Below are 144,179 nucleotides of genomic sequence, written 5' to 3'. Positions count from 1 at the left end.
TGTATAGCCGCCATCTTGCGTCCGCCATCTTGCGCAAGCATCCTTAGGGAATCTCTAGCCATCTTGTGCAAGGACCCTTAAGCCGCCTCGTGAGAGCAACCGCCATCTTGCGCAAGCATCTCTAGGGCGTCTCATAAGGAGCCTTGTATAACCGCCATCTTGCGCAAGCATCCCAAGGGCATCTCATAAGAACCTATGTATAGCGGCCATCGTGCATAAGCACCTTTAAGGAGTCATGTATAGCCACCATCTTGTGCAATTAGCGTCGAGAGATGGCTGATGTAGAATTTTTCTTTATAAATTATCCGCCACCATATTTCAAAGGTATGTACCTAAAGAGTGTAGCACTGAGCTCTATAGATTAAAGATGGCGGATGACAGCTGACAAAAAGCGCGTGAGTTTGTTTACTAAACAAGAGCACGTGGAATTTTTCAATTTGCCGCCACCACATTTCAAAGGTATCTAGCTAAATATGACAGCACGGTGCTCTCTTGATTAAAGATGGCGGATGACAGCTAACAGAACTTTTCAAATTGCCCGCTACTACAGAGAGCAGCACGGCGCTCTGTGGATTAAAGATGGCGGATGACAGCTGACGAAATTACCCGCATGATAGCAGCACAGTGCTTTATTGATTAGAGATGGATGACAGCTGTCAAAAAAGCACGTGGCTTTGTTTACTAAACAAGAGCACATAGAATTTTTCAAATTGCCGCCACCACATTTCAAAGGTAACTAGCTAAAGAGCGCAGCACTGAGGTTTGTGATGCAAGATGGCGGATGACAGCTGTCAGAAAAAAGCACGTGAGTTTGTAAAGCACGTGGAATTTGCCACCGCCACAAAGAGGGCAGCACGGTGCCCTCTTGATTAAAGATGGCTGTTGTCACGTGGAATTGCCTGCCACCACAGGTATCTAGCTAAAGAGGGCGGCACGGTGCTCTCTGGATTAAAGATGGCTGCTATCAAAAAGCATTTTTCAAATTATCCGCCACCACATTTCAAAGGTAAGTAGCTAAAGAGGGCACCACTGTTCTCTATGGATTTAAGATGGTGGATGACAGCTGCGAAAAAAGCACGTGGAATTGTTTACCGATTCAAATCTCGCGCTAGTAAGGTTAAGTTGGTAGCACTAAGGTTTAGGCCCGTTAAGATGGCAGCACTGCGGATGACAGGTGACGAATTTACAGCTACTGCGATAAAGAGGGCAGCACAGTGCTCTGTGGTTTAAAGATGGCGGATGACAGCTGTCAAAAAAGCACGTGGATTTGTTTATCTCACGCTAGTGAGGTTAAGATGGTAGCACTAAGGTTTAGGCCCGCCAAGATGGCAGCACTGCCGATGACAGGTGACGAATTTTATATCTACTACGATAAAGAGGGCAGCACAGTGCTCTGTGGTTTAAAGATGGCGGATGACAGCTGTCAAAAAACACGTGGATTTGTTTATCTCCCGCTAGTGAGGTTAAGTTGGTAGCACTAAGGTTTAGGCCCGCCAAGATGGCATCACTGCCGATGACAGGTGATGAATTTTACATCTACTACGATAAAGAGGGCAGCACAGTGCTCTGTGGTTTAAAGATTGCGGATGACAGCTGTCAAAAAGCACGTGGCTTTGTTTACCACACGCTAGTTAGGTAAAGTTGGTACCACTAAGGTTTAGACCCGTCAAGATGGCAGTACTGAGGTTAGCGATGCGTTGTTGTCTGTCAAAAAGCACGTGGCTGTCAAAAAACTCGTGGCTTTGTTTACCTCGCGCTAGTTAGGTTAAGTTGTCACTACTGAGGTTTAGGCCCGTCAAGATGGCAGCAGTGAGGTTAGCGATGCGTTGTTGTCTGTCAAAAAGCACGTGGCTGTCAAAAAACACGTGGCTTTGTTTACCTCACGCTAGTTAGGTTAAGTTGGCACTACTGAGGTTTAGGTCCGTCAAGATGGCAGCAGTGAGGTTAGCGATGCGTTGTTGTCGATGACAGCTGTCAAAAAGCACGTGGCTTTGTTTACAAATTCAAATCTCCCGCCAAAATTCCAATTTCCCGCCAAAAATTCAAATTTTCCGCCAGAATTCAAATTTCCCGCGGGAGGAGGCGCCAGAACCATCCAATTATACTACTCAAATGCTAAAGGTAAACATTCTAAAACTACACCTAGCAAACTAATAAAATGGCAGCTACAAGAGAGGTTTTAAATGTGTGTAGGTTGCCTAAAATATTTCCAAAATTCTTCAAGTAAGTGAATTTATTATCTCATAGGAATATGTATATAATGATGTAATGATAAAATATTATTTGAAAATTGTTATTTTTATCAGTGACATAACAGAGCAACGCGAGTGTGTATCCTGTTTTCAAACTTTTAATGCAGTAGAGTTTTTGGACTGTAGGTGTGCCATTGGACTATTTGCTAATTAAATTTCCTGTCACACCTTCGTTGGTTACAGTGTTGAACGATCTTTGATAATCCCTGGGAAATGATTGTATAAGCTCGGCTTTGTGCTCTTAGCCGCTTCCTTCCACTTCCTAGGCCTTTCCTCTCCCATCGTCGCCATAAGACATATCTGTGTTGGTGCGACGTAAAACAAAATAGAAAAAACAATTTTCACACACAAGATGAATATTACTATTTTTGGATGGAGTTATTTTAGCTCTGTTCTCCCTAAACGTATCTTGTGCAGAGACACTCTCGAACCAGCAATGTGACAAGCCTTTTGTCTATTATATTATATCTCACCTTTGACGCGGTGTTATCCTGACTCATTTCAGCAGTTTACAAATATCATGCAGCACTTAAATGACTTCTTTCCATATGTGTAAGAGATTTGCTGTGTCAGTTTGGTACTGAATTACATAAGAACAGGTCTTGGGATTCATAAATTTTCCTAATTGCTGACTTGTGCAAAGACACATATTCCTGAGCTTACCAATTTGCGATGAGGTTACCTTCCATTTGTTGAGAGACACGTCAGCACGGGGTATATAATTAGTAATGAGGTTAACTTCCATTTGTGTAGGGACACATTGTCCTGAACTAACCACATCCTGCTACGGTTCCCCTTCACTTGTAGAGTGTCGAGTGTCACATGGCCCTGAGCTGACCACTTTATGCCACTCCCCCATGTTCTTCCTATCTATAAACTTGATCAGGGTGAAAATATATTGATTGATCTGATCATCTGCTATCCATGACGGATGTAAGCAGAAATATGAATTGTGAAATTCTATTCAGCTTAGAATACACCGGTCCATAAAATTTCACTGGATTTACAAAGTGTCACTCCCGAATTCTGAAAGTTTTCTTTTGTTGAGTTATATATTTTTATTTAAAATACATGTAATGTAGGTATTAAACACGAAATCCAGAAGTGTTCTGTCATGCAAACGCTATTTTGTGAAAATAAGTCCCATATAGATGTTGGACATAGGCTTTATCAGTGAGATTTTGAACGTATTACGTTGAATGCTAGGATGTGTAAAATGTACATTGTATCCCATTTTTTACAGCAGAATATTCATCAATCTGCTTCTTGTTATTCTGCTTCTTTAGTGTTAGTCCTGCTTGGTGGCGGGGTTCGGTTTTTGTGAGACGTTGTATCCAGTTAGATCAGGCTCCCAGCTTTCGAGTTGCAGTGCCCTGTATCTGTCCTTCGCTGTCTTGTTTGTCCCTTGCGCCTCTTTCCGCTGGCTTCCTGTGTATATGCTGACTTTCACAATATATCACCCTCTGCATGCAACAATTGCCCAAACCAGTGCGCGTGACTTTCCTCAGTTTTCCTCTGTATCGGTGCAAAGCCAAGACATTTCCTAATAACATAATTAGAAAAGTGATCCATTCTAGTTATGCCAGCCTTCCTTCTAAGCATCTTCGTATCCATGACGCTTAGTTGGCGCTCTATCTCTATTCTAGCTGGCCAGCATTAGTTGCTCTGAAAAAAAAAAAACAGGACACATAACAGTTCAGTAGATAGTAGATTTCCTCCTTCATCCGACGGTCGCAGGGGCGCCCGTTATCATTCTCCACATCAGCGAGGCTTTGTATATCCTTAAGTTGTCTTCACCAGTAAGTTGACCATCATCAGAGATTGTGGAGACAAGGTACTTAAATTTCACCACTCGTGCTATATCTTCACCGTCAACATGCATGGTTCCAACTTCTTGACGATGTAATGTCATGTATTCTGTCTCCGTTTTGTTGAGGCGTGGGACATATTGCGCTAGTTGATTGTTCCAATCGTCTGTTTGTCGCTGCAGATCAAGCTCATTCTCTGCAGCCAAAATGACACATTTGCATAGAGACGTCTCCATGGTATTGGCTTGTGCAGGACTGATCTAATGGTGTCCATCACAAGAATAAACAGCAGTGGAAATACGGCAGTGCCTTTATGGACTCCTACAGTTATACGGAAGTCATCGGATGCTCCTGCGGCAGCTTGAACATAACTCGTTTCTACGTGGAGGAAGTTTAATCTCCCAACAAGGTGCCCTGGAATGCCACGTTCTCGTAGCGCTGACCAGATAATGTAACGAGGTACCCGATGGAAAGCTATCTCAACATCCAGAAAGTTGAGATGAAGCCTCTTACTCTATTCACAGTGTCTATCAAATAACAGCCTTGAGTAGAGGAGCTGTGAGAGTTCAAAACCACCGGGTGTTCCTCAAGTAGGTGTACTATTTTTCTGCAGCGTCAGCACCCGAGGTCATTGACCCCTAGTACTGTACCTAGACCGGTTCCGAAGCCATTGACACGAGGTCATTGACCCCTTGTATAGTAGTATGGCTAAGCCGATTTGCGAATTTTGCATACGAGAGAGAGCCTAACTTCACAGTCTCTCTCTTGAGCAGCTAACTACACTTTAATGGCTAGTTGCCCTTCCTGACGCCTAAGAGAGCTAGCTTAACTTCATCGAGGGGCCTTACCTTAGCTTTACGGCTAGATGCCCTTCTCGTCGTGGGCAGTCGTTATCTTGGAGGGGCTTAACTTTACAGGACGTAGTTTTCTGACGAGATGCCCTCCCGACGCTATCTTGAGTGGTAGGACAATGATGATTCTCCCGACGTTGTTTTAAGTAGTATGGTATGGGGATTGACATAAGTAAGCACATGAAGGAGTCTAACTACACATGGCCGTAGTTTTACGGCAAGTTGCCCTTCCTGGCGCCAATTGCATAAGATAACGGGTATACACAGCTCCTTATGAGACGGCTTAATAAGTAAGCACATGGAGGAGTCTAACTGCACAGGGCCGCAGTTTTACTGCAAGATGCACTTCCCGACGCTAATTGCACTAGGTGGCTGCTATACACAACTCTTAATGAGACGGCTTAATAAGTAAGCACATGGAGGAGTCTAACTACACAGGGCTGTATTTTTTCGGCAGGATGCCTTTCCCGACGCTAATTGCACAAGATGGTGGCTATACACAGCTCCTTATGAGACGGCCTAGGGGCGCTTGCGCAAGATGGCGGCTGTATACGTCTCATATAGAAAGATGACAGCTATGGGCGGTTGCGCAAGATGGCGGCTATACATAGTCTCTTATGGAAAAAGATGCCGGCTATGGACGCTTGCGCAAGATGGTGGCTATATATGGGCTCATAGTAAGATGGCGGCTATACATGTGCCCTAATGAGAACGCCTAGTGCTGTAAGAAATACATTGGTTACATTTAAGCCCCTAGCAGTTGAACAAATTTTCGGATAAACATATAACTTGAAATTCGGTTCGGAAATATACTATTTGAAACTGTAGGCATCGGTTATAAGCATGTGGCTCATGCGAAAGAGAAATTAAACAGAACGCCTAGTGCTGCATGAAATACATTGGCTACATATAAGCCACTATCAGTCGAAGGAATTATCGGATAAACATGTAACTTAAATTTCGTTTCGGAAATATACTATTTGAATCTGTTGGCATGGGTTATAAGCATGTAGCTCATGCGGAAAGTGAAATTAAACAGAATGCCTAGTGCTAAAAGAAAACATTGCTTACATTTAAGACCCTAGCAGTCGAACAAATTATCGCATATACATATAACATGAAATATCGGTTCGGAAACATATTATTTCAGTCTGTTGCCATAGGTTATAAGCTCGTAGCTTATGCAGGAGCGAAATTAAACAGAACGTCTAATGCCATAAAAAATACATTGGTTACATTTAAGCGCTTATCAGTCAGACAAATTATCGAACAAACATGTAACTTCAAATTTCAGTTCGGAAGTGTGCTATTTTAACCTGTTGGCATAGGTTATAAGGATGTAGCTCATGCGGAAAGTAAAATTAAAGAGAATGCCTAGTGCTATAAGAAATACATTGGTTACATTTAAGCCCCTAGCAGTCGAATAAATCATCGGATAAACATGTAACTTGAAATTTCGGTTCGGATATATACTATTTGAATCTGTTGGCTGGGTTATAAGAAGTAGCTCATGCAGGTGAAATAAGCAGTTCGCGTAGCACTATAAAAATACATTGCTTTCATTTAAGCCACAGCCGCCTTCCCCCTCCTCCTTTTTATTCGTATAGCAAAAGAGCCAAAGGGCACTGGACACAAACGCCCTCCTCCTCATCCGTATAGCAAAAGGCAAGAAGGCAAAAGGGCTCCTCCTCTTGGCTATACATAGGCTCTTATAGCCTCCTCCTCCTCCGCATCAGTATAACAGGAGTGCAAAAGGGCTCTTCCTCTTGGCTATACGTAGGCTCTGATGGCCTCCTCCTCCTCCTCCTCCGACAGGACGTAAGAGGGCAAGAGGTAAAATGTTGACTATTGAACAGAACACCATCGTTACCGTGCTCTATGTTTTTATTCGACCAAGACATCATGAATCCTTTTACAATTAGCACATACTAGAATTAATTGTAGAACAAGAAGAACATGTTGACTATTAGTGTTGAGACCATAAAATAACTTATAACGCAAACGATATAGTTACTGTGCTGTATGTTTGTATTCGACAATGCAAGTTCAATCCTGTTACAATTAGCGCACACTAGAATATATTGTAGAACAAGCTAATGTTCTATGTCTTTATCCGGTATAACGAAACATGCTGACAATTAGTGTTGAGAACGGGAAAAAACTTTTAACGCTACAGTGCTGTATGTTTCTATTCGACCAGTTACAATTAGCACACATTACAGTTGGTTGTAGAACAAGACGAAACATGTTTACAATTAGCGCCTGGAATATAAAAACTTATAAAGCAAAACATTATGAGATTTGAAATCTGCATTATAAGATTAATCTCTCTGTTGATACAAAGGCACTTCTATGCAATCAGCACGCACACGTAGAATTGCAAATGGTGTATATCTGCATCCGATGTACTTCTTCTTCTTCATCACTGCAAATAAAATTATTTTACTACTTAGCAGGGGATACTATGAAAAATCTTCGGCGTAAGGAGATGGATTTTTGCGAGATTCAGACACATGCAACAGAAAAAATTAAGTATAGATTTCGAACTCTGATTTTGTTACAAGAGAAAAACATGAATTCAAACCCTGTTCTCTTACCGCAAATAACATAGGGAAAGAAAAATTATAGGATTCGAACTTAGGTCCCATGTGGAAGAGGAATTGATGTACTTCCTCTTAAATCAATAATCACTACTACTATACAGATAAAATAACGCAAGACAATACGATTTTCTGCAACTATATCTTCTGTCGATATTCATATTAGAATTTTAAAACATCACAACAGCATATACTTACTATCTTCTTGTAATCCCGGGAATCGAACACGTGATTACTTAATTGTGCAACGATCATGCTGTAATCATTGACAGAAGGGCAACTCCAAGTCAGCGGAACGATAGAAATATAAGATAGATGTACTTCCTTATAAAACAATAATTACTACTACTATTGATGTGATTAGCGCGCAGAATCTCTATGCTACTAGGAATCGAACCCTCAGCCACATGGTAGGACGGTATCGATACTTACAGCAGATGTTTAGAACACACGATGTTTAAAATTGATCAACGAAATACAGAATTAAACGTTACATTTCTCGTAAATCAATAATCACCACAACCACGATTAACATTACAGTCTGAACCGACTATCTTTCGATCCGAAGGCTAACACGTCGCCAACATTACAGTCTAAAGTTGATTACAGCTAAGATACAACTTCTATTATTTGCCTGGTGCAAAAGTGAGAAAGTACGGAAACGCATCTTCAGAGTGCAGTTCGAACCGGCCTGCTCCAGGCTGATAGCTGCATGCAGTAGCATGTGAGTAAACGGTAAAATCACTGCCATCTATTACTCTGCATCGTAAAAGCTACATACGCATACACAAGATGAATCCTGTTTTCGAAGGCGTTGATGTGTAAATTGTTAACACTTCACAGTAGAAACGCACACACTTACCTGAGATTAAAATACTTACATATTGAAAGGAAAAATAACAGATCTGCTTTTAACACACAGTACATGCAAAGTAAATATTTGCATGCAGCGAGCTGGCTGGCTTACGACCGGAAATAAGCGTTGAATTACTAATGACACAGCAGTGTGCATCGACTGCATGTCGTGGCTTACAGAAGAATATTGTACCGAGTTAAGATTATGTGGATTTTAAATTGCCCGCCACCACATGCATACGGTGGCAGCAGTGAGGTTAGCGATGTTCTGTTGTTTAAAATTCCACGTCCACGTGGTAAAAGATGACTGCTGTCATTATGACAGCTGTCAAGAAAGTACATGGAATTCAAATTTCGTGCGCCCACGTGCGTAAGGTGGCAGCCATGAGGTTTAGCTCAGTAAAGATTGAAGCATTGAGGTTCACGATGCTCTCTTGTTTAAAGATGACAGCTGTCACTATGACAGCTGTCACTATGACAGCTGTCACTATGACAGCTGTCAAAAAAGCAAGGGCCAAGCACGTGGCTTTGTTTACAAACAAGACCACGTGGTCGTGTCCTATCTATGTGTACTAACTTCTAACTTAACGACGTAGAGCGCGGAATTTAAAATCTACCTGCTGTTTGACAAGTTCTAACCACATAGGCGTGGATTTTGAACTTCGCGTGCTGACGCAGCATACTACGTGATTGTGTCATCACGACCACGTGTTCGGATGGGGAGGAGGAGGAGGAGGAGGCCATAAGCGTGTATGTACAGCCAAGTTGAAGAGCCCTCTTGCCGTTTTGTTGTGCTGATGCGGAGAAGGAGGAGGCGGCTATAAGAGCCTATGTATAGCCAACAGGAGGAGCCCTTTTGCCTTTTGCTCTACGGATGAGGAGGAGGAGAAGGAGGACGGCTGCGGCTTAAATGAAAGTAATGTATTTTTATAGTGCTATGCGAACTATTTATTCCACCTCGTGCATGAGCTACTTCTTATAACCCATGCCAGCAGATTCAAATGGTATATTTTCGAACCGCAATTTCAAGTTACATGTTTATCCGATAATCTGTTCGACTGCTAGGGGCTTAAATGTAACCAATGTATTTCTTATAGCACTAGGCGTTTTGTTTAATTTTACTTTCCGCATGAGCTACATGCTTGTAACCCATGCCAACAGATTCAAATAGTATATTTACGAACTGAAATTTGAAGTTACATGTTGATTCGGTAATTTGTTCGACTGATAAGCGCTTAAATGTAACCAATGTATTTCTTATAGCACTAGGCGTTCTATTTAATTTCGCTCCTGCATAAGCTACAAGCTTATGACCCATGGCAATAGAATGAAATAATATTTCCGAACCAATATTTGATGGTACATGTTTATGCGATAATTTGTTCGACTGCTGGGGGCTTAAATATAAGCATTGTATTTCATATATCACTAGGCATTCTGTTTAATTTCAGTTTCCGCATGAGCTACATCCTTATAATCCATGACAACAGATTCAGATAGTATATTTCCGAACTGAAATTTCAAGTTACATGTTTATCCGTTAATTTGTTCGACTGCTAGGGGGATTTAATGTAAACAATGTATTTCTTATCGCACTAGGCGTTCTGTTTCATTTCGCTCCTGCATGAGCTACAAACTTATGACCTATGGCAACAGATTTAAATAATATGTTTTCGGATCCGGTATTTCATGTTACATATTTATGCGATAATTTGTTCGACTGCTGGGTGCTTAAATATAAGCAATATATTTCTTATATAGCGCTACGCGAACTGTTTATTTCACTTTCCACATGAGCTACATGCTTATAACCCATCAGTCAAATAGTATATTTCCGAACCGAAATTTCAAGTTACATGTTTATCCGATAGTTCATTCGACTCCTATGGGCTTAAATGTAACCAATGTATTGTTATACCACTAGACGTTCTCATAAGTGCATATGTATAGCCACCATCTTGCGCAAGCACCCATATCCGGCATCTTTCTCCATAAAACCTAAGTATAGCCGTCATCTTGTGCATTCGCCCATAGCCGTCATCTTTCTATATAAGAAGTCGTATATAGCCTCCAACTTGCGCAAGCGCCCCTACGCCCTCTCAAAAGGAGCTGTGTATAGCCGCCATATTATGCAATTAGCGTCGAGATGGGCAAATTGCCGTAAAACTACAGCCCTGTTTAGTTAGACTCCTCCATGTGCTTACTTATTAAGCAGTCTCATAAAGAGCTGCGTATAGCCGCCTTCTTTTGCAATTAACGTGGGAAGGGCCTCTTGCCGTAAAAATACGCCCCTATGTAGTTAGACTCCTTCATGTGCTTCCTTATTAAGCCTTTGCATAAGTAGTTGTATATAGCCGTCATCTTATGCAATTGGCGTCGGGAAGGGCATCTTGCCTTACAACTACGGCCATGTGTAGGTAGACTCCACCATGCGCTTACTTATGTGAATTCCCATTGCCCTAGAACTTGAAACAACGTCGGGAAGGGCATCTCGCCGTAAAATACTTCCTGTAAAGTTAAGCCACTTCAAGATAACGACTGTCCACGATGAGAAGGGCATCTAGCCTAAAACTATGGTTAGGCCCTTCAATGAGGTTAAGCTTGCTCTCTTAGGCGTCAGGAAGGGCAGCTTGCCGTTAACGTGTAGTTAGGCCCCACAAGATAGTGGCTGTGAGGTTAGACTCGCTCTCTTATGCAAAATTCGAAAATCGGCTTAGCCATACTACTACACTAGGTCAAGGACCTCGGATTCGGAACCCGTCTAAGTACAGTACTAGGGGTCAATGACATCGGATGCTGACGCTGCAGAAAATAGTATACCTAATTGAGGAACACCCTGTGGGTTTGAACTTTCTCAGCTTCTCTACTGCCATGCAGTGTGAATTGCTCCTGTAGTTCCACAATTTTACACAAATCCAGCTTGGCTCGTAATCTTTGCTAAATCGCTAATCCCATTATCGAGGATTGGTTGGAGAACTGTCATTGCGTGGCTCAGAAGTCTGATCGGGCGCTAATTATAAAATTCGGCAGGGATTCCCTTATTTTTGAGCGGAGGTGATTGGATTGATCGAAACGGAAATTCCAATATTGAAGTTTTGTCAAAGTAGTTCGGCCAGCGTTCTCGCGCTTTCCGGCAATAGAGTAGCAAATTGTCTGATCTCTTATTGATGTCATAAGAGAGTTGGATTTGTTCCGTTTCATGATGCCCCGATTTGACTAGCTGTTAAATATCCCGCTCGTATTCGCGCATGTCTAGTTTCACATATAGACCTGCATAGCTGTTTGGTGTTTTTAATGGCAATGACCTCCTTCTCTTTACTACTGGCTGCTTTGTATGCATTCCAACGAGCTAGAAACTTGTGGAACAACTGTTCCTTCAACGTTACTGGATCCGTAACATTGCCATTCCGAAGCCACGTGTCATTGCTAATCCTTCGTCGTCGTCGCCCTCATTTAGTTGTTCGAAGAATTGGGCATGTGGCGTCTAAGAGTTTAGTCCGGCTCACTTCAACTGTGGTGATTGGTGGCACTATAATTTTCGCTAAAACGTCGGCCTCCTTCAGATGAAACCATTTGATCAATTTTGGTCCATTTCCTGTGAAGTTGTCAACAACATCTTTGAGATTCTGTCTTCTCACAAGAATACAGTCATTGTGATTCGGATGGGAGCTACTGTGGTACCTGACTGGATGAGTATCACGATTTTTGAATTGTATGTTGGCGGTGGTAACTTTGTGCATAATCGGGAATTTGTTGTCCGACGTCATCGTTCTTCTGTCCATATCCATGACCGCTGTGGGCCGTGTGGTCTTCTTTCCTCCTTCTGACGTCCATTCAGATCATCGGCAACAATAAGATAGTAAACGGTCTTCTTGTCTAGCACTTCCCCGAAGGCATCTTTGGTTTCCTTGCCCAGGCCAGTTTGTGGAGCGTTGCACTGAAACCGTGGATTTTCCTTCTATCCCCAATATAGACATGTTACATCAAGGGATTGTCATACATTTGCCCCTCGGAGACTAAGGAATCAAAATTTTGCTGACGTTACTATGCCAACACAATTAGTTGTTCTTCAGTTTCCGTTGTGCATCATTTAGTAACTGCACCCCATTTCACATGACTTTTCTCCACTCTATCTTTTCTCCTGCACCTTACAGATGCCTATGTGCCTACTCTCAAGTGCTATGGCTAATTCGCTACTTCGTCCAGACATAGTTCAGTGACGCCGTACAGGATGGGTGTTCTCGCTTGTTAAGTCCTCACAGCCCATGCGACAGCAACCCTTGCGTAATTTTCAGGCTGATTGGGACCTATCAATGTGCGTCCCTTCTATGGTACACGCCCGAGGCTTTCTTCCGATTCCACGAGACATATTCCATAAGGATGTAACTGTTATTTAACGGCCGGCTTGTGAAGAGTTTTAGAATTCGTGACAGCATGTAGTTACATCGCTCTGGACATGGAAACAGACGCCTTTTCGGATCCCCTCTGGAGAAGGAACACTACGCTCCTTTCTGCTTTAACTTTGAGAAAGGTAGAGTACTTCGTCTGCGAACTACTCTGCACCGAACGTCTCCATCTCCTCTAATTTGCCATTAAGGACCTTGTGTGTATTTGGTCTATGAGAGCAATTGTATTTCGCTCAAAACTGCCGGCAGCCCAGTGGGGAACCCTTATCCGTCACCTGCGACGAACCACTTGTTATGGCAGTGTAAATTGGTCGTGAAGAATATTCATCAATACAAAATTATATAACATTTTCCTGAAGAAAATAATTGAGAATCAGATTAATTACTTGTCACAAAAATAACTTAACCACGTGAAGAAGAATTGCTCCAGAGTATTGCACCTTTTGCTTGGCTTGATATGCCACAAAACATATGACATACAAACCAGTGGCGTATTTTCTGATCCGTGTTGTCAGTGGTGACAATATCAATATCTAGTGTGATTATCAAGTGGTCTAGCCTGTCTCATCTGGAACCATTGTCCCCCTTTTATTTGTCCACCTATTTTCTCCTAAGAGTGCAGTAAGAACTCATGGTCGAGCCTCCCAGTACTTTGCTTGTGAGGAAGTCGTGCATTCCACCGGTACATGTGAATTCAGTGCATACAGCATGAATTGGGAAGTACCGCTTCATGTTACGATGTGTTTTCTCCTGCGTGATCGACTTATTGCAGGCGAATCTCACATTTCACCAAGAAATTTGTATTCCTCGCTCTTCTTTCCTAGAATATCTAGAACCACACTGCGGTGGGGACACTGGCATAGACTTGGATGCTATTCAACAATGTTACCATTCTACTCAAAATGATCACTTGTTCCATGAAGTTTTCGAAATAAAGGGAATTTCATTTTTTCTTTTGCATAGCAGAAGTATGCACTACGGTTCACTTCAATGTCCTCTCATCTGGAATTCTGGCTCAAGCCTTGATTTCCATGTTCCTTTTAGCTGTAGTGTTAAAGGATTACCCGTAAGAATGTTTAAGTTCGTGATAGGTTTGCATTTGGGTTCAGATATTTCAGGACATCGGAACATTGTAATTAGACGCTACAACCAAAACCATATTCTTTGCCGCCATCATAATGTCTACAACAGCAGTATCTGTAGGTGAAATGAAAGCATCATGGTTAGAGAAAGAACCGTCATCTGCATGTTAACTTTCAGCTTTTCGAGGATTTTATAAGGATTAATTTCTATATTGCATACGGCCTCTGTTAAAGGCAGCAATTAAGACGTAGACTGATGTAATTCATGGTAGTTGTACGAAATTCCTTACATGAACCTACTGTCCTATACTTATGTCGGCTCTGTTTGATTGCACATCAAATCTACGTAATTAGAAATAACCACAGTGTGATGTAATATAATGTTGCACTGGTATGATAACAATGTACAAATACAATAGTATTGTTTGCGTGACATTAAATAATATTTATGCAGTAAATGATTTGCCATGGTTCAGCAGATCTTGCTGACTTTCCTCAAACAACGTCCTCAACTTTATTAATGTCTACAGGACTGAGATTCTCTCAAACAACCTCAGTAACAAGGTTTTTTACAAAAATTATGACTCGCCTGCCACAAACGACAGAGTGGTTGAACAAGATGAAATCTCCAAAGCTTGTGCCTTCCTTTATCTAGGAGAACTTCTCGTGCATTCTTTAAATGATGCCTATAAGCTCGTACATTTCTAAATCGTCAGAATTTTCTTGCATGTGATGACGTGATTCAAGAGAAAAGACGCAAAATATCCTCGTATCAAACGAGATCTTTTCAAATTTACGACTACACTGTGAATATGACCCCAGATGATGTTTACCCTCAGGAATATCTTGTTCATGAGTAATGAGCTCTCTGCATGTGATATCAGAGAGTGGATTGTTCAGTAGCATTTCCTTTCTGTGACATTTTTAGCGGAGATGGTCAAACATTTGGTAACATCATTGTTTTAATTTTTCCACTGTAGATCGAGACCCGAGGGGATCTACGCAGACCATCAACCTCAGTATTGCGGAGGAGCTTGTTTCAGATGTAATGTCTGTGGTAAAACCTCCAGCCGAAAAGACACTTTAACAGTTCTCATTGGGACTCACACGGGGTTTAAGCCACACTCGTGCCATATGTGGGGCACGTGCTACAGCCGGAAGGACAGCTTAAAAGTCCATCTTCTGGCACACACGGGTGAGAAGAAAATCTCTTGCGATGTATGTGGTAAATCTTTCAGGCAGAAGAAATTCCTATCATCACATATACGGGTTCACACAGGCTACAAGCCGCACTACTGCACTGTGTGTTATAAATCTTTTAGTCAAAGAAATACTTTAACTGCCCACATGCGAACTCACACGGGCGAGAAGCAACTTTGTTATAATTTCTGTGGTAAATCATTCAGCCACAAAATCACACTAACAGGGCACTTGCGAACACACACGGGCGAGAAGCCTTATTCCTGCATTGTCGTGGTAAATCCTACAGCCGTAAAGACAGTCTAGCAGAACACATGCGGTCTCACACCGGCGAGAAGTCAAACTGGTGCGAAGTCTGTGGCATATCCCTCAGCCGGAAATTCGATCTAAAAGTTCATACCCTTACTCATACCGGGCAGAAGCCACACTCGTGCATTGTCTGTGGCAAATTCTTCAGTCGAAAAGGGTATCTAAACGTTCATATGCGAACGCACACAAGCTAGCCATTCTTTTGCAATGTCTGTGGTTATTCATTAAGCCACAAAGACAATCTAGCGGTTCACATGCCGTCTCACACAGCAAAAGGCTACAACGCTGCAAAGTCTGTGTTAAATCCTTCAGCCTCAAAAGTCGGTCTAAAAGATCACTAGCGTACTCACACGTACGAGAAGCCAGAATGTTCCAATATATGTGGCAAATCTTTCAACCTCATAGTTTGACACATCACATGAGGGCTCACATGGGCGATAAGCCAAACTGCTTCAATGTCTGTGCTAAATCCTTCAGCAACAATGTCTGTGTAACAGTTCAAATGCGGACTAACACGGGTGAGAAGCCGACTGCTGCGATACCTGTGGTAAATCCTACAGCTATAATGTCAGCTTAAAAGTTCACACACGGAATTTCACGAGAGAGAACTCGCACTGTTGTAATGTCAGTGGTAAATCCTTCAGCTGAAAAAGACAGTCTCACAGAACTCATGCGGGAGAGAAGCCACACCCCGGCAATGTCTGTGGCAAATCCTTCAGACAGGCAGTCCATCTAGCACGCCATATGCGGACTCTCACGGGCTAGAGGCCACACCGCTGCTGGATCTGTAGTAATCTCTAACCGATAGAAGTGCACTCTCGAAACACATGCATACGCAGTCAGACGACAATCCAAACCGTTTCAATATCTCTGGCAAGTCCCTCAGCAAGATAATCCACCTAGCAGCTCACATGCGGATTCATACCGGCGTGACGCCACGCAGCACCATCTGTAGCAAGCTCTTCACTGGGGGAAGTGTTGCCTTGAAATATTTGCGGACGAGAAGCCGCACTGCTGAAATGTCTGTGGCAAATCCTTCCGTCAGTCTAGTAGTTCACATGCGAACGAACACGGGTGTGGACGCAAACGCCTGCTCAGTAATGCTCTAAAATGTTCAGAGAATCGTGTAATTAAACTTCTGAAGCGGGAAGCTCGGTAGTCACTGGCTTACTCCCAGGTGGGGAATGATGTCCCTGATTGAGGGAAATATTTAACTTCTTGCTAAAAAGCAATCTTTGACTAAAATGATCAATTGAAGGGCCACTAATGGAATATTTACTTGAATATATTGTGTAATTGTTGAAAAATCGTATTGTTTAATTTTTGAATTACCAAGCTCGATAGCTACAGTCGCTTAAGTGCGGCCAGTATCCAGTATTCGGGAGATAGTAGGTTCGAACCCCACTGTCGGCAGCCCTGAAGATGGTTTTCCGTGGTTTCCCATTTTCACACCAGGCTGTACCTTAATTAAGGCCACGGCCGTTTCCTTCCCACTCCCAGCCCTTCCTTGTCTCATTGTCGCCATAAGACCTATCTGTGTCGGTGCGACGTAAAGCAACTAGCAAAAAAATAATTTTTGAATTCTGTGTGGTAGAACGGAATACGTGCTTTCTGACTGTGATACCGAGTTTTGTTTCTTCCCAGAAACAAGGTTTTGCTTTTCGTTTATACAGTAACGTATATCTAAATACTGCAGGCGGTTATCTAAAAAATTTTGCTGGAAGTAAATTTTTCTCTGCATGTAAATAATAGATTTAGAAGTTTTCCGTAATTAAAAGGTGCTTTTCCTTTACAGCTGTTCATTGCGATACTCACAGAAGCAGATCATGTTACATACGCTCTCTCGTCTTTACGTAATGTGTATGATTCCATTCCGAAACGCGATCATTTTATTGGTGTGTTAATTTTCATTCCTTCCCACCCTTTCCATAACAAGGGGTTCTCGTCAATTGACACGTTGCCACCAGTGGTATAAGCTTCCAAAAATTTTGCTACCAGGTGGTCATATACTGACTATCATTTTTATTTTGATAGGAATTTGTTCATTATTCACCTCATTGTCAGATAATTGTGAAAGGATCTGTTGGAATATTTAATAATATTGGCTTTACGTTCCACTAACTAATTTCACGGTTTTCGGAGACGCCGATTTGCTGGAATTTAGTCGCGCAGGATTTCTTTTTCATGCCAGTAAATCTACCAACACGAGGCTGATGTATTCGAGCATTCAAATCAGGTTTGAACTTGCTAAGTTGGGGTCTGAAGGCCGGCCAGTGCCTCAACCGTCTGAGCCACTCAGCCTGGCAAGAAGTTGTGTCTTCCGTATCATCAGCTAATAGGAAATAGGAGTAGTCAACAACCTATTGCGAGAAATATAATGACTTTATATAGTTTTCTGTACAATCCCCTGTCGCAACATTGTGCCCCTAAAAATCTCTAGTTCGTTCTTATTTGTACGGACCCATCTTGATTACTACCCCTTCGTTTTTTTTCTAAACTGATTTTATAAGCGATTTTCTGTTGGTCATATTTTGCCTGTTCAGCTATGTTATGGCATATCTCGTCATCGAGGAAACCCAATATTTCGCTTGGTTTTCCTTTCCCTAAAGACTTGCCCTTTACATCATGATGGAATTTTTGGTCAGTGCGGGGCCTTTGTCTACTTTCGGTCCATATTGACGAAGAAGTTACACTGTTTGGAGTGTTATCAGTATTATCGTCACCGCTGTCACTGTCATGATCGCTACTTGAACAGGAATCGATCACGTGGTGTCTCTTTCGCGACTGTTGAATTTTCGCATCATCTGGGCCCGAACTCTACTCATTTCAGCCTCCAGTACATGTTCCATGTGAATTCCTGTCACGAATTCCCCTGCGGCAGAACTTACTTCACTAAAATCATTACACTCTCCTCTAAATATCAACATGTAGTTTATCGTGAACCATAAATCATCTTCCTCTAACGATGGGAACCGGTGATTCCTTTCAGTTATTTTAGCGGAAAACATCTAACAAAAAGCAGTGAATAGAAATCTGGTCTCTGCAGTTTGGAGGAAAGTCATGTATTGTGCCTGTATTACGGAGAATATGCGTGCGATAATAAATGTTGTGTAACTCGCGGTAAACACCCACTCCAGTCGTGAAGAAAAAACCCAAGAACCTTGTCACAGTTCTAAAGTGTCACCAAAGAGGTCTGTTGGGTATCATAATCCCCAGAAATACTTTCTTTTGCAATGTTATTTCATCCAAGGGACGATTAGGCGATGAGCTAAAGCTTCGGCGCGAGGCTATTGGGCTTCAGGTCATTTTTGTCCAGACGTAAGTTGCGTTCTGTATGATCCAACTCTTGGGTGAAACATAGGAATTGAGAGAACATGGTTGAAAAAATTCACACCAGAGGGTACACTCGCCCTGAATACGGTACTGAAAAAGAAATAAACCTCTGCATGCAGGTAACTGAGAAAAATGTATTTATAATCGGCGGATATTTCAGCGTTACCCGCCGATCAAGCGACTTGTAGCTGTGGATCTCCACGCAAAGCCCACCGAACAGGTTAATGCACAAGGACCGAATTTCACTAAGCAAATATACAGTGTACCTAAACCTTAATGTTCTCCTTCTAAAAACTCATATCAGTGGCATCTTGCTGTCAAAATCTACCGTTAAAGGTAGGTAAGTCCGTAAAGAAGACAGCACAGATCATCCAAATTAAATAAGAGAATTTGAATCTGACCGTAGCGGATGCAATGCGAACTTTTATCTAGGGTCAGGCCCGAGAAATTTTAAGAGAGAGACTGAAGCATTTATACCATACGAACTGAGTAGATTAATCCTACTTTTTATTTAAGAGTAACTTATATAGAATCGTGCTCGTATACACTGACGAATAAATATTTAAGTAACTAACTCCTCGAATACGACAATAGTAATACAGATCTCATGATGTAGAGATTTAAATTACTGCGCAATGAGTAACACCAAGTCCAAGTATACAGAAGTGCGCATGCGTGAGCATGTAATCGTTAAGTTAGGTACCATCCCGGCATTTGCCTGGACGGGAAGGGGGAAGCAACTTCGCGGATGGCTTAGTAAATGGTATAACGGAAAATTACGTATGTATGCTCATTAACAACCCATGCAGCCGCCTCTATGATGTGGTGGTTAGTGTGATTAGCTGCCAGCGTCGTAGGGTCGGGTTCGATTCGCCGCTCACACACGTAATTTCAAAAGTTGTACGAGGGCTATAACTTGGTCCACTCAGATTCGGGTGCTCAACTGAATTGATGGGGGTTTGATTCCCACCTCAGCCATCCTAGAAGTGGTTTTCTGTGGTTTCCCGCTTCACATCCAGGCAAATGCCCGGATGGAATGTAACATAAGGCCACGGCCACTTCTTTCCTTTCTTCCTCCTTGTCAATCCCTTCCGATCTTCCTCTCCACCAGAAGACTCCTCTTCAGCATAGCAGGTGAGGCTGCGTGGGATTGGTAGTGGTCCCCCTCCCCACTTGTATCCTCAACCAAATATGTCGCACTCCAGGGCATTGACCTTGAGGCGGTAGAGGTGGTATCCCTCACAGAGTCCGAGGTAAAAACCAACCCTAGAGGGCAAACACATTGAGAAAGAATAATAATAATGATTGTGGGAGTGCTAAAATAGGGCAACTAAAATAACACACAGCATGTCATTCACCTAGGCACGCTAGGTCAATGGACTGGCAAGGCAGCTGGACTCGTGCCAGGACCCCGAATTCTATGTTAGAGTGGAGGACTTCATTAAGATAAGTTCCAGAATTCAAGTTCCTAAGTATTTAAACAGAAATAATAATAAATGTTCATACATTTCTGAATATTTGAGTGTGATTTGATAGAATCGGATTACGTTCTTTCTAGAATGAAGTGTCATTCTAGTACTGTAAATTGCATGCTGGACAAGTTCCTGTAGTGACTTTGTGTGATGAACGATATTGGTACCTCCCTATATACTAAGACCTCATGTGTCACACGGACAGGATTTCGTGTATACGTGTTCCTAGTCTGAAGAAATGGTCGCTAATATATTTTTCAGTACGAGTGAACAGTGTGTGCCCATCTGTTCCTTATGGACCTAAAATAAAAACTGTGTAATTTACTTTGTTCTCAGTTCTTCATCCTGTTCATTTCCCATTAAAGTTATGTGTCGTGGTTGATAGAATTGCTTATGCAAGTTAAGTGTGTCACTATTGGTAAATATAGGTAATTTATTCATTATGTAATACTACCAGTCGCAGTTTAATCTGTATTCCACGACGTGTTTCACAGCTTATAGTTTATTGCCAAGTAGTGAAATGTTAACTTTTTATTGTTCCTCTATTTCATACACAGTTGTTTTCAAAGAATATTATACTATTTTATGGAAGATGTGATATATCCTACGATAAACAGTTAACAGATATCCCCTTTATCCTTTATTTAATCTATATTTTATTATTCCGTCCCACACTATATGAACATAACTTCTAAAATACAGGTTTGATTCAAAGAAGATTACACACAGAAACAAAAAACACTCGCTTCTACCAAGAAATCCAAGGAATACAATTAATATTCTGTGATACACGCTGGTGCTGCCACATCCTCCCACCTAATTTTCTGAAATGAAAATTACTAAATATAGTGACAAGGTATCTTCCTTCTCTTTCACTAGTCTTCCAGATCGAGTAACTTGAGGGTCAATGCTAATAACTGGCGGTATCTGAACGACATTGGATCACAAGAATCCGAAATGGAAGCCGCAACAGGGTCCAACACCTCTTCACTCTCCATATTAGACTGGCCTTCGATCTCCAGAGGAAACACACGTTGTAGCGGGCGAGTCACTGTTCCCTTTTTAGACCTCGACCGAATAACTCGTATATTACCATCACGACCCTGAATTATACTTTCTACTCGAGCAAGTGGCCAGTAGATTATTTTGGTATGATCTGAACCAATTAACACGAGTTCTCCCACTGAGGGCAGACGAGTCTTCTTTCGATGAATCCACTTAAGTGAGCCTAAGTATTCTGAACGGAACCGAGCCCTCAACTGCTCCCTGAGTTTGTGTCGATAACGTAAACGACATTCCAAATTGTTCTCTTCAATTTCGTCGATATCTCCGGTTCTACTATTGCGAATATTTTTGAGGAACAACTCCGGTGTCAAGGCAACATGATCTTGATTGTTTTCCGGTGAAACAGTGATTGGTCTGGAATTGACAATGCTTTCACATTCACAGAGAACGGTATACTGAACCCATAATTCTACGATGAGAAAAATATTTTTTTTATTTTTCTCAATATTTATTTCAAATCAGCAAGCTACTTTTATTTTTGAGAGCAGCCACGTTGCGCTCCCAGAGCCTCGCTGTCACGTGGGAAAGATCTCACCCGCGGTAAGCTCGTGAAATACCGTGACATCTCGGCGGACTTCGAGTGCCCGATAATTCTTCAAATTCACGGAATTCTGCGTAACAAGAGATTTTGGCAACACAGTAAATACAGAAATAAATAATTTAAATTATTCTTAAACCCTACGTGAAGACAGAGCCCCCAGGGTAAAATATAAATGCAGTTAAGCCTAAGTACAAATCAGCGTCTGATCAGTGGACTAGCTCCACGTGCCAAGGTCAATGGATGAAGAAAACCCGTGAAACGCCCGGGCAGAAATAATTTATTTCACCTGTTGCGAGTGTGGTAAAATTATAAGATTAACATCTAAAATAACCACAAGTCTGTCCGGAATTCTGGAACAAGTCTCATAAAAATCGGTCTATTGGACGCGAAATCAGCAGATTACGCAATCAAGCTTAGTAGTGTGTGTAGCGTCCCTCATAAGACTATAAAAGGAACACCACACTGCATATTTTTCAGTGTCGATCTGGTTTTTGAGGCTGCGGTAGCTTACGCCCGTCGTCAGCAGAAAATTGTACGAGATTGATCTATGAATAACTTAGTACATGTTCGTGGCTGAGGTCCACATATTCGGTTAGAAAGGGAAGGTGACAGAAAAATTTCTGAACTTTTGCCGACAAACTGTGAAAGCATAGGCGTCTGTTAAAGTACATAGCAGATATTATTGTATCACCTCATGTGTGTTTGAAAATGTTAAGGGAGTTGTGAAGCTAGTCAGAGCAGTTCTGATTTCGTTATCTGTTGAACACCTGTTGGGTTAGGGTGACAGAGAGACGACTCTGGGCGAAGGTAGACAGTCGCAGTTGACTGCAGAACGAAGGAGGTTTGTTGTACAAATTATAACGAGGAAAGTGCGTGATTTATGTTGTAAATTAATAACGTGTGAAAAGGCAGTGTTTGTAAGATTGATATGTTTGAGAAGATGATGTTATTTGTACCAATGTGCGGCTAAAGGCACGAGGTCAGCTGGCGAAAATGTAGCCAGAATACTGGAGATGACGCCACTTGCAGGTCTGTCTATATTTTTATTATGTTGTAGTTAGATTTTATTGTTTTTTCCAACCAAATTTTTCAAGATGATTGTTGGGTTGATTTTTTTAATTATCAGGCGAAAAGTGTTATAATTTTGGTCAGCGTGTGAAAAATTTTAGTTTGTAAATTTCACGACAAGAAACTGTAAAATGCGACGTTTAAATCTGGCGTTAATATTCTATGAGATATTGTCCAAAGTGAGGAAAATGAGGACAGCTTTAATGGTAAAATAGTAGTGGCGAATGTCTTAATTTCAAATATCAGTTGAATTCAGAAAGGTTTGTCAATAATAATAATAATAATAATAATAATAATAATAATAATAATAATAATAATAATAATAATAATAATAATAATAATATTGTCTACCGCGGGATAAAATTTTCCTATGTTAAAAGTGCATTTAAGCAGTATGTTTTCCAAGGATCGCAGGTATTCAGAAAATTCCAGTGAAATTCGATAGAGTTATATTTATTCGTGGGAAGTAAAATTTTGGGACATCGTGTATGTCGATGATACGGAAAATCGCGGTGTGTTCATGTATTCTCGAGGTCCGAAAGTCGTATTAACAGTAAAATAAAGAGGTGTATTTTATAATGGTTGTTGTTTTCACAAGAGGATTGAAATATGAACAGGGTCTTGGAAATATAAGAAAAATGAATTGAGAGCGAAGAATTTATCTATGTGGAGATGAGAAGGATAGGAATACTGAAGGTGAAAGGGAGCCTGGATTTTAAGTGATACCGCTGGGATAAGGCGAGGAGAATGAGTTTGAGACAGGCTATGTTCGCCGAGGAAGTATTTGGGGAGACAGGCTGTATTGTGGCAGGCTGTAGTGTTTTCCGCTAACAATCCGGAAATTGAGACGACTACTGTGTGAGGCACTGTAGATTTCTAGTAAAATCCCCAGTGTAAACGACTCAAGTAAAGGTTAAAAATCTTGGTAGTAAAAGTCAATTGACTAGTTACGTAAAGTCCGTATGAATATTAAGATAATGTGCCTCAAGGATAAAAGAGCATTTAGAATACACGGTCGGTGTTGTTTGACCGTGTAAATTTATCGGATTTCGTTTCACTGGATAGTCATTGATATAAATATTTGGAATTGTTGGTAGGCGATTTGAGAGTTTCCAATGCGGTAGTGATGATTATTATTTTGGGCAACATCCACTAAATGGTAGACGTGCGTTGGGAATTATTATTTTCTTCCCTAAAACTTCATTGCAGATGCTAAGATTGTGTTTGAGTTGGAGAATTGTTCGTCACGTATACTTATTTTTCGAGCTCACGTTCTGTAACGAGATAGAGACTTACTGCATTTTTCGACTTGCATTCGTTTAATAGTAAGAGACGTGGTTCCGTGTGTGTTATTAGTCTGACCAGGTTTGCAATTGAAATGTCAGAGTTGGTTTGAAATAGCTAGTTCACCTGATATGCCAGGGGATGCGTAGCACGACCCATTTTTACGCCCGACCATAGATTTAGGACGTCACATGTTATCCTTGGAGTTACTGATGGTGAGACGTCCTAGTTCACGCGCGACGATAGAATTTGGAAGGTATCGTGTACATAGAGTGAGCCCGACGATAGGTCTGGGATGTCAGCTGTACATACTCAAATCTCAGATTAGATGTTTTTTTGGTTTTGCGAAGTGACTTGGACGAAGGTAGCATCTACAGTAAACTATGAAATATGAAGAGGGCTAGATCGGTAATAATGAGACCAACTTGTGCGCAGCTCCAAACAGCTGGAAGGTACTCCTTAAGATAACGGGACCGTGATCGGCGAATGACGGTTGCCCAAACCTTGGATATCGACCTGATGGAGATTAAATATTTTACTGTAATTCTCCATGCGTGTTGAGTTTTAAATGACTTCGATATGTTATTTTATTTTACGGACTTAATTGTTTTGTCGTTCTGACGTCCGTTTCGTTTTGATAATGTGCATATTGACACTCAATGTATTAGTGTGAGACTTGAGCTGCGAATGCGGTTTCGATTCGTCAGCCAGTAGTATTATTTTATTTTCAATCTTTGTCGTTCTTTCACTTTTATACGGAGTTGAATTCGATTAAGTGATCACTTTATAGGTAGTGTGTTGGGACAAACAATAAGTAGATGGATCTGTAATGGTAGTCATTGTTTGAGAAAGGAAAGAATTCCTTTTGTTGTATTTTTCAATGTGGACTGGTAATTTTATTAAGCGTAACATAACCATTTCTAACCTGAAAATCGGTTTGATAATAATATATTTCAAGTGATTAACCACTTTTTAATTAACTTCAGTGTTTGGCATTTCTTCTAAACGCGTGATGAATAAGTGTTTCCTGCATTTCGTAGTTTTGTTCCTTCAGAACGACGTAACGTAATATCCTCGCGGATCATGTTGTTGTTGGTTCCTTCCGAACAGCTGTTTGGGTGATGCACATTTAGCATCGGGATTACCTTATCACTTAAGGGTGTCATGAATGACAAATACATGGTGGAATTTACTTCGATTATGAATGATGCTGTTAACTTGTAGTGAACACCATGCTTTCCCATAATATTTCGCAACCTATCCAAAGCAACTGATAGTCAATTTGGTTCGATTAAGGGTCCATTCGGTGGGTGTTCCGTATCCGTAAAGGGTATTCGACTGGTGGATAACCTTAACCTTAATTGTTGAAAGTCAGATTTTCCACGGATCGTGTGGATTAATTCTCAGTTCTCGTTTGGAGTAACAATTGCCTGGTTTTCAGGTCTTTCCTTTTCCAGTTTTTCAGTTTCGCTGTCCACTAATGTATTAATTTCTCCGAAGCAACTCTTCGATATTGTGAGAAATAAATCAACGCTATGCAATGTGACTGCGTTTGAAACATTCAAAAATAAATGACTTATACGTTTTTTATTTCAAGGATTTATATTAAAATAATAATGTCGTGCCATTTCGAATTTAATAAAAGTTAGTAAGCACATATTTGCTCCTCATTTCAAGTAGTTAGGCTCTTTTCTGAACCCCATCGTTTGGTTAAGGTCGTGACGGATTTATTCGCGCAACGACCCATGATTTAAGAGTTCTATATTGTTCTACTGTAGCAGCCGTGGCCGACCAACGATGGAATGGTAAGTTCAAGGGTACAATGCAGCTCATCCAGGTTCAATGATGCTCTCCCAAAGATTCGTCGAAGAACCCGCTTACTATTTTGAACCATCCTCTGATAGAATTCTCCCCACCATGAGGCAGTCGGTGGGTTGAATTTCCATTGAATCCTTTCATCTGAACAGTACAACTTTATTCTATCCCAATCATGAGCTGCAAAAGTATTCTCAGCACCTCGAAAACAAGTTGCATTGTCAGAGTAAAACTCACTCGGTCTTCCTCTACGTGCAACAAATCGCCGCAGAGCTAACAAAAAAGAATTGGTACTGTCAGACGTGACAATCTCTAGATGTATCGCCCTGTAGACTCAACACGTGAACAGGGCTACCCATGCTTTCTGGCCGCCTTTCAGAATGAGGGGACCGGCGTAATCTATCCCACACACCTCAACCAATGTGGCGTCATTTACTCTGGATGCAGAGAGCGGCGGAGAATCAGCATAGAAATTCTTACAAGCATGGCGACGACAGACAACGCACTATCTCACTACTTGACGTGTTGCCTGACGTCCTTTCAGTATCTACACATTTTATATTAAAATTGACCACAGCGTAAGAGCACCAACATGATTTTCCTTTATGTGGTGATGGAGAATGAAACCCTTCAAAATCGGGTAGTCATGAGGAATTACGACAGGAGTGGCAAATGAGAAGGCATCATCCCGTTACGTCAACCACGTCTTTACACCTATCAGATCTACTTCATCTTTGAAGGGTGAAAGGTTGCAGATCCTGTGGTCAACTATTGAATGAAAAATTTCTTCTTGTACAAGTCTCCAAACAGTACTCTCAGCGAATAGAATTTCTTCTGCTGACAACGGTTCATGCCTTTTATCATTCTGACAAACGGCATTATGGTTGAAGCGAAAAATCCAGGTCACCATGCGAACAATTTGTTCATATTTGCTGAATTAGCGATACAACCAGCCGTGGTCCTTGTGCGCAACGAGGAATACAGTAATTTTCTTAAGCCTTTCACTGATCACTTCTTCCTCAACGTATGTAAAAGAAGACAGAGGCCAAGAATCGTGATTTTGTCTCAACCATGGGGGCCCATCCCACCAATGTGAAGCGACAAGATGCTCAATTGTACATCTTCTAGAAGGAAGGTCAGCGGGATTCAAAGGTCCAGGAATGTGCATCCACTCAACACCCTGACTTAATTTCCTTACCTCCTTGACACGATTCCTGACAGACTGACCACTCTTCTCTTCGTATCCATGCAAGCACCGTGCTCGAACCACTCCATGCATGAATGGGATTGGTGGTCCAACCAATGGCATCTCGAACAGAAGTCAGCAATTTAGCCCCGATGGTAGCTGCCATCAACCCTAATCGTGGCCTCGTAACTTTCAAGGATGGTGCAACCCTCGACTTAGACAGCACCAAGTTGACCTTAATATCTCCTTCAGTTTCACTGCGCAAAAATACGCACGCAGCATACGCCTTGTAACTTGCGTCAACGAAAAGGTGCAGTGAACGATTACGAGACGTCCCAATATTTCGAGGGATGGTAATTTCTTTGAGCAGAGGAACTTGTTGAAACCAAGCTTTAAAAATATTTTCGTTTTCATCATCTATAGGGTCGTCCCAGTCCAATTTATTCTCCCATAGGTTCTGTAACATCAGCTTCAAACTCTAGATTGCAGGTTCACTAAAGCCAATTGGGTCGAATATTCTCTGTGTCGTGGAGATAACGTTCCTCTTCGTAAGACAGCCCATCTGAGTAGCTTTCTACTACCAACTGATGTTTAGACAGAGCTTGTCACTCTTACGATCCCATTTCAGTCCTAGCATAGGAGCCAACACTTCAGAACAGTCACCTGAGAACTCCCACCTTCTGAGATTAAATCCTGCTTTAGCCATAACACATGTAGCAAGAGTCCGCAGATACTCAGCTTCTGAAGGACTGTCTACACTCATAGCTAAATTATCGACATAGAATCCGGTCTTCAACTTGTTCAACATTGCACTATCTTCTACGGATAACTTTCAACACATTTACTGAGATGGTGATCGAGGAGTGCGGCTAAGAGAAAAGGGCTACAGGTCACACAAGAAACAACGCGGGAGTGTCTCAATGTCATTAAACTGCCGTCACGGTCCCACCACAGGAACTTGAGATAGTCTCTATCATCAGGATGAATCGCAAACTGTAGAAAGGTTTTCTCCATGTCCGCTGAGACATCCACGGTTTTCTCTCGAAATCGTATCAAAATGTTGGGTAACAGTTCAATGAGATTCGGTCCTTGCTCCAAGCATTCATGAAGAGAAGGAAAACCAGCAATTTTTGCAGAGGCGTCAAAGAATAGCAACACCACCTTTGTGTTATTGCTAGTCTCTTTTACCACTGGACGACGGGGCAAGTAGTATTCCCAACCATTCTCCTTCACCTTTTCAATAATGTTAAGCTTCAACCATTCACGAAATATTGAATCGTAATCTTCAAATAAATTGTTGGAACGGCGCATCTTTCTTGTTTTTCTCACCAGCCGACCCTCTGCCACTTCCTGGTATCGACCGTCCACATATTCAACACTACTCTTAAAATGTTCCAATTCAGCTAATCACTTAGCTTTTCTATCCTGCTTCTCAGCTGGGTCGCAGGTACCAATGGCCTCAAGTTTCCACAGATCAGCAATGTCCCCGTCAATTATAGTTGTCATAGTGTAGGTTGTGGCAAGATTGGTACAGCAGCTGGCAATGGGTGTCTTCTTCTCACTGCCCATTAGAGTCCAGCCAGATAAAGTTTCAACAGCCACAACACCAGAAGAAAGAATTACTCTATTGCCTGACCAGATCTTGCCCGCTATATCAGCTCCTAGCAGTATATCTATGGGCCCAGGCATGTCTTCAGTGAGCTTGAAACCTAATTGTTGAAGCTCTTCCTCCATTTCCGTGCTGGGTCTGGTCAACGGGATTAACGAAGCGATGTTGGCTTGGTCCAGTACTGAAAATATACCCTCGTAGATGAGCGTTATAATATCGGTGCCTCACCAATCCAAGGTTACAGCCTCCAAACAGAGAATGAATCAGACTTTCTTCACCAATGACATTATACTTCATTTCATTTGTGATCCATTGTCTATTAAAACACGAACCATTCGCTGCAAATAACCATTGTGCAGAATAGCAGCGAAGGACTGCAAGAACACTTCATTTGAGTCATCACACACTCAAGTTATAATTAACAGCAAGGAGATCTAATTCCGGAAAAGAACGTGCCACAACGTTTCTCTTTTCTACCTCTGAACTGGCCGTGACTTTGCTACACATCACCAGAATGTGTCGCCCTCTACAAGAACTACATCTCGCCCGACATCGATTTGCAAGATGGCCTTCTTGGTGTAGGCGAAACAACAACCAGCCTGAGCCGGAAGCTTCCATTTCTCATCAATAGACATGGTTACGGCCCTCTGGCAGTCAGTGGTACTATGTTCGCCTTCACAAAATAGGCACTGATTCGTAAGACTGAGATTGGCTAAGTCAGCTGCGGTAGCACATAGCTGAGTCTCACAAGGAGAATAATTTCCTCTATCCATCGGTTGCGAGTTAGAAGTACCGAAACGAGTACTAGCAAGGGCCACGCGCTCTTCCGTCTGTACTTCTCTCTTGACAAAAGTAATTAACTCTCTTGGTGCCAGGCGGTAGTGTGAGCTCCGCCCTTTAAATTGCCAGAGCCGATCTGGTCGGCCGTTAACAATCCAGTCGGAAGTTGCCAGAGCCGATTACATCGGCCGGCTTAAAATTCTGTGATATACGTAATTTTGAGGCAACCTATAGTGGAGTGGATACTTTTGTTACAACCTGTAGTAAAGGGGCTACACGTTATTGTGTGCCTGGCCTTGCTTTGGTAGTTCTAAGAGGGTGTTATACCTTTCACAAGAGTCGTTTCCTGTGTTTACAAATACCGCTAACCGGTCAGTAAGAGATTGCTCCTTGCAGTGAGTGGATGTGTGACAGGAAAATGGCATGTTATTCACGTGATAATTTTTCAGCAGCTATTGGTGACAATAGATTAATGCAGTATTTAGAACAGTGCGAAGTTAACGCTGATGATTTATCGGATAGCGATAGGGAATTTAGTTCAGAGAGTAGCGATGAAATTATACCAGACACGTCCGCGGGATCACCGCAGCTAAAGAAGAGACGTTTAATTGTGTCTAACAGCACTAAAGCTACTCTGAATATGGTGGTAGATGATACTAGTGATAACGAATATGATGATGATGATGATGATGATGATGTCTCTGGAGAACATTTTGTGGAAATTTGTCCCAATGAACCCGACAACATTCCTCAACCTCATGTCTCCTTCAAGGAAGTTCTTGGACCTAAACATGCCCTACCGTCTGATTTTCCGCCCATATCACACTTCAATTTACTTTTCACTTACTCTCTGCTAAACCTTATAGCCACATTTAGCCCTCTATCATTACCTAAATGCAGGTCTCCGCGGGCTAAGTGTAGCGTGCCTGCCTTTCACCCGGAGGTCATGGGTTTGATTCCCGCCCAGGTCAAGAATTTTCGCCTGGTCCTGAAGGTTGGTTCGAGGTTCACTCAATCTAAATGACCCTAAGTCATTGCAATTGAGGAGGTATCTGAGGGTGAGAGGACCCCGGTCTGGAAAACCAAGAATAATTACTGAGAGGATCTGTCTCACTGACCATGATTCACCTCGTAAAGTGCAGGTACCGAACTGAGCAGCGGTCACTTAGTAGGTTAAAGCAAATCAGGGATTTAGTGCCATATATTTCTTCATTTCGTAAATTCTGTTGTAATGTAAAATTATTTTTCTAATATATACTACAACCGAAAACGAGAAACTATTTTTCTGAAAACAAAAACTATAATATCAACTATTATTTTTTACTTACTTAATAATTCAGAATTATTTTAATACTGTCTTGTCCGCACATAGAAAATTTGTTGTCAGTATTTGCCAAAGATCGATACACTCACGCGAATTTTATCGCTGAGTAAAATTGCCTTGTTTTTACTAGTGACATATGTTTGAATTTTTATTTTTTATGTTTTTATTTTTCTCGTTCAAATTAGTTATTCTATAGAATTGTATTTAGAAATACATTATACATAATTACGTATATTCTTTTGTATCGTAAATTATTTTTTCAAAGTAGATATTGAGAGAGAAAGTGCGAAAATATTTCTCTCTTCCTAAAAATAAACGTTATCGACAACTATAAATCAACAATAAAAGGTCTTTGACCCTTTATATCTCTCCAAACCAGTTTCTTATTCTACGTAGTCGATATGTAGAAAATTTCATGCCGGTATTTGCTATACACCGGTAGATATACGCGAATTTTAAAATACATGTATTTCCTCTGAAAACGGCCTGGCACTTTACAGTAGTAGAGTGGAGGCGGAGCTCTGGCCTCTTCCAGCTGATGGGGAGCGGCCGACTAGATCGGCTCTTGGCTCCATGACGGTTAAATTATCCATCTGCTCCTCTAAGGTCCTATCACAATCTCCATTGGTACGCTCCCACTGCTTCAACGTTTCTAGTGGCAAACATGACTCCACTAACGGGAAAAGAATGGCAGCGTAATTATCGGATTTTTTCTGCAACGATTCTAATGCACGTAGCTGTGTTTCCAATCTGTCATAAAGTACTGGCAGTTAAGCTAGTTTTAACAATTCCCTAATGTAACGTTGAACCAAGATATCCTTACGACCAAACCTCTCCTTCAGTGATTGAATCGCTTGGTCATAATTCTCGCCTGAAGGCGGAAAACTTTCTACAATGGATCTGGTCCTCGATTTAGGTACTGTAGCCTGCAAAAGGTATTGGAAATTTTGCTCGTAACAAAGTTCCGGGTCGCTACCAATATGGGAAAACTGTGCCCAGAATCCAATCCACAGAGAGATCTCGCCACAGTATCTAGTCAGTTCCAACTTCGATAACCTAAGCGGATGTCTTCCCGAATCGAATGACTCGGAAACAGGTCGTGCCACATTTACTTGGGACTTCTTCAATTCACCAACCTTGCCTTTCAGTGTACAATAGTTTTCTTTATACTCATCAACTGTCTCCAACTCTTGTAAGATTTCCTCGTCGGCACACTCGCTTAAATAAAGGAAATCCTGTATATCATTATCGAGAGCCACAATATCGTCATACCTGACGTCAAGTACGGAAATCTTAGATACAACTTCGTCTACAGCGACTTTCTTACTAATGATTTCTATGACGGCGTCAGAGTGCTTCGTGAATACTGACCTTAAAATTCCACGCTTCTTCACGGCTGATTTCCAAATGTCTTCCTCTTTTACAGTCGTCATCACGATGGCCGGAAAAAGAAAACTACTCCGAAAGAATAGACGATAGTCAATAACAACCAAACCCGATAGCACAAACAAGGTTCAGTGAAATAGCAACTCGAATACAACAGACGTGTCCTGTCGCCGTCGCCAAATGTGATATATCCTACTTAATCTAAATGTTATTATTCCGCCCCATGCTATATGAACAGATCTTCTAAAATACAAGTTTGATACAACGAAGATTACACACTGAAACAAAAAATACTCGCTCCTACCAAAGAGATCCAAGGAGTACAATTAAAGTTCTGTGATACACGCTGGTGCTGCCACAGAAGATAAGCGGCTATGTACATTGAGAGTTAGTTGAGTCAACTACAGGTGTGTGTCATCTCAGAAATATAAAGTTATTGCTAAAGCTTAGTTTCATATACGCATTTTCATTATTATCTGATTATGTGTTAAGGATCTGTTAATTGATGTCTATAAATGTCTAAAGCTCTGAAAGTGTTCAGTTTCATCCCTTTTGGTTGTGTCTGCAAAACAGTGAGAGAATTTTGTATATTTTGTATATTTGATGCTGTGACATGCAGATATGCAACAACTGCTGATGTTTCATGCTTCTGTGAATAAAACTAAGTGATATTATTATTATTATTACTATTATTATTATTATTATTATTATTATTATTATTATTATTATTATTATTATTATTATAAAGGAACTTTCAACATTCGGAACATTGGACGATCCCGTACCTTTCGAGCGCTTGTTCGGAAATATAAAGGGCGAATACCAGTAAATGAGGCTAAAATAGAAGACCTCAAAACGAAATGGAATTTGTACCAGAGAACAAGAAACTGGAATGATTCCCTTCCGGAATAGCAGAACACGAAAAATGGAGACCAAACGACGAATTGGGAACTTGGAATATTTAAGTACTAGAAACCTACAATACCGGGCGAGTTGGACGTGCGATTTGGGGCGCGCAGCTGTGAGCCAGCATCCGGGAGATAGTGGGTTCGAACCCCACTGTCGGCAGCCCTAAAGATGTTTTTCCGTTATTTCCAATTTTCGCACCAGGCAAATGCTGGCGCTGAACTTTAATTAACGGCCGCTTCATTCCCTCTCCTTGGCCTTTCCTATCCCTTCATCGCCTTATCTGTGTCGGTGCGACCTAAAACAAATTCAAAGAAATATAGCGGTTTGTGTTATCAGTAACGTGTGCCACAAATAGAACTATAAATAAATTATGAAAAGAGAAAATGTCCAAACTTTGAAAAACTGTAATATTTTTTCTCTATGATACAGTTTTATGTCTGTATATATTCCAATATTTGCAGGTTATTGTTAATTTATTCACAATAATGCATTGTTTTAGAAGAACACCAGTAGAGTAGTTCAATAGAATGTAGACATGCCTTTCTAAAGTACAACTTCCGTATAAAAGATGCCATGAAACACAGATTTTACAAGCTTTCTTTTTGTTCCCTTTAAATGTTACGAAATTACAGTCAGTGCCCTTCTAATGCTCAACCCTCTGATTGTGTATCATATGGAGCAACAGTTTCAGCATCTGACGATAGGATGTAAGCTCTGAAACGCGTTCTGGAAAACACATTGTGACTGATAACTGCATTAATTATTTTATAACGAATGAATTCACAGTCAAAGTAGGTTTAGGATCGACGATGGTCTATGGCCAAATGGGAACATTGTGGTGCTTCTACTGCTGTCGACATGTTGGCCACATTGTGGTCACCTTCATCGTGCTCGTGCTGGAGCTACGTCGTGCTACTAGTGTGGTCATCGTCCTCGTGCTGGAGTGACGTTGTGTTACTAGTTTGGTCACCATCATCGTGCTCGTGCTGGAGCTACGTCGTGCTACTAGTGTGGTCATCATCGTGCACGTGCTGGAGCTACGTCGTGCTACTAGTGTGGTCTTCACCGTGCTCGTGCTGGAGCTACGTCAGTGGGGGAGTAGTGAGAGTTCTGGATACAGCGTCAGCATTTCTAGTAGTGTAGCTATGCGGGCTCTGACCCGAGGTCATTGCCCCCTAGTATAGTAGTTGTATAATGCTGATTTTTTGGATTTGTATAAGAGAGCAAGCCTAACCTCACAGACACCATCTTGCAGGGGCCTAAACTCAGTATTACGGCTTGATGCCCTACCCGACGTCAATTGCATAAGATGGCGGCTATACATAGGCTCTTACGGGGCGGCCTAAGGGCGCTTGCGCAAGATGGGGCTGTTCAGAGACCCTTATGAGACGGATTAAGGTAAGACCGAATGCCAAAATTTGAAAAAATGACTATTTTCGTTTATTGACTTATGTTACAATTTGGAATTTAACGAACATTTTGGTGTATCATTTATATGCAAATTCGTCCTAGAAGTAGTTTTAATTATTTTTTCAATTTTCATCTACACTGCATGGATTTTCGTTTCATCTTGCACCAATTGGTATAGTCATTGATATATCAAGAACTTCTTGACCTAGAAGGCTGTGGTTTGGCTCATTTTAAAGCTCCAGAAGTTTGCTATACTGTTGCGCTCTAAGATGTCTGCCTACTGTTGTTTACAAACAAATAATTGGCGATAAATTTATATGTGTATTGAATCCTTGTTGTGGATTCACATTTCTTTCAGTTTTTTAGTAATATCATCTGAATTAGGATTTGTGGGATATAATAAATTAAAGTTAGGGCTCACATGTGCTGTAATAACCTTAAATCCTGGGAATTCAGGCAGACTTATGGTTCTTGAAGAACTGGGAGTAGGAAAGCATACAGCATCTGGATTGAAAGTGCTTGAATGGTTAAGGGTGCAAAAATCAGAATTTGCGGCAAATATGGCAACAAAAGAAGCAAGAAAGTAGGAAAAAGGAGCAGGTTAGCCAGTGACTAGTCAGATTATGGTGCTGAATGTTTCTAATTTGTCTAGGAAAATGTATGGAGTAAGTTTTAAGATACTTTTTTCACTCTTCAACTTGGAGTTGATTTTCTTGAAACTAAAAAAATCTCAACAAATGTTCCTTTTTCTTCAAAACTATACAATGTATAACCATGAAATTTTGACAGGTACTTAATGTGTATACAATACAGCAGGGGATCTACAATCAGGACATTGCGACTAACAACTTAAGAGTTATGCCTCATTGTTCATGATATTTGTTATTAGAATATATCATTTCAAACAAAAAATCATTACTGCCACATTTATTGAACCACAATTCCGATTGTAGATCCCAGCACCTAGTAAGAGTTGAGGAATATACTGTAAAAATTTCATGCATTTATCTTTACCAGTTTCTGAGAAAAAGGAACATAAAGTATACAAAATTAATATTGGCGAGGTAGGGCATTCGGTCTTACATTAAGGACGCTTGCGCAGATGGCGGCTATACACAGGCTCTTATGAGACGGCCCAGGAGCGCTTGATCAAGATGGCGGCTGTACACAGGCTATTATGAGGGCACCTAGGGGCGCTTGCGCAAGGTGGCGGCTATACATAGGCACTTATGAGACGGCCAAGGGGCGCCCGTTTAAGATGGCGACTATACATAGGCTCTTACGAGATGCCCTATGGGCGCTTGGGCAAGATGACGGCTATACATAGGCTCTTACGAGGCCGCCTAAGTGCACTTGTGCAAGATAGTGGCTATACACAGGCTCTTATGTGGCGGCCCAGGGGCGCTTGATTAAGATGGCGGCTATACACAGGCTCTTATGAAACGGCCTAATGGTGCTCGTGCAAGATGGCAGCTATACATAGACTCATATGAGACGACCCAGGGGCGCTTGCTACAGATGGCGGCTATACACAGACTCTTATGAGAAGGCCCAGGGTGCTTGCGTATCATGGCGGCTATACATGCGCGCTTATGGGATGACCCGGGGGCACTTGCGCAAGAAGGCGGCTATGCATATGCTCTTTTGAGACGACCTAGGGACGCTTGCGCAAGATGGCGGCTATACAGGGGCTCTTATGGAGAAAGCTGGCCCAGGGCCTACTGTGAGAGATGGTGGCTATACACAGGCACTTATGAGACGGCCTAATTGCACTTTCGCAAGATGGCGGCTATACATAAGCACTTATGTGACGGACTAAGGGCGCTTACGCAAGATGGCGGCTATACACAGACTCTTATGGCCTCCTCCTCATCCTCCGCCTGGCCACAGACGCGTCTCTCCTCCTCCTCCTCCGACGGGGCATAAGAGATCGGCTCATGGTTTTATGTATATCTGACAAGTCTAATCCTGCATTACCTTGACAACGCGATCTTTTTCTTAAGGCTTATCGCATTACGGGAGTGAGCACGTGCTGCTCTGTTTACACCTGCAGCGATGATGTCATCACGGTTATGCATGTTTAGACTTGTTCGAACTGTATTCTCATGGAGTGAACTGTAGAGAGCTGCCACAGGGGCTCACAACTTGTAACTTACGACCTATTAATTTTACCAGCCTAACTTTCGGGAACTGAAGCGGGTGCTACTATGCACGATGGCTGCTATACTGTAATCTCATGGGCTGAACACCAGGGAGCTACCTCAGGGTTTTAAAACATGTAACTTATAGCGCATTAGTTTTATCGCCTAACTTTTGTGAACTGAGGCAGTGGCTACTAGGTAAAATTGCTGCTCTACATTGGATATATTAGACTGACTTTAAGGAGCTGGGCTATCGCTCATCATAGTAACCAGCTACCGTTCATAACTTTAGTCTAGCACAGGAGCTAGTAGCGATACATGAACTTTAAGGCGCTAACTTGGGGAGAGTTGTGCTATGGCTTTTCACATATTAGGCTAGTGCGGGGATTTCATTCTCCAAACCGAACTCCCTTCCTAACATCAGTCTAGAGCAGGAGCCCTTGCGTATACATAGACTCTAATGGGACTAATCTTGCGGGGAGACCTGCACATGGGCTCTCGAGGAAGGATAGTCGCTGAAAGCTAAAAGCATAATCAGAATGATGAGATGTAGATAAACATAGAATGTTGCTATGACCTAACTTTACAATCTTGTTAGAACTGATAAAGTTCATTCAGTGTAGGATTGCAAAATGCTGAACCGAAAAAATCGTGCTGTCTATAATAGGGAATGGAACGCAGGGGTCACGTCTTATCGGAAGGGAAAAAGGGCAAAAGTGCAAAATGACTCTTCCCCTCCTTACAGTGCCCTCCTCCTCCTAGGGCTAAAGGGCTAAAGGGCTAATGAGCTAAAGGGCTAGGGGGCTAAAAGGATGATATACAAAAGGGCTACAGCACAAAAGGGCAAAAGGGCAAGGAGGTTTAAAATTCGTAGTATTTAGATTGCCTCTCCTCTTTCTATCCGTGCTTGAGAACGGCTCTACAGCTAGAAGCGGAGTTAGCACCCTAAGAATGGAGAATGTTGGATAGGTCTCTACCAATATAGCTGCACAATCTACTATATGCTACAGAAGGATTACTTAGTTGAGGGTTGGGAATGTAGGAAGTTGTTTAGGCTGTTGTACTAAAAGGATGAGAGAGAGGGAGAGAGGGAGAGAGAAAGAGAAAGCTTACAGATAAGGTGATTGTTTTGAAGAGCTATTACTCAATAATAGCTGCACGACGTAATTCTGGTTCTATTTCGAAGATATCTGCTTTATACGCAGTGTAACCAGCATTTTGAAAGGCGCTTAGCAGCTGCAAACGTTTTACAAGTAGATTAGGGTCCTTACAGTGTCTTACGTCAATATGAGGTAACAGAGGCTTGTTGTGAACTGTGAGCCTGCATGCAGACAGTTGATGTGTAGGGACTTGTTTTGATGTAATACGTGCTTCTGCAGTAGCGTTTCTAGGTACAAACTTAACTTGTTTTGATAGCAAAGAAGCGTTGAAATCTTCTTCTACTTCATCTTGTACCTCATCTTGAGATCTTCGCACAGCGACAGAAAGGGTTAGAAAATGAAGTAAAATCATAAAGCTCAAATGGCAAGAAACATTGAGATCTCCTTTTTCTTCTTCTCCTTTTTCTTTATTATCACTGTTATCATCAGCATCCTCCTCATCATCATCTTGGTTCTCTTTATCTCGAAATGTGTGCTTAGTAACAGAACTTGTAGCAGGTCGAGACAAGGGAGAATTAAAAATCTCTCGCGGAAGTGTACTTCTCAAAAATAAATTAGTATTTGCTGGGATACGGTTGATCGCTTTATATTTTCTTGTCGATGAGGCTACATTACATGCGGTCTCGTGACGTTGAGCGTTGCATGCTTTCTTGAAATCTCTTCTACAACATTAGAATTGAAAATCTGTCCTACAAGATATCTCATGACGTCTCTTGTGATAGCCTCGGGTAAATATTTTTCCACTCTCTTTGCAAATATAGCTAGAAATGGGTTGACCCATGACGGGCTTTACCTTTTGCTAATTGATTCTTCTTTAAAAGAAACAAGTTAAATCTTCTAGACACTTGATGCTCTCTACTTCCACGATGTGAACATCTTAACGATTAACAGTAAACTAACACAAAAGCGTAAAACCTATCTCATACACCTCACACAGGGTAGGTGTGGACAATAGATGAGATAGTCAAGGAAGAGGGAAGCAGTGAGGTTAGACCCTGTCAAGATGCCAGCATTGAGGTTAGCGACGTTTTCTTGTCCAAATAATTGAGGTTAGGACCCGACAAGTTAACCGCTTCAATCTTGACATGTCCTAACTACGTGCATTACTTCTGCGCGGATTTTAAAGATGGCCATACTCACTGTTGGCTAGCTTGACAGACCCTAACCACAATTTTGCCTTCATAATGACGTAGGCGCGGAATTTAAACAGCTGTCAAGATGCAAGCGGGTAACTTGTCGGACACTAACCTCACGTTTTTGGACAAGAGAACGTCGCTAACCTCACTGCTAGCATCTTGACAGGGTCTAAACTCACTGCTTTCCTCTTAACCGGTTAACTTGTCGGACCCTAACCTCACTTTTTGGACAAGAAAACGTCGCTAACCTCACTGCTGGCATCTTGACATGGCCTAACCTCACTGCTTCCCTCTTCCTTGACGATCTCATCTTATCTCCACACCTAACCTGTATCAGGTGTATGAGATAGGTTTTACGCTTTTGTGTTATTTTACTGTTATTCGTTGTGCTGTTCACATCGTGGAAGTAGAGAGTAGTAAGTGTCTTGTAGATCTAACTTGTTTTTTTAAGGGAGAATCAGTTAGCAGAAGATAAATCCCGTCATGGTCAACCCATTTCTAGCTATATTTGCAAAGAGTGTGGAAGAACATTTACCCGAGGCTATCGCAAGAGACGTCATGAGATAACTTGTAGGACAATCTTTCAATGCAAACATTGTGGAAGAGAGTTCAAGATACAACGCTGAACATCACGAAGCCGCATGTAATGTAGCTACATCGAGAAGGAAATATAAAGCGCTCAACCGTATTCAAGCAAATACTGATTTTAAGAATATTGAACTTTCACAACCGAATTGTAATCGAAACCGACATTCAACCTATTAGGTCGTGTTACGTACATTCAGTACGTGTTGAAGAGATGTTAAGTACAGAACAAAAATGGTGAACCGGACACAAGTGGGATCCGAACGAACAACCTCCCGATTTCGCGTCGGTTGCTCTACCAATTGAGCTATGGTGGCCCTCAACGGGCGACTTAAACGAACTGTACAGTGTGATGGCAGTAGTGCCAGACCTGTAGCTTAGATCGTTTCTAACAGAACAAAAACGGCTTAGCCCACCATAGCTCAATTGATAGAGCAATCGACGCGAAATCGGGAGGTTTTGTGTTCGGATTCCACTGGTGTCAGAATGGCCATTTTTGTTCTGTTCTTAACATCTCTTCAAAACCTACTGAATGCACGTAACACGACCTAATAGGTTGAAAGTCGGTTTCGATTCAAATATTGATATACTTTAAAAAGTACACCTCCGCGAGTGATTTCTAATTCTCCCTTGTAGCCTCGACCTGCCACAAGTTCTGTTACACATTTCGAGATAAAGAGAACTAAGATGATTATGGTGATGATGAGGACGAGGATGTTGACGATAATAGTGATAATAAAGAAAAGGAGAAGAAGAAAAAGGAGATCTCAATGTTTCTTTGCCATTAGAGCTTTATGATTTTACTTCATTTTATAACCCTTTCTGTCGCTGTGCAAACATCTCAAGAAGAGGTACAAGATGAAGTAGAAGAAGATTTCAACGCTTCTTTGATATCAAAACAAGTTAAGTTTGTACCTGGAAACGCTACTGCAGAAGCACGTATTACATGAAAACAAGTCCCTACAGATCAAGTGTCTGTATGCAGGTTCAAAGTTCACAACAAGCTCCCTTACCCCATGTAGACGTAAGATACATAAGGACGTTAATCTACTCGTAAAAAGTTTGCAGCTGCTAAGAGCCTATCAAGATGCTGGTTACACAGCGTATAAAGCAGATATCGTTGAAATAGAACAAGAATAACGTCGTGCAGCTATTATTGAGTAATAGCTCTTCAAAGTAAACAACCTTATCTGTAACCTCTCTCTCTCTCTCTCGACAGTACAACACCCTAACCACCTTCCTACTTTACCAGAACTCACCTAAGTCATCCTGTAGCATATAGCAGATTGAGTAGCTATATTGGTACAGAATCTTTTCCAACATTCTCCCTTCCTTAGGATGTTAACTCCACCTCTAGATGTAGAGCCGCTCTCAAGCCCGGGTAAAGAGAAAAGAGGTACTCTAAATACTACGAATTTGTAAGCCTCTTTGCCCTTTTGCTCTTTTGTCCTTCAAACTTTTAGCCTTTTTGTCTATTAGCCTTATGCCTATTAGCCCTATAGCCCTATAGCCCATTAGCCCTTTAGCGCATTAGCCTGTAGCCCTTTATTCCGTTAGCCCTTTAGCCCATTACGTGTGTGCTATTTGCTTTACGTCGCACCGACACAGATAGGTCTTATGGCGACGATGGGACAGGAAGTGGCTTGGAGTGGGAAGGAAGCGGCCGTGGCCTTAATTAAGGTACAGCCCCAGCATTTGCCTGGTGTGAAAATGGGAAACCACGGAAAACCATCTTCAGGGCTGCCGACAGTGGGGTTCGAACCCACTATCTCCCGAATACTGGATACTGGCCGCACATAAGCGTCTGCAGCTATCGAGCTCGGTTTAGCCCATTACACCTTTAGCACTAGGTGGAGGTGGAGGGCACTGTAAGGAGAAGAAAGAAGAAGAATCCTTTTGCCCTTCTGATAAAACGTGACCACCGGGTTCCATTCCCTATTATGTGTAGCACAATTTTTTTTCAGTTTAGCATTTTGCAATCGTACACTGAATGAACTTTAGCAATTCTAACAAGGTAACAAAGTTAGCAACATTCTATGTTTATCTACATCTCATTGTTCTGATTATGCTTTTAGCTTTCAGCGACTATCCTTCCTCGAGAGCCCTTGTGCAGTTCTCCCCGCAGGGTTAGTCCAATAAGAGTCTATGTATACGCAAGGGCCCCTGCTCTAGACTGATGTTAGGAAGGGCATTCGGTTAGGAGGATGATATCCCCGCACTAGCCTAATACGTGAAAAGCCATAGCACAATTCTCCCCAAGTTAGCGCCTTAAAGTTCATGTATCGCTACTAGCTCCTGTGCTAGACTAAAGTTATGAACGGTAGCTGGTTACTATGATGAGCGATAGCCCAGCTCCTTAAAGTTAGTCTAATATATCCAATGTAGAGCAGCTATTTTACCTTCTAGCCACTGCCTCAGTTCACAAAAGTTAGGCGATAAAACTAATGGGCTATAAGTTACATGTTGTAGCTCTCTAGTGTTCAGCCCATGAGATTACAGTATAGCAGCCGTCATGCATACTAGCTCCCGCTTCAGTTCCCGAAAGTTAGGCTGGTAAAATTAATAGGTCTTAAGTTACAAGTTGTGAGCCCCTGAGGCAGCTCTCTTGTTATGTCTGTACGAATAGAGTATATCAGCTATCTTATATCTCAGCACTTGCCTCAGTTATGGAATGTCGGGCTGATCAAACTAATAAGTCATAAGTTATAAGTTATAAGTTGTGAGCCCCTGAGGCAGCTCTCCAGTTATGTCTGTACGAATAGAGTATATCAGCTATCTTATATCTCAGCACTTGCCTCAGTTATGGAATGTCAGGCTGATCAAACTAATAAGTCATAAGTTATAAGTTGTGAGCCCCTGAGGCAGCTCTCTTGAGTTGACTCCAAGAGAATACAGTTCGAACAAGTCTAAACATGTATAAGCATGATGACGTCATCGCTGCAGGTTAAAAACAGAATAGCACGTGCTCACTCCCGTAATGCGAAAATCCTTAAGCATAAGACCGCGTTGTCGTAGTTATGCATGTGTAGACTTGTCGGACAGAGACATAAAACCATGAGCTGACCTCTTGTGCACCGTCGGAGGAGGAGGAGGAGGAGGAGGAGGAGGAGGAAGAAGAACGCGGCTATTCCCCATCGGAGGATGAGGAGGAGGCTATAAGCGTCTATGTATACACGCCGTCTTGCGTAGAAGTCTCCTGTGCTAACTTTCTCCATTAGAGCCTGTGTATAGCCGCCATCTTGCACAGTAGGCCGCTGGGCCAGCTTTCTTCATAAGGGCGTGTGTACAGCCGCCATCATGCGCAAGCGCCCATAGGCCGTGTCATAAGAGCCTGTTTATAGCCGCCATCCTGCGCAGTATGCCGCCGGGCCAGCTTTCTCCATAAGAGCCTGTGTATAGCCGCCATCTTGAGCAAGCGTCCCCGGGCGGTCTCATATGAGCATGTGTGTAACCGCCATCTTGCGCAAGTGCCCTTAGTCCGTCTCATAAGAGCCTATGTATAGCCGCCATCCTGCGCAGTATGCCGCCGCGCCAGCTTTCTCCATAAGAGCCTGTGTATAGCCGCCATCTTGAACAAGCGTCCCCGGGCGGTCTCATATGAGCATGTGTGTAACCGCCATCTTGCGCAAGTGCCCTTAGTCCGTCTCATAAGAGCCTATGTATAGCCGCCATCCTGCGCAGTATGCCGCCGGGCCAGCTTTCTCCATAAGAGCCTGTGTATAGCCGCCATCTTGAACAAGCGTCCCCGGGCCGTCTCATATGAGCAAGTGTGTAACCGCCATCTTGCGCAAGCGCCCATAGGCCATCTCATAAGCGCGTATGTATAGCCGCCATCTTACACAAGCGCCCGTAGGCCGTTTCATAAGAGCATGTGTATAGCCGCCATCTTGTGCAAGCGCCTCTAGGCATCTCATAAGCGCGTATGTATAGCCGCCATCTTACACAAGTGCCCGTAGGCCGTTTCATAAGAGCATGTGTATAGCCGCCATCTTACACAACCGCCCGTAGGCCGTTTCATAAGAGCATGTGTATAGCCGCCATCTTGTGCAAGCGCCACTAGGCATCTCATAAGCGCGTATGTATAGCCGCCATCTTACACAAGTGCCCGTAGGCCGTTTCATAAGAGCATGTGTATAGCCGCCATCTTGTGCAAGCGCCTCTAGGCATCTCATAAGCGCGTGAGTATAGCCGCCATCTTACGAAAGCGCCCCTGGGCCGTCTCGTAAGAGCCCCGGTCTATAAAGCCAAGAAGAACGGCGGAGTGGATTCGTCGTGCTGACCACACGACACATCGTAATCTGCAGGTCTTTGGGCTGAACAGCCGTCGCTTCGTATGTGATGGCTCTTCTGGTATGTTACGTCATGGAGTTTGGTTTGGAAAAATGAACAGAGAAGGACGCGACACCCCTGCAAGTCTCTTTAGCTTCCAGCTAGTTTTTCCGTCCGGTTTCATGCATTTAGGACAGTTGGAAAACTTACGCCTTAATAAATACCCCCCCCCCTAAAGCCTTTGTAAAAATACTTATATCAATAAACACAAACGCCTCCTTTTCGTGTGGCTCAGTTGGTTGAGTCGCTGTCTTTAGTCGGAGTTCGCAAGTTCAAATCCCGGCTTGGGTCAGTGGCCCTTAAAACGGTGCTGAAATGGCAACAGCTCCGTGTTGTTGATTTCTGGCACGTTAATAAAAATTATACATTCGAATATCAGCGCCACAAAATTGTAACCTTATACTACTATCATGACGAATGTAAGATCAAGTGTGAGGACTCGGCCATTACAGCGTGGTAGTTTGTGGTCCCGCCAGTGCAAGCACTGCAAGCGATTATATCCAACACATGCTCCAGTAGTTCCGTAGAGATAATTTCAGAGAATTAGTTGAATTTTCTTTGCTTTCGGTTCCTAAACTCAGTTCATTGAGTGTTGTGAACTTCAATCATATATCTTATGTGGCTTGCTTAGTTTAATAGTTCAGTATGCCGTACTGTTTTGTGTCTGGCTGTAAGTCATGCTATGGTATATTAGTTGATTACATGCGTCTTTTTCACCACCGAAGGATAGAAATCGATTTGAAAATAGGCCAGAGCTATTCCCCGGAAGCATACTGAGTTAACGCGTAATAACAGAATGTTTCATGTTCATTTCAGTGATGATTTGATAGTAAAATAAGATAATTTTTTACTGAATGGTCTAGAAGTGCAAAGTTCCATTAAGCAAAAATTGTGGTTCAAGATGCAGTAAATATCGAAGACTGTGGAAACTCTCTACCTGAATTTGATAGCGTAGTTCGAAACTCTTCGATTGAGAAGTGTTTAGTGTGCCATTTGCCTGGGTATGTGGTTAAACACTTTTCTAAACTTATGCCCGAGTGCACCATTACTATCGCCCGGTTTCGTTACCGCGGTTTCTAGACGCTTGATTTTCTCGCTATTATTCCCCTCGGAAGAAATTCGATGTGGTATTCAGGAAGCAGTGATCATTTCGATAATCACTTGTCTTTAGTTTATCCAGCCGGCAGTGATCGTTTTGACAGTCACTTGTCCCTCGTGTTTACATTTTGTGACAGCGCAAGCAAGTTATCGACTCCTTAAAATGGAAAGTAATGTTCGACATGTTTTGAATGTTACATCGAAGTCCTAAAGACATGGAAGGGGACCTCCTTTTCCACACACAATATTGTCTCTCGACAACATTCCTTGTGGCAATATGGGCTCTGTTATATCGTTGTTCTGCTGGGGAGGTGGGGTTCTGAACAGGTGTAAGGAGGAAGGATTTACATGGGTAACCTCCATCACCCAAAATATAGCCATTAGCTATTTCTCTCGTCTCGAGACGCGCTCTCAGCCCAGAATTGTGAAATATTGTGCTAACATGAGTTGACCCTGGCCATCTTGCTACAATATCTCGTATCGTGAGGTTCGAATCGCTCACAGTTTGCATGTTTAGCGAGAAATAACCTTTCCTATTTCTAAACACCTCCCCATTTTCACCTCCGGGAGACTGTATTCGCACATGAGTGCAGTCCAGCGCACGCAATACACCAAGGAACCCAGCTATTGTATGAAACCCTTCCATAACCTCTCTTTGTTCTCGCTGCGTAAGTGAAAGTTGAATGAACTGTGGCGATAACGACGCAAGTAGATCAGAAACCTTGTGTATTATGCGGCATACAGTTGTTCTGTCAACATCACAGACGTCACCGATCACTCCTTGAAATGTTCCAGTTGCATAGAACCGCAGCGCTATTAAAAGACGATTTCTAGGCGACATAGGACAGTTTCTCCGAGTCGGGCATTCCAATTGTTCACCATTTAAATCTTCTCTGGAACGAAACATCGCTTAATTCTTCAAATAAATCGCGTCTCTCTTCTATAATTCTCCCTTCATTTCTTTCAAACTGATTAAGATATTGGAGATATAACCTATAGGCCTAGTTGTTAAGCTCCATCTTGGAATCTTTAACCACAGAGCACAAATAAACTTTACCGCGGTTTTCTTAGTTAACCGCTCGCTCACGCGCGGTAAACATTATACCGCGGTAAAATGTCGGTAAACTCGAAACCGAGCTTGGTGCAACAGAAATACGACTTTACCCTGGTAAAATTGTGAGGTTTACCGCGGTATTCTCTTTACCGAGGTTGGTGCACTCGGGCATTATCAAGTGTTCACTCTGTGCCAGTTCTCTATGAGTAGTATAATTGGACAGTTCTGGCGCCTCCTCACGCGGGAAATTTGAATTTTGTCGGAAAATTTAAATTTTGGCGGGAAATTTGAATTCCGGCGGGAAATTTGAATTCAGGCGGGAAATTTGAATTTTGGCGGGAGATTTGAATTTGTAAACAAAGCCACGTGCTTTTTGACAGCCACGTGCTTTTTGACAGACAACAACGCATCGCTAACATCAGTACTGCCATCTTGACGGGCCTAAACCTCAGTAGTGCCAACTTAACCTAACTAGCGCGAGGTAAACAAAGCCACGTGTTTTTTGACAGCCACGTGCTTTTTGACAGACAACAACGCATCGCTAACATCAGTACTGCCATCTTGACGGGCCTAAACCTCAGTAGTGCCAACTTAACCTAACTAGCGCGAGGTAAACAAAGCCACGTGTTTTTTGACAGCCACGTGCTTTTTGACAGACAACAACGCATCGCTAACATCAGTACTGCCATCTTGACGGGCCTAAACCTTAGTGGTACCAACTTAACCTAACTAGCGTGTGGTAAACAAAGCCACGTGCTTTTTGACAGCCACGTGCTTTTTTGACAGCTGTCATCCGCCATCTTTAAACCACAGAACACTGTGCTGCCCTCTTTATCGTAGTAGATGTAAAATTCGTCACCTGTAATCAGCAGTGCTGCCATCTTGGCGGGCCTAAACCTTAGTGCTACCAACTTAACCTCACTAGCGTGAGATAAACAAATCTACGTGCAGCTGTCATCCGCCATCTTTAATCCTCAGAGCACAGTGCTGCCCTCTTTGTGGTAGCGGATAATTTGAAAAATGCTTTTTGACAGCAACCATCTTTGAGCACCGTGCTGCCCTCTTTAGCTACTTACCTTTGAAATGTGGTGGCGGTAAATTCCACGTGCTTTACAAACCTATATCCTTTTCTGACAGCTGTCATCCGCCATCTTTAATCCAGAGAGAACAGTGCTGCAATCTTTAGTTTGAAATGTGGTGGCGGCAAATTCCACGTGCTCTTGTTTGGAAACAAATCAACATGCATTGTTGACAGCTGTCATCCGCCATCTTTAATCACCGTGCTGCCCTCTTTAGCTACTTACCTTTGAAATGTGGTGGCGGTAAATTCCACGTCCTTTACAAACCTATATGCTTTTCTGACAGCTGTCATCCGCCATCTTTAAACCAGAGAGAACAGTGCTGCAATCTTTAGTTGAAATGTGGTGGCGGCAAATTCCACGTGCTCTTGTTTGGAAACAAAGCCATGTGCTTTTTTGACAGCTGTCATCCGCCATCTTGAATCAACAGAGCACCATTCTGCTATCATGCGGGCAATTTCGTCAGCTGTCATCCGCCATCTTTAATCCACAGAACACCGTGCTGCCCTCTTTATGGCTACTACCTTAAGCACGTAGTAGCGGGCAATTTGAAAAGTTCTGTTAGCTATCATCCGCCATCATTAATCAAGAGAGCACCGTGCTGCCCTCTTTAGCTAGATACCTTTGAAATGTGGTGGTGGCAAATTGAAAAATTTCACGCGCTCTTGTTTGGAAACAAACTCACGTGATTTTTTGACAGCCATCATCCGCCATCTTTAACCAACAGAGTACAGTGCTGCCCTCTTTGTTGTGGCGGTAAATTCCACGTGCTCTTGTTTGGAAACAAAGCCATGTGCTTTTTTTGACAGGTGTCATCTGCCATCTTTAACCAACAGAGCACTATGCTGTTATCATGCGGGCAATTTCGTTAGCTGTCATCCGCCATCTTTTAATGAACAGAGCATCGTGCTGCCCTATGCGGGGCAATTTCGTCACCTGTCATCCGCTCGCATACCCGCAGTGACGCATGTTTAGAATTGAACACACACATACTACTGTTCAAAACTTATTACAACTTGAACTGCATACTAGTGTTCGATGTTGCAGAACACAGCATTGCGAGACTAGAATCAAGCACTGTTTAGAAAAACAAAAAATTCTCTCCTCAACATACTTACTGAGCTGCTCTTCCTGCTCAGTGAAGGTACATCTCTATCGAACGTGCATTGCAAAAGCAAGATTGTAAAACATAACAAGACTAGAATCGAACACTGCACTTGATGTTAACTTCAACATGTGATTAGAACATTAAATCAGGTTCAAACATAGCAAGACTAGAATCGAACTCTTCCTACTCTTTCAAGGTACACCTCTATCGAACATGCATTGCAAAACAACAAGATTGTAAAACATAACAAGACTAAAATCAAACACTGCATTCGATGTTGTTAACTTCAACATGTGATTAGAACATGAAATGAGATTAAAACATAGCAAGACTAGAATCGAACACTGCACTCGATGTTGTTAACCTTAACATGTAATCAGAACATTAATTGATGTGCTCAAAACACTAGATTAGTGATCAAGACTAGAATAGAACACTGCACTCGATGTCGTTAACCTTAACATGTGATCAGAACATTAATTGATGTGTATAACTTCCTTTACCTTTACTTACTCTGCCAAGGTACATCTTTATCGAACATGCATCGCAAAGCAAGAGTGTGCAAGTTTGGACTTGAATACATACTACCGTTCAAAAAACATATATAGTTATTTTCTCTAATCTGCATGTCATAGAAGAGGATAATTTTATAATTTCAAACTTACAGCAATGATTAACCTCTATAGGCTGAAACTTGGTTTCTTCCGAACGTCGTAACATTAGTCTAATGATAAATAGTTGTTCTCATCAATCCTCATGCTATAGAAGAAGTTAATCTTATAATTTCAAACTCACAGCCATGTCTAACCTCTATAGGTTGAAACATGGTTTCTTCCGAACATCGTAACTTTAAGTCTATTAGTAAATAGTTTCCCTCTTCTATCCGCATGTTACAGAAGATGTTAATCTTATAATTTCAAACTCACAGCAATGTCTGACCTGTACAGGTCCAAACTTGGTTTCTTCCGAACATCATAACTTTAGTCTAATGATAAATAGTTTTCGCTTTAATCCACATACTATAGAAGATGTTAATCTTATAATTTCAAACTCACAGCAATGTCTGACCTGTACAGGGTCAAACTTGGTTTCTTCTGAACGTCGTAACTTTAGTCTATTGATAAATAGTTATTTTCTTTAATCTGCATGCCATAGAAGAGGTTAATCTTATAATTTCAAACTTACAGCATTGTCTAACCTCTATAGGTTGAAACTTGGTACCTTCCGAACGTCGTAACATTAGTCTAATGATAAATAGTTGTTCTCTTCAATCCTTATGCTATAGAAGAGGTTAATCTTATAATTTCAAACTCACAGCTATGTCTGACCTCTATAGGTTGAAACTTGGTTTCTTCCGAACATCGTAACATTAGTCTATTAGTAAATAGTTTCCCTCTTCTATCCGCATGCTATAGAAGAAGTTAATTTTATAATTTCAAACTTACAGCAATGTCTGACCTGTACAGGTTCAAACTTGGTTTCTTCCGAACATCGTAACTTTAGTCTATTGATAAATAGTTATTTTCTTTAATCTGCATGTCATAGAAGAGGATAATCTTATAATTTCAAACTTAGAGCCAGGTCTGATCTCTATAGGTTGAAACTTGGTTTCTTCCGAACATCGTAACTTTAGTCTATTGGTAAATAGTTATTCTCTTCAATCCTCATGCTATAGAAGAGGTTAATCTTATAATTTCAAACTTACAACCATGTCCGATTTCTATCGGTTGAAACTGGGCTTCTTCTGAACATCGTAACTTTAGTCTATTGATAAATACTTATTCTCTTCAATCCACATGCCATAGAAGAGGTGAATCTTATAATTTCAAACTTACAGCAATGTCTAACCTCTATAGGTTGAAACTTGGTTTCTCCCGAACGTCGTAACATTAAGTTAATGATAAATAGTTGTTCTCTTCAATCCTCATGCTGGTTAATCTTATAATTTCGAACTTACAGCAATGTCTGACCTCTATAGGTTGAAACTTGGTTTCTTCCGAACATCGTTAACTCTAGGCTAGCACACTTACCCTTTAATATCCTATTGTTACTATATGTGATGCAAGTGCTAACGCTACATTTATATATTTGTTCTTTTTAGAAAAACTATGGAGAAGATTATCCAGCTAGGTCATATTTCAACACCAACTACCAAGCCGCTAACAAGTCTACCGCTAAATGAGCAATTTAAAGTAATTTCACTACGAAGATTAAAAACGAAATTTGGAGAAGGGATTTTATGCGTCTGCAAAGACTTTCAAGTTTTTTTACCTAACTGATTTAGAAATAGAAGAACAAAATCAACGTTTTATTTTCATTATATATCGCGGGATAGAGAACAAATCTTGTGTTATTAGTTTTATTGACGCGTAAAAGCATGTACATACAAGAATTACATCGAGAAGTCAAAAGTGCGTAAACATCAATACAAGTAAAATCATTCATGAAAAAACTAGTACATACAAGATGCAAATAAATACTGTAGAATTGGCATATTCTTTTATTTTAGATTAGGTATTACCTTCTCCTCCTACTCCTTCCCCTCTCGAAGAAGAATAAGGGCAAGAAGGAAGGTGTTGATTAAATTCGTAAGTATGTTATCGTCTAGCACAGTAAGTATGTTGAGAAGATATTTTTTTTCTAAACAGTGCTTGATTCCAGTCTTTCAATGCAGTGTACTACAACATCGCACTATAGTATGTATATATATGCTTTTCGAACGGTAGTATGTGTTCAAGTCTAAACTTGCACACTCTCGCTTTTGCAATGCGTGTTCGATAAAGATGTACCTTGGCAGAGTAAGTAAAGGTAAAGGGAGTTATGCACATCAATTAATGTTCTGATCACATGTTAAAGTGAACAACATCGAGTGCAGTGTTCGATTCTAGTCTTGTTATGTTTCAATCTGATTTTCTTAGAACAAAGGTATCCCCTAACATGTTCTAAATACATGTTGTATCGAGTACAGTGTTCGAATCTAGTCTTGATCAGTTATCTAGTGTTTTGAACACATCAATTAATGTTCTGATCACATCTTAAGGTTAACAATATCGAGCGCAGTGTTCGATTCTAGTATTGCTATGTTTTAATGTCCTAATCACATGTTGAAGCTAAGCAAACAATCACTATCTTACGCAAGCTATTCAAAACTGTAGTCCTGTTTTCTCTTAGAACAAATCGATGTTCTGATCATATGTTGTATCGAGTACAGTGTTCGATTATTTTCTTAATCGCTTCTTTTTAAATTGTCCGCTACTACGATCAAGAGCGCAGCACGGTGCTCTCAGATGTCGGATGTGGAATTTGCCGCCACCACATGACGAAGAATAAAGATGACAACACGATGCTCTCTTGGCAGCTTTTCAAATTGCCCGCATGATAGCAGCACGATGCTCTTTTGATTAAAGGTGGTGGATGACAGCTGTCGAAAAAGCACGTAGGCTTGTTAAGCACGTGGAATTCGCCACCACTACAAAGAGGGCAGCACGGTGCTCTCTAGATTAAAGATGGCGGATGATAGCTGAGAGAACTTTTCAAATTACCCGCTACTACAGAGAGCAGCATAGTGCTCTATAGTTTAAAGATGGCAGATGTCAGCTGAAGCAAGAGGGCAGCACGGTGCTCTCTAGATTAAAGATGGCGGATGACAAAAAGCACGTAGCCGCCACCACATGTCAAAGAATTAAGATGCCAACAAGATGCTCTCTTGGCAGCTTTTCAAATTGTCCGCCACCACAGAATGCAGCGCAGTGCTCTGTAGATTAAAGATGGCGGATGACAGCTGTCAAGAAAGCACGTAGGTTTGTAAAGCACGTGAAATTTACCACCACCACAAAGAGGGCAGCACGGTGCTCTCTAGATTAAAGATGGCGGATGATAGCTGACAGACCTTTTCAAATTACCCGCTACTACAGAGAGCAGCATAGTGCTCTGTTGTTTAAAGATGGCGGATGTCAGCTGACGCAAGAGGGCAGCACGGTGCTCTCTAGATTAAAGATAGCGGATGACAAAAAGCACGTGGCTTTGTTTCCAAACAAGAGCACGTGGAATTTGCCGCCACCACATAGAGTGCGGCACGGTGCTCTGTTGATTAAAGATGGTGGATGGTAGCTGTCAGAAAAGCACATAGGTTTGTTTCCAAACAAGAGCACGCGGAATTTGCCGCCACCACAAAGAGGGCAGCACTGTGCTCAAAGATGGCTGCTGTCACGTAGAATTGTCTGCCACCACATTTCAAAGGTATCTAGCTAAAGAGGGCAGCACGGTGCTCAAAGATGGCTGCTGTCAAAAAGCATTTTTTCAAGTTATCCGCCACCATATTTCAAAGGTAAGTAGCTAAAGAGGGCAGCAATGTGCTCTATAGATTGAAGATGGCGGATGATAGCTGTCAAGAAAGCACGTGGATTTGTTTCCAAACAAGAGAACGTGGAATTTGCCACCGCCACAAGGAGGGCAGCACGGTCCCCTCTGGATTAAAGATGCCGGATGACAAAAGCACGTGAGTTTGTAAAGCACTTCGAATTTGCCGCCACCACATAGAGTGCAGCACGGCGCTCTCTTGATTAAAGACGGCGGATGACAGCTGTCAAAAATTCACGTGGCTTTGTTTACAAATTCAAATCTCGCGCTAGTGAGGTTAAGTTGGTAGCACTAAGGTTTAGGCCCGCCAAGATGGCTGCACTGCGGATGACAGGTGACGAATTTGCAGCTACTGCGATAAAGAGGGCAGTACGCTGCTCTGTAGTTTAAAGATGGCGGATGACAGCTGTCAAAAAAGCACGTAGATTTGTTTACCGATTCAAATCTCGCGTTAGTGAGGTTAAGTTGGTACCACTAAGGTTTAGGTCCGTCAAGATGGCTGCACTGAGGTTTGCGATACGTTGTTGTCTGTCAAAAAACACGTGGATTTGTTTACCTATTCAAATCTCGCGCTAGTTAGGTTAAGGTCGTACTACTGAGGTTCAGACCCGTCACGATGGCAGCAGTGAGGTTAGCGATGCGTTGTTGTCTGTCAAAAAGCACGTGGCTGTCAAGTTCTGATCATATGTTGTATCGAGTACAGTGTTCGATTATACTCTTAATCACTTATTTTGTAATATAATCTTCAAGTATTCGATAAAGCTATACCTTAACAGAGCAGGGAAAAGGAGGTTATAACAATCGCTATCTTACGCAAGCCGTTCAGAACTGTAGTCTTTTCTTCTCCTAGAACAAAGGTATTCCTTGACATGTTCTTTTAAATTGTCCGCTACTACGATCAAGAGCGCAGCACGGTGCTCTCAGATGGCGGATGTGGAATTTGCCGCCACAACATGTCGAAGAATAAAGATGACAACACTATGCTCTCTTGGCAGCTTTTCAAATTGCCCGCATGATAGCAGCACGATGCTCTTTTTATTAAAGATGGTGGATGACAGCTGTCAAAAAAGCACGTAGGCTTGTAAAGCACGTGGAATTCGCCACCACCACAAAGAGGGCAGCACGGTGCTCTCTAGATTAAAGATGGCGGATGATAGCTGACAGAACTTTTCGAATTAACGCTACTACAGAGAGCAGCATAGTGCTCTGTAGTTTAAAGATGGCGGATGTCAGCTGACGCAAGAGGGCAGCACGGTGCTCTCTAGATTAAGGATGGTGGATGACCAAAAGCACGTAGCCGCCACCACATGTCAAAGAATAAAGATGTCAACACGATGCTCTCTTACCAGCTTTTCAAATTGTCCGCCACCACAGAGTGCAGCGCGGTGCTCTGTAGATTAAAGATGGCGGATGACAGCCGTCAAAAAAAGCACGTGAGTTTGTTTCCAAACAAGAGCACGTGGAATTTATCACCACCACAAAGATTGCAGCACGGTGCTCTCTAGATTAAAGACGGCGGATGATAGCTGACAGAACTTTTCAAATTACCCGCTACTACAGAGAGCAGCATAGTGCTCTGTTGTTTAAAGATGGCGGATGTCAGCTGACGCAAGAGGGCAGCACGGTGCTCTCTAGATTAAAGATAACGGATGACAAAAAGCACGTGGCTTTGTTTCCAAACAAGAGCACGTGGTATTTGCCGCCACCACATAGAGTGCAGCACGGTGCTCTGTTGATTAAAGATGGTGGATGGTAGCTGTCAGAAAAGCACATAGGTTTGTTTCCAAACAAGAGCACATGGAATTTGCCGCCACCACAAAGAGGGCAGCACTGTGCTCAAAGATGGCTGCTGTCACGTAGAATTGTCTGCCACCACATTTCAAAGGTATCTAGCTAAAGAGGACAGCACGGTGCTCAAAGATGGCTGCTGTCAAAAAGCATTTCTCAAATTATCCGCCACCACATTTCAAAGGTAAGTAGCTAAAGAGGGCAGCAATGTGCTCTATAGATTGAAGATGGCGGATGACAGCTGTAAAAAAAGCACGTGGATTTGTTTATCGATTCAAATCTCACGCTAGTGAGGTTAAGTTGGTAGCACTAAGGTTTAGGGCCGTTAAGATGACAGCACTGCGGATGACAGGTGACGAATTTGCAGCTACTGCGATAAAGAGGGCAGCACGGTGCTCTGTAGTTTAAAGATGGCGGATGGCAGCTGTCAAAATAGCACGTTGATTTGTTTACCGATTCAAATCTCGCGCTAGTGAGGTTAAGTTGGTACCACTTCGGTTTAGGTCCGTCACGGTGGCTGCACTGAGGTTTTCGATACGTTGTTGTCTGTCAAAAAGCACGTGGCTGTCAAAAACACGTGGATTTGTTTACCTGTTCAAATCTCGCGCTAGTTAGGTTAAGTTGGTACAACTGAGGTTTAGGCCCGTCAAGATGGCAGCAGTGAGGTTAGCGATGCTTTGTTGTCGATGACAGCTGTCAAAAAGCACGTGGCTTTGTTTACAAATTCAAATCTCCCGCCAAAATACAAATTTCCCGCGGGAGGAGGAGGAGGCGGCAGAACCATCCAATTATACTACTGTTACTGCATTCAAATTCGTGTCAACTATTCTACTACTTAATCTGTGTTCTCAAAATTATTTGTGATTTTTAATTCTGCGAGCACTTGTAAGCTCTGATTGTTACTGCTATCTTACGGCTATTGTGGGAACTATTGGTCGCCGTTCTCCTTCGTCTTGCTCTGGCCAATCAGAACGCTTGAGTCGGCCATTTTGGAAACTTTCGACTCCAGAGAGAGAGAGAGAGAGAGAGAGAGAGGGAAGCGATGTCTTGCACTCGCTGTGGTTCCATCATGGAGAGAAGAAGCTTGTGTAATTGTCGGCGCGTTATGTACTGGTGTAGCGGCATGGATTACGGATAGTTGAAATAAGGTGGATGGTTCTACCTTTTTTCATCCTCTTGAAGAAGATTCGTGTTCTTTTTCTATTTTTGGTGATCTTGGTCTGGTAAGCTTGCATGGCTAGCCTATGCCTGATACTTTTCTACTGCTCGAGCAACTAAAATGTTAGACCACATCCTTAAAATTAGCTCGGTATTTCTCACCCGGAGTGAACTACTTCAGTGATTTCTTCGAAGAGAGCCTGTTATCATAAAATTAGTGGTGTGCGGCGGAAAATTATGATAAAACCTTCTTGTGAATACTTCATGAACATACTGTGTTTTCATACATCGGGTTGAAAATGTATTAGTTTTGCTTATTTATGTTTCTAGTGTGTTTAACCTTCACAATAAGGAATTTAAATGGTTTCTTGGGCAAAATTGTAAAGAAAAGTAAGAAATGAGAAATTTTAATTATTATTACTACCATCAGCTTTTGATGTTACTTCTGTTTCAAATATCTTGGTCTTAAAACTGGGTTAATACATGGGAGTTCCAGTAAGGATTATCACGGTGGTAACTTTCGTATTAAATTTGTTTCTTGTTGCTTTAAATTAATTACATTGTTCCTTTTGGGATTTTTACGTGTATTTGGGAATGGCTTAAGGATTATCGGCCTTCATTTTTCCTACCATTGTTGTCCTCCTCCGGGATTGGTCCTCGCCATGTATAACAATTAGCTATGGTATCCTTGGTGATGATGACTGTTTTTTGAAAAAGAGATAATTAAGATTTAATATGGTGGACTGCCCCTTGTGATATTGCTCTGTAGTTTGATGTAACCCGTGTTGGGTGTGATTGATTTTATCTTTGGAGCTCATTGACGCTCATTTCCTTTCGTTTCCCCTGTTTGTGTTGCTGGGATTTTTCCTTTTCTTTTGGGTATTTTACTAAAAGTTCTGATATCCTGTGCTGGACCTCCCATTGTAACTGGTCTCTCTGTCAGAAAGAAAAAGGAGAGTTTCAAGAAAGTAAGAAAATATCTCTCAAGGTGTAATTGGAAATATTGGTAACGGTTGTAATTTCAAATCCCTACCTAAGACATTGGCTAATTTTAAAGGTACATGTTCTCCGTTTAGAAGGAATGGTGGTTGTTGCGAAGGTAACCTAAAGTTTTGTTTGTATCTTTGTCATTTATTTCATTCCTTGCTTACCGACCGGCGGTTTTAATTTAATTTCCTTTAATTAAAGTGTTTAGTTCAACTTGAAATACATTGGAATTTTGCTGTGGATTTAAAACAGCTGATTTAATTTAATTTGTTATTCTTTTAAAGATAATTTGATTCATATTCCATTTCAAACTGATTTTATTTTAGTTCAGGTAACCTATATTTTATCTTGTTAAATCTTCGAGGATGATCTGTAATTTTATCTGTTAATTCCGTTTTGAGTTTATGAATTATATTTTTCTTAAAAAAGGAGAAAGATTTGACTTCTTTCTACTCAATAACTATTTGACACACTGGCAGTTCGTAGCTTGATCCACCGTTTTTTTGTTGTTTTCTACCACCTGGAGGTAAGTTTACTCTCTATATTTTTCATTTGTTCTGGGTGTGTAGTGGTGTGTGACACTTCCTGTTTGTTTCTCTTGCACTGGACCTTTCCCTTGGGTGGTGCAGTTTAACTGCCGATCAGCTGGGTTGGTACAGGTTACCTAGCTGATGGGGCAGTATTCAGAGTTAGTTACTGAATTATTTATTCGGCAGTGGATATACGATCATGATTCTATATATTACTCTTAAATAATAAGTAGGATATATCTACTCAGTGGGTATGGTACGAATGCTTCAGTTATTCTCGCTTAACATTTCTCAAGCTTGGCCCTAGTTAAAATTTCGCAGTGTATCCGCTACGATCTGATTCAAGTTCTCTTATTTAATTTGTATGATCCGTGCTGCCTTCTCTAGAGACTTACCTATATTCCACGGTAGATTTTGATAGCAAAATGCCACTGATATGAGTTTTTAGAGTGAGAACATTAAGGTTTACGTACACTATATAATTGCTTAGGGAATTTCGGCCCTTGGTGCATTAACCCGTTCGGTGGGTGACGCGTGGAGATCCGCGGTTACAAGTTGCTTGCTCGGCGGGGAACGTGGATATATCCGCCGATAATAAATATATTTTTTTCTCAGTTACCTGCCTGCAGAGGTTTATTTCTTTTTCAGTACCGTATTCTGGATGAGTCTACCCTCTGATGTGAATTTCCTTCAACGATATTCTCTCAATTCCAATGTATCATCCAAGAGTTGGGCCATACAGAACGCAACTTACGTCTGGGCAAGAACGTCCTAAAGCCCAATAGCCCCGCACCGAAGCTTTGGCTCAACGCCTAATCGTCTCTTGGATGAAATAATATTGCAGTAGGAGATATTACTGGAGATCGTGATACTCAACAGACCTCTCTGGTAATACTTTAGAAGTGACTTTGAGTTTTGGGTTCTTTCTTCACGACTGAACTGCGTGTTTACTGCGAGTTTCCATTTATTATAGTACGCATGTGTTCAGTAATACAGGTACAATTCATTATTTTCCTCCAAAGTGCAGAGATCAGGGTTCTATTCAATTCCTTTTCTTATATTTTTTCTGCTAAAATGTCCGAATGGAATCACCAGTCCCCACCGTTAGCTGAAGATGGTTTACGGGTCACGATAAACGAAATGTCGATATGTAGTGGGTAGGATAGTGATCTTAGTGAAGTAAGTTCTGCCACAGGGGAAATAGTGACAGGAATTTACACGGGACAAGTACTGCAGCCTCGAATGTACGGAGTTAGGACCCAGCTGATGCGAAAATTTAGAATTCGCGAAAGAAACAACCTGTGATCAATATCTGTTCAAGTAGCGATCATGACAGTGACAGAGGTGACGATAATACTGATACGAATCGAAACAGTGTAACTTCTTCGTCAACCTAGACCCTAAAATTCCATCAACATGTAAAGCGCGAGTTTTTAGGGAGAGCAAAACATAGCGAAATATTTTATTTTTTCATGACGAGTTATGCCAGAACATACTGCGGCTGAACAGACAAAAGGTGCCCAGCAGAAAATCGCATCTCAGTTTAGTAAGAAAAACGAAGGAGTGGAAATCAAGATCGGTTCCGTACAAATATGGACGAAATAAAGATTCTTATGGGCGTAAGGTTGTCGCAGGAGATTTATAGAAAACTAAATAAGGTAATTATATTTCCTGCAATTGTTTGTTGACTAGTTACACCTACTTGCTATGAGCTGATGATATGGAAGTCATTCTTCCTTGCCAGGTTGAGTGGCTCAGACGGTCGAGGCAATGGCAGGCCATCAGACTCAAACTTGGTATGTTCGAATCTGGCTCAGTCCGGTGGTATTTGAAGGTGCTCGACTACATCAGCCTCGTGTCAGTAGATTTAATGGCATGAAACTGAAATCCTTTTTGACTAAACACCAGCACTTCAGCGTCTCCGGAAACCGTAAAATTAGTTAGTGGAACGTAAAGCCATTATTTTCATTAATATTATCAAGGTATTCTTTCACATATTTTTAAATTTATCTGATAATGAGGCATATAATGAACAAATTCCTCCCAAAGTAAAAAATAAAGCAAGTAGATGAACACCTGATCGCAAAATTTTAGGAAGCTTATACCACTGATGGCAACGTTTCATTTGATGAGAACCCCCTGTTACGGAAAGGATAGCTACGGCGGAAAGTTTACATACCAAGAAGACGCTCGCGTTTCAGAATGGAATCATACAAATTATGTGAAACAGAGGAGGGTACGTAACAAAATCTGCATCCGTGTGTATCACAATAAAGAGCTGTACAGAAAAAACACTGTGAAGACTACAAATACTGTACATATTACCTATATTTTAGTGTAATATAATTAGTGACAATTATGAATAGCACGCATACAAACTGGGAACTTCAGAAGCTATAACGAACATAACAGATTATTTCGTATCATGTATTCCATTTAAATATTTTAAGTACATGGAAACCTTTTAAATCTAAAATTAACATGCAGAGAAAAATTTACTTCCAGAAAGAAATTTTTAGTGAACTGCCTAAAATATTTACGTACACGTTATTGTATAATCGAAAACCAGAACTCTGTCATTGGGAAGAAACAAAGTCGGTATCACAGTCTGAAAGCACTTAGTACATTCTTCCACAAGGAAGTCAAAAATTAAAACAGTACGATTTTTAACAATTAGATGCGCTATAATCAAGTAAATATTTCGCAGTGGCCTTCTTATTGATTTTAGTCCAAGATTGTCTTTGAGCAAATAGTTACGTATTTTCTCCAATCAGGGAAATCAATCCCCACCTGGGAGTGAGCCAGTTTAACGAGCTCCCAGTTTAAGGAATTATATAATATGATTCTCTGAACAATTTAGAGCATTACTGAGCACGCGTTTGCGTTCACACCTGTGTTCGTTTGCAAGTGAACTGTTACACTGACTTTCTGGCTGATGGATTTGCCACAGACATTTCACCAGTATGGTTTCTCGTCGATAAGCGTCCGCATGTATTTCAGGAGTGCATTTTCCGCAGTGAACAGCATGCTACACATACTGCAGCTGTCTTTCGTCTCATCGGTATGAGTCCCCATGTAGATGCAAGGTGGATTTGCTAACTGAAGAATACGCCGGAGACATTAAAGCGGTTTGACTTCAAGTCTGTAGGCGACTGCTATCGGTGAGGAGATTTCTACAAATACTGCAGCGATGGGGCATTTCGCCCGTGAGAGTCCAGAAATGGCGTGCTAGGTGGACTTCCTGGCTGAAGGATTTGCCACAAACATTATATCGGTGTGGCTTCTCTCCTGTATGAGAGCACATGTGACGTGTCAGGCTGACTGTGGCCGAAGCAGATTACAACAGATATTGCAGCAGCTTGGCTTTACGCCGGTGTCAGGCTCCATATGATCTGTTAGACCGACTTTCTGCCTGAAGGAGTGGCCTCAGACAGCAGTGTGACTTCTCGCACGTGTGAGTTCGTATATGGACTGTTAGATGTACCTGCTGGCTGAAATATTCACCACAGATATCGCGCAGAGTGGCTTGTCGCCCGTGTGAGTCAGCATTTGAACTCTTAAATGGACTTTCTGGCTGAAGGATTTGCCATAGGTATTGCAGCATTGTGGCATCTCGCCCGTATCACTCTGGATGTGATCTGTTAGACTAACATTGAGGCTGAAAGATTTAACCCAGACAGTGCTGTAGTGTGGCTTCTCGTCTGTGTAACCCCGCACGTGACACGACAGACTGACTTTAAGGCTGAAGGGTTTACCATAGACAGGGCATCAATGTCGCTTCTCGTCTGTGTGAATCCGCATGTGACGTGCCAGACTGAATTTATGGCTGAGGTATTTACCACAGACATTGCAAAAGTAAGGCTTCACGCCCGTGTGAGATTGCATATGACCCATAAGGGATACTTTCTGGTTAAAGGACTTGCCACAGATACTGCGACAGTGTAGCTTCTCACCTGTGTGATTACGCAGGTGGACTGATAGATTGACTTTCTGGCTGAAACATCGTCCACAGACATTGCAAGGGTGTTGCTTCTAGCCCGTGTGAGTTGACATGTGAACATTCAAATGGGCTTTCCGGCGGAACGACTTCCCACAGACTTTGCACCATTCTGATTTCGCGCCCGCGTGACACTGCATGTGTCTTGTCAGATGTACTTTGCGGCTGAAGGATTTTCTACAGAGATTGCAGCATTCAGGTTTCTCGGCCGTGTGACTGCTCATGTGATCTACCATATCGCCTTTGCGGGTAAAGGACTTACCGCAAACAATGCAACAATGTGTCCTCACGCCTGTGTGTATCCGCATGTGAACTTTTAAATCGCTATTGCGGATGAAGGATTTACTACATACAGGACAACAATGAGGCCTTTCGCCTGTGTGAGTACGCATGTGAACTGTTAAATCACCATTGCGCATAAAGGACTTACTGCAAACATTGCAACAATGTAGTCTCTCTTCTGTGTGTATCCGCATGTGAACTTTTAAATCGCTATTGCGGGTGAAGGATTTAACACAAACATCGCAACGATATGGCCTCTCTTCTGTATGTATCCGCATGTGAAGTCTTAACTCGCTATTGCGGATGAAGGATTTACCACATACAATGCAACAATGAGGCCTTTCACCTGTGTGAGTCCGCATGTGAACTGTTAAAAAACCATTGCGCATAAAGGACTTACCACAAACATTGCAACAATGTAGTCTCTCTTCTGTGTGTATCCGCATGTGAACTCTTAAATGGCTATTGCGGATGAAAGATTTACCACATACACTGCAACAATGAGGCCTTTCCCCTGTGTGAGTCCGCATGTGAACTGTTAAATCGACATTGCGGATGTAGGATTTACCACAGACATTGCACCAGTACGGCTTTTCGCTCGTGTGAATCCGCATATGGACTGTTAGGTTGTTTTTCCTGCTGAAAGATTTGCCACATTCATTGCAGTAGTGTGCCATATCACGCGAGTGAATTTGCATGTGATCTCTCAGAACACGTTTTTGATTGAAAGATTTACCACAGACAATGCAACAGTGCAGCTTCAAGCCCGTTTGGGTTTGCACGTGGACTATTCGGTTCAATTTCTTGCTGAAGGATTTGCCACAGATATTGCGCCTGAAACAACCACCAACGTCATCCGCAGGTTGATGATCTGTGCAGCTTACCTCGGGTCTCGGTCTGGAGTCAAAAAATGAAAACGATGTTACCAATTATTTAAAGTCAACTCCGCTACCACTCTCACACAAAGGAAAAGCTCCTGAACATTCGACTCACTGAAATCACAAGCAGAGAAGTCATTTCTCAGGAACATTACATTCTTGAGGGTAAACATCATCTGAGGTCGAATTCAGGGTATAGTAAATTTTAAAAGCTCTCACTTGTTACGAGGACATGTTGCGCTTTTTCTCTCGGGTCACATTATTACGCCCAAGAAACTTCTGACGATACAGGAATGTACGAGCTCGTAGAACGCATTTAAAGAAGGCATGAGAAGAATTGGTCTAGAATAAAGGAGAAATACAAGTTCTTTAATCCGGAAAACATTTATGTATTGAAATCCGTATACGTCTGTCCTCCAATGCCTTGGAAATTTGATCTTGTTCAGACTATAGCAAATCATTTATAAATATTATTTACTTTCACGCAAAAATACGTATTGTGTTTGTACATTGTTATCATACCAATGCAGCATTTTATTATATCACAGTGTTGTTATTTCTAATTACATAGCTTTCTTGTGCAATAAGATCCGACACACTGTAAATGTAGGACGGTAGGTTTATACAAGGAAGTTCGTACTACTACCACGTATTACATCAACCTACGTCTTAATTGCTGTCTCTAACAGAGGCCGCATGCAATATAGATCCAACTAAAGCTGACGAAATCCTCGAATAGGTGAAAGATAACATCTAGATGATGGCTCTTTCCCCAACACTCATACTTTAATTTCACCTACAGATACTTCTGTCTTAGATATGATGGCGACAAGGAATATGGCTTAGGTTGTAGCGTTTTATAACAATGTTCTGATATCCTGAAATAACTGAACCCAAATTCAAGCCATCACGTCCTTAAATATTCTTACGAGTGTTCCCTTAACACTACACGTGAAAGGTACATGAAAATCAAGGCTAGAATCAGAATTTGAGATGATGGGACACTGAATTGAACCGTAGTGGATACTGCTGACATGTAAAGGAAATAATGAAATTCATTTTATTTCAAAAACTTAATGGACCATGTGTTATTTTAATAGAATGATAACATCGCTGAATGGCATCCAAACCTATGCATGTGTCTCCCCCTCAGGATGGTTCTAAATATCCTAGGAAGGACGAGCGGGAAACACAAATTTCTTGGCTAAAGGTGAGATTCGCCTGCAACAGGCACATTGGAAAAGTCGATCACCCAGGAGAAAATTCATCATAACGTGAAGTGGGACTTCCCAATTCATAATGTATGCACTGAATTCAAATGTACCGGTGGAATGCATGACTTCTCACAAGCAAAGTAGTGGGAGGCTCCAACATTTGTTGTTACTGCACTCTTAGGAAAAAATAAGTGGACAAATAAAAGGGGGTCAATGATTACAGACGAGACAGACTAGACCACTTGATCATCACACAAGGTATTTATATTGCCACCACAAGACAGCACGGGGCAGAAAATACGACACTGATTTGCATGTCATACGTATTGTGACATCACGCCAAGCAAAAAGTTGATTACTGTGCGGCAATTCTTCTTTACGTGATTACGCGATTTTTGCGACAAGTGATTTAACAGGTTCTCAATTAGTTTTTCAGTAAAATGGTATTTCGTTTTGTATTCATAAATATTTTCCACGAACCATTTAAACTGCAATAACACGTGCCTCGTCCCAGGTGACGGATAGGGGTTCCCCACCGCCCTACCGGCAGTCTTGAGCGAAATGTAATTCCCCTCGTAGACCAAACACACACAAATTTCTTAATGGCAACTTTGGCTGAGATGGAGACGTTCAGTACGAAGCAGTTGGCAGAAGAGGTACTCGACCTTTCTGGAAGTTAATGCAGAAACGAGCGGAGGAGGAGGGCTGCAAAAGGCGTCAGTTTATGTCCGGAGCGACATAACTACCTGCTGTCATGAGCTCGAAAACTCTTTATAACAAGCGAGCCGTGAAATAACTGAATAATGGAAATACGTCTCATGGAATCCGAACCAAGCCCAGGGCGTCCCCTGGAAGGGACGTCCAGTCAGCGTGAAAATTATGCAAGGGCTACCGTCGCATGGGCTGTTAAGGTTAAACAAGCGAGAAGCCCCATTTGTATCGCATCACTGAACTGCGTTTGGACGAAGTAGCCACAGCACTTGAGAGAAGGCATATGTACGGTGCAGGAGAAAAGATGGGGTGCAGTTACTTACTGATGTACAACGGAAACTGAAGAAAATTAATTGTGTTGGCATTGTTATATTAGCAAAATTATGTGTGTTTAGTCTCTGAGGTGCAAATGTATGACAATCGCTTGATGTAACATATCTACGTCCGGGATAGAAGGAAAATAAAAATTTTCAGTGCAACGCTACACAAACTGGCCTGCGCACGGAAAGCAAAGATGCCTTCTGGGCAGTGCTTTACAGGAAAACCGTTGACTATCTTCTTGTTGCTTGTGATATGAATGGGCGTCAGACGGAGAAAGAAGAGCACACAGCCCACTGCGGTCATGGATATGGACAGAAGAACGATAAAGACAACCAACGAATTCCCGACAACGCACAAAGTGATCATCGCAAACAAACAGTTCAAAAAGCGTGATATCTAGGCAGGTACTACAGTGGCTCCCATCCGACTCACAATGACTAAATCCTTGTGAGACGACAGAATCTCAGAAATGTTGCAGACAACTTCACAGGAAATGGACCGAAATGGAACATGGTGGCATCTGAAAGAGGCCGAAGTTGTTGCAAAGAGACCAGTGCCACCAATCACCACAGTTGAAGTGAGCCGGACTGAACTGTAAGACGCCACATGCCATATTCTTGGAACAACTAAATGAGGGCGACGACGACGTATTGGCAATGACACGTGGCTTCGGAGTGACAATGTTAAGGATCCAGTAACGTTGAAGGAACAGCTGTTCCACAAGATTCTGGCTCATTGGAATGCCTACAAAGCAGCCAGTAGTAAAGAGAAGGAGGTCACTGCCAAAAATAAAACCAACAACTATGCAGATCTATATGTGAAACTAGACATACGAGAATATGAGCGGGATATTTAACAGCTAGCCAAACCGTGGCATCATGAAACGGAACAATTCAAACGTTTTTACGGCATCAATAACGTAATAGACAATTTGCTACTCGACTGGCGGGAAGCGCGAGAACTTTGGCGGAACTACCTTAACAAAATTTCAATCTTGGAATTTCCGTATCTATCAGTCCCAATCACCTCCGCTCAAAATTAAGGGAAACCCTGCCTATTTTTATAATTACCGCCAGATCATACTTCTGATCTACGCAATGACAGTTTTCGAACAAATCCTCGACAACAGGATTAGCGATTTAGCCGAAGTTACAACTAGCCAAGCTGGATTTTTTGTAAAATTGTGGCACAATCGGAGCAATTAACATCGCACGGCTGTTTTGTTGAGACACTGAAAAAAGAATAAGATAATAAGAATAAGAGGCTTCATCTCGACATTCTGGACCGTGAGAAAGCCCTCCATCGGTACCTCGTGACATATCTGGTCAGCGCTACAAGAAAGTGGCATTCCAGAGCACCTTGTTGAGAGGGTACAATTGCTCTACGTAGAACCAGGGATTTATGTTCAAGATGCCAAAGGAGCATCTGATGACTTCCGCATAACTGTAGGAGTCCACCAAGGCCCTGTCATATTACCGCTGCTGTTCATTCTTGTGGTGGACAACAACATATCAGACCTGCACAAGCCAATACCATGGACACTTCTCTATGCTAATGATGTCATTTTGGCTGTAACGAATAAGCTTGATCTGCAGCGCCAAACAGAAGACTGGTACAATCGACTAGCACTATACGTCCCGCGCCTCAACAAAAAAATAAGACAGAATACATGACATTACATCGTCGAGAATTTGGAACCATGGATGTTGGCGGTGAAAATTTAGCACGAGTAGTGAAATTTAAGTATCTTGGCTCCACAATCTCTGATGATGGCCGACTTGGTGATAAAGTCAATTTAAGATTACACAAAGCCTGGCTGATGTGAAGAATGACAAAGGGCACCCTTGCGATCGTGGGATGAAGAACAATCTGAAATCAACTATCTACCGAACTGTTATCTGTCCTGTCGTTTTCCACAGCAATGAATGCTGGCGAGCTACAAAGGAGGTAGAATGTCAACTATGCGTCATGGGTACAGAGATACTTAGGTGGTTGACATTACAAATGATATTATTCGGAAATGTCTTGGCATTGCACCAATCCAGAAGAAAATTGAGAAAAGCCGTTTGTGCTGGTTTGGGCAATTGTTGCATACAGAGTATAATATATTGTGAATGTCAGCATATACACAGGAACTAAGCAGTAAGAGGCACAAGGGATGAACAAGAAAGCGAACGACAGATACAGTGCACAACGACCCGAAAGCTGTGAAACTACATACAGGCACGGCCTGAAACCGATATAACTGGAGACAACATATCACAACACTGGACCCTTCCACGAGGCAGGACTAACACTAAAGAAGCACACTAAGAAAAAGCAGATTGATGGGTATTCTATTGTAATCTGAATTATATTTATTGTCTCACTGTTTACAATTATCTTAACAACCATTGGAATGGTTTTAGCTTCAATCTTATCTAAAAACTATTAATGATCTAGAAAAAAGATCCCCTTTTGAATGTGGATTTGACCCTAAGAGTTCAGCACGACTCCCCTTCACTGTACGATTTTTCTTAATCACAGTAATCTTTCTCATCTTTAATGAAGAAATTGTCCTACTTCTCCCACTTATTATTACCATATATGATCAAATATTGCATCATGGTCAATTATTAGTACATATTTTTTATTTATTTTATTACTAGGATTATATCATGAATAAAATCAATGTGCCTTATAATGAGCATATTCGGGTTATGTTTAATTATAACATTGAATTTGCACTCAAGAAGTACTGATCCTCAATCTACCTTATATAAGAAGCCATGTATTGCAATCAGTTTCGACCTGATCTTAGATGATTACATCCTTATTTACTTTTAATAGAAACCAAAATAGAGGTATATTACTGTTAATAATATCATTGAAATTTATTTCCAATTTAAGAAATGTGTGAATCAAATTAAAGCTGCTAATTTTTTTACTTTCAAGGTATAATTCCATTAACATTTATCAATTTATATAGTTTAGGTAAAACACTACGTTTTCATTGCATAAATAATATATTATTAATATTTATAAATACTTAAAATTAAACAACTTCCCCAACATCTTCAGGGTTGTGCTCTAATATAAGCTATCTAAGTGTAAAATCAATATGATCAACGTAGTCATTCATAAAACAAAACTAATTAAATAAATCTTAATGCTATTATTCTGTCAATATTGAAGCACTTGAGAGTATTGAACAGACTGATTATAACTTATTTGACCCCCTCTAAACTTCAACCTTGATCAATAGTCTTTAAGACTTGCTTCCAAAGAAATGAAGGCAAATAACTTACCCCATAGGTTGTAATGAAAGTTTTAAATCATATTGAAACTAAAAAATTGATAATATAAATACCCTCAAAGATAATAAATTATAAGACAAAGAAAAATTAGAAATTTTATATCCTAATCAGGCCCCTAAAATACTCACAATTAAAGCTAACAATTTTAAAGTATTTCGAAAACAAATTATAGTAGGTAATGAAAATATAATTCATCTTAGTATACACCTCCTAAAATTGCCATTATAACTAACATTAATATGCTCCTTAACATGATTCATCCTTCATCATTTAATGGGTGGAATGATGTAGAATTAAATTCATCTGACATTGAATAGTAGACTAATCGCAATGAGTAAAATACTGTTAAACCTGTAGGAAAAAATATAAGAAAAAACTAAATATATTAAAGTAAGATAAACCAACAATCTCTAAAATGAAATCCTTAGAATAAAATCCGGCCAAAAAAGGTATACCACGTGATGCAAGATTAGAAATGTTAAAACACGCAGCCGTTAATGGTATCAGATCGCAAATATTTCCTATAAACCGAATATTTTAGGAATCCTTTATATTATGAATTAATGAACCAGCACACACAAATAAAAAGAGCTTCAAATAATGCACATGTTAAAAGATGAGAATAGCCAATTAGGGAAATCCTATTGCTAAAATTCTTATTATTAAACCTAGATGACAAAGCAATAGTCCTTTCCAAATCAAATTCAAAATAGGCCCCAACCCAGCTATAAACATAGTAAGCCCGGCCATACGTAAGAAGAATTTAGATAATCACGTATCAACAAGTGCTCTCTTAGATTGAATTGACAAATATACACCTGCCGTAACCAACATCGATTAATGAACTAAGGCCGATACAGGAGTTGGAGCAGCTATAGCTGCTGGTAACCATGAAGAAAAGGGAATTTGAGTACTCTTAATTATAGCAGCCAATACCACTATAGAACTAATCAACATTATAGTAAAAGAATCCTTACCAAAACCTAAATATTATACATAATTTCAACTCCCATATGTTCTACATACCCAATTCGTTTTGATAAAGATGTTAATAGACCTGCATGATAAGATTTAACTTTTTGATAATAAACGACTAAACAATAAGAAAAAAGCCTATTCCATCCCATTTTAATAAAATTCTAATTAAATTTGGTCTAATAATTAAAACTATTATCAACAAAACAAATATTAAAACCAAAAATAATAAAATGATTAATAGTTAAATCACCATCACTAAAAAAACACCAAAGATGAAATGAATAATACAAATCCTATAAATAATAGTGATATTCAATCAAACAAGAAAAACATAACAACTCAACTTCTATTTCAATTTAACACCTCTCACTCAATGAAAATTACTAATTCATGTATAATACAATAATTAAATTTACTGATATAATAACTGAAAGTAAAAAACTCAAGAAACAAAAAGACAATGAACACAAAATGGTTTAAAGCAGTTTCCTACAACTTTGCTATCACAAACCAACATTTTTATTAAACTATTTAAACATAATCACAAAATACACAAATCTCCCTTTAATCTTTAAATATTTAAAGGTAGTCAATGGAGTAATAGTGAAATAAATTCACGACTATTGAACCCATGACCTTACTATATATATAAACGGATGTGTGTTAATGACACATCTGCTCCTAAACCACTGGAGTAATCTCAATCAAATTTTGAACACTTATTATTTGCTATCTGGAGACGAGCACTGTGGGGGTAAGCCATCTCTAGCCCCATTAGGGGAGGGGGTCAGGGTGTTTAGATATAAAAATACTGGAAAATAGTGTCGAATCCATAGTTTTCGGGACTACTGGGGTGAACAGTGATACTCCGAATTTTTTATAAGTACAAGTTCAGCCCCTTCGTCATGGGGGGGGGCGAGGGGGGAGTGAGTTATAAAAATAATCAGGAACAGTGTCGAATCCACACATTTCGGGGTCGCTGAGATGAACAGTAACATTCAGAATTTTTAAAGTCACGGTTCAGTTCCCCTTTTTGCGGTGGGGGTGAGGGGAGAGTGAGATATAAAAATCTCAATATAAATAAAAATGTATGTGTGTGTGTAAATGACACATCTGCTCCTACACCCTGGAGTAATTTCAATCAAAAGGTGAACACTTATTATTTGCTATCTGGAGACGAGCACTGTGGGGATAAGCCACCTCTACCCCCCTTAGTGGTGGTGAGTCAAGAGATTAGGTTTAAAATAATCGAAAATAGTGTCGAAATACATAGTTTTCAGGGTCGCTGAGGTGAATAGTGACATAATGAATTTTTGTAAGTCCAACTTCAGCCCCCTTTGTTATGTGGGGCGAAGGGGGAGTGAGTTATAAAAATAATCGAAAATAGTGTCGAATCCATATTTTTCGGGCCCGTTGAGATGAATAGTAACCCTCCGAATTTTTTTAAGTCTAAGTTCAGCCCTTTTGCGGTGGGGACCGAGGGGGGCAGTGAGATATAAAAATAATCAAAAATAGTGTCAAATCAATAGTTTTAGGGGTCACTGAGATGAATGGTATCACTCCGAATTTTTTAAAGTCAAAGGGGGGTGGGGCTAGGGGCAGTGAGATATAAAAAAATTTTGTCTACCTATCTATCTCCTACCCTATTATATATATAAAATGGATGTGTGTGTTTAAATGACACATCTCCTAAACCACCGTAGCAATTTCAATCAAATTTTGAACACTTATTAGTTGCTATCTGGAGACGAGCACTGTGGGTGTAAGCCACTTCTATCCCCCTCAGGGGTGGGGGTCAGGTGGGTCAGGTATAAAAATAATTGAAAATAGTGTCGAATCCATAGTTTTCGGGGTCGCTGAGGGGAATAGTGACACTCCGAATTTTTTTATAAGTCCAAGCTCAGCCCCTTTCGTCGTGGGAGGCGAAGGGGGAGTGAGTTATGAAAGTAATGAAGGAAAGTGTCGAATCCATACTTTGCTGGGTCACTGAGATGAATAGTGTCACTCCGGATTCTTTTAAAATCAAAGTTCAGCCCCTTTCGGTGTGGGAGGCGATGGGAGAAAGGTATACAACAGTAAACGAAAAGAGTGTCGAATCAATAGTTTTCGAGGTCACTGACATGAATTGTGAGACTCAGGATATTTCATAAGTCCAAGTTCATCCCCTTTGGAGGGAGGGGGAGTGACATAAAATTAATCGAAAATAGTGTCTTATAGTTTTCGGGGTCGCGGATGTGAATTGTACTCCGGATTTTTAGCATCAGGAGACAAACCTCGTGGGGATAAGACACCCCTGGAACCATTTGGGGCGGGGGGCGAGGGGGTGAGATATAAAAATCAAAAGTAGTGTCGAATTCATACTTTTTGGGCTCGCTGTGATGAATAGTAACGCTCTCGAATTTTTAAAACTCAAAGTTTAGCCTCCTTTAGGGTGGGGGTGAGATATAAAAATAATTAAAAATATCGAATCAATAGTTTTCCAGGTCGCTGAGATGAATAGTAACATTCCGGATTTTTTAAAGTCCAACTTCAGCCCCCTTTGGCATAGGGGGTGAGAAAGAGGGACAATAATTTGTCTAAAATGATCGAGATAATGAACGTGTGTATGTTCCAGTATGACTTACAAGTATGACTTACTACCTGGAAAATATACTGTGGGGAGTAAGACGCCCGTAGATCCACTAGGGAAGGGGGTGAAATGTAATCCATATGAATAACAGAAGTCAGTATGGAGCGATCTGTATATACTGTACTGCATATATATATATATATATATATATATATGAAGGCATAAAAATGAAAAGAGACGTGAATTACTTAGACACTCCCAGAAATCACAGAAACTGAAGACTTCGTACCAGACAAATTCTCAAAATTCTCTGAGAGGGATACGCGGGGAGTTTCAAATCTGCATAAGAACGCAGTCGGATATATTTCTCTAAAATTATAACCTATAGGTCTCATGGGCTTAAAAGTTTCCCGAGAGTCCTCATTTTTAATCCCTCCCCATATCAAGATGGCGGCACAATCTGCCAGATGAGCTAGAAAATTGAAATTTGGCAAAATTATAGCTTTTAGCCTGTAACCGACGGGAAATTTACGAATGTTTACATTTTTTATTTTTAACCCCGACAAAAATCGAAATTTGGAGGCAATTTTAATGACGGTGCAGACCTACCTTTTGAGATATTTGGTGGCTAAACGGTAAGTCGTATCGCAAAGCGGATGGCACGATCTCATTTAATTTGGAGTGATCTACAACTTTGTTCCTATGGCTGTTTGTCGTATCCCTATCCCTTGTACGTTAAATTTTCGTCTATTTCTGAATTTGCCTAAATTTTGCAATTTGTACACGCGTAACTGATGGTCTGCATCACTTATACGAAAGACAGGATCGTCAAATTCCACACGAATATCGGCCCATCCAGTAGCCATTTGTGAGCTGAATTCCATATTTGGAGCTGTCACATAAGTATCTAAAAAGTACTCCATGTTTGAAAACCTTACACAAATTTCACCCTATTCAACGTTTCTAATACAACCTTTACCTTTAAATACATGAGACACGAGGAAATATCAATAGGTCCAGCCATTTAGATCTCTAAGTGAGGCCGGAGGCGTCTTATCGTACAATTCGTTTTTCGATATGATGCACCGTTTAGCAGCAGATTTTCTGTAAATGAAGGTGAACATGCATATACTTCCGTATGTTGATCTATATTTATTCATAGAAGTCGATTTGTAGCGATCTAGAAGGGGCGTGTCTGCCATTGTAATTAATACTTTACAAATCAGTAGTGACTGTCAGAGGAGGGCGTCTGCTATTGTAATCAGTACTCCCCACATCGAAGTTAACAGGCAGTGGGAATGGGGTCTTCCTCCAACTCCTGTGTACCATTGTCATGACTAATTCCCTTCTCGATTTGACTAGCATAAGGCAAGGGAGCATGCAATTTTTTTCAAAATTCCTTTACCCGATTCTGGTTGTCAGTATGCAAAGTTGGCCCCTTGCAAGGGTACCAACCATTATAAACAAATTTACCCATCAAAATGTGACTGACGTTACGCATAGTGAATTGCAGTAGACAAGTGTAACTGTCGTTATTATCACAACTCCGCAACTCGCACTTAACATTGGAAACAGCGTCTGCGGACCTCCCTATGCTGTTCCTCGGATAACACCAATAGACATGCAATTTAAAAATCTTATTCACTTCATGTGCAGTCATTTACTTCGATATCCATATACAACGTAGAATACCACAGCAAAGCATGGCTACATTTGCTAGTATTCACTAAAACAAGAATAAATTCCAGAATTTAACATACAATGTTGGCTATAAGCATATAAATACAATGTGTGTACTGCTCTAAAAATGATGATGAGGATGATGCTTGTTGTTTTAAGGGGCCTAACATCAAAGGTCATCGGCCCCTAATGGTACGAAATGAAAGAACAAAAATTGCAAAGGCATCCACTGACCAAAATAAAAATAAAATATGGCATGAAGAATGAATGGATGGACAGGAACTCAACAAAACACAAAACAAACAAACAAAAACCAGTGGATCGGACTCAATACAGATCGAAAATAACATTATTACCGACCAAGGAACCACTTATAAAGCACAATGATGCTTGGTGTCTAAAGGGGGTGCAAAATCCACGTCTAAGGCCCCACAGAATGGTACATGTCGCGAGTAAAATAGAACCATGGTATGTGTCATGTTGAGGTATTAATCAGAAGTAGCGAAGACTCACGGTGTTCCACAAAAGATGGTACTACTCACAAGTATTGCAATACGTACAAGTAACGCAGACCTATGGTGTGTCTCACACAATGGCCCAACTCAGATTCAACGCAAACCGAGAAGGTTCCCCACCTAGGTGTACTAAACACGGGCGCCGGTATTCCCGTGGTGTTCCTCACATAGTGGGTACTAATCACAGGCAACGCAGACCCACGGTGCTGCTCATATAGTGGTACAACTCACAGTCTACGCCCAGACCCGCGGTGTTGCACACATGGGTACGACGCACGGGTACTGGAATCCACCAGGTCAGGCTTTTACTGCTACTAATCACAAACCTATTTCGTACCGAATTTAGTGGTACTACTCGCAAGTACAGGCAACCTATGGTGTTCCCCGCGTGATGGTACGATTCAAAATTAGTTTCATGGTTCTAATTCAGTCAGCCCTTGGTCGCCCCTTTTAGTCGCCTCTTACGACAGGCAGGGGATACCGCGGGTGTATTCTACATGTGCGTCCCCCACCCGCAGGGAGAGGTGTGTTTGGTCCGCGAGAGGTATTTTATTTCCCTCAAGTCCGCCGGCAAGCCGGTTAGGACCCCCTATCCGCCACCTGGGATGCGCCACGTGGGAGTATCACCTCTCCCCCTGCTACGCCTGCGTAGCAGGTTCGTGGCTCTAAAAATGACAACAAGATCAATGCTACTACAGTTATTCATGATCATGCAACCAATCTATTAAATAATCCAATTTCACCTATTAAATATAAAGATTGGGGGTGCAGTCATATTTGAAGAACTAAGAAGAAATCACCATATAGCCATCGAAGGTATAAAATTCATTAAACCCTTTCTTACAAGTATACTTCAACTACCAAGTCATTCATATGTAATATTTGCCAATGCAAACAACCCAGAGGAACATACTTATAAGAGTATAACTTCTACTGAAATCTCTAATGCTCAATGTTATTAAACCCCCTATACAATGGAAGAACGGGCAATTAAAGCATTCAACTTAATACGTTCCAACACATAACTCAACAAAAGAAAACTTTCAGGATTATCTGTATTAATCGGGAGATACAGTTTGTATAATCAGTGAAATTATATGGATACCAACAACAGAGGAGTGCGTCACGGTATTCTAGGCTGAATGGAATTTCGCAATTCATATTTCTGCTTACATCCATCATAGATAGCAGACGATCAGATCAATCAATTTATTTTCACCCTAATTAAGTCTATAAATATGAAGACCACGGAGGAGAGGCATAAAGTAGTCAGCTCAGGGCCATGTGTTCCCATACAAACAGACGTTAACCTCATCACTAATTATTTACCTTATGGCGATGTGTCTCTCCACAAACGGAAGGTAACCTCATCACTAATTATTTACCTTATGGCGATATCTCTCTCCACATGTGGAAGGTAACCCCATCACTTATTGGTAAGCTCAGGAACATGTGTCCTTCCACAAGTCAGCAATTAGGAAATGTTATAAATCTTAAAACCTGTTCTTATGTAATTCAGTACGAAATTCACTCGACAAACCTATTAGACATTTTGAACGAAGTCATTTAAGTTGCTGCATGATATTTGTAAACTGCTGAAATGAGAGTCTGGATAACACAGTGCCAGAGGTGAGATAAAAAATTGTACCGGGCGGTACACCTCCACGCCGCTAATTCAAACTTTGCGCCTGTTGAAACTCCCCTACTGGAGGAAGTCTGAACTTTATCTAATGGGTTAATTTTCAAGTTTCTCAGAAGATGTCACTACTTGGAAATTTTGAAGTTTCTGAACTAGGTCGTTTTCGATGTGTTTTTGTTTTGCCTGTAGTAACAAGTGTGAACATTCTCTTCTAGAGGACACTACTGAAGAACTACAATGGTGCACCCTAGTGCGAAGTGAAAGAACTGTTTTTTTTTTTTGTAGAAATTTTTATTTCAAAAGTTTGCTTCTTGTTAAATTTCTTTCTGTTATTGTTTAAGTTGGCTGTATAACCCCTTCTTTCCCCCTGTTTTGAATTTAGCCAATCCCGAATTTCCTTAATTAATTTATGACCAATCAAGTGTATCTTCCCCAAAGGGGATATATTGCTTAACCCTAGCCAATAAAGTTTTTGTGGGAGGGTGTTCTCATTCCAAAAAACGCCTCGAACTTTCCGCGAGAGTATATAAACTGCTAGCCACTTGAGTAACATATTTCAGTGTGTAAAGTACATAGCAGGGGGCGGGAAGCGCCTCTTTCTTCGGGCAGCAGTTCATCCATAAGGTAATGGCCGTTTAATAACTTCTTTTCTTGCTAGCTCAGCAGTTTAACTCTCGGGGCGGGTCCGAAGCTTTTCCACCATGTAACTTTTCCCTAAAATGTAAAGACTCTTAGTATCTATTCTCTTTTAAGCTACATATTGGGATAGAGAGTGCTTAACCCTCTCGAGCTCCCACTCATATTGTTTTGAGGTGAACTTATTTTTCTCAACCGTTTCTTCCTTAACGTAATGTAAACTGTTTCCTTCTGTAAGTCACCTCTTTAGTATGGGATTAGCCCTCGCATTAACGGCCTAGTGCCAATTAGGTTTTACTCAAAATGTATTAGGAGTGCAGATCGCCTCCTCTCAAATTGGTATTTTAGAGGCCATGTAATTAACCTTTCCTTTATTAATAGGCCTCAGTAGGTTGGGTATTTTACCCCTGTGTCTATGTCCCTAGAGGACAGCTTGAAGGTCGAGTTTGGTGTGGCCTTTGATAGGCTTAAAGTTTGAGAGCGAGTGGCTCTTTCTTGAAAATTGAGTGTTGTATGCCTCGAGGAGGCTTTTCTGTGTAATTTGGAGCAAGTGCTCCTGGGCATGAATGGGGTTTTCTGCCCCTCTGTTAAAACTTGTTTTGGGGTAAAGTTGGGCTAATTGCCCAAGAATTGAGAGTTCGGGGCTCGAAGCCCACATCCTGTAAATACTGTAATTGTACTTTTGTTGCCTTGCTACTCTGTACCTGCCATTCTTGTTATTTCTTGATTTTGCAAAGAAAATATAACCTTGTTAAATTTTAAATTAACTTTAATTTCGTAGCCTGAGACCTGTTCACCCCCGCACCTTCTTTCACCTCTGCTAATCCACCAAACCACGGTCCCAAGTGGTAGCAGAGCGTGGTTGAATGAGTCTCACTTTAGCCCCTTTTGACGGCTAAACATTGTTTTCATCCGAACTCTAACAATTTTCTCTGTTGCTGGAAATTTTTGATTTTTCTTTTTCAAAATTGTTCTGTCATCATGCCCGGCCCTCGCGATGTTCTCCATCTTAACTATTTGCGCAAGGAGGAGTTGATCTATGAGTTAACTATTAGAAATGTGCAATCTGGAGGCACGGTTGCGGTAGACACAAATAAGCTTAGAGAGTCCCTTGATTTGCCAATTTCCATCCCAACTTTGGAAGAGAAAGAAATTGACGACTCTCTTTCCACGATCACTGACAATACTACTGAGCTAGCATCTGTAGTTAGTTTTTTTGAAGAAAATGATCCTTCTCCTAATCAAATTAAGCGTGTGCAAGCCAGGCTATTTCATTTTTCAAATAGGGTTAACGATCTGTTGTCTCTGAAGTTGAATGACGTTCAGAGGAAGGAAGCTAGTATGGTTCTTGAAAATCTTTCTGAATTGTCCAGTAAGGTTACACAATTGTTAACTGGGGAGTTTCCTCCCAAAACTGATCAACCCGTCACGGTGAATGTAGGTAGCGAGGAAGAGCCTCCTAAGGGAGACGTCAATAGGAAAACCGTTGCAGCTCCAACAACCTCTGGCCCATTGAACAACGAGTCTGAACGCCGAACCTCGTTGAATAATGTACGTTCTGAATTAACGTCTTTGCCACTTAAACCTTTACCTACTATGTAACCGGGGTTCAGCAGCTTGCCTCATCCATTAGCAATGTTGCTTAGAGGTATCTCTAAGTTTTCTGTTAATACCACCAGTGAAGTTATTTCTTTTTTAAGGTTTTTAGTTGAGTTCCAGGACCATGCTCTTGTTTTTTCTCTTTCTCCATGTCAGATTTTGCAAATCATCTATCCCTATGCAATTGGTATTCTCTCAGACAAAATAGTAGAGCCATTGCCGAGCAATCATCTATCGAGGACTTCCACGCCCACTTGCTAGCTAACTTCATCCCGGCTACGGCAAGGTCCTCCCTTATTCTGAAGTACTATTATCGTGTACAGCGCTTGGATGAAAACTTGGCAGACTTCATCCAAGATATTAAGTTCTATACTAGGGTGTTTGCTCTTCACTTTCCTGAGGATCAGATTGTACAAGCTATTGTGGAAGGTATCTCACCATCCTATAGGTCATATTTATGTTTCGCGGCGTGCCCGCAAACCTTCTCTGAACTTGAAGCATTGGCTGTTTCAGCGGAAGGAGTTAGATACGCCGACTCCTTGCGTGTCGCGAAAGAACCCCCTCCTTCTTTTGGTAATCCTCGGCCTCCAACTCGCCGACCTGTCACACCTCGTATATGTTATGCTTGCGGGTCGCCTGACCATCTTCGGAACAAGTGTCCATTGATCAAATCTAGTAGGGCAAATAATGGAGGTGGTTCATCACAAGGCTGTTTTAAATGTGGGGCTTTCTCACATATCGCCAAGAATTGCCCAAATTCAAATAGCACCCCTTCCTGCTCAACCTCTGGTGCAACTTCCACCAATGCCAATAGTAAAAAGTGACTAGTGGCTTCGGCTGAGTCGACTAATCCATCTTTCTGAGGCTCAGCCCCTGGTAAACAGGTCGAAAATTCAGGGAAAGTTCAGTCTTCAAATTCATCTTTTGAATGCCCCAAAGAATGTCTTAGGATTGCGGCGGATACCCACGCACCGGTGCCTTTTCTCAAAATTGAGTTAAATAATGAGCCTATAACAGCTCTATTAGATTCAGGCAGTGTTTGTTCTATTATTTCGGCTGAATGGTATTCAAAATTGAAATCTGTTTGTAAGCTTCCCGACTATTGTTTGTCTGCGATCCAATATGTTTCGGCTAATTCATCTCCATTAGAAATTCTAGGTTCTTTACATGTCAAAATTCGTATTTTTAAATTTACATGGAAAATCAAATTGTTTGTGGCCAAGCACTTGTCTTGCCCCATTATATTGGGAGCTGACTTCATTTCTCACACTGGTCTTGTGCTCGATCTTCAGAGTAGGTCGTGCACTTTCAAATTTGCGTCTAATTGTAAAATCCCATTATTGAAATGTAATTCTGCATCATGTTCATCTATTTCACCTACCCAGGATGAGATGTTGTTAGACCTTAGACATCTACCTGAGGAGCAGGCTGATAGTATTCGTAAATTGTCAGTCATTTCCAGAGGTGTTCTCTGATACTCTTGGTGTTACTGACCTTATTGAATACAAAATTGAGGTCACGGATTCGATTCCAGTCCGTTTTCCACCTTATAGGCTATCTCCACCTAAAATGAAGGCTCTGAAAGAAATCATCGATCAGATGTTGAAGGATGGTATTATTAGGCCCTCTAAGTCGGCGTATTCTTCGCCTACTTTTCTAGTCCCGAAACCCCAAGGGGGCTTCAGGGCTGTCATTGATTATAGGGCTCTCAATCGGAAGGTGGTGTTACAATCTGTGCCCCTTCCCGACCTTCATTCTTGTTTTTCATGGTTCCGTAAGGCCAAGTTCTTCACCATCTTGGATTTGAATCAGGCCTACAGCCAAATTCCCCTTGCCGAAGAGTCTAAACATCTTACAGCGTTTGCCACGGATTGGAATTTGTATGAATACAACCGCGTGCCTTTCGGGCTCCCCACGGGAGCAGCTGTACTCACTAGGCTGCTAGATAGGGTCTTCTCCGACATCAAATTTGAGTACTTGTATCACTACCTGGATGATGTCATATTTTCGGAGACCTTTGAAGAACATCTAGATCATCTGCGAGAAGTTCTTAATCGCCTTCGTAAGGCTGGGTTAACTGTTAAGTTGTCCAAGGTTGCCTTCGCTAAGCCCTCCATGTCATTCCTAGGGCATATTGTGTCACCTGATGGTGTTGCAGTCGATCATTCTAGAACACAAGCCATCCGTGATTTTAAACCTCCCAAGGACATCAAAGGTATCGCCAGGTTCATTGGTATGGTGAATTTCTTCAGGAAGTTTATTCCTAACTTCACTAATAGAGCGGCGCCCTTGAACCTTCTTCGTAGGAAAGGCATCAAATTCGAGTGGGGACCTTCTCAACAAGCCGCTTTTGAAGATCTTAAATTAGCTCTCTGTAATGCCCCTGTCCTTGCTATGCCTGATTTCTCAAAGAAATTCATCGTCCAAACCGACGCGTCGTCGTCAGCGGTAGCTGCAGTCCTTCTTCAAGAGACTGAACTAGGGAGGCGACCCATCGCCTATGCATCTAGGACCTTGTCGGCTCAAGAAGCCAAGTATTCCATCTATGAGCTCGAAGGTTTGGCAGTCTTATTTGCCTTAGAAAAGTTCCGTCTTTATCTGGAACATGTCAAATTCGACCTGGAGACAGATAATCAAGCCTTAAGCTGGGTCTTAGGTAGGCCGCGTCGTACTGGTCGTATAGCCCGTTGGGCCATCCGTATTTCTGCCTTCCAATTCGATGTCAGGCATATCAGACGTACCGAAAATGTTGTTGCTGATGGACTCAGCCGTATGTTTTCCAACGACGTTGAGACCCATGAACCGGTCGATAGTTCATCTCCTCCCGAGTCCATGCTATCTGATGTTAATGCCATCTTAACAGATGCTCCCATGCTCTTTAGGGATATCGAGAAATACCAACGTGAAGATCCGACGCTGGCTCCGATAATGGAAACCCTTTCTTCTGGGGAACATATTGTCCCTTATGTACTGAGGAACGGTGTTCTATGTTGCCCTTCGAGGCATGACAAGAGGATGAAGGTTGTCGTTCCAGCTGTTCTTGTACCTATGATCTTCAAGTACTATCATGAGACCCCATTAGGGGGGCATCTTGGAATCTTTAAAACTCGTGAGAAGATTCGTGAAAGGTTCATATGGAAGGGTATGGACGGTGAAATCCGTGAACTAGTCAAGGCTTGTAAATCCTGCTTGCTTAGTAAACCCACCATGTCAACCAAGGAAGGCCTGTTGTCTTCTCACCAAACGTCGCGCCCTATGGAACGCCTGTATATTGATTATGTAGGACCCTTCCCCCAATCGAAGGGAAATGCCAACAAGTTCATCTTGGTATGTGTAGATGGTTTTACAAGATTTTCCTGGTTATTTCCGACTAAGCTGGCTACCGCTCAGTCCACCATTACTTGCCTAAATTCAATTTTCGCTTCTTTTGGTCCGTGTCAATATATTGTGTCTGATAATGCTAAGGCTTTTACATCTAATTTATTTCGTAAATTCTGCTTTGACCTGTCCATCTCTCATGTGACAACTTCTGCTTATTACCCTCAACCATCTCTGGCTGAACGGGTTAATCGTAATCTCAGGTCCGCGCTTATTGCCTATCATCATGAAGATCATTCCAGGTGGGACACGTCCCTGCATTGGTTAGCTTTTGCTTTGAACTCGGCGGTTCATGAATCTCATAAGTTTACGCCTGCTTCGCTGATGTTCAAGTTTGTTCCCAACACGCCGCTCTCTAACCTCTGGTCTCTGAGTGACATTCTACCTGAGACAATAGACCCAGATAACATTAAAGATCTTTGGAAGAAGGCTAAAGCCAATCTTAAGGTGTCTCATGAAAAAGTTAGGGAAAAATATGATCGTGGACGGAGACCCACCAATTTGAAGATAGGTGACCAGGTGATGATCAAAAATTTTGTTCCCGCGGGCAAGCTTGCCCCCAGATTTCATGGGCCCTGTATCATTCTCGATTTCCTTACCCACGTTACCTTATTGCTACGTGTTAACTTGCCTCATATAATTTTGAAAGAAATATGAAGGTTATATTTTTTTTAGGGGTTTCACTTTTAAGGCCTTCTGCCCTTTCTATAACGTTCTTAATATGTAAACATTTATTGTAAACCTTCCCCGCACTGTTAAACTGCCATCCTGTCCTTGCCACGGCCATTACCACGCTCCCGTCTCCTGCTCCACAACACACAGTGGCTTATAAATGCCATGAATATCTGCACGCCGCTGGCCCCTCAACCTCTCCACAAAGCCTGTGCCCTCAAAGAAGATGATGGTCCAACAAAAAATCTGCCGCCGAGCTTTAATGTTTCAGTGCCCCCACAGCAGCGCGGCGCCGTACCGCTCCTGAGGCAGTGTACGGGCCAGCCCTTCTCCAGTGAGGCCAACCTGTGTACGGCGAGCCGGTGTCCTCCTCCCGGCCAAGGCTGATGTGCGGCGCACAACCTGTAACTGGCCCGCGACATGCATGTTCGCCGCGGGCGCGGCATGCTTCAACTCCACTACTCCTCTCATAGTGCGGGCGAGCGGTATCTCAGGGTACTTGAGGGGTCCGTGCGGCCTCCTCTGAACTCAAGCAGCGGTGGCTGGTCTGGCCGCCAAAATTATCAACGTTTAAAGTACATATCCAGCTATATGGACATTCCAGTTCAACATTACTACCTTTTCTTGGATTTTACTGCAATACCTGGTGGACTAAGAAAATTTTTCCTCAACATTAAAAACTAATTTTCCTTCTGAATTCAACTTCTACAAACATAAAGACATTACTTCAACAGTTACTATAATGAATTCTGAAAACTGGATCAGACCAAATTTACAAAAGTTTTATAAATACTTCTGCAATTAATCTCCATATCAACATCATAACTTGGACCTTGTTTTCAAACAAATTTCATGTGTCACCCCTGGAGGGACTTTTGGGGGGGGGGGAAGGTCTGTACCGGGCGGTACACCTCCACGCCGCTAATTCAAACTTTGCGCCTGTTGAAACTCCCCTACTGGAGGAAGTCTGAACTTTATCTAATGGGTTAATTTTCAAGTTTCTCAGAAGATGTCACTACTTGGAAATTTTGAAGTTTCTGAACTAGGTCGTTTTCGATGTGTTTTTGTTTTGCCTGTAGTAACAAGTGTGAACATTCTCTTCTAGAGGACACTACTGAAGAACTACAATGGTGCACCCTAGTGCGAAGTGAAAGAACTGTTTTTTTTTTTTGTAGAAATTTTTATTTCAAAAGTTTGTTTCTTGTTAAATTTCTTTCTGTTATTGTTTAAGTTGGCTGTATAACCCCTTCATACCCCCTGTTTTGAATTTAGCCAATCCCGAATTTCTTTAATTAATTTATGACCAATCAGGTGTATCTTCCCCAAAGGGGATATATTGCTTAACCCTAGCCAATAAAGTTTTTGTGGGAGGGTGTTCTCATTGCAAAAAACGCCTCGAACTTTCCGCGAGAGTATATAAACTGCTAGCCACTTGAGTAACATCTTTCAGTGTGTAAAGTACATAGCAGGGGGCGGGAAGCGCCTCTTTCTTCGGGCAGCAGTTCATCCATAAGGTAATGGCCGTTTAATAATTTCTTTTCTTGCTAGCTCAGCAGTTTAACTCTCGGGGCGGGTCCGAAGCTTTTCCACCATGTAACTTTTCCCTAAAATGTAAAGACTCTTAGTATCTATTCTCTTTTAAGCTACATATTGGGATAGAGAGTGCTTAACCCTCTCGAGCTCCCACTCATATTGTTTTGAGGTGAACTTATTTTTCTCAACCGTTTCTTCCTTAACGTAATGTAAATTGTTTCCTTCTGTAAGTCACCCCTTTAGTATGGGATTAGCCCTCGCATTAACGGCCTAGTGCCAATTAGGTTTTACTCAAAATGTATTAGGAGTGCAGATCGCCTCCTCTCAAATTGGTATTTTAGAGGCCATGTAATTAACCTTTCCTTTATTAATAGGCCTCAGTAGGTTGGGTATTTTACCCCTGTGTCTATGTCCCTAGAGGACAGCTTGAAGGTCGAGTTTGGTGTGGCCTTTGATAGGCTTAAAGTTTGAGAGCGAGTAGCTCTTTCTTGAAAATTGAGTGTTGTATGCCTCGAGGAGGCTTTTCTGTGTAATTTGGAGCAAGTGCTCCTGGGCATGAATGGGGTTTTCTGCCCCTCTGTTAAAACTTGTTTTGGGGTAAAGTTGGGCTAATTGCCCAAGAATTGAGAGTTCGGGGCTCGAAGCCCACATCCTGTAAATACTGTAATTGTACTTTTGTTGCCTTGCTACTCTGTATCTGCCATTCTTGTTATTTCTTGATTTTGCAAAGAAAATATAACCTTGTTAAATTTTAAATTAACTTTAATTTCGTAGCCTGAGACCTGTTCACCCCCGCACCTTCCTTCACCTCTGCTAATCCACCAAACCACGGTCCCAAAAATAATACACAAAAGCCTTGTCACGTTGCTGGTTCGCGAGTGCCTCTGCACAAGATAAGTTTCGGGAGAACAAAGCTAAATTAAACTCCATTAAAAAATAGTAATATTCATTTTGTATGTGAAGAGTATTCATAAGCAACATTTTTATTGGTGGTCATATTTCAAGATTGTTCTCTAACATAGCCTATTGTGTCCTGTAACACAAGAATTATAAAAACCCAGCAGAATATGAACCTCAACGAGATGATGTATTTGGGCATTCTTTAGTAGTGTGCATGGTTCTGCTCTGTATAACGATACTGGGCAGTTCTGAGGACTGAAATGAATATTTCTTGCCACTAGTTGTGAATGTACAGTAGGAACAATTCAAACAACACAGGCGGGAACTCGAAAAGAATTTTCAGACTCCAAAGTGTTCTCGTTTATTTCACAGCATTATTCACCTTCTGCTGTACTTAGCACGCTTAAACTAAGTCTACAGTAGCGTGTATATTCCTCTTACAGATTTGAAGCTACGTAAAGTGAAAGTTGAAACATTGTTTTCTCAGAAGTGAAAAATTGTAATTCACCACCGCCAATAAAATGGAACCAAGGGTGTGAGTCCGTCCTGTTCCTCGGCTTTACGCTTGCTGCTTGTTTCTTCGTCAAGTTTCAGGTGATCCATCTTATTTGATGGCGACTACGACCAGTCACGTGTAAACTTGCTCCGCACTTATCTGCCTAATTATCAAGAAAACTAGCAGCTGGGATTCCTTGTGTTTGTTCAGTCGTCATCACTAAGTGCACGTTTTGATTTAAAACGGTCAAAATGACTCTCAAGGACGCCGAGAAGAGGTTGTCACAGTACGAGAACCGCATGGCTGAATTTCAAGCTCGCTTGGAGGAAGCCATGACGGCTTCCGACCGCAGTGCAGACAACAGTGCCGCCAACCCCCAGGAGCTGCTCACCAGCCTAAGCTCCGACTTTAAGAACTTCAGAGATTCCATGGGTGCTGAGATAGCTGACATGAAGCAGGCCATTGCGGAGATCCATCAAAGGATGGATAAACAAGAGGAGATGGCTGATGAAGCAGCCCAGTACAGTAGGCGAAATTGCCTACTGATACATGGGGTTAAGGAATCACCTGAAGAGGACACCTATGGGGCTGTTACAGACGTCATTAAGAACAGACTCAAGATAGATATTGGCATGGACAGTATCGAAAGATGTCATAGATTGGGTGGCCAGCGCAGGACGACTGCCAACGTAGTGGCCACTGGGAACAGGCCAATAATTGTGAAGTTTCTGCGATACCATCAGCGGGACCAAGTCTGGCGGGCGAAGCGACTACTGAAGGGCACAAACATCATGGTCACGGAATCCCTCACGGCAACAAGAAAAGGGATTTTGAATAAGGCACGCGATGCATTTGGACTGCGGAATGTGTATACACAGGATGGACGTGTGACTGTAATTACACCAGACGGCAAGAAAATCACTCTGATCACTCCTAGGGACCTAAACGTTCTCATCAGGCAGCGTAGCGGAGCACAGAATCAGTGACAATGAGTGAATGTGTTATAATAGGGCTAGTTTTAAAATATGTAACAGGACTCTTGTTTACCATGAGTTTCAAATTTGCCTCAAATAGTGTTAATTATGAGTATATTTTTTTGAAATGTGAGTGTGAATGTGTGTGCAACAGTCAACGGGAGGCAGAGGTGAGTACTCATTGTTTCTGTCAATCTAAGTTAAACATAATCCCCTTGTAATGTTAGCTCAACGCCCGCTACCTGAGTCTGGCTCCGGTCCGCAACCCCCTGTTGCAACAAGTGTCTTGTTGAGACAGGCTCTCTCCTCTACGCCACATGGTTTGCAATGTTGCCATGTGAACGCTCTCTCTCTCCCTGCTCACATAGATGAAATACGTACAATTGTTAACGACAATGACGTACATGTTTTCTGTATTAGTGAAACTTGGCTAAGGCCTACTATCCCTTCCGCTATGGTAAATATTAATAATTACGAACTCGTCCGCTGGGATAGAACGGATGGTAGGAAAGGTGGCGGTGTAGCCCTTTATTTCAGAAATGACTTGAGAGGTAGAGTAATATGCACATCACAAAATGCCACTCAACCGGGACCAGAGTTCATGGTCGTGGAGATCACCGTTAAAGGGACGAAAGTCCTCTTCGCCGTAGTTTATAAACCTCCAGATATAGTGAACATGACGGAGTTGGAAGCTTGTTTATTCAACCTAGTACCAACTTACGAACATATCGTACTATTAGGAGACTTAAATATAAACTTACTGAAAGAATCAGCTCAGAAGGACAAACTACTTGATATACTATTTTCCTGTAACCTTACGATTCTCCCATAAAATCCTACCAACCATATATATATCAATAATCACACTTCACACTCACTAATCGATCTAATCATAACAAACAATCCCCAGAAAGCCTTAAATCACGGCCAAATTCCTGTTCCATCGATCTCAACACACGACCTAGTTTATTTATCCTATTCTCTTCGCATGCCCAAATACAAACCTAAGTTCACCACTTGTAGGAATATAAGAGAGATTAATTTACATCAACTGAAGTATGACGCCTACAACCTACCATGGAACGATATTCTACTACTAGACGATATTGACGCAAAAATAGACAAACTAAATTCCCTCATTACTAGTCTATACGACGAACACGCTCCCAAACGACAAGTGAGAGTGAGTCGCCCCCCTGCCCATGGCTAAATGACGAAATTATGAATTTGATGGCTCGCCGTGATTCATGGTTCCGACGGTACAAACGTACCCGTAACGAATCCGATTTTGAAAACTATCGGGTACTTAGGAACAGAATTAAGCAAGAAATCAGAAATCAGAAATTTAAGTATTTAAACTGTCTTTCAGGTAAAATGAATGCCAGGAATTCCTGGAAAGAACTACGCTCTCTTGGTATTGTAAAGGGCCAACAACAGCAACGTGAACCAACTGTTCCCCTAGACGAGCTTATTACATATTTCTCTGAAGAACGAATCACGTTTAAACCAATCAATCAGGCAGAATTAAATACGAATCAACCAGCCATCCCTCCACTTAACCGTCCTCAATTTTCATTCCAAGAGGTCACTTGCAACCAAATCAAAAAAGTACTGTACTCTATTAAATCTAAGGCAGTAGGAGTAGATGACATCCTTATACATTTCATACATAATATAATAGGCGCTATCCTCCCGATTATCACACATATATTCAATTACTGTCTTAGAAATGGAACTTTCCCTGCACTCTGGAAACAAGCTAATGTCATCCCAGTGCCCAAGATAAACGATCCTAAACTAACCTCTGACTATCGCCCAGTTTCTATTCTTCCAGCGCTTTCTAAGGCTTTTGAAAGACTGGTGTACGAGCAAGTATTGAAATATTTAAATAACTATTCTCTCATTGACCCATTACAATCGGGCTTTACGAAAGGGTACAGCACTGCCACGGCTCTCCTTAAAGTGACACAAGACATTAGACTAGCTATGGAACAACGACAACTTACAGTACTAACGCTACTGGATTTCAGTGGTGCATTTGATAAAATAGACTTACAGCTACTAATTAAGAAAATGGAATCTTACTTGTTTGACCCTTTAGTACTGAAGTTTTTTACGTCATATTTGAAAGATCGGAGGCAGCGTGTGATAACTCGCGAAAGAAATTCAGAATGGCGTACAAGGAAAGTTGGCACGCCACAAGGTAGTATTTTAGGACCGTTGCTTTTTACATTGTATATCAATGACATTTCATCTTCTCTAAAAACGTGTAATTATCACCTATATGCTGATGATCTCCAAATTTACTACCATTGCAGCTTAAGCGAATTACCAAACGCAGTAAAATGCATAAATGATGACATGAAAAAACTCAGTGAATATGCTCCCGCAAACACACTTCTCATAAATCCATCAAAATCGCAAGCTATCATTGTCGGTTCCCAGAAGCTCCTACACAAGATCAATGATTCGATCATTCTTCCTTTACAAATAGATAATAGCACAATTCCGTACAGTAAAACAGTGAGAAATCTTGGGGTGACTATGACTGAAACTCTAAATTGGACAGAACATATCAAAAAGTCACAAGGTGTTTGCTACTCTACACCCACTGAAATTAAACAAAGATATTATACCACTAAACATGCGGCAAAGATTAACACAGACCCCAAATTCTTCCTATCCTTGACTACTGTGATGTTATCTTGGTAGACGCTACTAAAGAACAAACTAGGAAACTGCAGCGTATTATGAATTGTTGCCTTAGATTCATTTTTAACCTAAGGTATGATGTGCATATTACTCCTTAATATCAAGCACTGCACTGGTTAAAACCTGATAAGAGACGTGAATATCATACACTGACTGACAGAGCCAATGCAACACCAAGAAGGAGTGGTCAGAACTTTATGCCAATTGCAGGGTAGACTGACGTCACTGAGGTATGCTCATGATGTGAAATGCGCCGCTGTGCTGCGCACGTAGCGAACGATAAATGGGACACGGCGTTGGCGAATGGCCCACTTCGTACCGTGATTTCTCAGCCGACAGTCATTGTAGAACGTGTTGTCGTGTGCCACAGGACACGTGTATAGCTAAGAATGCCAGGCCGCCGTCAACGGAGGCATTTCCAGCATACAGACGACTTTACGAGGGGTATGGTGATCGGGCTGAGAAGGGCAGGTTGGTCGCTTCGTCAAATCGCAGCCGATACCCATAGGGATGTGTCCACGGTGCAGCGCCTGTGGCGAAGATGGTTGGCGCAGGGACATGTGGCACGTGCGAGGGGTCCAGGCGCAGCCCGAGTGACGTCAGCACGCGAGGATCGGCGCATCCGCCGCCAAGCGGTGGCAGCCCCGCACGCCACGTCAACCGCCATTCTTCAGCATGTGCAAGACACCCTGGCTGTTCCAATATCGACCAGAACAATTTCCCGTCGATTGGTTGAAGGAGGCCTGCACTCCCTGCGTCCGCTCAGAAGACTACCATTGACTCCACAGCATAGACGTGCACGCCTGGCATGGTGCCGGGCTAGAGCGACTTGGATGAGGGAATGGCGGAACGTCGTGTTCTCCTATGAGTCACGCTTCTGTACTGTCAGTGATAGTCACCGCAGACGAGTGTGGCGTCGGCGTGGAGAAAGGTCAAATCCGGCAGTAACTGTGGAGCGCCCTACCGCTAGACAACACGGCATCATGGTTTGGGGCGCTATTGCGTATGATTCCACGTCACCTCTAATGCGTATTCAAGGCACGTTAAATGCCCACCGCTACGTGCAGCATGTGCTGCGGCCGGTGGCACTTCCGTACCTTCAGGGGCTGCCCAATGCTCTGTTTCAGCAGGATAATGCCCGCCCACACACTGCTCGCATCTCCCAACAGGCTCTACGAGGTGTACAGATGCTTCCGTGGCCAGCGTACTCTCCGGATCTCTCACCAATCGAACACGTGTGGGATCTCATTGGACGCCGTTTGCAAACTCTGCCCCAGCCTCGTACGGACGACCAACTGTGGCAAATGGTTGACAGAGAATGGAGAACCATCCCTCAGGACACCATCCGCACTCTTATTGACTCTGTACCTCGACGTGTTTCTGCGTGCATCGCCGCTCGCGGTGGTCCTACATCCTACTGAGTCGATGCCGTGCGCATTGTGTAACCTGCATATCGGTTTGAAATAAACATCAATTATTCATCCGTGCCGTCTCTGTTTTTTTCCCAACTTTCATCCCTTTCGAACCACTCCTCCTTGGTGTTGAATTGTCACTGTCAGTCAGTGTATATTTGTCTTAATACACAAACTCCTGCATAGTAACTCCCCCCTGTATATTTCATCTAAACTTCACTTCCTCTCTTCCTTCCATAATCATAACACTCGCTCGGGCTCCACTTTAGCTCTTCCTCTTCACCACTCTTCTGTGTATAATAAATCTTTCATTGTAACCGGATCCAGGCTTTGGAATTCTCTGCCAGTAAGTGTCAGGGGCATTGACTCTTTCCCCAAATTTAAAATATCTTGCCGAGACTTCCTGTTGAGAGATACCGATTGAAGTGTGTATTGGTGTGTATTGTGTGCGTGTGATTGGTAATTGTAAAATTAAAAATTGTTTCTGTTAGTTTTATATAATATAAATGTAAGGGTAGTTGATAAGTGTGTACATTGTAAGTGTATGTGCAAGTGTCTGTGTGAGATAGAAAAGAGGACTGAAGTAACGAGCTAATAAGCTAATAAGCTGCATAATGTGTGGTGTGTAACTTAAGCTTAATTTAGGAAATAGTATAAGGAGTGTAATTAGTATAATTAGTAATAGGCAACCTTAATATTATTTATTCTATTGTGGTTAAGTGTAAGAGAGGGCCGTGTGCCCTAACTTCGCCACATGAAAGAAGCCATAATAAATAAATAAATAAATAAATAAATAAATAAATAAATAAATAAATAAATAAATAAATAAATAAAATAACAGATGAGGAGACTCTAACCACTAACAAAATAAAATAAACCATTCAGAATTCGTAGTTTCCAAAAATAATCTGGATTGAAGCCAAACATCAGGCTATGACTAGTCATTCCAGAACATGCCGATACAAGAGTGGGGCTAAGAGAACAAAGCCGACCTTATACAATCGTTTCCCGGGGATCGTCAAAGATCGTTCCACACAGTAACCAACAAAGGTGTGACAGCAAAACATTAATTTTCAAGTAGTCCGATGGCACACCTACAGTTCAGAAACACTACTGCATTAAAAGTTTGAAAACAGGATACACACTTTTATTACTCAGTTATGTCACCGATAAAAGCAACAATTTTGAAATAATATTCTATCGTTACATCATTATTTACCTGCTACTAGGAGATAATAAATTCACTTACTTGCAGAATTCTGGAAAGTTTTTAGGCAACTTGCACAAATTTAAAACTTCTCTTGTAACTGCCCAATATATTAGTTGATAATAATTGTGTAAAAGTGTTTGCAAACAAAGTACAAGCACTTGACTGACAATGAGCAGTAAAATGAAAAGTGGGAAATGTCAATAATCAGTAAGTGTGACCACAACACTGGAAGAAGCACAAATTCAATACCACGCTTACAACAATGTGGAAGTATTATTTCAAAACTATGACATTTAAGATGTAGCACTGCTCAATGTTTCATTTCTACAACTCATTAACTGCCTTGGCTTTCACAAACTTAACACAAAATAGAACTGGAAAGCAATCTAACCAAATAAATATTTAAAAAAATGACATTATTTGAGTTATAACATTATTGAACTGAGCCATCAATATATTGATTAATGAAACTAAATTACATTCGTTTGAAATTATTACATTGTTTGCAATGTACCTAAAAAATTAATTTGAATTTGAAGATTTATTTTACAATCTACAATCATGCCTTTTTCTGTGCGTCACTGTTGGCACAAACGTACAAAACTACTGAGAATATCTGGAGGCAATAGTTTCAGATGGTATTTCCGATAATAAGAATGTGATGAAGAAATGGTGCAGTGACAGGGAAGGAAATAATTAATTTTTCACGATTGTTTAAAGGAATTTTTTGCTACTTGATTTCTGTTGTGATTATTGGGATTTGATTATTTGGACTCGGAAGACGGCGATAAGTTATGTATGTAAAGGATTTATTCTATTGTTTGTTTTGGTTTTCCTTAGTATGTGAATTTTGGAATTGTTTAATTTGCTTGAAGTCAATATGATTTTAAAATTATTTGATTGTCATTGTAATTCTGGTGCATCCTGTACCACACGCCCCACATCGGCGTGGGAGATTTCCGGTTTCGTAAAGTTGCACAAATTTCGTAATTTTTCTAGAGGCTTCCTAAATGTTCTTTGTCAGCACTATTTTTTCTGCGCTCCTATTGGAGAAAATAAAAGGAAATGTGATTGGTAGGTGAAGGAAATCATCGTACGCTCATTGGCCGTGGTAATATTTTCATAATTTCCGGGGAGAAGCGTTGTCGCTGGAGCCTTGCTCTGCGAGGGCGTCTTTTCTGTTTGACCACTGAAGGGAGCGGTCACCTTCCAAGGTACGGGTCTTCTGGGCCCCGCCATCCGGTAAGCACTGATTATTATTTTTTAACTTTTCTGGTATTCAGTTTCAGATGTAGTGTTTCATTTAATTTATCTTGCCGGAGCGTACCCGTGTTTCCTTCTGCTTCCAAATGTTATAATTATGACTTAGCCGTTTCGGTAAGTCGCCTCACTTTGTTAAGAGATAGTACCCGTTTGTTGTTTTGTAAATTAATTGTTATACGCCTTTCGAAGTTATCCTTATCAGTAATATTTTTCTCGGGACTATCTCATTAATTCCGCTTCATCATGGAATATTCATCTTTAGGTCGGGTACCCTTTCTCAGAAGTGTTTTTGAGGGGGCTACCCACTGAAGATGCTCTGCTCCATGATTATACGTAAATTATTTTTCCTCCTTAAATGTATCTCTTCACTTTAGTATAACGTTACCTTCCTTTATTTATTTCGAACTGTTTTGGGTTTTTAAAGGTAACGCCACGACAGTGGAACGTCATGTGTGATGTTCCGGTGTAAAATAAATTTAATTACTAAGTGCTACCCTCATGTAAATTGTAATGGTTGTTGAAATTATGCCGTCATTATTTTAATTGTATCTTGGTTATTGCTTTATATATGAAATCAAATCTAACTTGTTAAGTAAAGTTTAGGATTACATTGACTTCGCTTCTTCAGTGTTACCAATACCTTCCACCCCCTGGATATGGTTCCCAGCCGCTTCCCGGTTATCCTTTCTTAATAGTCATGTTGGTTAAACTGTTTGTTTATTTCCTGTGATTAATGTGCTTGCAAATTTAATTTCGTACATGTTTACATGCCTAGTGTACAGTACTTTTGGTGAAAGCATTACGGTAGCCAACATTTTCTCTTCATTAAACCTATTAATTGTAACCTTACCCTTTGGAGAGGTTGCAGTATGTTAGCAGAGCTTTGGGTTGCTGAAGAAGCAAAGTTGACGGTAATTCGGTGGTTATAACCTAAAATTTAATTCAAGTATTATCTCGTAGTTTCCTTTTTTTATCAACATGTCTCGTGCTATCCCAGGTCCGTTCCATTTGAGGAAGGAGGAATTAGCTTACGAACTTCGTATTCGTAAGTTGAATTCGACAGGAAAGGTTAAGGATGACACGAGCTTGTTGAAACAATCGCTAAATGAACCTGTTTTTGTCCCAGGGTTATCAACAGATGAAGTGTGCGCATCTTTGTCGATTGTCAGAGATAAAATTGTAGAATATAAAGCCATTATTATGTCATTTTGTTCTTCTAAACCGTCTGATGCACAGTTAACACGTGCGAAAGGCCAAGTGCAGCATTACGTGGACAGGATTCGCGATCTGTTGGCGCATAATTTATCTGAAGATGAGCGATGCGAGTGCGAATCGTTGTTATTGCAGTTTTGTGATATTTTTGATAAAATTGTTGGATTGCTGGAAGGTAATTCTTTGCCTAGCTCAAGTTCAGTAGTTAATGTACCCGTCACTTGTAATGATGTTTCCCTGCAATCTTCTCCTGCTGTATTTACCAGTGCTTCTCTGCCTGTGAATAATGATAGTGGTGCTTCTTGTACGCAAGTTGCTATATCAACTGTTCCTATGGGAACTGTTAGTTCTACTGTGTCTTTATCTCATCCTCCGGTTGCGACCCAAGTTGTTTCTCTTCCTATTGTACAAAGATATCCCCATGTCCAAGTGTCACCTGTAATAAATTCTTCTGGGGTGTCACAGATGTGTGAAAATGTGTCGCAAATGCGAATATCTGTGCCGGTTTCTATGCAATCTAACCTCAGTCCTAACCTCACTTTTAGTACTCCTACCCTATCCCAGGAGCGTTCAAATCAAGATTTCTTTACTACTGTATTGCCTTCTTGTAACCAATCCAGTGCTGTTCAGGTACCTACTACTCCTGCTGCTTCTCAAATTTTTTCAAACTTACCTCACCCATTAACTGCTATATTTAAGGGTGTATCTAAGTTCACCGCTAATTCGATTGACGAAGTCATAGTATTTCTACGTTTTTTGGTTGAATTTAAAGATCAGAGTATAGTGTATTCCTTAAGTCGTGACAATTTCTTCCAAGTCTTATATCCACATGTATCTGGAGCTCTTTCTGAGCATGTCATAAGAGCCATTTCAGAAAAGTGGACAGTTGACCAATTTCATGCACATGTGCTTGAGTTTTTTATTCCTTCCCGTGCTTTGTCTTCTTTGGTTCAGAAGCATTATTTTCGAGTACAGTATTTGAATGAAACATTGTCGGAATACATCCAGGACATTAAGTTCAATGCTCGGATCTTCATGCTAAACTATTCTGAGTCTCAAATGGTTGCTAGCATTATTGAGGGTCTTGCACCAAATTACCGGTCGTATCTTGCTCTGTCGCCTCGACCCGCTACGTTCGCTCAGTTGGAAGCTATTACTGTTTCTGCTGAAGGCATTAGGTATGCCGACCAGTTACGAGTCGCCTTAGCTCCTCCTCCTGTGAGCATGTCTTCTCAGGTCACTAGTACCGTTTCTACTTCTTCCAAGCCACGTAATTCACATGCATGTTATAGTTGTGGTTCTACGGATCATTTCCAGCGGAATTGTCCTAAGATTGGGCCCTTAGGCAATTCAAAACCTGTCATGGGTGGTCATCTTCAAAATTTCCAAAGGAATTGTCCTAAGATTGAGCCCTCAGGCAATTCAATTCCGAATGAGAATAGAGTTTCTCTCTCCACTAGTTCTTGCAGATATTGTGGGTCAAATAGACACTTTTCAAGACAGTGTCCTCGCAATTCTTCCGGCTCTGGGCGTTCTGGTAATAGTAATCCCAGATGACTAGCCGCCGATCCTGGTGCCAAAACTTATAGTGTACCTTCATGTTTCGTCTGTTATCGCTGTCAATTAGTTGATGATTTACCCGACCCTGTAGTCGATTATAAGCTTCAGTCTGACCCTAGTGTCAATTTTCCAAAATCTTGTGGTATTTCTGCTATTCCTCCATGTAAATTACCTTACATTTGCCTAGAAGTGAACAATGAACCAGTTTGTGCTCTAGTTGATTCTGGAAGTAGCCTCACCTTGATGAGTGAAAATTTGTATAACTCTGTGAAATCTGTTTGTAAGTTCCCTGATTTAACACCTGTGTCTTTAACCTGCCATACGGCTAATTCTAATTCCTTGAATTTGATTGGAAGTCTGAATCTCAAAATTAGGATACGTAATTTCACATGGAAAATGCCCGTGGTAGTGGTGAAAGATTTATCTTGTCCTTTCATTCTCGGTGCAAATTTTATTGCCAAAACTGGTATGGTTTTGGATCTTCAATATAATAAGTTCCAGTTTAAGTTTTCTATGAGGATCTTTACATTGTGTAACCGTTCTCCTATCCTTCCTTATCATGTCAGTGCTGTGTCTGAGGACACAAGTGAACCAAAAGCTTTCGACTTTGATCATTTGCCTGATGATCAGGCCAACCAGCTTAGGAATCTTTGCGATAAATTTCCTGATGTGTTCACTGACAAGTTAGGTGTGACCAATGTTTTGGAATATAAAATTGAAGTAACTGACAATGTACCTGTTCGTTCTCCTCCATACCGGTTGTCGCCTCCTAAGATGAAAGCCCTTAAGGCTATCATCGACCAAATGCTTGCTGATGGTGTAATACGTCCTTCTAAATCTGCGTACTCTTCTCCCATATTTCTAGTCCCTAAACCACAGGGTGGTTTTCGGCCTGTAATAGACTATCGAATGTTGAATAAGCGAGTTGTGCTTCAATCTGTTCCACTTACTGACTTGCACTCTTGTTTCTCTTGGTTTGCTAATGCCAAAATTTTTACCACTTTTGATCTGAATCAGGCGTACTATCAGATACCTCTTGCTGAGGAATCCAAGCATCTCACAGCTTTTGCTACTGACTGGAACCTCTATGAATTTGAGCGCGTGCCGTTCGGACTGGCAACGGGAGCTGCTGTTTTGACCCGGCTGCTGGATAACGTGTTGTCAGACATTAAATTCAAATTCGTTTATAATTATCTTGATGATTTGGTAATTTTTAGCGAAACTTTTGAAGAACACCTTGCTCATATCAATGAAGTCCTTGAAAGACTCCGTAAAGCAGGACTAACCCTTAAGGCTAGCAAAGTGACTTTCGCACAGCCTCAGATGTCCTTCCTAGGCCATATCGTGTCCGAGAAAGGCGTTTCGGTTGACCAATCTCGTACTGCAGCTATCCAAAATTTTCCTACTCCTAAAGATGTCAAAGCTGTCGCTAGGTTCGTTGGTATGGTCAATTTCTTCTGTAAATTTATCCCTAATTTCGCTGAAAGAGCAGCCCCATTAAATGCCTTGAGGAGAAAAGATGCTAAATTTGAGTGGGGTGATGCCCAACTTGAAGCTTTCTATGATCTGAAATCTGCTTTATGTAATGCTCCTGTACTGGCGATGCCAGATTTTTCTAAACGTTTCGTTCTTCAAACCGATGCCTCATCTACAGGTATATCTGGTGTTCTCCTTCAGGAATTTGAAGATGGACGTCGTCCTATCTCTTATGCTTCCCGTAGTCTAAATCCTGCTGAACGCAACTATTCTATATATGAGTTAGAAGCCTTAGCTGTTGTTTTCTCCTTGGAGAAATTTAGAATGTATCTTGAACATCTACCTTTTGATCTTGAAACAGACAATCAGGCATTGAGTTGGGTACTGGCCAAGCCAAGAAGAACTGGTCGCCTTGCGCGTTGGGCAGTACGCATCTCAGCTTTTCAATTTGAAGCTCGTCACATTCGTGGAACTCAAAATGTCATTGCCGACACTCTTAGTAGAATGTTCTACCCTGGCAGTTCTGATCCTCAATTAGAATCCGCTGATCCCTCTCCTGAACAAGTTTCGGCCTTTGTTAATGTGGTTTTGACCAATTCCCCTGTCCTTTTCAAAGATATTTCTAAACATCAGGAAGACGATCCTGAATTGAAGGGTATTATTGACAGGATTAAATCTGGTGAACAGGTCAAACCGTATGCCCTCAAAAATGGTGTTTTATGTTGTCCTGCTCGTGGGCGCAGAGACCTCAAAATTGTTGTACCTTCTAATCTAGTCCCTGCTCTTTTCAAATATTTCCATGAATCCCCTGTTGGCGGACACCTTGGTGTATTTAAAACCAGGGAGAAAATTCGTAAGCATTTTATTTGGAAATCCATGGATGGTGAAATTCGCACTATGGTTAAATCTTGCAAAACCTGTAACATCAGTAAACCCGCTCCTAATACCCGCCTTGGTCTGTTGTCATCTGAGCAAGCTTCTCGCCCAATGGAGAGACTATTTATCGACTACATTGGACCATTCCCGCGTTCACGGACCGGCCATCGTTTCATACTTGTGTGTGTTGATGCGTTCTCGCGTTTTACATGGCTGTTCCCTACTCGCATGGCTAATGCTAGTACTACTATTTCTTGCTTAAAACAGATCTTTGCTTCATTTGGACCCTGTCAATTTTTGGTGAGTGATAATGCTAGAGCTTTTACATCTGTGCAATTCCGTAATTTCTGTTTTGATCTATCTATCTCTCATGTGACTACAACACCTTATTATCCCAGGCCTAATTATGCTGAAAGAGTTAATCGGAACCTAAGATCTGCTCTTATTGCATACCATTCTTCTGACCACTCAAGGTGGGATTCTTCACTTAATTGGCTATCATTTGCTTTCAATACTGCTGTTCATGAAAGTCACAAGCAAACTCCTGCTTCATTGATGTTAGCGTTCACCCCTAATTCTCCACTTTCTAATCTGTGGTCCATTAACGATCTCCTGCCTGATGTCGCTAATCCAGAAACGATCCGTGCTGCTTGGCATCGTGCGCGTAAAAATTTGAAGGTTTATTACGCTAAAGTTCAACGTAACTATAATCACGGGCGAAGACCGCACAATCTGTCTGTGGGTGACCAGGTCTATGTAAAGACTCATCCCATTAGTAGTGCTGCGGACCATGTAATAAGCAAGTTATCCCCCAGATTTCGAGGTCCCTGCACAATTTTGAAATTTTTAACCCCTGTATCATTGTTAGTCAGTGATCCTGAAAGAAAGAGGATCAGCCGTGTGCATTTATCTCAGATAAAAATTCCCTAGTTATGAGATAATACTTTAGAAACTATTTTGTTTTGGGGTAGTGATAAGGAATTAGTTGTAAGCAAATTTTTAATTAGTGCGCACAATTTTTCGGGTTTTATAGTTTATGATTTAGTTAAGTCTCTTTAGTTGTAATGGAAAGGTCATTTATGATCACATTAGATATAATTTAGTATGTATTGTGGGGTAGAATTAAGATCTTCGTAACTAGGGATTATTGTCAAATTGTGAAATCAGGGTAAGCTCCGGCAAAGTTTTTGAGTTTCTTTAAACTATTTCCTAAATTTCATCTTAAGTTATCCATAGTGCTTGCCAGAATGGGGGGGCTAAGATAGTCCCAAACCTGTGGGGGAACCTCCCAAATGAAGGTCGAGGAGACACCGGTTAGGTGCCTCCAAGCTCTTGTCCACCAGGGTGGCTTTAGCTTCATATTCCCTGTCTGCTGCGGGTAAATTTCTGTTGCAGTGGCCGGAGGGGGATACCATCCCCATTTCTGCTGTCGTGCCTAGTGGAGAGGTACGTTATGTCTTGGGCCCTGCCGTTCTGCACTGCATTCCAGTGACCTGAGGTACAGATGACAATTACTGTTCCTGCCTGACAACTTGACGTCCCTAGTCCAAGAGGAACCGTCTGCATGGTGGTGACCATCATCCCATGCCAAGATTCTGAATAGTTACCAGACATACACTGACGTGGCCATTAGTGGCACGTGATATCACCTATACTTGGACATGGCAATTTACAGCGCTGTAACCAGATATGCCAATGACGCCAGTCGTGCTAGGCTGTGCGCAGTCACCCAGTTTGAACTGTAATGTGGAGGCTGAAGACAATGGCCGCGTCGTCAGTCACATCAACAGCAAGAACTCGTGGTGCTACAGTGTAAATAAAACAGAAAAACCAAGAACTCAATCCAAAAGATGTCTCTTATTTTGTGTTAATTTTTTTTTTCAGTGAACGTTTCATTTTTTTTAAGAAAATAATTTCAGTGTGGTGTTTTATGAACATAACAACAAAAAAGAAATTTTTTTAAAAATCTCTTTAGTGTATACTTTATGTGGTTTCTGTTTCCACGAACATTCTTATGTCCTTTGTTTTCAGTGACACTTTTCCTTTGTTTTTCAGCGTTTTATTTTTAAGGTGTTTTGTTATTTTCTAAACTATGCTGTAACTGAACTGCTAAAATTGTGATCAAAATTTTTATTTTTGGAGCGGTGCTCCAAATTAAAGGGGGGGAGTATGTTGTGATTATTGGGATTTGATTATTTGGACTCGGAAGACGGCGATAAGTTTGTTTTGGTTTTCCTTAGTATGTGAATTTTGGAATTGTTTAATTTGCTTGAAGTCAATATGATTTTAAAATTATTTGATTGTCATTGTAATTCTGGTGCATCCTGTACCACACGCGCCACATCGGCGTGGGAGATTTCCGGTTTCGTAAAGTTGCACAAATTTCGTAATTTTTCTAGAGGCTTCCTAAATGTTCTTTGTCAGCACTATTTTTTCTGCGCTCCTATTGGAGAAAATAAAAGGAAATGTGATTGGTAGGTGAAGGAAATCATCGTACGCTCATTGGCCGTGGTAATATTTTCATAATTTCCGGGGAGAAGCGTTGTCGCTGGAGCCTTGCTCTGCGAGGGCGTCTTTTCTGTTTGACCACTGAAGGGAGCGGTCACCTTCCAAGGTACGGGTCTTCTGGGCCCCGCCATCCGGTAAGCACTGATTATTATTTTTTAACTTTTCAGGTATTCAGTTTCAGATGTAGTGTTTCATTTAATTTATCTTGCCGGAGCGTACCCGTGTTTCCTTCTGCTTCCAAATGTTATAATTATGACTTAGCCGTTTCGGTAAGTCGCCTCACTTTGTTAAGAGATAGTACCCGTTTGTTGTTTTGTAAATTAATTGTTATACGCCTTTCGAAGTTATCCTTATCAGTAATATTTTTCTCGGGACTATCTCATTAATTCCGCTTCATCATGGAATATTCATCTTTAGGTCGGGTACCCTTTCTCAGAAGTGTTTTTGAGGGGGCTACCCACTGAAGATGCTCTGCTCCATGATTATACGTAAATTATTTTTCCTCCTTAGATGTATCTCTTCACTTTAGTATAACGTTACCTTCCTTTATTTATTTCGAACTGTTTTGGGTTTCTAAAGGTAACGCCACGACAGTGGAACGTCATGTGTGATGTTCCGGTGTAAAATAAATTTAATTACTAAGTGCTACCCTCATGTAAATTGTAATGGTTGTTGAAATTATGCCGTCATTATTTTAATTGTATCTTGGTTATTGCTTTATATATGAAATCAAATCTAACTTGTTAAGTAAAGTTTAGGATTACATTGACTTCGCTTCTTCAGTGTTACCAATACCTTCCACCCCCTGGATATGGTTCCCAGCCGCTTCCCGGTTATCCTTTCTTAATAGTCATGTTGGTTAAACTGTTTGTTTATTTCCTGTGATTAATGTGCTTGCAAATTTAATTTCGTACATGTTTACATGCCTAGTGTACAGTACTTTTGGTGAAAGCATTACGGTAGCCAACATTTTCTCTTCATTAAACCTATTAATTGTAACCTTACCTTTTGGAGAGGTTGCAGTACAAAACTACTGAGAATATCTGGAGGCAATAGTTTCAGATGGTATTTCCGATAATAAGAATGTGATGAAGAAATGGTGCAGTGATAGTGAAGGAAATAATTAATTTTTCACGATTGTTTAAAGGAATTTTTTGCTACTTGATTTCCATTGCATCGACACAGATAGGTTTTATGGCGATGATCTAAGGTGTTGTAAACAAATAGACTTCGGAAATAACTAGTTCTTCTAGACATTTTCTTTGTAGGTATACAGTATATTCAATAAAAGTACATGAAGGAACAATACATTTGATCTTAAAGTTCCTGGAAATTTTAGATAATTTTAACCAATACAATTTTTGAGACATTAGTGTTGCAATGTATCCTTGTAAAGACAGAATTATACTGATAAAAACGGCAAGTTTCAAAGATAAAACAACCACTACTAAACACAACTGTGAATAAGTACAACATATTCCATATTGTATAGGGCTGGTGGTGTACGTACTGTGTTTCTTCTTTGACGTATGCCAGCAGCTGATCATCAGTATTTTGTTCTATGAATATTTCCTTCTTATTGTCTTCAGAAGGCTATAAGTAAGAAATAAGAATAATAGAATAAAGAAGTAAATGAATAAAAATAGTAGTATGTAGGACTACACTAGACACAGAAGAGAAAGTAAATTTCATACTGGCACAATAAGATTATAATTAATTTATCACAAAATTTAAAATATAAACATTTAAGAATGAAAAGTAACAATCAAATCAAATCGAATCAAATCAAAATCACTTTATTTGCAAAAGAGGTGCCTACCTTGGTGGCAAATGGTACACTAAAATACATTATTATCAAGCACTAAATTTTAAATTGACAAGAGAAGAGACATTTTCCTCAAATACAGTGTTATACAATTTACACTAACAATTTTTAATTAATCACACAGCTCACCTTTAATATATTTATATTGTTCACAAAATTATATTTCATAACATCTTCTGCACTTACAAACATAATCAAATCATATACATTATGTGGAATGACTTTAAATAATACTATACAACTGCTACAAAATTAAAATTTACATTACATTTACTTTGATTTTTTACCCTTTTTGGAACCAAACTAGCATAACGACCTGCTCTGTCTTAACCAGAGCCCCTTCTGCCACCGATTTTCGGATAAGTGATCAGAAAGATAAGAACAGGAAAAGGTACATACTATAGGATAGCAGTAGACAAGGTAGCGATGGAAGAGGAGGGACATGAAAGGACAAAATCTATCTCCAAATCCTTACCCAATACCATTCCTTATTCTCTTTATCTTTCTGTTGATCCTTATTTTCGCAATGACTACCTATTTTCCATATCCTCTTATATTGACATTCCACTGTACCCATGATTACATACATGATTTAACTTGACATCTTGTTACTTTCCTTGTTCCTATATCTACATAAATAAAGTTGTAGGGGGTCCGCCGTCTGTAATTTCGTTTTTATGCCAGTTTTCAGATATTTATCCCTTTTAGGTCAACTCAAGACCGAATCGGTGGTTTTTCTTTTTCTTGTCTGTTTGTCTGTTCCACCATCACGGCGAAACGTTCGATAGATCTCGACCAAACGTCATATTTAGTGTATACTCATCCCCGGGGATACGCATATCATTTTTAATATTTGAACAGACGGGGTTTATACGAAAACCAGAACGGTTTTGCTCCATTTTCTCTTATACTATTTTGTGTAAACGCCGTGGACTTCATATGAAACGTCTCTTCATTATAAACAACTTTTCTTATGTTCATAATTTACCTTACTGTTCAAATGACAGACAAAATTACTATTCTCCCCGGGTATCATGCTCTGCAATTTGAGACCGACAGGCCGACAACGAACCTACAGGTTACCGTGGCAACGTCTCTGACTGCTTGTCAGCAGGGAAGTAAAGTATTGCCATTTTCGTAATCATTCCTGTATATTCAAGGTTGTTCCTTGGGTAGAAAGCAAGAGAGGCGTCAATCGGCCATTCTGCGGGATATTGGCGGAATATCGTTGGAGGTTATAACCGTCCTCGAATAGCATAAGTAATAACACCATTAGTCACCTTATCTGTTTACCTAAGAATTCCTGCGCCTAAATTTCTCCCCTATTACAGCTTTCTTATATCCATAACTCATACCAGCATAATTTATTGAGGGGCATTTGATTATCCAATACATTCACTTGGTATTTACATATTTGTTCTCATCCGGCTGTCCTCAGTTATAATCCTATTTTCTATTAATTTCAACTTTCTTAACTGTATTATTTTCTTCCTTAATTACTCCGTATGAACGCGAGTGCAAAACCTGAAACACAGACACTTTTTTCTTTGAGGAAATGTTATAAGCTATGCAAATGTATAACTTTTGGCCACGGAAAATGTTCAATAAGGATGCAATTTTAACGACCATTAATGCCATTGAAATGAAATGTCGTATGGCTTTTAGTGTAGGGATATCCCAGGATGGGTTCGGCTCGCCAGGTGCAGGTCTTTCTATTTGAAGTCCGTAGGCGACCTGCGCGTCGTGATGAGGATGAAATGATGATGAAGACAGCACATACACCCAGCCCCCATGCCATTAGAATTGACCAAGTAAGGTTAAAATCCCCGAATCGGCCGGAATCGAACCCGGGACCCTCAGAACTGAAGGCCAGTACGCTGACCGTTCAGCCAACGAGTCGAACATTAAATGTCATTAATACCATGGTACTATACAACTGCTATCGCCTTTCATTTTGGAGAGATCTACAACTTCGCTCACATGATTTTTGTCGTATTTCTATCCCTTATACGTTAAATAGAGCTGTATTTCTCGAGTTCAAGTTAATTTTGTACTTTACACGTATATGTTATCCTTTGGCTCACTTATAGGAAATACAGAATCGTGACATTCGACACGCACATTGACATGACCATTGGGCATATGATAACCAAATTTTATGATTCTAGCTGTCACATGAGTATCAAAAAAATATAAAGTATGGGTAGTATATAAAAACTGTACAAAACTTCACTCCATTCAATGACTATCTCAATCTAACCCATAAACACAGGAGATACGAGAAGATGTCATAGGACCAGCCACGTAGAACACTGAAAGAGGCGCCTGATGGCGAAGCCCGTTTGTAGATACGTCGTACAGTTTCAAAGCAGTAACTCTCGAAATAAAGGTCTGCACTTCCAGACCTGTCCATGCTTATCTATATAAAAAATCTGTAGGGGATCCGCGTTCTGTAATTTCGTTTGTTTTCCCAATTTTTCAGATAATTATCCGTTTAAAGGTCGACTAAAGACCGAATCGGTCTTTTTCTTTACTTTTCTTGTGTCTTCGTCTGTTTGTCTGTTCCACTATCACGGTGGAACGGCTGCATAGATCTCGACCAAACGTCATATTTAGAGCATACTCAACCCGGGGTAGGTTTTGATATGCATATCATTTTAAAATCTTTGAACAGACGGCGGATTTATAGGTAAACCAGAACGGTTTTCCTCCATTTCCTCTTATACTATTGATTTTCTTAAGAAAACCTTGGACTGTATGTGAAACGTGTCTTCATTATAAACATCTTTCAAATTTAACTCTTCAAATGATAGAGAAAATTACTATTTTCTGCGAGTATTACGCTCTGTATTGAGTGACCGACAGACCGACACCGAACCTACAGTTTACCATGGTAATATCTCGGATAGCAGGAAGAAACGTATTGCATTTTCGTCATCATTGCTGTAAATTCGTAGTTGTTCCTGGGATAGAAAACATGAGAGACGTCAATCGACCAATCTGCGGTATACTGGCGGAATATCGTTGCAGGTTATAACCATCCTTGAAATTAGCTTAAGTAATAACGACATTAGTCATCTTATCTGTTTACCTAAGAATCCCTGCGCCTAAATTTCCCCTTTGTCATCGCTTTCTTATATCCGTAACTCATACCATCGTAGTTTATTGAGGAAGTTTTGATTTTCCAGTACAACCACTTGGTATTTACATTGTTGTCCTATCCGGCTGTTCTCAGTTATAATGCTATTTTCTATCCATTTCAACTTTCTCAACTGTATTACTTTCTTCCTTAATTACTCCGTATGTATGCGAGTGCTAATCCCGAAACCTGGACATTCTTTTCTTTGAGGAAATGTTCCATGCTATGCAAACGTATTACTTTAGGCCCTGTAAAATATCGGAATATGGATGCAATTTTAACGACGGTGGAGACCTTCGTTCCGGAATAATTGGTGGCTAAACGGTAAGTCGTACCACAAAGGAGGAAGTACAATCGCGTTTAAATGTAGAGAGATCTACAATTTTAGGCCCATGACTTTTTGACTTAGTTATCTCTATCCCTTATACGTTAAACAGAACTGCATTTCCGAGTTCACGTTAATTTTGTACTTTTTACACGTATATGATACTGTTTCGCACACTTATAGGAAAGATGCAATCATGACATTGGGCACACAACTGACATGACCAGTGGCCATATGTTCGCCAAATTATATGATTCCAGTGTCAAATGAGTATGAAAAAGTAAAGGAGTATGTGAAAACTGTACCAAATTTCACCCCATTCAATGAATATCTGAATATAGCCCAGAAATATAGGAGATACGAGAAAATGTTATAGGACCAACCTTGTAGAACACTGAATTAATATATACTTACTGCTTTACAGTAATTTACGGAGAAATCCCTGTACTAGTATAAAATAATCCCGCATTATTCCTACCACTTTCCAACAAGTGGACAACGCTACAGAAATATCCATAATCCTTCTCTGTACATCACACTGCGACCAAAAAATCAATCAATCAATCAATCAACCACAAAATCCATACACCTCCACTGATCAGCATTTAAAGCAGGTGGCGGATTGTTTGTCAGTTGTTTATGCAGAAAAAGGTTGTGGAAATTCCTGAAACAACTCCCTTGGTAAATTATTTCAATCACCAAATCCTCTTTGTATAAGCGAACATTTGCCAATAAATGTGCCTTTAAATTCCAAGCCAACACTCTAATGACATCTCAGAATATACTACATAGTCGAACAGATTGTCTCCTTTCTTGAAGTCTTCCCAGTTCAAACTTTGGAACATCTCAGTAACACAATTCTTTCGTCAGAAATCACCCACAAGAAATGGAGCTGTTTCTGTAGATTATTTCCTGTTCTCTAATCCAGTAGATCTGGTGAAGGTCTCATACTGTAATTGTGGCATTGTTGGAGATTTATATGCCCTCTCCTTTACAAAACCTAAATAACCTCATATCATATTAAGAGATCTGTAAATTGTATTTTTAATCCTGTTTATGTGATTACCACAATGAAGATCTGTCTTTATTATTAGTATGAATACCCAGGTACTTACAGAGATCCCCATTAGGAACTTTCACCCCATCAACACAATAATGAAAACAGAGAGAACTCTTTCTATTTGCGAAACACAGAAACTGACCTTTCACCCCGTTTACCATCATGCCATTGCCCAACGTCCATCTCACAATATTGTCAACATCTTTTGCAGTCGCTCACAATCCTGAAACTTATTTACCACAAAGAGTCTTATCTCTGATTCCAGTTCATTATTCATATACTTTATATATATAAGAAAATAACGGACTCATTATACTGCCATCTAGGACCCAATCTCACAGTCATTAAAAGATCAAATAAAGCTTCACATACTCTAATGCTCTGAGTCATATTTTCCAGAAATACAGCCTCCCACTTAGTCAAAATTCTACCTAGCCCAATTGAACTTATATTTGTCAGTAGTCTCCCAAGATCTGTCCCATCAAGAGCCTCATATATGTCCATCATGACACATTTGACCTCCTGAATCTAAAAGATCTGCTATATCTCGCTGGAATCTCCAAGAAGAGCTTCAGTGGAATAATGTTTCCTAAACCTGAACTACCTTCTATCAAACCAGGTATTAATTTTGTAAATGTCTATAATATAATCAGAAAGAATGCATTCCAAGAGCTCGTGCTAAGGTGACCAGTGTGTAATTATTGGCATTATGTATATCACATTTATACACAGGTGCTACTACACCAATTCCTCATTCATTTGGTATAGCTGCTTCATACATACACTATTCAATTTAGCACTCAGATTTAGTTCTATATCTCAACCAATTGACTTAAGCATATCCCCAGAAATTTTACCAATCTCAGCAGCATTTCTACTTTTAAATTATTGTACCTTAATTTCAATGTCTTTTTTAAAATCATAGATCCATGTGGACATTGCAAATTAATTTCAAAGGATTAAATGAAATTGTCAACTGCGTCAGGTACTGCAAACGGACATGACCATACCGTTGGTGACACGTCCTATGCCTCACGAGTGATGGGTGCGATGCCCATTTGCTGGTGAATGGTGTCTTTTTTACATGATGCAGGACTCCGACACCCATTATGGCGTATATATATAACGTATTTTGGAGTATGTATAACTTGAATATTATCAAAATGTCGTTCAACGCCCAGTATATTGTACACGATTCGTAAGAAGCTAGGTTCTTACTAGCAGTACCGTTGACGAGCGCTCGGCGGTGATTAACAGACTGAGTGTTCCATCTGAACTACACTCTCCTGCCATCTGGGAGCGAACGGTGTACTACAGAGTCGCCAGCAGAATTATCGATCGAGTACAACAATATATTTGGTTGTTGTTTTGTTTCTAGTAGTTGTTTGAGATCGGTAGAAGTAGACTCTTGAACCTGATCGCAGATAGTTGGTTTTTTTAAAAGAAAATCAATAAGGAGAAAAGACAGGCGAGATGCCGCTGATTTTCGACCCGGGTTAAGTTTGTGGCCAACCGGCCACAAATTCTACTTGGATTGTGGTTTGTTTAATATCTTATGTTAACTTCAAAGAAATTGTAAGTACCCTGCGTGATGATATCTGCATGAATGCCGTTTTCTACGGAGGTATCTCCAGCATGCTCAAGGTATTTCTATTGGACTGAATAATTTAAAAGATTTAAATTGCCAGTATGTTTTAATCTACCGTCATCAAGAGGAATTCTTGAGATCACGCGGTAGCCTTTAATCTGGCGTTAAAGACATGTATTTTTTTTAAACGGGACTCAGTTTCCTTATGTATATTGTAAATTTTTAATTTCAAAACCTTTCTTGCAACACCAAGTTAAGTGTTATTTTATGGATCGCTGATGAAAATCTGTAAGTTGGGGTTGTTTGGTCTATGTCTATCTAATAAGAATTTGGAAGCCATCTTTTAATCGTGTCACGTGACCCGTTTCTATGGGAACTGTGGTAAACCAATGTGTATTCCTGATTTTGACGGAAAACAGATGATTTCTGGTGATTGTACCATGTTGGTTCGGTATGACGAGAAATATTGTGCTCTGATTTAAGTTGATCTCGACTGTATTCTAACCCCTAAATTGAGAAACGTCCTCCCTTTTCTTATGATTTAATTTTATTGAGTATTTTCTTCTAATTATCCCTAAAACTTGGTAACAATATACGGTTCGGTTATTTCACTGAATTCATGCTAGAAGTGTCTGAGAAACAAGTCCCTACTTACCGTTAGTTGATTCACTGCCACTCAACTAATGTAATGATTGATAATTTTTGGTTTTCAAGGATTGTGATCCAAAAGATTGTTACCTATATTCTCAAGGGTCGACGCAACTTATGTTATCATTCGTTTTAAAGTAATAATCATTTTCCTCTATTTGTTGAATCGTCGTATAGTAAGTCCAGGTATTATTACTGTTCATTTTAATTGAAATCCTGATTCATTAAAATTAAAATTTTAATCGATCTTTCCCTTTATAGTCGTTACATTCTCTTTTTTGATTCGCATAGCCTCTACGCCCAGTTGTTGGTTTTTATGCTCCTTTTTGGGCCTATGAGGTAAGTAACTCGTCTTGTTCTTTATCTGAACGGTCCAGCGTGCTCCGACTGCTATCCTTTGGAAAATTCTGAAGACACCAAGGTAGAGTTGGGCCTTATACTGTGGTGTTGTTAGAATAATTGGTAGCATCGCATTGGTTTGGAGTATTAGCAATGCGGTGTTGGCTACCTTATGGACTGATTTATTTATAATCGATAAGTGGTGTTGCTCTCACAAGAGAATATACTGACTGGAAAAGGAGATAGCTTATAACTGAAAGTGTAAAAGAAAGTGTAAGGAGAAGGGCAAGGTTACCTTTAATTTGTTTGGAATTTTCTGCTTCATGTCCAAAATGTCTGCCCGGTTTGTCTTACTGCCACGCATGTTTAGGAAAAGTGAGTTGGAGGTGCGCGGGGTGATCTCGTCAGGGTCGGTTCCGGGTGATGTTGCATTGTTTATGGATTCCCTGGATTGTCCGGTAAAGCCCAGAAATTTGAGCTACGAAATGGGTGAGTCAGTGCAGCTTATAAGTGATGCATTATCTAAAATTAGTGCCGTTGTGAAGGGAATAAGTGATATGGAACCTTCGGCGTAGCAAATAAAAGTCACTACATCAACAGGGTTCAGGATTTAATATCATTGTCACCCGATCCTGAATTGCTTGCCCGGTGTACCTCATTGGCAACGTTGGGAATTAACCTTTCTGTTGAATTAGATATAATCATGAATATTAGAAATGTCAATGAACTTTCCTTAAGTGATGGATCTAGAAAAGATGAGAATGAGAGTTAGGAATTGAATAACGGTACCGCTTCCCCTGAATCGTCGCGTAATGAAACAGCTCATTGCTGCGCTCTCGCTCCTGTTATGTAAAGCTTGTTAGGTAAACCTAATGCTACTCCTAATTCTATCCAAGAGTTCTTAAAAATGTAATAATATTTCCGATAAACTGTATTGATGAAAGTATTACATTTATGCGCTTTTTAGGGTTCTATTTCCTTACTGCGAGGGAATAAAAAAGAAGGAAATTTCTAAGGCCATTAGTAGCAACCTAAGTATAACTGAATTCCACGAGCTGATTTTGTCCAAATTTATCCCATCTCTTGCATTACAGAGTTTCATTCCTAAGTATTGTTTCAGGACTCAATTTCTTCATGAGAGCTTGTTAGCATATGTTCTAGACCTGAAGCTTTTTGCTAAGTCTTCAAAACTGTTGTCTCTGAAGATGAAATGGTAGCTAGGATTCTTGAGGGAATTGCTCCACAGTACAGATCCTCCTTGTCGTTAACTAGGACTCCCACTGCTTTCGCTGAGTTAGAGGAGGCGCCTTCCTTCACCGAAGATGTTAAGTACGGCGATGAATCACGTCATGTTAACTATCCACCCCTACCTCCTAGTAACTCCACCTATTTTTCCTCTCATACACCTATTGAGGTCCAGGGTAAGAAGTAGTGATGGGCAGTCTGAGACGAAGTCTCGAGATTTCTCGAAACTAGGGTAGGCACTATCCCTCGCGAGAAATTTCGAGAGATCTCGAGAGCGTTTTCCCCGCATTTTTCGGCGAGCATCGTGTCATAGGCCTACAGGTAGTCGGGGCTGAATGTTGTTTGTGCCGAGTATGCGAATAGCCAACCACGGTCCTTCTCTATTTCGTAAGTACGTGTCAACAAGCGACTAGGGCGTTCATTTCTACCGAGGTATATTCAGACGCAGTATAATATAATTATAAAGGATACGCATTCTGGTATTGCATGCACTGGTAGGTACACGAATAAGTGGTTTACGTAGAGAAACTGACGGCTGTTGTAGGTACATGTACCTGGATACTAGAGGCGTGCGTTATTCGAACTCGAGACGAGGCAAGATGCGCCTTGCTGCATATGCAACCACCATTACGTGCGGGTGGAATGTGTAATCTCAAATGCTTCAGTTTGCTCCAATTCTTTCGACAGGTAGGTGTACATCGTTATCAGACCCCACATTCAATATCATATTATGGCCACTGCTTGTATTTACCGATATTTTGATGACGAAGGAAATAAGTCCTTACAATGTTATCGAGTATTCGCGTCATAATTAGGTACTTCGATACGGTGCAATGTGAAATTGTGTCTAGTTGTACGCGACTACTTGAAAGAAGATGTCCGAAACACAACGTAAGTTGTGGATGTCGGTTATTTTGGAGATGTCCCATAGCACTGCCCGCTATGTTGCTTATTCAAAAGAAGTAAAATACGTCGGCAGAAATACTTCTGGGATGATCTGACACTTAAAAAGACATAAATGAAGAGGAATAGTCACAGAATACCTCCGGCCCGGTCTGAATCACAAGAAGCTTCATTGCCGACAACGATTGTGAGGCATCCAGGTAGGTTTATATCCTAATAACAGTTATTAACAAATTATACGGGTTATTCAGCTAAGTCCACCTGACACAACTCGTGAACAGTTTAAGATACCGGCATTTTGTCCTCACTTTCGTTAATGGTTTTAAGGAGCTCATAGTTCAACATGCAGTGCTTTCCTAGGCTTTTGAAAAATTTATTGTCACACACGTTTCCATATGAGAACAGCTGATGATAACTATCAAGCTTACACTCGCAGTTACTGTGACGTCGCACAGCGCGCAGCACACGAGAATCGGTCTCGAGAGCGTTGGCATCACCCCTGCTGAAAGAATTGGAGCAAAGTCGGGAATTCTAGATTACACGTTCCACTCATGTGTAATGGGGGTTGCATATGTAGCAAAGCACATCTTCCCCGTCTCAGGTTCGAATAATGCACGCCTCTAGTATCCAAGAAGGTGTACATCCTATCTACAGTTATTCACAAATTATGCACTGTTATTCAGCTAAGATGTCCACCCCAAATAAGTTATGAACAGTTTAAGATACTGATATTCTGTTTTCACTTACATTAATGGTATTAACGGGCTCATTGTCGAACATGCAATACTTTTCCAGACTTTAAAAAAATGTATTGGCTGAGACGTTTTCATATGAGAACGTTATTTCACGCAATAACTGCCAGTGATATACTAGCACGTCTACAGTCGTAGTTACTGGTACGTTGCACAGCTTGCACTACAGGAGGACCAGTCTCGAGATTCTCGCGAGAGTCTCAAGATCTGCAACGTCAGTCTCGAGCGAGAGCGTTGCCCATCACTAGTAAGAAGTGTTATGCGTGCGGGTCGAAGGACCACCTCAGGAACAAGTGCCCTTCCGTTAGAAATAGAAGTGGTGTAGTCCAGAATCAGAACATCTGTTGTTTTATTTGTGGTTCTAAACAATGTATGAAAAGACAGTACCCTAGTTTCAACAAGAATAATTTACGGTGACTAGTAAATAAAATTAATGAATCCAATGAAAGCGTGCCTAAGCATACGGAGTTAAGTGGTGAGTTTCGTGTCCCTCAGCGTAGGGTCATTCTGAGAACTTCTATAATTAAGGTCGAGGTTAATAACGAATCTGTATTGGGCCTAATTGATTCTGGGAGCATTATCTCTCTTGTGAATGATGCCTGGTATCGGAAAATGAAAAGTTGTCATAAATTGCCCGAGATTGTAACTTCGAAACTTAATTGTGTAACTGCCAATGGGAGTAAGTTGGAAGTTGTTGGTTATACTGTGGTCAAAATTCGAATAGCTGAATTTACGTGGAAAATTACTTGCCTTGTATCTTCTAATTTATCGCATCAGGTCATATTAGGTGCCGATTTTACAGTTAAAGTTGGAATGCTCCCGAATTTGCAAGATAGAATGGTTTACTTCAAATTCAGGATAGGGTGGCTTGTGTATTGAAGGAGAATAGTGAGGAGGGCGAGAATGACAAATTGGACTTGATCGTCTATCGGACGAACAGGCTCCAAAAATTTGTGAGCTTTGTGCTCAATACCCTGACGTTTTTACTGATCGACTTGGGTTAACTAATGTGCTCAAATATCATATCGATATAAGTGATAAAATTCCGGTGAGGTCTCCTCCCCATAAGATGATTGAGTTGAAAAAATAATTGAACAGTTTCTCAAGGATGGAGTAATACGACCTTCTATTTCTCCGTACTCCGCCCCATTGTTCCTGGTTCCTAAGTCCTCTGGTGGTTACAGGTCTGTTATTGATTATCGGGGACTGAACCGTAAGATCGTTTTACAGTCTGTTCACTTGCCTGATTTACATACCTGTTCTTCTTGGTTCAATGGTGCTAATTTTTTTCAACTTTTGTCTTGAATCAAGCATAGAACCAAATACCCCTTGATGAAGATTCCATTCCTCTTACTGATTTTGCTACTGATTGGAACCTGTATGAGTACACGAGTATTACTTTCGGGCTCTCGACTGGAGCTGCCCTGCTCACACGGTTGCTCGATGCCGTGTTTGGAGGTGTTTGGAGATGTGAAATTCATGATCGTGATCAACTACTTAGATGACCTGGTTGTATATTCAACTAATTTTGAGTACCACCTCAAGCAAATCAAGGAGGTTGCTGAAAGATTAAAGAAAGCTGGGCTAACTGTAAAACTCTCGAAAACTAAAGATCTGTTCAACATTCAAGTCATTCGACACACACAGAGTCTCTCTCTCTATAAACCTCACATATATTTTAGCTAAGCGGGCTCACTCATACCCATTTACCGTCTCAATCACTCGGGACCCCATAACTTTCATCCATCCTCCCACTCATACTGAACATTCTCACAGTAGATAAACTATGTTTTGTACAGAGGGTTTCGTTATATATATCCTTTTTACGTCTTTACAAAAATTTTCTGCAGGTAGTTCTTTTATCTGCAGTGGGAGTTCATCCACAACCGAGAGAACGACTAAAGAAGCCACTTTGATATGAGCACCATCTTGCTCAAATTCTGGTTTTATCTCCGCTAACCCTGATAATAGGAAATGACTAGTGTCATCGGCTGAGTCAGCAAGTTCTCCTTCCCGAGGCTCAGCCCCCGTTTAACAATTTAAAAATTGTGTTAAGTGTGGAATTTCTTCTAATTTATCATTGGAAGGCCCTAGAGAATGCCACAGAACTGCGCCAGAGACCCCAGGATTCGTGCCATTTCTCAAAACTGAAGGAAGTAACGAACCAGACACGACTCTATTAGACTCAGGAAGTGTGAGTTCCATTATTTCTGAAGAAGGGTATTCTAAATTAAAAACTTCTTGTAAATTTCCGAACTGTAATATCTCCTCTATGAAATGGGCTTCGGCAAGCTCAACTCCATTATAAATTTTAGGTTCCATTTTTGCTGAAGTTCGCACTTCAAAGATTACTTGTAAAGTTATGTAGTTTGTAGCTAAACAATTGTCTTGCCCTGTAATATTGGGGGCCGATTTCATGTCCCATACTGGTCTTGTGCTTCACATTCAGAGCAAGTCGTGCTAGTAACTCTAATATTCCCCTTTGTAAATGTAATTCTGTTTCATGTTCACCTATTACGCCTACCCAGAGTGATGTCGTAGATATTAAGCATCTTCATGAGGAACAGGCTGAAAGAATTAGAAAGTTGTGTCAGTTTTCCCCATGTATTTTCTGATACACATGGCGTCACGGAACTTATTGAATATAAGACTGAAATAACAGATTCTATTCCAGGTAGGTTTCCGCTTCATAGGCTGTCCCCACCTAAAATGAAGGCCCTTAAGGAAATCATCGATCAGATGTTAACGGATGGTATTAATCGACCTTCGAAGTCAGCGTATACATCACCCATTTTTGTGCCGTAATCCCAAGGTGGCTTCAGGCTTTTTATTGATTACAGGGTTTTGAACCGTAAGGTGGTGTTACAATTTGTGCCCCTTCCTGATTTTCATTATTGAGTTTCATGGTTTCGAAAAGCCACGTTCTTTACCAACCTTGATCTCAATCAGGCATATAACCAGATACAATTAGCAGAAGAAGCTAAACATCTAACGGCTTTCGCCACGGATTGGTACTTGTATGAATACAACCGCGTGCCTTTCGGAATCCGCAGTAGCTGTTCTTACTAGACTGCCAGATAGGGTCTTCTCTGACATCAAATTCGAATATCTGTATCATTACCTCGATGATGTCGTCGTGTTTTCTGAGACCGTTGAAGAACACTTAGATCATTTGAACGAAGTCCGCAATCGCCTTCGGAAGACTGGGTTGACTGTCAAACTATCTAAGATAGCATTCTTAGGGCATATTGTGTCGCCCGACGGTGTTTCTATTGTCCATTCCAGAACACAGGCTATCCGTGACTTTAAGCCTCCTACGGACATCAAAGGTATTGCCAGGTTCACAGGCATGGTGAATTTCTTAAAAAAGTTTATTCCTAACTTCGCTAATAGGGCGGCACCACTGAACCTACTGCAGAAAAAGGGCGTCAAATTCGAATGGGGGCCGTCGCAGCAAGCCGCTTTTGATGACCTGAAATTAGCTCTTTGCAATGCCCGTTTTATTCATGCCAGATTTCTGTAAGAAATTCATAGTCCAAACAGATGCCTCTTCATCTGCTGTTGTTGATGTCCTTAGCTAGGCTTCGTCGTACTGGGCGTATCTCCCGTTGGGTAATCAGTATCTCAGCATTCCAATTTTATGTGTGACACATTAGAGGATAAGAAAATGTAGTTGCTGATGGACTAAGCCGCCTGTTTTCCAATGAGGTTGAGACCAGTGAACAGCAAGATACTTCTTCTCTTCCGACGCCCATACTTTCGAGTATCAATGCTATTCTGACTGATGCCCCTACGTTCTATCGGGATACTGAGAAATATCAACGCGAAGATCCAGTGTTGGCTCCCATTATAGAAACCCTCCCTTCTAGGGAACATGTTGTCCCTCATGTAATGAGGAACGGGGTTTTGTGTTGCCCTTCGAGGCACGATCAGAAGATGAAAGTAATGGTTCCAGGTGTGATTGTGCCCATGATCTTCAAATAATATCATGGGACCCCATTAGGGGTTATTTATTCATCCTCAAAACTCGGGAAAAGATCAGAGAGATTTTTATTTGGAAGAGTATGGACGGTAAAATTAGAGAAATCGTTAAAGCTTGTAAATCTTGCTTGTATAGTAAGCCAGCCTTGTCTACTAAGCTAGGGCTATTGTCATCGCATCAAGCATCTCGCCCCACGGAGCGTCTATATATATAGACTATGTCGGACATTTCCCCTAATCAAAGGAGAACGGGAATAAATTCATTCTTGTATGAGTAGATGGCTTCACTAGATTTCCATGGTTGCTTCCGACTAAGCTTGCCCCCGCTCAGTCTACAATTCCTTGTCTTAATACTATCCTTGCTTTGTTTGGTCCTTGTCAATATATACTGTAGCTGAGAATATTTCAAAGGCATTCACATATAACTTACTCCAAAAATTCTGTTTCGACCTGTCTATTTCACATAAAACAACCTCTACTTATTACCCTCAACCATCTCTGGCTGAGCGGGTCAATCGTAAAATTCGATCGGCGTTGATTGTTTTTCATCATGAAGATCATTCCAGGTAGGATATTTCGTTGCATTACTTATCTTTTGCCTTAAATTCGGCTGTTCATGGGTCCCACAAGTTCACTCCGGCAATTCTTATGTTTAAGTTTGTTCCCAAAACGCCGCACTCTAATCTTTGGTACTTAATGAAATATTTGCAGAGACAATAGATCCCGATAATATTAGAGACCTATGGAAGAAGGCTAGGAGTAACCTTAAAGCTTCTCATGAAAAGTATAGAGAAAGATATGATCGTGGACGGGGGCCGACCAATTCAAAAGACGGAGATCAGGTTATGGTTAAATATTTTGAACTTGCGGGCAAGCTTGCCCCCAGATTTCATAGGCCATGTACTATTTTGGATTTCTTAACCCCAGTCACTTTACAGGTCGGCAACCCAGCCATGAAGAGGATATTTAGAGTTCACTTCTCTCAGGTGAAACTAGTATAATTTCCTTGTTCAATAACATAAGCAACTAAATCTTGGCAGTAAGCGAAGGTTATTTTTCTTTTAGGAACAGTCTGGTATATTAAAAGTAATTAGATAAAGAGTATTTGAAATACGGCGGCCTTCTGCCCTGATCATAAGGGAAGCATCTTGTACAATCTTCCCTCTCATAGGATTACCTGTTGTCTATGCCCTGGTGGCCATTACCTAGCCCCCGTCTCCGAAACCATGAAATTAAACACACACTCATCCTCTACACCACCCTCCTCATCATTACCTTCAATGTAAAGAAATAAAGACCCTTAATCTCCAGCAAACAATGTCTGTCGCCGAGTAAATTACTGCTTCACTGCCCTCTCAGCCACCAGCAGCCGTGTCTCAACATCCGGCGAACGATGCCGGAGTGGGGTAAGGGCCCACTCCACACTGGTCCAGTCTCCTTCTGAAAGGCGCACCAGAGCTCCATCCTTCCGGCAAGGGCTGAGGTGCGGGAACTCAACCGCCTACCCATCTTGGAGCAGCATTACTATATCTGGTCTATGGTGACCATCACCATGATTAACCCTCTCATACTGGCAGGAGAGGTGTATCTGAGGGTACTTGGGGGGCCCGGGATACCTCACCCGGATATCGGCAGCGGCGACCACTCTTGCCGTCAAAGTTGAACTAGGCATCACGGACTTAGACTACTTCTGGAAGATTTCAAGAGTGATTTTCAAAATATTTTTCTCTTATTAATTTCAGCAATAAATTTTCCACGTGCATAATTCCAACATAAAACCTTTTTTTTTTTTGCAAATTTCCAGTGTCACCCCAGGAAAGGACCTTTGGGGAGGGAGGTCTCGATCGGGAGGTACATATCAACCCCGTGCATTTAAATGTAGCACCTTCAAGAACGCTATCTAACACACAAGGTTTACAACACCTATTTCATGAAGGTGGGACTTTTCTCCATGGATGTCTCTACTTAAGACCTGATGTCATGCACTCTGGTGTAAAGTGGAATAACTGGGAATTTAAAGAAATTTTTTGTTCATACGTTTTCTGAACTTAATAGACTTTCCTTGTTTTTGATACTTCAACGTAGTCAACATTTCTTACTCATCCCGCCAGACTTGGAGTCTAGCCAATCAAGAATTGTTTGTATTTATTTTTCTGCCAAACATAGGCTTATTGTAACTTTTTGTTTATCCAATAAAATGAGAGTGTGTGTCTGCAGAGCCTTCTCGAACCTTCATCTCGGGTATAAAAGCTGACGCCTTTTCGAACTAACTTGTCTTATTGATCGTCGTGTAACGGAGTGTGTGTCTTAAGTGAGGAAGCGGAGGCCTCATTCTTCGGCAGGCAGAAAATCAGCTAAGGCAACGGCCACCATTTTTCGACCTCAGTAGTTACCTCCACAAGCTGACTCGAGAGGAAGTTTCAAATCTTTAACTATGTAACAGTCGATTTCCTAAAATGTAAACATTATTCCTCTCAAAAGTTCAAGTAAGCCAAGAGTACTTCAACTGAAAAACGGGGGTAGAGAGTGCGTTACCCTCTCGAATTCCCCTTTAATTAATCTTGAGGTGACTATGATTTTGTAACCGTTTTAATTTGTAAATTGCAACTTCACTTTTCCATCTACTCACCTCAGTAGTTTGGGATTAGCCTCTGCAACGTCGGCCCCCAAGCCCAAGTAGGGTTTTATCTTTGTTTTCAAGGAGCGCAAGTGTCCGCCTCCATACATTTTGCTTACTGGGCCAGTAATTTAACCTGTACTTTTTCACAAAGGCCCGGTAGAATGGGTACTCGACACACCAGTATTATTTCTTAAAATACAACTGCTACACTCTTGTTAAATGTAGGTTGTGCCTAAATAGGCCAGAAAGTGTAAAATATATTGAGCTAGATGCTCTAATCACAAGTGTAAAAGTTAATGGTTGCCGAGAGTAGGCTGTAAGTGTTTGGGAGCGTAGTCTCTTTGGTAGAATTGTAGAGCATTGAGGCTCTTTTCTAGAAATGTAAAAAATATATCTGTGTGATACTGAATGGTGCCTTTGGAAGGCTATAACTTGTACCTTTGGAGAAAAGTGTTATTGAAAATTGTGATATCAATTTCTGTAAAAGAAATTGGGATAATCCTCTCCTTGTCTATCTGTCTAAACGCAAGTGTAGTGATGTAGGGACCTTGTATATAGAGATCTGGAAGCTCAAAATTTGTAACTACCCTGTTCAATGTTTTCTGTTTTCTATTTTGTACAAAACTACCACTGTATCTGAAATCTTGTTTTTTCAAATGTAATATATGAAAAGAAATAGAACCTTTATTTTAAAGTTTTAAATTAATCTTTGACTATCGTAGATAGACCCATTCAAACCAGCACCTTCCCTCACCTCTCTGTGGTCCACAGAAAACTCCGTAACATTAATGAACTTCGATATTTCATTTGAAATAGGGAAAGGAGTGAAGGACTTCCGGTCATTGGCATACAAAGCTGAAACGGCGGGATTTGAATGTTTGAAGTTCAAACATCGGGAGAAATAATAGAATAATCCGCAGGAAGGAAAACTATCGAAAAACGGGAGTTCCCGCCTAAATCAGGAATGTTGGCAGGTATGTTTTTATATTTTAACCCCCCCAATTCCCCAGGAGTGCTAGGGGTGTTTTCCTCCAACAGTATTTATTTTAGATAGTAAGTCATGTGTGTACCAACACTGTATGGAGGCTATGCTGGAGGAATCATACATACATGCGTAATTTCCATAAGTTTGGATATTTTCCTTCTCGCCCCATCTGATCCTCATGTCAATTATGGCCTAACATGGACTCCAAAAACATCCGCACTATCATTCTTCACCCCAGGGACCCCGAAAACAATGGACTGCATATTGATACTTGTCGTCGTTTATTATCTTAATATTTCACCTCTATTTCAGTACGTTTTTATAATTCAACTCTGCCACTAGCGGTGCTAGCTGAATCGTACCGCTCTAGCAATTTCTTCCAGGTCCCAGTAATTCATATAGGTACCATGTTTGGTTGAGAGGTATGCTAGAACATATACACATACGTCCGTAAACTCGGTCACTTTAGACGTTTCCTTTTCTTCGCTCGTTCTCACCCCCTCTGCCGACTGGGACTGGACTTTATCTTAAACAGCATCCAGAGGGTCAAAATTCATTTCAGTGACTCTGGGAGCTATGCACTGGTAGAGAGCTATGCTGGAACATACACACATACGTTCATTATCTCGGTGATTTTTCACGTTTACTCATCCATGATGCCAAAGGGGGTTGAGCTTGGACTTTAAAACATCCAGAGTGTCACTATCATCTCAGCGAGCCCAAAAACTATGGATTCAACTATTTTCAATTACTCTTCTTTCTCACACCTCACTCCCAACCAATAAGGTTCCCAGTGGTGTCTTAACCCCACATGGTTAGTCTTCTTATAATAAATCACATGTGTAGCAAGTTTGGTTTAAATCAGTCCAGTAGTCCTCAAAACTATGTATTCGATATTAATATTGGTCGGTTTTAGCTCTATTTATATTTCGCCTCCTCCCTTGGAGGACCCAGAGGTGTCTTGCCCCAAGATTTTTTACAGATAGTAAGAAATATTTATACCAAATTTAGTTGACAGCTATGCTGGAAAATACACACATACATCCATAATCTCCAATATTCGGCTCATTTTATTCTTTCACTCTTTATCTCACCATATGCCAAAGGGGCCTGAACTTCTATATCTCACTCCCCCCTGACCCCCACCGAAAATCAGGATGAACTTGGACTCAAAAAAATCCGGAGTGGCACTGTTCTTCTCAGCGACCCCAAAAGCTATGGATTCCACACTACTTTCTGCTACTTTTTATTTTTATATCTCACTCCCTCCTTGCTCTCCCCACCCAAATGGGACCTGAACTTGGACCTTAAAAAGATCCGGAGTGTTACTATTCATCTCAGAGACTCCAAAAACTGTGAATTTGACACTATTTTTTATTACTATTATATCTTAATCGCCCCACGCCTCCCACACAAAAAGGGGCAGAAATTGGACATTAAGAAAAATCCATAGTGTTACTATTCATCTCAATGACCCCCAAAACTATCGAATCGACACTATTTTCGATTTCTTTGGTACCTCAATCCCTCCTCGCCCCCTTCCCAAGAGGGGGCTGAAATTGGACATTAAAATTTTCCAGAATTTCACGATTCATCTCTGCGACCTCCAAAACTATGGATTAGTAACTATCATCCATTATTTTTATATCACACTCCCCCTCGCCCCCACATCAAAGATGGCTGAACTTTGACTTAAAAATATCCGGAGTGTTACTATTCATTTCAGCAACCCCAAAAACTATGGATTCAATACCATTTTTGATTATTTTTATATCTCACTCCCCCTCAGCCCCCACCACAAAAGGGGCTGAACTTGGATTTTAAGAAATTTGCAGTGTCACTATTCACCTCAACGACCCCAAAAACTATGCATTCGACAATATTTTCAATTATTTTCATTCCCTAACCCCCCACTCTGAAGGGGGCTAGAGATGGCTCAACTCCACAGTGCTCATCTCCAGACAGCAAATAAGAAGTGTTCAAAATTTGATTGACATTACTCCTGTGGTTTAGGAGGAGATGTGTCATTTACACACATACATACATACATACATACATTTTATATATAGTAAGATAGAGGTCAACTCATGAACATTTACAGTGATAACAGCATGAACTTCTTCGGAGCAGCTAAATAAATCAAGGCCTTTCTGCTAGACAACCCTCAGAAAAACCAACTTTTCACTGCAATTGCAGGCATGGGACTGACGGACAGCAGCTGTCAAGAGTCTGGTATATCACCCCAGAGGAGTGATGGATTCTTATTGCTTCACCAGCAAAGAATAGACCACTCGTACAACACATACTCATATCCTCTCACCAAAGTTAAAAGATGACCCTTTTGACATTCCTTACCTAACTACATCTCATTTCCTTATAGCAGAGCCTATTACTACACTCCCTGGTCATGATTAACCTTCCCCTCCCATCACCCAGTTGGCAATATATATTCAACAGCTAAGCCAGAACTCCAGGAGGAGATGGTCAAATGAATATCTCAATAAATGGGCAATTAAATACCCCACAGCAACATAGTCTCTCTGAAAGAAGACGACACACATGATATATAGTGGAAGATGGCAGTGATCAAATATATATCCTGATAATGATGGATTCATTCATGTAACAAATGTTCAGGTGAGTAACAGTAAACATACAAGGCCTATTCAAAAAAACTATCCCTTATGAAGTATGAAACAGAAAGGCAAGATCAGTCTTGATGGGCTTATTTCTTCATAGCAAGTTTAAGTAATATTATAAGTCACAATATACTAGTAACACAACAGACCACATTAGGAAGAATAAGAATGTTTCTCACTTGCCACGAGATGGCTACACTATGTGTAGTACATAAGTAAACGCTCACAGAAAGCAAGCATTACGCCTGCAACTTGTATCTACAAATAATCGTATTATATAGAAATCAATCTATGTAAATAAAATCGTAATGACCGTGTGTCTGTACATTGACCTTCTTGGCGAAAATTCTCTACAGTTAACCGTTTCAGGTGCATTAATGACCATCTGCATTTTTTTTAGCTTTGGTGTCTGAATGCCTGCTTGTTTCTCTATAACCTGAAAATTGCTGGATATATTTCCATCAAACTTCATTTTTAGAATCCACCTGCCCTTGGGTGCCCTGAAATGACTGGTGCATTGTACAAAACTGAAACCATGATTTTGAACGCCTTCAAAACATACTCAACCGAACTAATTGGAAATACACCTACCATAATGGAAATCAATTTCTTTTCTCACGAGCATCATTTCGATACGAGGATTAATAAGGGATATATTATTAATGGACCATTTTTTGGTGCAAGTCCCATCAAGTGCATGTAAAGAGTATTTCTTATAACCTGAAAACTACTGAAGATATTTCAACCAAACTTCATATGTAGCACCCACCTGTCCAAAGGTACATCTTAAGGTCCATAACATTTTAAATTCCCCGAATGGACAGAGGTTTTATAGTGAACCAAAATGGTGATTCTACTCTCCCACAATATATACAAGACCAATCTAACTGAAAATCAACCATACTTGATGGAGTTCCATTTCTAAAACTTTCTTGCATGGTCATTTTTTCGACAAAAGGATTAATAAGGGAGATATTATGAATGGTCGGTTTTGCAGGCTAAGTCCCGCAGACATAGTCCAAAAGGTGTTGTATGTGGGGCAGATTTCTTATCTATCTATTTAAATAAAACTGTAACGACCATCTATCTGTGCATTGACTATTTTGCCTATCTGTTTTTGCGGTAATAATGACCAACTGCATAATTTGTAGCTTTAGTTTCTTAAAGTCCTAAGTTTCCTCCCTCACTCAAAATCAAGATTGCAGCACAACCAGCTATATGCGCTAGGAACCTGAAATTAGGCAAAATTAAACATTTTAGATGGTAACCAATGGAAAACTTCCAAAACCTTCCAATTTTGGGCGTATATTTTAGCCTAGCCTGAGGATGAAGGAGAAGTAACCAAGACAATGCCAAATGTGCTCGTCTTCCAGAAGGTGTGGCTTACGACGTTGCGCACTCAGAGGTCACTGCCAACTCCATTTTTTTTTTTCAGGAACTGATTAAGATGTTTCTATGGTTAAACATTCTGGCTATACTAGCTTTTCCTAATCAAGGAAAACAATTAAGTATAATTTAATTGCGATGAAGTGTGCACAATGTAATCCCACCCCAGTACATGGCATTTAATTGTTTGATCACCATTGAAAATAACTTTATGGGAACGGTTTTTCAAAAATGCCCTTGCGTCACTGATATTAATATTTATTAAATGCCAGGTTATTTTTTTACTCTAGTTTTTGAAGATAACAATTAATATTATGATGATTATTATTGTTAGTAGTAGTAGTAGTAGTAGTAGTAGTAGTAGTAGTAGTAGTAGTATTTAACAGGGCCTATATTGACTAAAATCAGGTAATTCTTTCTTACAGTGGATGCCATTTGATAATGAAGTCATAGCTGCCTCTGTGGGTCCGTGGTAGAGTGTCGGCCTCCGGATCCCAAGATAGCGGGTTCAAACCCGGCAGAGGTAGTCGGATTTTTGAAGGGCGAAAAAAAGTCCATTCGACACTCCATGTCGTACGATGTCGGCATGTAAAAGATCTCTGGTGATACATTTGCTATTTACCCGACAAAATGAATTAAATCTCAGCCATAGACGCCCAAGAGAGATCCGGTTTACTCTAGGCTCGCTAGATGGCAGACAGAGTAAACCGGAACGTCGAAATTGACGAGCAGACAGCCAGATGGCGTCAAATCGAAATGTCTGCAAACGGTAGCTGAGGCCATACGATTATTATTATTATTATTATTATTATTATTATTATTATTATGAAGTCATAGACGAGACTGCTAAGATTTCAGCCAGACTTCGCACACAAGAATTTCAAAGAAACTGGATAATTGGCCCTCAATGAGCTGATGCACTGATTATGTCTGTTGCCTTGAAGGAGCCGTGTGGTTCCTCCCTTCATCCCCTCTCCCTTCTTTGTCGAGCCGGTTGGATGAGTGGGCTGGGGAGAAAACAAGTAACTTCCCCTCCGCATGTGTTTCATTCATGATAGATAACCTCGTACTTTTCTCCACCTCCACTCACTCTTCAGATGTGTGCATATCTTAACGCATCTAATGGATGTGACCAATGAGAGAGAGTGTATAAGCAGTACAGGGTGGTTCTGAGGGCTGTACTGATTTCTCGCCTAAAATAATAATAATAATAATAATAATAATAATAATAATAATAATAATAATAATAATCATAATAATAATCGCATGGCCTCAGCTACCGTGTGCGGACATTTCAATTTGATGCCATCTGGCTGTCTGCTCGTCCATTTTGACATCCCGTTTTACTCTAGGCCTACCAGATGGCAGACCAAGTAAACCGAAAATCTCTTGGGCGTCTATGGCTGAGATTTAATTAATTTTGTCGGGTAAACACCAAACATGTCACCAGAGATCTTTTACATGCCAACATCGTACGACATGGAGTGTCGAATGGACTTTCCTCCGCCCTTCAAAAATCCGACTACCTCTGCCGGGTTTGAACCCGCTATCTTGGGATCCGTAGGCCGACACTCTACCACTGATCCACAGAGGCACCTCTCCCCTGAAATGAATATACGAGTTACTAAAGATTTCAAGTGTACCTAGAGTAGACCCCTTATCTGTATAAATAAAATTATATTTTTTTTTTTTTTTTGCTAGGGTCTTTACGTCGCACTGACACAGATAGGTCTTATGGCGATGATGTATAAAATTATAATGACAGTGTGACTGTATATTGATTATTTTGGAAACATTTTTGTACAGTTATCCATTTCACGTGTAATAATGACTATCTGCAAATTTTTTAGCTATGTATAGTTTTTGAAACTCCTAAACTTTACCCACTCAACCAAAATCAAGATTGCATGATAATCAGCTAGTGAGCTAGAAAATGGAAATTACGCAAAATTATATGTTTTAGCATGTAACTGTTAAATTAATAAATTTCATTGTTTGTCCGTATTGAACCAAGATGACAACTTATATTACAATTTGGATCCAGCTTATTCAATACATAAAAACTGTTGTTTAGATGAAATTACAACATTTATTTCAATCAGAACTAGTTTTGACGCCCCTCTGCGCCATCATCAGCTGATACAGGTTCTTGGAAAAATTAGCAATCACATAAGTTTATCTACGTCAAATTGAACACAACTTAAAACCATATTAACAACTTAAAACTGTGTTATGATTGTACTGTCTCAAAGTCCATATTTTCTACAAGTCCGAGACTTGCGAGTCTTAAACCATAAATTGATGAAAATATATGCAAACCGGTTTGCTCACTTATAAAATAACTTGAATTTGAAAGAACAATCACTTAAAAATAAAATAGTCTTGAAGAAACATTAGCTGTATTTATCACACTTCTTAAAACGTAGCATAGAATCGTAGTAAAATACTTCAATAAAATCTTCAGAGTCGCTTTAATGGAGCAATCCTAGTGAGGTGGAAACGAGTAATCGGTTCTCTAAGATGTTAACAAGTACAACGTTCCCAGTTCAATGCGGACCTGTAATAATAGGAATGTAATAAAATATCACTTAACTGAAGAGGCAATATATAAAATTACGTCTTATAATGTAAACGTTTTTACATGACTCACCTCAAAAGATTGCTGTCCATGCGAAGTACAGTGAAGCGTAGCGAGCAGTGTTGTGATAGTAATCAAGTGTCCAAGGTTGGTCGGGACCGAAGGGGGAGATAGGGGAAAGTGGGAGGAGCAACTGAGGAACGGCGACTTGTTGGAGCTCCGGAGGGCGTGGTCGTAAAAAGCAACTAGAAAAGCTATTATGCATAATATGAAACACTGTCCTATTGACCAGGATATGTCCAATTAAAAAACCTCAATAAGGAAATCAAATACAATATTTGATTTTTCACAAACTTCATTTAAATTAAGGTTTGGATTAAAATACTGTTCCAGGTGTATATAGCAACCCTCCGTAACATCCAGCAAACTTCCTTTTCCTATGTTCTCCAAGATCTCAATGTCCTGTTCTATAGATGGGAATTTATGCTTTAGCTCATGTACATGCTGGTCTAGCGCAGAAATCCTGTTATATTTTACGGCATTAGTATGTTCTGTGTATCTAATTTTAAAACTTTGTCATGTTTGACCTAGATATATGCACCCACAGTCGTTACATTTAAATCTATACACACCCAACTTGGAATATGGGTTTGATCTATTAACTGAGGCTGAATTGTGCAATACATCTGTATTATTATCAGTACAAAACGAAACCTTGACATTGTGTTTCTTGAAAATATTAGTAAACTTATATATATCCTTATTATAAGTAAATATTGCGAATGCCTTTTCATTAGGTTTGTCTTTGGGCAAGGTGGTTTGTAAATGGTACCTGAACTTGTTGATGATATGTTCAATAAAGCATTCACTTCACCTTAGCCATTGAACGGATTATACTGAGTTCTTTATGCAAATTAGCTTTTGTCATGGGGATCCTAAAAGCCTGTTCTACTAAACTATTGTGTGTAGAGTTTTTTTGACTCGGTGGGTATTCTGAGTCTTGTCTAATAGTGACTGCCGTTTGTGTAGGCTTTCTAAAAATACTATAAGCAAAAGAAGAATCTGATTTGTTGATTTTTAAGTCAAGAAAATTAATTTATTCATTACTTTCTCACTCCAAAGTAAATTGAATCTGTGGGTCAATGTTATTAAGTACAGCTAGAGTAGACGTTGCGTCCCTAACACGTTCGTCTAAAATTACTAATGTACCGTCCTCAAATCTAGACCAAAACATAATGTTGGCAAATTCTCTGTTGTTCTCCATCATGTATGTCTCCAAAGAATCCAGGTAAATCTTCCCCAAGATTCCCGAGGCCGAAGATCCCATTGCCAATCCATCCTGATTATAAATGACCTTGTCAAAGACGAAGTAGTTCTTATTTACAAGTAATGTATTTCAAGTTCACTTAGCTGACTGTAGGATCTTAGATTCTTGAAAACAATAGGAAGCAACTTATTGGTTCTAATACTCGGAAATATGTTGACGATATCAAATTAATGTATCGTATGGTGAGCTTGTAATTTAAAATTGCTCAATTTATTAACCAATTCCATTGAGTTCTTCATGGATTTGTTTGCCGTAAATCTATAGTGTTGTTTAAGGAATTTCTGAATGAACTTAGCCAATTTGTATAGAGGACTGGGTCTGTAATATATTATGCGCCAAATGGGAACCCCAGCCTTGTGGATCTTGGGGAGTGCTCTTGCTGTTGGAACGGCCGGGTTCATATTTACTAGTTTTTGCTTCTCCTGTTCGGCAAAGAGGAAGGATGTATTCTTTAATGTTTGTTTTAATTGGCATTGTAGAGTTTGCGTTGGGTCTTTCTTTGGAGACATACATGATGGAGAAAGACAGAGAATTTGACAACATTCTGTTTTGGTCTAGATTTGTGGACGATACATTAGTAATTTTAGATGAACGTGTTAGGGACGCAACGTCTACTCTAGCTGTACTTAATAACATTGACCTACAGATTAAATTTACTTTGGAGTCAGAAAGTAATGAATCAATTAATTTTCTTGACTTAAAAATCAACAGATCGGATTCTTCTTTTGCTTATAGTATGTTTAGAGAGCCTACACAAATGGCAGTCACTATTAGACAAGACTCAGAACACCCACAGAGTCAAAAAAAACTCTACAGACAATAGTTTAGTAGAACGGGCCTTTAGGATTCCCACGACAAAAGCTAATTTGAATAAAGAACTCAGTATAATCCGTTCAATGGCTAAGGTTAATGGTATTAGTGAATGCTTTATTGAACGTATCATCAACAAGTTGAGGTACCGTTTACAAACCACTTTGCCCAAAGACAAACCTAATCAAAAGGCGTTCGCAGTATTTACTTATAATAATGATATATATAAGTTTACTAATATTTTCAAGAAACACAATGTCAAGGTTTCGTTTTGTACTGATAATAATACAGTTGTATTGCACAATTCAGCCTCAGTTCATAGATCAAACCCATATTCCAAATCGGGTGTGTATAGATTTAAATGTAACGACTGTGGGTGCACATATCTAGGTCAAACAGGACGAAGTTTTAAAATTAGATACACGCAACATACTAATGCCGTAAATTATAACAGGATTTCCGCGGTAGGCAAGCATGTACATGATCTAAAGCATAAATTCACATCTATAGAATAGGACATTGAGATCTTGGAGAACATAGGAAAAGGAAGTTTGCTGGATGTTACGGAGGGTTGCTATATACACCTGGAACAGTATTTTAATCCAAACATTAATTTAAATGAAGTTTGTGAAAAATCAAATATTCTATTTGATTTCCTAATTGAGTTTTTTTAAATGTACATATCCCGCTCAATAGGACGGTGTTTCATATTATGCGTAATAGCTTTTCTAGTTGCTTTTTACGACCATGCCCTCCGGAGCTCCAACAAGTCGCCGTTCCTCAGTTGCTCCTCCCACTTTCCCCTATCTCCCCCTTCGGTCCCGACCAACCTTGGACACTTGATTACTATCACAACACTGCTCGCTACGCTTCATTGAACTTCGCATGGACAGCGATCTTTTGAGGTGAGTCACGTAAAAACGTTTACATTATAAGACGTAATTTTATATATTACCTCTTCAGTTAAGTGACAGTTTATTACATTCCTATTATTACAGGTCCGCATTGAACTGGGAACGTTGTACTTGTTAACATCTTAGAGAACCGATTACTCATTTCCATCTCACTAGGATTGCTCCATTAAAGCGACTCTGAAGATTTTATTGAAGTATTTTACTACGATTCTACGCTACGTTTTAAGAAGTGTGATAAATACAGCTAATGTTTCTTCAAGACTATTTTATTTTTAAGTGATTGTTCTTTCAAATTCAAGTTATTTTATAAGTGAGCAAACCGGTTTGCATATATTTTCATCAATTTATGGTTTAAGACTCGCAAGTCTCGGACTTGTAGAAAATATGGACTTTGAGACAGTACAATCGTAGCACAGTTTTAAGTTGTTAATATGGTTTTAAATTGTGTTCAATTTGGCGTAGATAAACTTGTGTGATTGCCAATTTTTCCAAGAATCTATATCAGCTGATGATGACGCAGAGAGGCGTCGAAACTAGTTCTGATTGAAATATATGTTGTAATTTCATCTATACAACAGTTTTTATGTACTGAATAAGGTGGATCCAAATTATAATAAAAGTTGTTAGCCTGTAACTGACCGAGAATTTCCAAGATCTTAAAATTTTCACTCTTTACCCCTGAAGAATATCAAAGTATGGAGGCAATTTTAATGACAGTGCAGAATATCTTTCAAGGCATTTCATGGCTAAACAGTAAGTCCTATCACAAAATGGATGGCACAATCTCCATTCAATTTGGAGTGATCAACAATTTTGGTCCTATGATCTCTTATTATATCTCTATTCCTTATATGTTACATTTGTCTCTATTTGTAGAATATACCTATATTCTGCTCTCTGCACATATAGCAGTTTGTAGTCTGAATGACTTATACAAAATCATCTAATTCAACACGAACATTGGCCCATCCAATTACGTGAGCCAAATTCTATGGTTGTAGCAATCACATTAGTAACCATACTTAATGCACTGTGAAAAAACCTTATCCAAATTTCACCCTATTCAACGTTTCTAACTCAAATTTTACCCATAAATAGATGAGACAGGAGCATATATCCTAAGACCAGCCACATAGACCGCTAAATAAGGTGTCTTATGGAACAACGCTTTCTCGATATGATGTATTCTTAAGCAGCAGTTAATCTGCAAATGAGGGTTTGTAATATTGTAAACATGCAATCAACCTATATACATTCATTCAAGTATATTTGTAGCAATGTAAAAAGGGTGTGCCTGCCAATATAATTAATATTTTACAAATCGATAGTGACTCTCAGCAGAAGGGCATCTGCTAATGACATCATTACTCTCTACATTGACACTGACTGGCAACAGGAATGGGATCCTTCTCCAACTCCTGTGTAACTGGCATCAGTAAGGAGGAACTATCATTGTAATGAATAATTCTCTTCCCGATCTAACTGGCAGAAGTCAAGGGAGTAAGCAATTCTGTTCAAAACTCCTGTAACCGATGGTGTTTCGGAGTAGGCAAGTGTGTCCGAAATTATATATCTAAAATGTGACTAGCATTAAGCATTCTGGCATTGCTATGATAATGGAAACTCACCAACTCCGTGTAATTGTCATTAAAAAAGGGGCCTGACATTAAATGATGACAGCACAACTCAGTTTCAACTGGCAGTAGGTAAGGTGACTGCTATTATAATAAAATCTCTTCAAATGTAATGTGTCTGGAAATAGGAAAGGGCGCTTGCCATTGTAACGAAAACACCCCAAATAGATTGTGACTGAGTAGAAAGTAATGGGGCCTCCCATTATAATGAAAGCTTACCTACCTACTTGATAGTGAATGGCAGTAGGCAAGTGAGTATGCCCTTATCATTAAAACTCTGTTAATCGTACCTTACATTGGAATCAACATACTGGAACTTCACCCTGCTGTTTCTGGATAATGCTAAGTGACATGCAATTTAAAAAAACTCTTATTTACTGCATGTACAGTAATTTACTTCAATATCCATATACAATGTATACAATGTAGAATTCCATAGTGCTGCAAAAGTACACTTGCTTAAAATCAATAAGATTACACAGGTGTTTCATTTGGAAGCAACTATAAAATATCCAGTAACAGTAACAGAAAATCTATCTTATAGCAACTCTGTGTTTCAAACTATTTGTGAAGTCAAAAGTATTACAAGGAATGATACCAGCTCCCAAATGATATACCGTATAGATCTTTGGATCAATCCTAACGGCTGCACAGTACAGAATGCAAGATCGCGGAACAACTTCAAGGAAAAGTGAAATTAGGTAAGTAAACACTCAAACTCATGTAGGACTATCAGTCGTATGCATTAAAATGAAGGGTCAACCACTGCTATCGTTTGAGCCATTTTCTAACTATTTTCATTACCTGACAATGGCATATCAAATCATATACATTACCTCAAGAGAGTTTTCCTGTGTTGACTCTGGCTCTGTTAACTCTGATTTGGCTTCTTGTTTCAGAGCTATCACTTCTGATACATGTTCACTATTCTCCTGTGGAAAATAAGATATATTAATTATGCACATAACAGACATCTACAACTAAAGTCACCAACAAGTGGGCATGATAATTCATGACCTGCCAGTATTACAGTTACTTTCAAAATTTCACAAATGTTAAGGAAGATTTCTACCAGCAGAGGATTGTTAAAACCAAAGGCTCTACAACTCACTCCTTATGTCAGGGAAAGGGTGAGACTGAGAACCAAATATAAAATGAGAAACATTTTCTATCCACATCAGAAGATATCCTACCAGGGGCAGAATTGGGGCCATCTCGCTTAGAATTTGGAAGGAAGTTGCCATAGACATAAACACTAAATCATATGAACTGTTTTCATATGTCTAATTTGATGATTATTCAAGCTTTTGGATAAATATTCACATTTTGCTCTACTTATACCCTCTACGTTAAGTTGGTAAATTTATAGTGATGGTCCAATTTTACGAACTTGGGGGTCCTGAGAAGGACCTATTTGGGTATTTTTCCTCCTTAATCTTTGACAGAAGGCAGTTCGGTCTCATCGTGATTATTGTTCCTCACTTAGCACCACCCAGGGAACACGTGCAGATTAATGACGAGGTAAATTCTGCGGACGTGAGCAACAGTAGACCCTTTCAACTAGAAGAGACTATAGAAGCAATGAGTGCATGAAACCTGGAAAGGCAGCAGGTGTTGGTGGCATTTATCCCGAATTTCTGTTACACTGTGGTCCAGTTACTGTCAGATGGTTGAACACCTTCTTTTCCAACATTGTAGAAGCAGGTTATCTGCCACCACTATTCAAGGAAACCAAGATCATTGCCAAACAAAGACCCTTCAAAAGTTGAAAATTACTGCCCTATTGCACTGCTTAGTTTCATATTCAAGCTGCTAGAGAGACTGATTCACCATAGAATCTCCTAAGCCATCAACAAGGTTGTCCCTATAGAACTAGCTGGATTTAGACCAGGAAGAGGATGTGAGGAACAGGTGCTAGCAGTAGCAACTCAAATCGAAAATGGTTTTGAGAAGAAGTTGATAAGCATGGGTGTCTTCTTACACCTAACTGCTGCTTATTATATGGTTTAGCATGACAAACTGCTGCTCAAATTCATTAGTGTCACCCCTTGTTGGAAACTAACCACTATAATGGGCAATATGCTGAGCAATATGTTTTCCAAGTGTTTTCAGAAAACTCTGCAAGTAAGGTGCACAAAATAAATGATGGGCTCCCACATGGATCTGTGCTGTCTCCACTCCTTTTTAATTTGTACACATACAATCTTCTACCAAGTCTAAGAAATTTATTTAAGGTTATGATATTGCCTTGATAGCCCACGATAAAAGCTTCCCCGAAGCTGAAGCAACATTAACATCAGATCAGAAGATATTGGATGAATACATCGAACACAATTCTCTTCAACTGAATCCTCAATAGACTGTTCTTTCAACTTTCCATCTGCCGAACAAACATGCAAATTACAGTCCTACAGTCAGTTTCAGAGATGAGATTCTCCAATACTGCAGTAACCCTAAATACCTAGGGGTGACCCTGGACAGATCACTAACATACAAAATGCATCTCAAAAATGTAGCAGCTAAAATTAAAACCCGGAACAAAACATTATAGAAGTCAACAGGGACCAGGCAGCAGTCCTTAGATCCACAACTCTGGCTCTTTCGTACTCAGTTGCAGAATACTGCTGTTCTACATGGTTAAACAGTGCTTACACTAAAATAATTGACACGCACCTCAATCAAGCAATGCGCCTCATCACAGGGTGTAGTTGATCTACTAACATGCACTGGCTATCGGTTCTAAGTAACATTTCACCCCCACCCCAAAGAAGATCTGTCATTGCCGAACACATGGAGGAAAATTGAAAACAACCCACTGTTACCAATACATTCAGATTGTCCAGTATTATTACCACAGCGATTACAGTCCAGACAACCATCGTGGCAACAGCAATTAATCTGCATGAAAATTGCTTGAAAGTACTAGATGCATGGAACAAACATTGGCAGGGCCAAAAAAGCCTGACACATCATTACTTCATTAAATCTCCATGGGAGCAGCCCGCAAGCTTTCATTCACCTCTATGACAGTGGTGTATACTGAATAGGATAAGGATTGGCCAGGGAAGATGCAGAGCAATACTGAACAAGTGGGGATGGAAGTCCTCTCCTCATTGCGACTGCAGGGAAGAACTGCAAAACACAGATCATATAGTGCTCGAATGTCCCCTCAGAGCATTTAGCGGCTCAATGAAAAACCTCCACAACTTAACACAAGAAGCCATTGAGTGGATTAACCATCCGGATATAGTATTGTGAATATTTTTACAAACTTGAGTGTGTGTATATTTTGTAAATAGCTGATATTCCTCCTTTCATCATGCTTTAAATAAATGAATGAATGAATGAATGAATGAAAGAATGAAAGAAAGAATGAATGAATGAATAAATAAATAAATAAATAAATAAATAAATATGTCTAATCATATTAATCATCTTACAGGTTGTTTGAACCACTTCCAAGTGTTAAACATGTTCTAAATTGTTTTTTATTCTTAGCATATAGTTTGTAGTCCAAACTCAAACAATTACAAATGAAATGTTGTAGCACTACAAAGATGTTATGTAGTTTCCTGTGCAGAACTGTGGGGATAAGAACAACATCAGTGGAGGGTCAGGAGTGTTGGAGTGCACATCCACAGCTTCAGAAGCTCTTTCATAATCTACTACGACACTTTTAAATTTCTCACTTGGATTCATAAAACCTCATCGGCACTAAAGCGGTGGGGGAGGGACTGTAATCAAAAGCATATGTTCTAATATAAGTTCACTTACTAATAAATGTGTATTAAAGTATAAAATGCTAGGATATACCAACTTAATGCATTCAGTATAGAAGAAAGAGAACAGTAACCAAGCTATGGAAAGGATGAAAAAAGATGCACAAAACGGAGAGGGAAATAATGACAAAGAGGACAGAAAAGTTCATTTTTAATGTGGCTTAAGTCCTTGAAAGGGTCTGAGTCCACTAAGAAGGGGCATATTAAAGAAAATATTCTCAGAAATCATGCATTCTAGAGTCCTTAGACATGGTTCTCTATGTAACATAGACTCTGATCTGTACTTGAGGAATAAAATGAGCTAATCACTCTTTTTTCCTTTCTAAATGAATTCAACATCTGAGCAAAATACTTATTTTGAGAGAAATTATATTAAAATTTTGAGCTATTTTATCTCCCACATAGGCAAATCTGCTCTTTCCTTTACATGCATATCTTCCAGGAGATTGTGGATGTGAGGATAACCCAGAGTAATCACAGCTGTATTGACATTCTGTTTATGATGATGATGCCTTTTGTTTTAAGCGGCCTATCATCGAAGGTCATCGGCCCCGACATTCTGTTTAGCAGACTGCTGTATCCAGTCTCAAAAACACTGATTAAAGATTTGTGACTTATCTTCTTTTACACTAGTAAAGATAGGAGTAATAATTATTAACATGTGGTTCTAATGGGGGTGCGGTAGTATTGGAGTATATTCGAGCATTAAAAAAGTACAATGGGCCAACGATCATCTTTTATAATCAGAGCCACCAAAGTAATTTTGATACTGATGGTGAAAAGTGCAGACTAATCCAATTCCAACCTTATCAAACTTACAAACAGTTCCCGATATTGGCACACTAATGTTTAACATAATTTTGATATTTGTACAAGTGTGATGCAGTAGCATTATAAGAAATACCAAACCTAGAGTTCTTGATCAGGAGTGCACTCAAATGTTAGGATGAAGTTGACACAGAACATAAAAAATATCAAAGATGGAGTACAGAAGTATCCTCACATCTTGGATATATTTAGACACCATTCTCTACTCAAGTGCCTGTAACTTATTATTCAACAAGCAGACAATTATTCTCAGAACAGTGTACATTAATTGCTGAATTTTAGCATTAAGAAACTTCTGAGCAATATTTCATCTATAAATCAGCAGTTCACAGTGTTTGCCACAGATTCTTAATGTCAAGTCACAGTGATTCACTGAACATCTCTCTTCCAACTTTCCAGGTTTTCAAAGACTCTGAGTTGCCAGATTGATGTTCAGGAGTTCACTTCCATGCCAGTATAACTACAGACATGTGCTGGGATAATTCAGCTTCATCAAATACCTCTAGACCGAACCCGAATCACACTCACCAACATGAAATTAATGTGTCACCATTTTACTTTCTGAGCTATCAGAAGAAGAGCCATTGAACAGAAAGCCACAAACTCAGAAGATTGCAATGGACTGTGATTAGAGTAGCAACAGACAGGGCAAGGATAGATCATGAAAATATCTTGCTCCTTCTCGAAAATATTCCACTGCATCTCCGCCTTCATTAGGTTGTTTTCTTTAGATGAGCTATACTCACAGTAAACTGTCAAGGCAGAATTTTACTATGTGCTCACTCAACATTAGTAACATCGTAAAGATGTTTAAATGATGCAAATCTTACCTGGAATTTATTTTTGAAGAAAAATATGTTCACCATGAGAGCCAGGGAAATACTGGCCATAACCTAATTCAATCTAGCACCCACCATTTTGCATCACTTCAGCAACTACTAGCACTGCAATTGGCTAACATATGATGGGAAGTGATGTCAATCCCACAATGATTCCATTATGAAACCATGCAGAATAAATTCATAACTACACACCCTCCAGACATCCATTTCAGTAACCAACAGAGGTAATCAGTTAACAACACACAGTCAGACATTGGGTATTTAACACATGGAATGCCCTGAAGCTTTGACCTTGAGACACTGCCTATCCCAACTTTGTCGCAAGCTGGACTTAACCAAGGCTCATTCGCTGTCAAGCCCACAACATTAATACAGCTTCTGCCACTATAAAACACAGAATAGATCTGCTGTCTCTATACTCAATGCTACAGATAAATTGATCACACAGTAGCCCTAATCTGGGGGCTTACACCACCAGAATCCCTGTCCTTGTCTCATGAACAATGATTTTGTCACTAGCTAAATCCATAGATGTACATCAATACTGTTATTTATAATTCCTAAGTGTTGGCAGTCTTGGTTAGCACACTGTGGTGTTTTCTCACACAAAGAAACAGAGAGAGACCTACCATGCCTAGATGTCCATCTAGCAAATGGAGACTGCTGCTGTTAATAATGGGTAAGCTCACAGTAAATTTTGCTCCTGCCAAACTTATTCAGCTACTATCTCTATAAACTTATCTGTAATGAGACTTACAAGTGATGCATTTGTTGTTTCTTTAAGCCAAGCTGGTTCCTCTTTGATCTTTACTTCCTGATCCATTTCACACTGCATCTGAAGTAGTTAGAAGGTACTGGGGTTGCTGATTACTTCCAAAAACCTTACACTGGAACACAGGACAGAAAAATATATTACCGTACTGCTGTCACTGCTACTTAGGTTATTTGTCAACAGACTAAGCAACAAGCTTGTAATGTTACACGACTATCAATATTATGATCATACAGAAAAGACCAAAAATTTTAGATGACTGTTGATATCATGATCAAACCTATAGGACTTTGAGTTTTCTATGACTGATGCTACGATCATAGCTAAAATCCTCCTGTTTTACATGTCTTTTAATACAGTTAATTTCTTTGTAATCATTTAAGGCTAGGAAAAACAACAGATAGGGAATCTGCCATCTGGGCGACTGGCCTAAATGCTGAACAGTAGTGCTTGATTGTTTGATTGATTGATTGACTAATTGATTGATTGATTGAAGAGCAAGGATTATGAAGATAGGGGCATTAATTAAGGTTAAATAATGAGAAAATAGGGAAACCAAGGTAACCATGTGCAGGGTTGCCGATCATGGAATTCGAACCCATGCAAACTCACTGCCACTCGCCCCCGAGGAAGATCTTTTTACACACCAATAATTATCTGCAAACATGTTACGGTACAAAAGAGAGGCAGCCTACTGCTGAGGAAAATATGAGGGCTAAATACTGGAAATCAATCAATCGATCAATCAATCAATCAATCAATCACTACTGATCTGCATTCAGGGCAGTCGCCCAGGTGGCAGATTCCCTACTGTTGTTTTCCTAGCCTTTTCTTAAATGATTGCAAAGAAACTGGAAATTTATTGAACATCTCCCTTGGTAAGTTACTCCAATCCCTAACTCCCTTCCTATAAATGAATATTTGCCCCAATTTGTCCTCTTGAATTCCAACTTTATCTATATATTGTGATCTTCCCTACTTTTAAAGACACCATCCAAACTTAATCGTCTACTGATGTCCTCCCACACCATCTCTCCATTGACAGCTCGGAATATACCATTTAGTCGAGCAGCTCATCTCCTAGCCCAAACTTTGCAACATTTTTGTAACACTACTCTTTTGTCGGAAATCGCTCAGAACAAATCGAGCTGCTTTTCTCTGGATTTTTCCACTTCCTGAATCAAATAATCCTGGTAAGGGTCCCATACACTGGAACCATACTCTAGTTGGGGTCTCACCAGAGACAAATAAGCTCTCTCCTTTACATCCTTACTACAACCCCTAAATACTCTCATAACCATGTGCAGAGATCTGTACCCTTTATTTACAATCATATTTATGTGATTACCCCAATGAAAATCATTCCTTTGACCTGTACAAGACCCTTCGTAACAGGACCACATGGGCCGTAAGGAATGCTAAAATAAGACACTCACAGAACATCTTGCTACCCCAAAACACAACAACAATCTGGAAAACCGTTTAAAAAATGGGCATAGTTGGAAATAAAATACATACTGCTGACATTAAACTATCACTGGTTGATTTAAACCAATACTTTACTGCAAGACCCATTAACATGGACGATACATCAAAAGAACATACGATTAACAAAATTCTACACAATGGCAATACTAACAATGGAGGAGAACAGTTATATTTTTCCCTCGTAACTCCTGCAGAAGTGAGACAAACTGCAGGATCAATAAAGACAACCGCAACAGGATGTGACGAGATTGTTCCACAGTTACTGTTAAAAACTCTAGACGTAATCCTACCAACTCTAACCCACATCATTAATACCTCACTGATAACCGGCATATTCCCTTCCCTTTGGAAATATGCAATTGTTCGCCCACTCCCCTAGACCACCAATCCCGTGGAACCCAAAGACTTTCGATCCATTTGCATTTTACAATTTCTGTCCAAAATTTTGGAGAAAATAGTTCACAGACAAATAACTGCATATTTAAATAATAATATGCCTCTTGACAAATACCAGTCTGGTTTGAGAAGCAATCATAGCACAACTACTGCACTGCTTAAAGTTACAAACAACATACGAGTAGCTATGGATAAGGGAGAAGTTACTGTTTTAACTCTTTTAGACCTTAGTAAGGCCTTCGACTGCGTTTACACGGACATACTAATAGCAAAAGTACGTGCTCTTAATTTCTCACAAAGCACACTATCCTGGATGTGTTCCTACCTCTCTGATCGCCGGCAGTGTGTATATACAGGTGAAAATTTCTCTTCATGGCAAAATGTAGAGACTGGAATACAACAGGGGTCAGTGCTAGCGCCACTCCTATTTTCAATCTTCATTTCAGGACTAACACAAGTAATTAAACATTGTCAATATCATGTGTACGCAGACGACATACAGATATATACACATGCACATCCTCGTGACTTACCGACTGCAATAAATAATATGAATGACGACCTAGGAAGAATATGTAGGTGGGCCGATGACCATGCACTAAAAATCAATGCCCAAAAATTGCAGTGTATTCTTTTAGCTACCCAAAAAACCCATGCATGACTTACAGATGTCCATACCCACTCAGTAACATTAAGAGGCTCTCGGTTACAATTCAAAGACTGAGTTAAAAACTTAGGGATGATAATGGATAAAAACCTTAGTTGGAACGATCATGTAACAGATATATATATCAACGAGTGTTTTATTCCTTACATTCCCTTAAAAAACTCAGAGATTTACTCCCCCAAAATGTAAGAAAACTGCTTATCCAAAGTATGGTAATGCCAATATTCGACTACTGTGACGTAGTATACAGTAACCTGAACACCTCACTTTCCATCAAGCTCCAAAAGGCACATAACGCATGCGTTCGATTTATTTCAGATATACCAAGGTTTAGCCATATTTCTCCCGCATTTGTTAGGCTTTCATGGCTACATTTAAGAGAGCGACGAAATTTACACACTCTTTCCCTGTGACATCGTATACTGAACCTTAACACACCTGAATCCCTTACCACACAATTCCATTACCTAGCATCCCCTTCTAGTATTCCTACCAGATCATCATCCAGCGCAGTACTAAGCATTCCCATTCACTGCTCAACTGGGTACAGTAGATCATTTATAGTCGCCGCCAGCCGAATTTGGAATTCCCTACCTGCTGAAATTAGGAGCATGTCAAACCACCTCCACTTTAAGAAACTCTGTCAAACCTGGTTAATGAATAATAATAATTTGTTATAACATAGTAGGATTAGATCATAGCTGAGTTATTAGGTTTTTTAAAACATATAATTGATACCTTAAGATATTAAACTGTACATAATTTAGTGTATATTTAACTCTTCATGTAGGTGTATGTATGGTCGGACAGAATAGCAGGCTTCATAGCCTGAGTCCAAAGAAAGAAAGAAAGAAAGAAAGAAAGAAAGAAAGAAAGAAAGAAACAATCAATCAATCAATCAATCAATCAATCAATCAATCAATCAATCAATCAATCAATCAATCAATCAATCAATCAATAAATAAAATATTAATACCTAGGTATTTACAATGATCCCCAAAGGGAACTTTCATCCCATCAACACAGTAATTAAACTGAGAGGACTTTTCCTATTTGTGAAACTCACAACCTGACTTTTATCCCCATTTATCATCATACCATTGCCTACCGTCCATCTCACAACATTATCGAGGTCATTTTGCAGTTGCTCAGAAACTTGTAATTTATTTATTACTCTGTACAGAATAACATCATCTGCGAAAAGCCTTATCCCTGATTCCACTTCTTTACACATATCATTGATATATATAAGAAAACATAAAGTTCCAATAATACTGCCTTGAAGAATTCCCCTCTTAAATTTTACAGGGACAGATAAAGCTTCACCTACTCTAATTTTCTGAGTTCTATTTTCTAGAAACAGAGCCACCCATTCAGTCACTCTTTTTTCAAGTCAAATTGCACTCTTTTTTTTCCAGTAGTCTCCCACGATCTACCCCATCAAATGCCTTAGATAAGTAAATCGCAATACAGTCCAATTGACCTCCTGAATCCAGGATATCTGCTATATCTTGCTGGAATCCTACAAGTTGGGCTTCAGTGGAATAATCTTTCCTAAACCCAAACTGCCTTCTATCAAACCAGTTATTAATATTGCTAACATGTCTTATATAATCAGAAAGAATGCTTTCCCAAAGCTTACATACAATGCATGTCAAACTTATTGGCATGTAATTTTCAGCTTTATGTCTATCACCCTTTCCTTTATATACAGGGGCTACTATAGCAACTCTCCATTCATTTCGTAAAGTTCCTTCATGCAAACAATAATCAAACAAGTACTTAAGTATATCCCCTGAAATCTTATCAATTCCAGCTGCTTTTCTAGTTTTCAACTCTTGCATCTTACTGTAAATGTCATTGCTGTCATAGGTGAATTTTAATACTTCTTTAGTATTAGTCACCTCCTCTATCTGGACATTATCCTTGTAACCAACAATCTCTACATACTGCTGACTTATTGTGGGGTAATGATATGATACAGAAGAAGCTACATAACAACACTTATATACCAGAAATTCTATATATTCAGACAATATTACAGATAACCTAAACGGAACAACTCTCAAGAGTTCGAATCCTACTACCATACTTTGCAGCTTACAATGTAAAGAAGAACTCAACATTCTCAGCGTCATTTTTAATTCGCAAACAGATGTAAATAACATATCAACAAAATACTTAAAATTATACACTACATCTTGTAAGTTCTTTCTCAAACAACCATCTAAAAATTAAATTTATGAAAATTAAAACCATTAAATATAAATTATATTAGGCCAGAATGCCGAAACTGAGAAGGATTAGTATGAACTTAATACGGTTCTCGATTGAGATCTATAAGTTTCACAAAAAATAAATTATTGAAACTTGAACATTACCGACAAAATGTTAAAGGTTATGAACACAGTGTAAAATGTCAGAAATCTCAATTCCTCAATGAAGATCTGTAACACAAATTAACGGTTAACGTGTACAACTGGCTAATATGTGTCTTATATAACAACATACCTGCCACTTCGAAACAGAACCGCATTTTTAATGTAGTTTAATCACTTAAAACAAACGCTTGAAGAACAAATATGATTTCTAAGATTCCGTAGAAGAGGCTGAATTTAGAAAAGGATGTATTAACACTGACAACTCCGAAATATACGACACTTATTGTAAAGAGCACTGGGTGTAAAGCCCCGCTATGTCTGACCCAATGAGGACCTGTAACAGAGAAGGAACCTCTCCGAGTAAAACAGATGGGAATACACAAATTCGACATCAGTTGCTTCAGGGGAGAAAAATAATACGACAGCGGGTCCATAAGTCGTAACGTATGTAGACAGCCATGGAAGGAGAGATAAACTGACTGAACTTTTTTATTATTATTATTATTATTATTATTATTATTATTATTATTATTATTATTATTATTGTTGTTGTTGTTGTTGTTGTTGTTGTTGTTGTTGTTGTTATTATTGCGTGTATGAATACCTCAGCGCCTTAGGTGCCGACTTCCCACCTAGAACGGTACGAGTCACTCCAGGTAGAACAACAGAGGGAAGATGAGGGACAGGGGAACTGTTGCTGAGATGTGTGGAAGTAGGAGGTAGGGTAAAGGTAGGAAAGGGAAATGTAGAGTACAGGATAGGAAAAGACAGGTGGAACAGGGTCATGGGAAGGAGAAAAGGGAGGAAGAAGTAGCTTCTGCAGCTATCAGGAAAGATAGGGTTGACCAGGAGGGGAGGGGATCAAATGAGGTGGGTAGGGTTGAGGCTCTCATCATGGGGGATTCCATCGTTCGACACATGAGGAAAGTGTGTGGAGGAAAGGGAACCAGGGTAGAGTGCTATCCAGGAATTAGATTGAGGCAGATGTTGAGGAAAGTAGAAGAGAGGGAGGAGGGGAAGTGTAAGGTGGTAGTGTTTCACGTTGGTACCAACAACGTAAGGCAAGCTGATATAAGTACTGGTACCAACGTACCTGGAGATGTGTGGGATCTGATAAATGCAGCACGGGTGAAATTTAAGAAAGCGGAGATTGTTATTAGTGGAATGCTTTGTAGGAGGGATACTGACTGGAGGGTGATTGGGGATTTAAATGAGACCATAGAGTGGGTATGTGGGAAACAGGGATTGAAATTTCTAGATCCTAATGGGTGGGTAGGAGATAGGGATCTGCGCTCAGATGGCCTTCACTTAAACCGCAGTGGTACGTATAAGTTAGGAAATTTGTTTGGAAGGGTGATAGGGAGGTACATTCAGGGAAACCGGGTGGCCTAGGGAGCGGTGATAAGGGAGAATAACATCCACTGTATTCTCTTGCTGTCTTAAGAGGCAATTTAGAGGTCCCAGGTTTTCTGAAATTGGCGAGTTGGCGTGAGTTGGCGATGACGGGGCCCTTAGCAGAGTCCTGGCATTGCTTCCACTTACTTGTGAAAGGCTCCTTACTTTCATCTCCCCTATCTGACCTCCCTTGGCCAACTCATGCTGTTTTCTGAGTCCGACGGTATAACGTTCCGAGGGCTAGGGAGTCCTTGATTTTCACGCCCTTCGGGCCCCTAGTCTTTCTTTGGCCCACATCTTCATTTTTAGAAGTGTCAGATCCCCTGCATTTTTCTCTCTGATCAGTGTGAATAGAGGATGGTTGCCTAGTTGTGCTTCCTTTTAAAACAATAATCACCACCTCCACCAGCTGAGTTACCGGGTGACCACAAGAAGGCTGCAAGGATGTGTAGAGCATACACTTCCCACGGACAAATCTGAGCCTTGATCAAAGAGGATGTATTGACATAGAGATGAAACTTAATATAATTCCTGTGTCAAATCAGATGACACTTGTAGTTCCAGTTCGCAATCATAGAGAGTGCAACAATGCCCATTGTGTGCAATACCTTACGGTTATTAGCGCAGAGAAGTAACTTCCGATGTTTTGACGCACATCCGGCCATGGTCATCACAGCTCCTGCCTTCCTCCTCTCCCATTTACCAACCAGTTCTACTGTACTATTTTCATTCCCAATAAATTGTCATTTATGGTACTTTTATTTTCAAGTACTTACAATGTTGTAAATAATGATCTGATAACCTTCGTTCGCCTGGCATAGGCCTACTGTGTTATTGAGAGCAAGTAGTATAATTGGATGGTTCGGGCGCTTCCGCCACCGCCCGCCTCCTCCTCCTCCTCCGCCGCCGCCCGCGGGAAATTTGAATTTTGGCGGGAGATTTGAATTTGTAAACAAAGCCACGTGCTTTTTGACAGCTGTCATCGACAACAACGCATCGCTAACCTCACTGCTGCCATCTTGACGGGCCTAAACCTCACTAGTGCCAACTTAACCTAACTAGCATGAGGTAAACAAAGCCACGTGTTTTTTGACAGCCACGTGCTTTTTGACAGACAACAACGCATCGCTAACCTCAGTACTGCCATCTTGACGGACCTAAACCTCAGTAGTGCCAACTTAACCTCACTAGCATGAGGTAAACAAAGCCACGTGCTTTTTGACAGCCACGTGCTTTTTGACAGATTTGTAAACAAAGCCACGTGCTTTTTGACAGCTCTCATCAACAACAACGCATTGCAAACCTCACTACTACCATCTTGACGGGCCTAAACCTCAGTAGTGCCAACTTAACCTAACTAGCATGAGGTAAACAAAGCC

General features: G+C 40.5%; 1 protein-coding gene across 1 annotated transcript; it reads right to left on the bottom strand.

Annotated features, from left to right (window-relative positions):
- Positions 1-28,534: 28,534 nt before the first annotated feature.
- LOC136885208 (zinc finger protein 397-like) lies at positions 28,535-141,259 on the bottom strand. Its single transcript, XM_068230261.1, has 6 exons — positions 141,129-141,259; positions 136,459-136,588; positions 131,089-131,184; positions 101,065-101,147; positions 61,905-62,233; positions 28,535-28,917 (listed from the first exon to the last, which is right to left on the bottom strand). The coding sequence occupies exons 2-6, from the start codon at positions 136,534-136,536 to the stop codon at positions 28,535-28,537; spliced, it is 969 nt and encodes a 322-aa protein (XP_068086362.1). The 5' UTR covers positions 136,537-136,588; positions 141,129-141,259.
- Positions 141,260-144,179: the final 2,920 nt, after the last annotated feature.

The sequence above is a fragment of the Anabrus simplex genome, chromosome 14 (genome assembly GCF_040414725.1).
Source record: "Anabrus simplex isolate iqAnaSimp1 chromosome 14, ASM4041472v1, whole genome shotgun sequence".
Classification (NCBI taxonomy): Eukaryota; Metazoa; Arthropoda; class Insecta; order Orthoptera; family Tettigoniidae; genus Anabrus; species Anabrus simplex.
The sequence above is the reverse complement of the archived record's forward strand: the minus strand, read 5'-3'. Positions and strand labels throughout refer to the sequence as shown.

Excerpts from the sequence above, each read along its gene's own strand:
- LOC136885208 (XM_068230261.1), bottom strand. The coding sequence starts at position 136,536 with ATGCAGTGTGAAATGGATCAGGAAGTAAAGATCAAAGAGGAACCAGCT. Across the intron at positions 101,148-131,088 it reads CACAGGAAAACTCTCTTGAG|CCTTCTGAAGACAATAAGAA; the intron begins GTAATGTATATG and ends TCTTACTTATAG. Across the intron at positions 62,234-101,064 it reads TACGTCAAAGAAGAAACACA|ACCGAGACCCGAGGTAAGCT; the intron begins GTACGTACACCA and ends TTTTGACTCCAG.